The following is a 144,179-nucleotide window of genomic DNA, read 5'->3' on the forward strand; positions in this document are numbered from 1 at the left end:
CTAAGGACAGTTTACAAAGCAGCCAAAGTTTAGGGCCTCTAAGTCAAGATCCTCTTGGACAACCAATTATTGAAAATGAAGCTGTCATAGCCATGAATGAGTGGAGATTGCAATGCAACAAGCAAGACAGGAAAGTGTTAGTTTGAAGCAGTTAGTTGGACAACTGTATGACAAACAGAAAGATAGATATAGAGGTAAGAGAGAAAATAGAGCATGTGTTCCTCCACGAGAAAAATGAATGTAAATGCTCATCATTTAAGCCAATACTATTATATGTCAGTGGTCAAGCTAGCACTTGCAAAAGCTTTTTAATTGAACTTCTTACCTCTTACCTACAGAGGACTACAGACTCAACTTTGTTGTGTGTTGTAACAGCACCAACTGAATTAGCTGCACACAACATTAAAGGAATTACTTTGTTTTGACTGCTTACACTACCTGCAGAACATGACAACAAACTGGAGCACCAAAAGTTATCCAGCGAAATGTCTCATGAATTTTCCAGAGTATTGAAGACATTTAAACTTTTAATCATTGATGAGGCAAGAATGGTCTCGAAGGTAATGCTTGGCTTTGCCCACTTGAGAATGCAACAGATTCTGAAGACAAAGTATGACGTACTCTATAGAGGAAAGCACATAATTTGGCGATCTACTACAACTTACCCCTGTGAAAGGACAGCCTGTGTACAAGACAATTCTACATGGAGAAACTCTGAATTCTGTAAATAGTATTGGAACTGTAAACATCTCCCTAATGCATACACTTCTGGAGTGCTCCTATTTCAATGAAAAACTAGTAAAACTGGATAAAAAATAAATGTTGGATCTTACAGCAATTTTCAAAATGGAACACCGGGGGGGTCACAGTACTGTTAAGTTAAAATCTGCAAGCAAAATTGAATTCATTGGAGAAATCTGTTTCTAGAACTATGGGATTAGATTAGTGTTTACATGTTTACAAAAAGTGTAGGATAATTTTGCAGTATAATTTAAATGTTGAGGAAGGATTAGTTAATGGTGCCATTGGGTAAAGGAACTGATTAATTTTGTTTCCTGCCACTTGCACAGTTGCTGAGGGCGGAACTGGCACAGTGGGGTATTGGAATAGAAAACACAACCCATATTGTCTCGCTCTATGCTGATGACGTACAGGTCTATCTGCGTACATCAGAGGTGTCGGTGCCCATTCTGATGCAGTCATTGGAAGACGTTGGGGAGGTTTCAGGCCTTCGAATTAACAAACATAAGTCGCTGCTATTCCCCTTAGGAGACCTAGTGGGGAAACCAAGAACGCAACTGACGAATGTGGAGCTTCGATGGGAACTAGACAGCTTTAGATATTTGGGGATCAGGGTAACACACACTGAGGACTAGCAAAGGCTACAAACTGTAGACAGGGTGTTGCAGGGATTAGAAAAATCAGTTACATTCTAGAACAGTCTCCCGCTTTGGGTCAAAGGATAGTGGCATTAGCTAAGATGGTTTTCCTCCCCGTTGCCTATCTTTAGTTCGGAACTCCTTATTTCCCCTGAAAGACAGGTTCTTTCACAAATAGAACAGTATATTAATCTCTGTGATTTGGGCGGGCAGACGTAGCCGAGTAGCACTAACAATCTTGCAGATGGACATGGAAGAGGGGGGTCTAGCAGTCTTGGATATACACTTCTACTATAACGCGGCACATTTGCAGCATGCTGCTAGATGCTGGCCCCATCGGATAACTGGGAGAAGCGCTTATTGGGGGACGGGATAGGTGCTAATACACTAACCCAGTTGCTAATGTAGGGAGGTAGGTCAGACACCCCAGTACCATAATTGGTTATACACACGGCCAGTATCTGGAGGAAAGTGGTGCACAGGTTTATATGGGCAGCTCCCTTTAGCCGAAAACGGAATATATGGGATTTGAAGTTTTTTTGAGACATAGACTCTATCATGTCCATGGCACAGTGGCGAGAGGGAGGCTATTTGGAGGCCAGGTCCCTATATCCAGGGGACACCTTCATTACCTTCCAGGAAGCACAGGATACCTTTGAAATAGGTCTGCATCATTTTCTACACTACACTAGATTGGAGAGTGTAACAAGAAAGATCTGGATGGGATTCCCTGTGGCTCCTAAAACCTCTGCGGTCCTGGAAGAGCTCATTGACGAGGGAGAGGGGAGACACCTAATAACTCTCTTTTACAAAGCCATTCGATCTGATGTGGCACAGAGCCAGTACCCCGCACGAAGCATGTTGGAGAGGGATTTGGGTGTACCTATCTCAGATGCAGAGTTGGAGAAAACACTGGGGTTGGCTCACAAAGTATCCTGTAATAAAAGGTTCAAACTTCTGAATTCTCACTACCTACATTGTACACCCCACAACAACTAAATAAAATAGATCCCAAGAGACTAGCCTCCGGCCCACGATGCGGTATGGTTGAACCTAATTTCCAGCATTTGGCATGGAGCTGTACCTTGGTTCAGGCTTATTGGGGAAAGGTTGTGGAACATATTGAACTAGCCACAGAAATGCATGTTCCACAGACACACACCTGCCTGTCTCCTGGGAGTTCTGGAATGCCCCAGGGGATGCAGGGTTCATTGTAGTATAACCCTACTCACTTTGCTACTGGGCAAAAGGAGAGTGCCTATCGGTTGGATGAATACAAGGACACCATTTTTTACAGACTGGTTCAGAAACATTCTGGACTGAGGAGCTGCTTCGGAGACCCACATAAAAATATCACATACAGATAGGGGGGTGGCTGCAGCTGTCCAGCTTTGGGCTTACACTACATCAGGGGAGGACTCTGAAGGGGAGGGATAGTGGCTGGGTGGGATGCGCACCAATACTGGCTATGGAATCAACTTGATGTGACTTTCAAACTCTAGGAGTGCCCTCAAAGATCCGAAAGCCGATGTGTTGCGCAGGGCTAATAAATAGGGAATGATTCAAACTCTATATACTCAGAATTCTTAAGGTACAGGATACTGGCAATTGATGTTATCTTTACGCGGCTTGACCTCAGTACAATCCATGCCGAGGTCAAACTATTGTATGCGAAGTTGCTGACGTGCACTGTATGTATGTATAAGGTTTTATCTTACAAAAACTAATAAAACAGTTTAAAAAAATTGTTTCCTAACAGGAATGAGGTTGAATACTCAGCAATTAAATTTAATTAAGCTGAATTGTAAAACAGATTGGAAGGGTTGTTGAGGGTTTCTGGCTTGTAGATGGCTTGTTTGTTTGGAGGAAGCAGTTCCTAATATACCCAGCATATGCTGTAACAATTCATAAATCTCAAGGTTTAAGTGTAGATGTGGCATTCATTAATATTGGTACTACTGTCTTGAAGGAAGGTATGTCATATGTAGTCTTTTCGTGCATTAGAACATTGTTCGGTTTGTATCAGGGAGAGTTTGACAACAGTAAAGTAAATGCTGATTCAAGTTTACTCATGTTGTTCATGCAATTGAACAGAGAAAAGACAAAAAATTGTGCTCTGCACTTTTTGTTTGTTAGAACGCCAGTGCAGTGATAGACCTAAAACATATTCTGCATCTCATATTCAAGACCTTGTAGACGTGTGCACTAGATATGTACACTTTACTCTGAGGAAATTCGATTTTTAATACGATCGTATCGACCCGCCATTTTGTGGCCCGCCGCCATTTTATGTTGCCTTCACTCAGGCAGCACAGCGAACGAAGTCCATTCTGCCTTTTCTGCTTATTCTGCAACATGGTGTTCAAAACAGCCTTCTGCCTCTATCTTTACAAGGCTGGTATTAAGGTCTGACCGAGTACACTAATCCCTGTCTGGTTTTCTAATCCTTGTTTCAACTATCTGTAGGCTCACACTATTCTCCGCCGATCTTATCTTATCGTCTGGCCTTCGCTGTCCTTTGCTAGTATTCTCTCATTTCACAACTGTCCTCCAAACGCACACAAACTTATCGCACCACATGCAACTTCGTTGTGGATCGGTTAATGAATTAGTTCAAGGGAGGGGTGACAAACACAGCTGGAGGGGAGGCAACCTTAAGTCACTTGATACTTTGTTTTCCAATTCCTTCTATTGGTGCTGTCTTGTTTTCCGACATTTCTATTGGCTCTGTTCTATCTTTACATTATTCTTACTGGCTCCTTTCTATGTGTTCTGGGAGTGTATGTAGTTAATAAATGGTTTTTATACGGTATATAAGATTGTGCGCCACAAAGTAAAGTGGCAGTCTCCTGAGAACATACCTTGTGTACTTCTTGGACAACTGTACTAGCTGCAGCTAATAAAATCTGATCTTTTACGCCTGACAGAGTGTCCCGTGTCTCTGTTAGTTGAGGCAGGTGAATCCAAGGAGATTTCAGGCGTACCCTGCGCCGCCAGGCCCATAAGGTTCTGGTTCTTCAACTGGCGCCCAACGTGGGGCGGCTTCAGCGGTACCGGTTCTGCCTGAAGGTCGTGAGGAACCCCGCAAGAAAATTCTGGAGGAATCGCGAGCCACGTCAAGCGACCCCTGTATGTCGAAGTGGTCCGAAGGTCTTTTTCAGCGCGGTTACTCCTTCCTGACAGCTACTGACGACTGCTGCCCTGACTGCCGCCCTGCCTTGGCCCTTTCTTTGATGATGTATGGTAAAGCGAGACGATAGACGGGCCTCTGTTGGTGTAAGAAGACATCCTTAGTTAAGTATTTGGTGGGTCGCGCCCACAAATTTTGGTCTTTGTTTTGTCCTTAGGTCCTTAGATTTGGCCATTGCAGTGGCCAAAGCCGAGGGGTAAGTGCATTTGTGCTGTGTAAACTGAAAGTTTTACCCCCTTGATGTTTGTGAACAGCCAGTAAAAATCGTGAGATGTCTGGTCTGACTAAGTTTGGAAAACTTTGTTGCTTTGGTTGTAATAGGGACTCCCAGCTTGAGGACTCCTGTCCGATTCCTTCGGTTGGAACTCCCACATATGAGCTCTATTCTAAACATGGTGTTGGTCCTATTGCCTTTAATAAGACATGGACCCGATATACAAAGAAAGATGGTGTTTTAAAATGGCCAGAAAATGGTAGTTTCGAAACTGATGTGCTAGATAATTTAGAAGCAACGTTATTTAAAAGAAAAGCCCGGCCGGCAATGCTTGACTCTTTTCGCCTTTGGCGTAAGGAAGCCAAACAGAGAGAAATTAAACAAGCGAAACGAGATAGGAAAACACAGGGAATGACGATTATACAGGCTGCTCAGCAATTCAAAGATGATGAAATAGATAATGCAATGGAAATTTCAGACAGACAGCATCGAATGGCAATAGATAAATGCTATCCGACGTTGCCTATCTCTTCCCTTGATAAGAGAAAAGATTTTGAGGAAGATTCCTTAATGTCCCACTTATTGAAATTGCCTCCGCCCTATGTACAAGGTGCTAATGCACCCCCGATGTTACAGCCTGTTCAGCCGCCAGTTGTGCTTCCGCCTGCTCCAGCTTTTCCACAATTGCCTTCTCAAGTATTGCCTATGCCAGCTTTGCCTTTAACTCCTTTGCCTTCTGCTCCTTTGGCAATTCCTAATGCTCCTTTAGTTAATTCACCTAATACCTTGTCCCCTATCCTTATGTCAAATTCTCCATCTATGCGTAAGCGATTTGCAGATACTGTCTCTGGTCTCTTATCACCTTTCTTTGAAGCTTTAAATGTGTCTCCAGCTTTTTCTCGAAGACAGTCTCGTAGTCAATTCCCAGACTCCGAAGAGCGAGAAAAATTGGACTCACTTGCTTGTAGATGGATCAAGAAGGGTCCCCAATATAGTACGTCTGATATTATGTCCACCTTTCTGCAATGGAATGCACCTACGCAGAGATATGTTTTTAAAGTTATGTGCGATACTCTCGCTAAAGAATGGGAGGATATGAATTTGGGTTCGGTCCCACAGGATCTGTTAGATGTTCAGGCTGACTTTGACAAAGGACTTATTGTGGGTCCTAAGGTTGAAAACGCTGTCAGAACACTTATTTCTTTCAGATCCCTATTGTTCTCACAGAATTTTCCTGATTCTGATCCTTCAGTTAGGACAGCACTGAAAAACTATCCCATGAGAGAGGTTTCTCCAATATGGAAGGAAGAAGTTGCAGCAGCAGGTGCTAATCCAGCTATTCCTGCGCATTTTCAGCGCATATGGATACATGTCCCCTGGAAAAGGTCTGAAGTTTTAGCACTTAAACAGTCACTACCAGATTCACGCAAAAATCCTGCTGGTTACTATAAAGAGTTGTCGCAAACAGTTGATGCATGTACTATGAATCTAGCAGATATTGACATGTTGATGGGAAATGTAGTTCCACAGACAATATGGGCTAAAATTCGTAGAGAGGATCACGCTCAAGAATTAGGCGGCGATTGGAACGCTATTATTGCCGCAGATAGAGGTCAAGTAGGTGGTGCAAAGCCCGACGCTTTGATCTCAGAACTCCCTGGTAGGATTATTACATTAATGAAAACAATGATGCCTGCTTTGAGAGTTAATTGGGATAAGCTAGCAGCATGTAAACAAAAGAAAGATGAAAGTGTTTCCGATTTCTTTACCCGATTCGAGGAGACATTCATTGATCACAGTGGTCAAGATATGGCTACAGAAGGGGGACAGCGATTATTTGTGGATAAGTTCGTATATAACTTGCTTCCTGAACTATCACACAAGCTAAAAGACTCCGAGAGTTCATGGGCAGTTTCTTCTTCCGCCCAGATATTGGCTACTGCACAATATTATGAAAATAGAGACAAAGAAGAAAGGGAAAAACAAGAGAAAAAGACGAAAGAATTAAAAACTAAAGTTCTCTTGCAACAGGCTTATCCTCCTCGTTATGTTCAGCCTCAGTTTCAACAGCCTCCGCAGTTTCAGAGGTTGTATCAAAAGCCTGAACCATTCATTCCAAGACCTTTGCTAGGTCCCAATCAATGTGCTTATTGTAGGGAGGAAGGTCATTTTAAGAACAGTTGTCCGGCATTGTTGCAGCGTAATGGAGCAACATCTGCTTCACGAGGTCGTGGTGGTCCTCAGTCAGCAAATAGAGGTAGAGGTCGAGGTGTGTTAACCCAAGAGCAGCGTTCTTTTGTTCCTCCAAATTCCGGAAATTACTTTGACCAGCAAAATGTTAGGTCTACACAGTATTACAGTGAGGATCAGTATATTGAAGGAGGGAATGAAAGTCTTCATTTTGAATAGGACAGCCATGGACAAAGTAAGGGGGTTACGTCAATTCCAGTGGATCAGAATGGACCTTATGTTAATGTCACTACAATGGGTGTTTCAGAGCCATTTCTTTTAGATACTGGTGCCATGAGAAGCTCTATCATTCATTCTAAACTCCCTGGCGCACCTTTGTCTGGCTTAACGAATGTATCTGTAGGATTTTCTGGCGCCCCTGTTCGCAATCCAGTTTCTTGCCCTTTGCCTGTTTCAATAGGCCCTTATGATTTAGAAGCTCCGCTTCTTCTGACGAATGGTTGTGGTGAAAATCTGTTGGGTTTAGATCTATTAAAAAGAATGCATGCTACGATATATTGTTCACCTTCTGGTGTATACCTCACTCTAGGACAGAAAATGACTAGTCCAATGTACTTATCAAAAGATCAATTCCCACCTGAATTGCTTTCTCTTCCCGAAACGCTTTGGGCTACGGGTCCGAATGACGTTGGTTGTCTTGAGATCCCACCTTATGTTGTTACTCTTAAGCCCAATGCTGAAATGCCACGTATTCCGCAATACAGAATCTCTACTGAAGGTGAGAAAGCACTTCTGGAAATTGTCCATGATTTGATTCAGAAGGGTGTGGTTGAGGAAACGAGAGGAAATACATGTAACAGTCCTGTTCTTCCGGTTCTTAAACGCACTGATCCTTCTCAGCCTCCTGTTTATCGTTTTGTAATTGATCTTCGGGAGGTAAACAAGATTGTCGTACCGCAGTTTCCTGTAGTCCCAGATATCACTGCTCTGTTGACGATGATACCTTCTACAGCGACTTGGTTTTCAGTTATTGATTTAAAGAATGCTTTCTTTAGTATTCCCATCGCCGAAGAGAGTAGAGATATTTTTGGTTTTTCCCTCGGAGGCCGAAGCTTCCGGTTTAAACGCGCACCTCAAGGTTATTGTGAAAGTCCCTCTATTTACAGTCAAGCTCTAAAATGTCATCTTGATGCCTTTTCCTTACCGTCCGGTGCCGCTCTCATTCAGTACATGGATGACTTATTAGTTGCCGCTGATTCAGAGGAGATTTGCAAAAACGTGACCGTTGCACTGTTGCGTCATTTGTTTGATCTGAATCACAAGGTTTCTCCTTCTAAATTACAATATGTCTGTCGCGAGGTGACTTATTTGGGTCATCTCTTGTCAAAGGAGGGACGACGATTGACCCCCGAACGAATTCAGGCAATTGCACAAATGTCAGTGCCATCCACACAAAGAGAGGTACGTGCCTTTTTGGGCATTACTTCTTATTGTAGACAGTGGATTCCGAGTTTCTCTTTATTGGCTAAACCGCTGTTGGCGCTAACTTTAAAAGATACGCCTCAGCCTCTTCCGTGGACTGACGAGTGTCAGAAGAGTTTTACTGATTTGCGTATTGCTTTGTGTTCTGCTCCTGTATTGGGTACTCCTGATTACAGTAAGCCCTTTACGCTCTATGTCCACGAAAGAGAGGGTTGTGCATTGTCAGTCTTAACGCAGCGTTTTGGAGATCAACAGCGACCATGCGCATATTTCTCAGCTACGTTAGATCCAGTAGCTAAAGCATTGCCTAGTTGTCTTAAGGCGACAGCGGCAGCAGCAATTTCTATTCGACAGTCTGCTGGAGTAGTGCTAGATAATACTCTCATTGTTATGGTGCCACATGCAGTGGATACTTTACTAAATAGGACAAAAACGCAGCATCTTACGAGTGCTCGGTTGTCCGGATATGAGCTGACGCTTTTGGCTAGTCACATACACATCAAACGATGTAATACCCTGAATCCAGCTACTTTGTTGCCTCTTCCAGAAGAGAGAGATGTCTCTGAACAGCATGATTGTTTTCTCCGTACTGAAGAAGAGACTAAGGGTAGAATTGACCTAAAAGACACGCCATTAGTGAATCCAGATGGAACACTATGGGTAGATGGTTCTTGTTTCAAGCTCCCGAATGGAGATACAGTTTCAGCCTACGCTATTACTACTTTGCATACGATTGTGGAGACAGCACGCATTAGACATAATTCAGCTCAGGCAGCTGAATTGATAGCCTTAACTAGAGCGTGTGTGTTATCCAAAGGAAAAAGAGTAAACGTGTACACTGATAGCCAATACGCTTTTGGTGTAGCGTTTAACTTTGGGCGCTTATGGAAGGAAAGAGGATTCTTTACTTCCCATGGTACTAAGATACAACATGGTCAATTAGTGACTGAACTTCTTGAGTCACTTACAATGCCTACTCAGATAGCAATCGTGAAGTGTAGTGCACACAAAAAGATTGTGGACGATGTTGGTCGAGGAAATGCATTTGCAGATGAGGTAGCGAAAAAGACAGCCAGAGACAACACAAGTCGAATGTATGTTGCAGGTCCCGCAAACTGTGTAAGAGAAAAGGGAATGTGTGAAGATACAGTAGAGAGTGTGAAATCAATTCAAGGAGAGGCTACGGAGAATGAGTTGAGAAAGTGGAAGGAAAGTACAGGAATGTTAGATGAGATGGGATGTTGGGTTGAATTATCAGAACATCAACGTTGGCTGTTACCAGATGCTTATGTACTACCTGTAGTTACTATGGCACATGGTCCAGCTCACCTAAGTGCAAAAGGAATATGTAAACTTCTGGCTCCAGTGTGGCAAAATGAGGGGATCCCAAAGTGTGCAAATAATGTAGTAAAACATTGTATTGTTTGCTTGATGTACAATCCGGGAAAGGGAACCCCAACTCCAGCAGGTCATTTTGCTCCTCCAACATATCCATTTGAGGTGTTGCAGATCGATTATATTCACATGGAACGATGCAACAACCTCAAATATGTTCTGGTGGTAGTATGTGCTTTTTCTAGATGGGTAGAAGCCTACCCTCTGAAGGACAATACTGCTTTATCAACTGCCAAAATACTTTTGAAAGAATTCTTCCCTAGGTTTGGTTTGCCGCGCATTGTCTGGAGTGACAATGGGAGCGAATTTGTGGGTCAAGTCATGCAAAAAGTTTGTGCAGGTCTTGGCATAAAACAGAAGTTCCACGTGGCGAATCACCCACAGTCGGCTGGTTTAGTAGAATGCTACAATGGAACCTTGAAGCTTAAAATTGCTAAGGTGCAAGCTAGCACAGGACTTAATTGGCCTGATGCTTTACCATTGGCTCTTCTGTCCACCAGAACAGCAGTACACTCTCGTTTGGGGCTTAGCCCTTACGAAGTGATATTTGGTCGCCCAGCTAATGTATGAGGAGTTCCTCGCCCTAAGAAATACTCAGACTTGCCATACCCGATGTTGATTGACTACTTGCATGACCTTACAACTAAATTGCGTGTTCTTCATCAACAGGTTCAGAGTGCTCTACCAGAGGCTTCCACAGACCCAGGTCATTCCATCCGACCAGGTGACTGGGTCTGCACGAAAAATTTCCAACGACAGAGAAATTTGGAGCCCAGATGGAGAGAGCCACGCCTGGTTCTTTTGACCACAAGAACAGCAGTTAAAGTCGAAGGAAAGAAAAACTGGGTGCATGCCGTGCACTGCAAGAAAGTGCCTTTGCCCTTGCCTTTCGATCAGTGGGTCCGTAGAGGCATCAGTGACTCTGAAAGTGAGAAAGTTCCGCAATTTGTACCATTCAGTGATGCGCGTCTAATTGGAACACTTTCTGAGAAAGAGGACGACGACATCCTTCAAGAAGCAATACCATCGCATCGTCGCTTGAACACGACAAATCCAGGAACATTGTTTCAAAACCAGACTGCCTCTGGACAGGAACGCTATAATTTGAGACCAAGACCAAAGAACTTGTAAATTTCTCTCCTATGTAGTACTCTATCCCGGTTGCAGGGTCACGGTAGGAGTCTTAGTTACGACCTGAGTAAGTGGCAATAGGCCTGCAGGACCTCACAATGTCATAGGACGGTAGATAATCGTGACTACAGTGATTGAGGAAGATTGCCGTGAGCATCCACTTAGAAAGATGGAGGCTACATTAGATAAAAGAGAAAGTAAAAATGTAAAGAATAATTGTAAAGAAATATGTAGTCGTTGTAGTATTGCTCTATGCGTCATTATATTGTCGTGTATTCTTTTGGCATCTGTAAACTGGATCATTATTACTCTGCAGCAAAAAGTTGTCTCTTCTCCTACCTCTACATCTTCTTCTACTATCTCTCCGCACCTATTTCACACTCTTCCCCAGCATGAACTCATCAGAAGAACTGAATACTTTAACAATTCCTTCGTCCAGTTGTTACATCAACATCAGTTAGTGATCAATACAACTGACTGTTGGGTGTGTGGACTCATACCACATACGGTAGAAAAAGGAATGCCATATTTAGTTCTTCCATTCTCCTATGAAGGTTCCGCTTGGGCTTATTTTGTCATTTTCAATAATGCATATCAAAGTAAAATTAAACAACCTGTCAGTTCACATAGTGTTGGTTCAAATTTCAGTCATAGTTTATTGATAAAGGGAATGGTAGCTATGGCTAAAATCATGGAAAAAAGTGAAGCTTCCATAGATGAAAGAAAAGCATATACCAATTGGAACATAACTAATTACATTTCCAGCCTCAATGATAAGGTTAAGCAAGGAAAATCTCCTCCGATACGGGTCATACCCCAACAAGGAAATTTCTGTCTGCAAATAAATGGTAGAACTCCAAACACCGGACAAAGAGAAAGTTTATGTTCCCATACATATGTTTATTCAGCCCTGAATTCACTGCCGTTAGTACCATCTCAAGGTACATACTTCGTTTGCCACGATAGGGCTTATACATGGTTACCAGCTGATTTCTCTGGTACTTGTTATATAGCCTTTCTTCTTCCCCCTACATACACCGCTCCTGCGAACCATCATAAAAATAGATATGGCAGAGGGATTGTGGATTCGAAAGACACAGCAGGACAAGAGGGAGGAGATTTCCTCAAAGGATTTCTTCCCTTCTGGGGTCCAATGGCCAACAGCAGAAATATAAGGCAATTGGTTCGTGTCGTAGAAACCACCATAGACATCACTGTAGGAGCTTTAAGTAACATTACAGCTGAACTACAGGCTGATCGTCTTATGACCTTGCAGAACCGTGTTGCCTTAGACTTTGTTCTTGCGGACCGTGGTGGAGTATGCAAATTGATCGGATCAAGTTGCTGTATTTTCATACCTAATGACGCTCCGACAGTATACCAAGCTATCTCTAAGTTACACATAATCTCCGAGTCGATTCATCAGGACGAAGGAGATTGGTCCTTTTCAGAGTGGTTTTGGGGATTACTGTCCAAATGGGGTTGGAAGGTATTGACATTCTTTGGAGTAATTTTAGCTTTTATATTCTCTTGTTGTCTTTGTATGCACTGCGGTCCTGCCATCTGCAACCTATGTGCTACTGCATGTATTCCCAAACCCAAGTCACAAAGAGCAGAGAATATCAAAATGATGGTACAGCAACAGCTTGATGACCTCATGGCCATAGACATCGACTCAGATTAACATGAGTTTGTGTATCTTGCCTGAGTTCTGGCAAAAGGAGGGTCTGAGGAAATTCGATTTTTAATACGATCGTATCGACCCGCCATTTTGTGGCCCGCCGCCATTTTATGTTGCCTTCACTCAGGCAGCACAGCGAACGAAGTCCATTCTGCCTTTTCTGCTTATTCTGCAACATGGTGTTCAAAACAGCCTTCTGCCTCTATCTTTACAAGGCTGGTATTAAGGTCTGACCGAGTACACTAATCCCTGTCTGGTTTTCTAATCCTTGTTTCAACTATCTGTAGGCTCACACTATTCTCCGCCGATCTTATCTTATCGTCTGGCCTTCGCTGTCCTTTGCTAGTATTCTCTCATTTCACAACTGTCCTCCAAACGCACACAAACTTATCGCACCACATTCAACTTCGTTGTGGATCGGTTAATGAATTAGTTCAAGGGAGGGGTGACAAACACAGCTGGAGGGGAGGCAACCTTAAGTCACTTGATACTTTGTTTTCCAATTCCTTCTATTGGTGCTGTCTTGTTTTCCGACATTTCTATTGGCTCTGTTCTATCTTTACATTATTCTTACTGGCTCCTTTCTATGTGTTCTGGGAGTGTATGTAGTTAATAAATGGTTTTTATACGGTATATAAGATTGTGCGCCACAAAGTAAAGTGGCAGTCTCCTGAGAACATACCTTGTGTACTTCTTGGACAACTGTACTAGCTGCAGCTAATAAAATCTGATCTTTTACGCCTGACAGAGTGTCCCGTGTCTCTGTTAGTTGAGGCAGGTGAATCCAAGGAGATTTCAGGCGTACCCTGCGCCGCCAGGCCCATAAGGTTCTGGTTCTTCAACTCAAAACACTCAAGAAAATGCACAAGAATTCTTGATGGTACTGTTTGGTGTCTTAGAAGAAGAAATGGTACCTATTGACAATGCATTTGGACTAAGTTCCTCATGGGACCATGGGTGTGAAATTTGTTCTATTTCATCAAAAAGACAAATAGATTCAGAGCAATTTATTTACATAACTCTACCGGACTGCAACACTTTCAAGAATTATATCAGCTGAAATTCTCAATCAGATCTTCTATCAAGTTTGGATACATGAAGAAGTATCAAATAGCTTATCCTAATGCTATAGCAATGTAAATCAGATTGAAGTAAATTGGAGACACAAATTACAAATTTTAAAGCAGGACAAATATTTATTTCTGGAAAAACATATACCACGATGGCTATTATTTTCCATGAAGAAATAAATATTAGATCTAGACACTAGACTACACTATCTATTTATCTATTTATAAAGTGCAACTGAATCAACAGAATGTAACAACAGCAACATCACATTCAAGCAAAGACTACCTTATTAACTACCAAATTCCTAGCTTCTGTTTCTTGAAACTAAGTTCTAAGGAGAATCGCATCTCAAAAAGTGAAATAATATACTTGTCATGTTTCTAATAGAACTATTTATGACATCGTGCAGCCTACCAGGGGTGATGTCTATATAAAAGGTTCCAAATGTTGATATGCAATTAATCACAGAATGAAATAGTGCAGATGCCAGTAAATCGAAAACAGTCATAACAAACTGAAAACCAAGACAGAAAACTATTTTACAGAGAATGAAATCCTGCTAAGGTTATTACCTTTTATGAAAGGATAGCGTTATCTCTGGATATTGCATTTTGTTTTACAAATAAAAAACAGATGGACACACTATAATAAGAACAAAGTTATGATCAAACATGTACTGCAACATGACCTATGAAGTTAAAAAAACTATTAGAATTGAGAAACTGAAATAGTGTGCTTCTAGATAATGTGTTACGAGTTTTTATGACATCATGCGGCCTACCAGGGGTGATACATTTAGAGGGCTTTATATGCTAGTGTCCTTCATAAACATTAATTGTTTTGTAACACTTTTAATAAAAAGCTGATACCTTTAGCATATGTTTCATTACATTAGTTGAGTAAGTATAGCTGAACCAATCAGTTGATTAATTGTAGTGAGTATGATGCATAGTGTTGCTAATTTACAGTGACATGTTGTGCAGTTCTTGGGGGTTTTTATACAATCTATGTGATTGTTTTATCCCCGCTGCTCAATGATGATTCTTTATAGAACATATCATTTTTGATGTAAAAGTATGAGAGCAGTAAAAAAGGGAAAATAAAATGCTACAATTATATCTTTATTATCAACATGACATTTTGCATTGTAAATACTTTATTGCACACATTTATAACATGAAACATTCACTTTAATTTATGCTTTCTCTCTTTTTACAGGGATCAATGGAACCATTTATTGCAGTAATGTAGGAAACTAATTACATCTTTCACCATTCATAACACATCCCAAAAGACACCCAGGCAGATATTGGTGAATGCAGTGACATACCCTGGTGAACACTGATGCATAGTGTGATACATTCAGACAGACACTTATGCATGCACTAACACAGCAAGGCACACACAGACACATGTACTGAAATACTCAAGCACACTTTTAAGCCTACACTGAGACACCCAGACACATACTCAAACATATAATGAGACATCCAGGCACACACTGACACATACACTGACATATCCATGCACACCCAAAAACACACTCATACATAAAGTTACAGATCCAGGTAGACACTGATGCAACCACTAACACACCCAGCCACATACTAATGCATACACTAACACACCCAGACCCACTGATGCATACATTAATACACCCAGCAACATGATACTGCATATACTAACACACCCAGGCACACACTGATACTTACAGTAATACACCTAGACACACACTAATATTTATGCACTAACACACCTAGGCTGACACTCATGAATACACTAATACACTCAGGCACACTCTAATTTGCTAACACGCACAAAAGCATGTACTCATGCATACATTGACACACCCAGGCACACACTCATCCATACACTGACACACTCAGGCCCACATTGATGAATGCAGTGATACATCCAGGGACAAACGTATGCATGCACTAACACAGCCAGGCACACACTGACAAAAACACTGTTATACCCAGGCACACAATCATATATAAGCTGACACATCCTGAAACAAAGTCATGCGTACAGTTACATACCCAGGCACACAGTATTGCATACATTGAGACATCCATGCACACACTGATGCATACACTGACACACCCGGGTATACACTAATAGATAGACTGACAAACCCAGGCAGACAATCATGCATACACTAACACAGCCAGGCCCGTACTGGCGGATTCACTTCCACACCCAGTCATACATTCAGACATACACTGACAAACCCAAACACACAATCATGCATACACTGAGACACCAATGTACCCACTCATACATACACTAACACATCTAGGTACACACTCATGTATACACTAACACGCCCAAGCATATACTCATGCAAACACTTACACACCCAGACATACATTCAAATATACACTAAGAAACCCAAGCACACACTTACACATACACTGACATATGCAGGTACACTGTCATGCAAACACGAACACACCCAGAAACATGCTCATGCATGCACTGACACACCCAGGCACCCAATTATGCATACACTAAGACAACCAGGTACACATTTATTCATACCCTAACACACCAAGACACACACTCATGCATACACTGACAGACTCAGGCACACACTAATGCATACACTGACACACCAAGGCACACATTCATAAATACACTAATACACTCAGCATCACGCTACTGCATACACTAACACACCCAGGCACACACTGATATATCCTAGCACACACTGATGCATACGCTGACATAGTAAGACATAGTGAAACATAGATTGATACAGCTAACAACATACAGTGAACCATACACTAAAATAATAGAGAGACAGAGGGGGTCATTCCGACCCCGGCGGTCCTTGACCGCCGGGGCCGGGGTCGGCGGGAGCACCGCCAACAGGCTGGCGGTGCTCCTGAGGGCATTCTGACCGCGGCGGTATGGCCGCGGTCAGAACCGGAAAACCGGCGGTATCCCGCCGGTTTTCCGCTGCCCTGAGGAATCCCCCATGGCGACGCAGCTTGCTGCGCCGCCATGGGGGATTCCGACCCCCTCACCGTCATCCTGTTCCTGGCGGTTTCGACCGCCAGGAACAGGATGGCGGTAAGGGGTGTCATGGGGCCCCTGGGGGCCCCTGCAGTGCCCATGCCAATGGCATGGGCATTGCAGGGGCCCCCGTAAGAGGGCCCCACTTTGAATTTCAGTGTCTGCTTAGCAGACACTGAAATTCGCGACGGGTGCTACTGCACCCGTCGCACACCTTCCACTCCGCCGGCTCCATTCGGAGCCGGCTTCCTCGTGGAAGGGTGTTTCCCACTGGGCTGGCGGGCGGCCTTTTGGCGGTCGCCCGCCAGCCCAGTGGGAAACCCAGAATGACCGCCGCGGTCTTTTGACCGTGGGACGGTCTTCTGGCGGTCCCAGCCAGGCCGCCGGCTACCGCCGCCGGCCGGAGTCAGAATGACCCCCAGAGTCAGCTCTTTCATTGATCAAATGGTGGTTCTAACAAGAACCTTTTCTTAAATAAACTTTTTAGAACAAGTTTTTTAAAAACATTTTTGTTGTTTTTTTTATTTTGGATCAGAAAAACTAAATAGATTGAAAAAATGCAACCACATGAACTTGAAATAACTAACTTCAATCAGTCTCCAAAAACAATATAACAGAACAGGAGGAATAAAAACTGAGTAAAAAAACTAACACTGGTGTTTCTTCACAGGTTCAAAAAATTGTGAAATGCCAGATATTTTTATTGCCAAAAGCTTTATGTTACCATGTCTTCAAGCTCTGGACAGGTGGCAGGAATGGTGACTTCTGGAGGAGATGTTGTTCCTCCAGACGTTGCAGCACATGTGGAGTACACCCATGTCCCAGCTCTATCTCGCAGCATGAGATGGTAGGCACACTCATGAATGGTCTTGATGTGCTTCCACATACTAGAAGTGCCACGGCTGTACTTTTTGCAGTGCCACATGACAACTGCTTCCCGGATATATTACACTGTGCAATTAGGCACATATTTTTTCCCCCGGCGGGATAGGGAAGAATTACTTAACTTTTTGCAGGAGATGGTTTTTCCTCCTCTTCATCAGGGATGAGCTGTGGATCTTCCAATTGAGAAGGAGCAATACCTTCAGCCATGTCTCTTTAAGACTGGGAGCCACTAGAAAATGATGCTGCTCCAACATAGTCTAGCAGAGAAATAACTGCTATTGGGAGTGTCTTCAGTCTAAGTGGGTTTGGTAAAAAAGTACCCAATCAAAAGACAGGTTTTCTGTGTGTTACCCTAGCAGATTCACAAATTTCCTAATTCATTTCACAGATTCGCAAAGTCACTGAACTTGTAAAATGACTAACCTTCAAAAAACAAACATAGGGTATCATTTATATGCTTTCAACTATGTTCACACTGAGGCCATTATTCAAAACAGAGATACCTATATAGTTAAAATATATATTTTTTACATTTATCAAATCCACGGATCCAAAATCATGGACACATTCCGATCACGTGATCAGAACAAATAACATAGAGTGTGTCCCATCTATGTTTGCCGTTTTGTGGAGGAGCTGTAGAACCAAATTAAAAAAAAAAAAACAATATGGCCTCATATATGTTCTCACTGCTTTCTCTTTGCTTTACCCTTCATTTTTTGAGTACCTTCTATCTACTTTTCCTCATTTTCACAGTTCTCTCCTTGCTTTTTTACGTTTTTAATGTGACTTCTCATTGCTTTTCCCTCGTTGTCACTGTTTCCACCTTGTTTTTTTACCTGCTTTTTGAGTGCCTCCTCCCAGCTTCGCCTTTATTTTAACTGCTTTCTCTTTGCTTTTTTCTCATATTTGCTGTGTCGTCTCCTTGCTCTCCTGTCTTTTTCACTGTTTTCTCTTTCCTTTTTAGATCACTTTTCAGTTCCTTCTCTTTGCTAATCTCTCCTTTTCACTGCTTTCTCCATGCTTTCCCGCCATGCTTTGTGTACTTTCTACTTGCTTTTCCATTGTTTTCAACATTTCGCCTCGCTTTTTGTTTCATTTTTTGTGTACATTCTGTTTGCTTTCCCCTAGTTTTCACTGTGTTAATTTCACTTTTTGCTTATTTTTGAGTGTCTTCTTCTTGCTTTTATTTTGTGCTGTAGGATTGGAAGCATGTGGGAGGGTTGGCCGCAGGGCCTTGCTACAGGCCTTGCCTTGCAAACTTTGCACACCTTTCTCATCTTTAATTTTACTGCAACAGTTACAGTGTATCAATGATGTCAAAGATGTCATGAGTGATGTACTAGCTGGAGTAATTAGCAGTCCACCTCCTTCCCTACCCTCTGTTTTCCAAGTCCATGCACCAGCCCCCTCCCTCCCTCCTGCTCTGCATGGTTCGAAGTTCTGCCACTGATCCCCTCCCCCCTGCCCTTCATGGTTAGTTGTGCTGCAACTGTCCCTCCTGTCTGTTTGATGTGGTCAGCTTGCTGCCCTTGCCTCTTTTTCCTCTGCTTTATGTTGTCCATGCGCATGGCCTTTCCCTCTTCCTATTGCTATCCATGATCCTTGTGCTGCACTGGTATTTAGGTCCACCTCCTCCGTGCCTGTTTAGGTGCTCTCTTGCACTGGTGTGCGCTACTGTCAAACCGCCGGTGCGGCGTCAATTGGCCTCTTCACACTGTGTCCTCAGGCAAGCTCTTCACCTGCGAGGCACACAGCACTGGAATAGCCCTGAGCCCAGTCTCCGATCGCTCGGAGTTTGACTGACAGGATCTGGGGAGACAGAGCGGCTATTTTATTTTAAGGACTTAGCTAAATTCATGCACTCTTTCACAGCCCTGGATAAGGCCCAAGAATCTTTAAAAAAGGTGTTTAATCCTCAGGTTCTTGTTGGGGCTGAACAAGGAAGGGGCCACTCATCCTACCATCTCCTGTCACAAGGCACTAGTGGATTCCAAGGTCCCAGCAGAGAAGACTGGTCAGACCAAAGAGGAGCCTCACCGTTCTTCCCCCCTAAGAACAAATTCCTGAGAGGCCATGGCAGTAAATCCTTCAGAGGAAATCAATCCAATCCAGGTAAGGTTTCAATCTTCTTCCTTTCAGAAACTGGGGGCCAGCACTGCCGAGTGTCTGAGCAAATGGAAACTAATATTGTCAAATGCATGGGTTCTGCAATTGGTTCAGGGCTTCCACATCGAGGTTTGTGGTGCACCTGTTTAAAAGACATGACCGACCCCTCTTGTTTTTTCAAAGGATATATGCACAATTTTAGATCAGGAAATCGGTAATCTGGTAAGCTAGGGAGCCATAGAAAGATCCCTGCTCCATCCTAGAGGTTTCTTGAGCAATAACTTTGCGGTAAGAAAGACGGGCAAAGGAGTGAGACAGATCATAAACTTAAAAGAATTCAATGGTTGGTTAGTGTCTTGTCATTTCAAGATGGAGGGAATCCATCTTTTGAGAGACACACTAAGGCTTCGATGATCAGGGTAGACCTCAAGGATGTCGGTCTAACTATACCAATCTTTCTGCTTCATCGTCAGTTCCTGCAGTTTCTTTGGCAGGATCAGGTGTGGGATTTCAAAGTACTTCTCATTGGGCTTTCCTCCGCCCCATGGTGTTTCACAAAGCTACTCAAACCAGCAGTAGCCTGGTTGAGGATGAGAGGACATCCTCTCATCATTTACCTGGATGACATCATTCTTATGGGCAGGATCAAAGGCACAAACGACGATTACCTTATTGGAAGATCTAGCATTTGTAATCAACCAGTCCAATTCGGACCTGATTCTTAAACAGAGAATGGAGTTTTCAGACTTCCTGATTGATTTGGTCAAAGCATCCTTGAAACTTCCAAGCCAGAAACTGAGGAAGATCAAACAGGAGTTGAGGAACTTGATTTTGTTTCACTGAGGCAGCTGGCCCATACAGTAGGTCTTCTATGATCTTCGATACAGGTGATTTCACCAAGATCTCTCCACTATAGGGCTATACAGCATCTGAAGATCAGGCATCTTCAAAAGGGTCTTTCCTGCGATCAGGAAGTTCCTTTAACAGACGAAGTCCGAACAGAAATGAGCTGGTAGTTAACACACATGAAGGTGTGGAATTGACAAGCAATTTTTGGCTCATTTCCGGAGATAGTCATAGAGTCAGATGCCAGCCGCTGGGGCTGGGGAGCCAGGTGCAAGGAGATATCCACCAGCGGGAGATGATTACAGGAAGAGCTGGATCTACATTTCAATTGTCTCAAGCTACTGGCAGGGTCCTTCGCGATCAGGAGCCCAGCAGGGGACAAGATAGCATGTTCCATTTTACTGGAGATGGGCAATGTATCAGCAGTACAGTATGTCATCAAGTTGGGGGGAATGATGTCCAAACCCCTAGCAGAAATAGCCAAGGACTCCTGGCCCTACTGTCCGGAGAAGAGGTTTTCAGTGAAGGTGGCTCACCTTTCAGGGACAGCCAATGACATGGCAGACTGGAATTTGCAGTATCTGATGGATTCCAGGTACTTGAGACTGGATACCCAGGTGTTCCAAACTCTTCATCAGAAAGGGGGGAGTCCTCAGACGGCTCTATTTGCCTCATGACTGAACACCCAAGTTCCACATTTTTACAGCTGGACACAGGATCTGGAGGCGGCTCAAGAAGATGCCTTTTTGCGGAATTGGGATCGATTCTCAACTATGCCTTACCTCTGTTCATTGTGGTGCCCAGGGTTGCAATCCATATAAGGAGCCAACAGGTGAAGTTAATACTGGTGACTCAGTTTTGGAGGGCACAGTCATTGTTCCCACTTCTTATGGAAATGTCTTGCGACTATCCAGTACAGATAGCCAAATTCCCATCCATACTGCAAGCTCCTGCAGAAGAAATCCATCTGATGATTCGGGACAACACTCTGCACCTGATGTCTTGGAGAATATCTGGCTCCACTGGCAGGTGGCAGGCCCTTTGGGCACAGATTCAACCTATATGGAGCAAGCATGGGCTGCAGAAACCCATAAACGATACAGATCTGCTTGGACTACCTGGAATAGTTGGTGTTTGGAACGGGATGTTGACCCCGTGAGGGCTGACATTGCATCTGTATTGGATTTTCTACCTCACTTATCAGAAACAGGTAAGGCTTATTCAACAGTTCATTCATTTAGGTCCGCAATTTATGTGGGGCATTTGCCATTGACATGGAAACCAGTGGGATAGGATTCTTTGGTATTTTCCCCTATGAAGAGCGTTAGATTCACTAATCCTCCACAACCTTAATATACAGTCACTTGGGATGTGAACAAAGTTTTGAACCTTTTCATGGAATGGCCATATAATGCAGTCTCCAGGAAACAACTTTTTGCCAAACTGACCATGTTATTGTGCCTCATCTCTTGTAAGAGGGGTTTGGATGTCAGGGCCCTGGATCTGAATGGACGTTTGTTTTTTACCATAGGGTGTGCTTTCCATCATTTCAAGGAGAACTAAATCCAATACCAGGTCGGTATTTCATCCAGAATTTCCTGACAGACCCAGATTGTGCATGATAAATTGTTTGAAAGAGTATAAGAGAGTGTTTGCGGCTCTTAGATAAGCAGGGACATCCCGTTATTGATTTCCTTTACTAAATCACACAAACCAGTTTTGTCTCCCACCATGGCTAGGTGGGTTCTCTGGATCACGCAGGAGGCTGGTATTGATTTCTCGATTTTTGGGGCACACTTGACCAGAGGGGCCATGTCCTCTAAAGCATTCACGCTAGGTGGACGTCTGGAGGATATATTGAGAACAGCCGATTGGGCTTCAGATTCTATTTTCAAAAGATTTTGGGGCATATTTATACTCTGTTTGCGCCGAATGTGCGTCAAACATTTTAATGCAGATTCGGCGCAAAACTTGCCCTAAATTTAAACTATGACGCCCGACCCCACGGATGTAAAAAAGACCTCAGTGTGCGTCATTTTTTGGATGCGGGAAACCGCCTTGCATTAATGACATGCAAGGTAGGCGTTCCTGCCCAAAAAATGACTTTAAGGCCTGTGCGCCTTATTTATACTCCTGCGTAATTTTTGACGCATAGGAGGGGGCGGGCCTTAAAAAACGGGGCACAGCCTGATGTGCGCAGTTTTTTAAACCTGGGTGAGGGCAGGCGTTAAGGGACCTGTGGGCTCACTTCCATGGTCTCAGACCATGGAAGCAGTCCAGAGGTGCCCTTCCCTGCCCCCAGGGACACCCCCTGCCACCCTCACCCACCCCAGGAGGACACCCATGGATGGGGAGACCCATCCCAGGTAAGTACATGTAAGTTGAGGTAAGTATTTCTTTTTCATTTTTGAAAGTGGCATAGGGGGGCCTAATTTGGGCCCCCCTACATGCCACTGTGCCCAATGGCCATCCCCAGGGGACAGAAGTCCCCTGGGCCTGACCATTGGGCAAGGGGGCATGACTCCTGTCTTTGCTAAGACAGGAGTCATTTCAATGGGGGTTGTGCATCAAAAAATGATGCAAGTCCGATTTGAGCCATGATTTTTGACTCAAACCTGACTTGCACCATTTTTTGACACACAACCCCCATTTTACCCTACGCCGGCTAACGTCAATCCTTAAATAAGGTTTCCGCATGGTGCATAGGAATGGCGTTCACCGGTGGTAAATTTTTTGACGCAAACCAGCGCCAGCGCTGGTTTGCGTCAAAAAGTAGAAATATGGGCCTTTATTTTAAACCAACTCCACAGTTGGCCTCTATAGTGGTAAGTAAGCTTTGAATCAGCATAATCGAGCCTCTGGGCTGCCATAGAATGAACAATTGTTTATTTTTGCTGCTGTGAATTTGAGTGAAGAAAGTTGAAGCATAATCTTCACCTCCCTGTCCTTAATAGAACTGAAATTTTCCTTTAGGTTTGCTAAGTAATTTTTCATTCTCATATGGCTGAGAAAGATGAAGTGAATTTACAGAAAATATGCTCCTATTTTAGCTCTGAAGCACCTCTCACCACCTCTAGGAGAAAATCTTGAGACAACATGATTCAGGAAATCCCAGAAGAAGGCTTTTTTTCACAGGGTAAAATCACATTAGAACACAGCACAGTTCCTAATTTAGTATGGCACCATCAACAAATGAATTATATTATAACTAAAATCTGGTATTAACCTTTTATATGTTCTCTTTTTGTGACACTTAAAACCTGCCACCCTCTACAATGCATTTGAATGGGGTGCTATCATGTATATTGGTACTAGGATAGCTGCAAGCAGTTCCTGGTTGAAGTGCTGGTAGGCAATCAGACTCTGTGCCCCTGTGCCCGCCATGCACAGTTTTTTCTTCAATAATTTGACTTCTAATGTTTCAATGATATTTTTATTGACATTATAAAAGTTGTCATGAGTGCTGTAATATCTGGAGTAATTAGCAGTGCATGGCGAGGGTGCAAATTATAGTTACCCTAGGCCGAGAGTTATAGTTACTTGAAATTACTCTAAATATAACTGCTGAATTAATCTGGTTTTGTGCAATTAAATTTAGAACCTAACTATAACGTCCCTGTAACCTTTGTTCTTTTGAGTGAATTTCTAAGGTTTCTTTAATTCTATTTCCTAACTATAACATCCATATAACCTTTGGTTTTTTAAATGAATTTATATGTTCTTTGTAATGTAAAGTAATTCTCATTACTAAACACTAATGCACCCACTGACACACACGGCCTGCAGCCAGTCCCTGTGGCCAATACCCTTAACCACCCAACCCATGCTGCGCACAGCCTTTAGCCGTGTGCAGCAGGAGTTGGCTGCAGGGCCTGTCTCTCTGGGTGTGAGAATAAGTATTAGAGGGTGTCTCCAGGTGTGAGAGTGGCTGTGAGAGTGTCTGTCTGGGTGTGAGAGTTGGTGTGAGAGGGACTATGAAGTGGCATAGAGTGTAGTGGTGTGGAGTGGAGTGTTGTACACTGGAGTGGTGTACAGGTAAATCCCGTAAAGTGGAGTGCCAAATAGTGGAGTAGTGCAGAGTGAAGTGGGATACAGATGTAAATGAAATTTGGCAGGAATATACAATATGGTGTGCGGCGCAACACAAGACAGCAACTTCCACTGCCTTGACTGTATCCAGACTTACCAACTAACACAGGGCTAAATATGGTGGCCTTGTGTTGCTTTGTAAATGTGACTTAAGCATTTTGTTGCCCATGTAAGACCATGCATAATGAAAGGGTAATGCAACAGAATAATACAGTTGGGCCTTAGTCATATATTCAACCATGGTGTACCACGGTAACTTAGTGGCACACACTGGTACATGTTGATGACAAGACAGTGTATGATTGGCTAATGACTTTGTTTAAAAAATTATAAGGCAGCCATATTTTCTCTTCTACACTTTGCCTGTGTTCTGGATTGGGGCCTTAGATATAAGTAACTAGTAGGCTTTATCGTTGTTTCCTACATTTTACCACTTTATTAAAGTTCTATTTTTTAAATATTTTTTTAAAATGTTTATGGAGTACTGCACTAGTACCTAACAAGTATCATGTTTTCTAAAAAAAGTTTTTTTTGTAATTTTGTTAAGTTGCACAGTACTTTGTAGGTATTTTTGTGGTATACCATATACTTTAAAAATTGTTTTTAAAAATATGTAAACATTTGAAAAAGCACTGTAGTACACTGTATTTGAGAAATATAGGTCCTCATTAAGACATTGGCAGTAAATGCCGCCTACCACTGCAGCCACGGCCGCCAACAGACCATCGCCGCTGCTAACATCATTCTGTCAAATTATGACCACAACCGGATTTCCACCACAAGAAGGGCAGAAATCCAGCTGTGGCCATATTGGCGGATGGTGTTAAGGTAGCGCTGCTACCACCAGAAGCGCCACGCCAGTAGACCGCCACCAGCTGTATTATGAAAAATAATACGTCTTGGCGGTGTTCTGGTGGGGGGCACTGCTGGCGGTAGCAGCACCCCGTTCCCTGCCGGAAGACCCCCTGGATGCAGGTAAGTTGGGTTTCTGACAGGGGAGGGGTGTGGGGGGTGTTGTATGTGTGTGGGGTTGTGTGCATGAATGTGTGAGTGTGTGCGTGAATGCGAATGTGTGTGTAATGTTTTTGCAAGTGTGTATACATGTGTGAGAATGCGTGTTTGAATGGAAATGTGAATGCGTGTCGGGGTGCCAGTGGGAATGTGTGTACCGATGTGTGTGAGAATGAATGGATGCATGCGTGTATGCCTGTGTGAGTAAGTGTGTATGCTTGGTGAGTGTCTGCAAGTGTGCGTAACTGGGGGTGTGGGTGGTCGGAAGGGGTGTGGATGGATGGCATGTGGGGAGCATCTGGGGAGTGTTTGGGGGGTGGGTGAGCCTCCCACCAGTGACAGGGAAGTAATTCCCTATCAGTGGTAAGGCCTTCCACCATGGTTTTCGTGGCGTTGTGAACGCCACAAAAACCATGGCGGTAGGCAGGGTCATGATGCCTCTGGCGGTACAATAACGGCCGCCGGGCTGGAGATTCTGTTCTCGGTCCCGGCGCCTGATACCGCCATGGCTGTCGGAATGGTAAATTGGCAGGTTGGCTGCAGCCAACCCGCCAATGTCATAATGTGGCGATATGTGCTGCCAGCCTGTTGGCTGTACTACCGCCACATTATCACTGACCGCTGGGGTCATGATGGCCCCCATAGTGTCTTACAGTGTTTTATTTAATTTAACATATTTAATTTTTTATGTCTTTTCTAAGTACTACAGTCTTCCTAGGTAGAACCTGGGGTACTCCATGATATGCTTTTAAAATATATGCAAACTTATAAATATATTTACCTACTTATTACCAATTCAATAAACTGCTAGTAGGTAGGGGAAAACTATAAAAACATAATCTTACCTATATCTGAGGCCCTAGCCTAGAACACAGCCAAACTGTTCTTAAAACAACATAGCTGACATTAACTTTCATAAAAGCAGTCATTAGCCAATCACATAATGCCTTTTTATCGGCATTTACCCAAGCATTTTTCCACAAGTTAAAAAACCTTATAACTTTAACAATACTTCGTTTATTTGCCTGTACTACCCAGAAGAATCATCGCACACCATAATCTATACTCCTGCCAAATGTCATTAAAATCTGTGCAGCCGTTTTTGCACGACATGTGATACAAAAGTCTATGAAAAATGTATTGGGGGAAAAACATGTTTTAGGATTCCCTTTTTTATTTCCACCCCTTGATGAATCCTGGGAAACTTTCTATCATCCACCAATGTAGGAAAAGCTATAGGTCTTGAAAGATTCCTGGAGATTCATCAAAAGAGCGCAAAGTTATTCATGAGCAAAAATTTGAGGAATTCCTATCTGTGGGAATCCTAACTATAAGTAGAGAGTGGCTACTGCCATACACAGCAGCGGTTGTATTAACATACAGTATGTATATACTACTTTACATAAAAAAAAACTAAAAGAAATTCACTGAAAAAAATAAAGCTTACAAGGACGTTATAGTTAGGTTCACGTTTTACTCATACAAAACCATAGAAATTCAGCAGTTATAGTTCTGCTTATAGTTATACTTATCTGAAGAAACTATGAGTTATAGTTTCTTAACATAAGTATAACTATAACTGTTAAATTTCTATGGTTTTGTGTGGGTAAAACATGAACCTAATTATAAAGTCTCTGTAACCTTTGTTTTTTCCAGTGGATTTCTATGTTTTTTTCAACATAAAGTAGTGTATAATACTATATGTTAATGCAACCACTGCATGCTGGCCCTGCGGCCAAACCCCACCACATGCATCCAATCCCATGCTGTGTATGGCAGGGGTATGGTGTGTGAGTTTTATTTTTTCCATTTGGGCTTTGAATCCAAGTGGTATGCGCAGGAACTCGTGGATCCGCGAAGGGTCTGCACCCTAGATAGCTATATTTGTTTCCTTTAATATTGCACCTTATAAGAAAAAGAGATCTTTCTAGACCAAAATCTAGCTTTCTGACAAAATTTGGTGTACATCTGTTCAGTGGTTCGGGTTGTAGTCTCAGGTAAAAGAAATTGCAAAGTCCCTTTAGCCATTGCATGGGGAAAAATTGCTTTGGGACCCCCACTTGACAAATCACCATGAAACTTTCCAGGCAGCCGCTGAACTAATTACCATACAAGTTTTGACAATTTCGTGAAGATTCATCAAACAACATCAAATTTATTAGCAAAACAAAAATGCTTCATCTATGGGAAAAGTTGCTTCACTCTAGCTATAACTACCTACATAAATAATTCCAAACAGATGTTTATAAAGAACACTTCCTTAGGTAATAGTGGTGCAGAGGTACAAAATGCAAAGCAAAGAGCAAACCAGGGCACTCCCAAACAAATATAATAAGTCCATGAAAGTCAAGTTGCAGAAGATATTTTAATCCTCTATAATGGGAGAAACGAAATGATATTCAAAAGGTATTTTTGTCCATATATACGAAAAGGGCACATGAGAAAAAGAAAACAGCCAACACGTGTTTCGTCCTCTCTGACTTTTTCAAGGCTCAAAAACTGAAGTTGAAAGAAATGACTGTACGAACGATGCTTCTGTTAGATCTCAAATGTAGTCCTATATCAAATATGAAGAAAAATCCAGTACGGTCGTCTGTAATGTTAGAGAAATAGAGAAGCTTCCAAACTAGAAGAAATGTAACGTGGAGTGTATCCGTAATGCAAGAAACCAAATCACATGGATGTCTAAGTTGGACCAACGTCTGTGTTAATAACCGTCCAGCAGTCAGGGACGGGAAGCTCCGAAAATAGGGTCACGCGCAGCATGGTGCATAGGTAGTTTATTCCTATTTTCCTATGACACATTTCAGCCTCAAAGGCCATGATCAAATAACGGTAATAGTAGTATACAGATTGAAATAACACTTTGACACTCAACATGGTAAAAGGACTCATGGTATTCTATGATCAGCATCATTTTTTAACAGGTGACACTCACTTAAGTGATACAGTGAAACAACCAGAATTGTGAAGTAAAAGTGAAATACTGAAAACAATTAGAGGACAAAAAAGCATCAAAGTAATTGTTATAAATAAACGAAGCAAAAAATCTTTTAAATTAAATACTAGAGAATATCATCTTATGTATCATTCAAAAAATAATACCATCACTTCTATATGATATATAAAATGTATTGGAATCTTCTCACTAGCAAAAGTTACATCCATAGCTAGTTTGTAGCCTCAACCTCAAATGTCATCCTCTCTGGTATGTACATAATGTATAGTACATAAGACTACACCAATTAGTGAAGGTGATGAGAAGCTGATAATATCCTAAATTAGGAAACAGTAATCTCTGTGAGTCACTTGATCTGAATTCATGACATACAGATACTAAACACAAATTCAACAGTCTCTGGATGAAAGTAATATCAGTCATTGAATCCTGTGCAAGTGAGTTTTCCACATACACTTCTAGTCACAATTATAAACGTTTATATATTTCCTTATTCGGAAAAGATCATCTGGTCAAATGACAATAGAAACAAATGTGGATATGATTATCTGTTCTGCAACCAAAAACTTTGAACTGTGAGCTTATTGAAGACAATTCTAGAGGGTGCCAACCTCATCTCATACGGGAATCCCTTCCTCGTTTCCTAAAAATAAAATCTTAAAAGCAGTATTGAAATTGATAACATACTGTATAACCACAAGTCAAAGCTTATATGTTTAAGGTACATGCATTATAAAGCCTTGTGAGTTAAACATTCAGTCTCCCAAGTGTATCGTCAGTTCCTCATTCATATTCAAGCCTCTGGATATTTTAGTTTCCAAGCCTATGATATATTTCAACTCTGTTGCCTTTTCAGATGTCCGGGTCAATTCTGTCCATCTCACAACAGTGTAACAAATTGCCATCAGAGAAATTAAATTTGTCAAAGTGATGGGCCACAGGATAGTGGGTATCTACTTTATCATCGGCCCTCATGTGTAGTATACATTTTTTACTGCATGGAGAGGGCTGCCAAAGCATAATTTGTTACATGGGCATACAAGAATATATATGAAATATGTTGTACTAGAAGTAATGCATTTTTCATTTTCCCACTGGCCAATGACAGAGGATATCAGGAAGGTTTTCACATTTCTGCTATTTTTGAAGGCCTTACAATTGCCACATATGAATAAACATTAATGGCCCAAATCCACCCAGTGTCTCTTTGTCTCTTTATGATATCACCATGCATTCAACTGGGTAGCCACACTACATTAACTATAACTCCAGCATTCTCCAGGCACTGCTTGTATCGTTCCATATTATCTTACTAAGAGTATATAAAATATTAGTACTTACAAGAACAGTTATACCATTGCAAATCTTTTGTGACACTACATTGCATGGTAGAGTAGTGAGTTATAGTTACTGTAGTATAGTTACAGAAGTTGAATACAAGGTGTATCAAGGTGTGCAAGTTATAATAATTTGAAGGCATTGCATAAAATATAAATTAAAATTATAAGTTTAGAAATCTACATTTTTGTATACTTTAACTTTGTGCAGCTAAATTAAAAGCAAAGGTACATTAATTCAAAAGAGGTACGTTCTAAATTTAAGGTACAACAATAACTTAAGAATTACTAATGTTTGTGTATGTTACATTTGCTTGAATAGAAAGAATAAATCATGTTTTCTTAACTATAAAAGAGGGGTAACATTGTTTTTTTCAGCTAATTTCAATGTTTTTTTTATTTGTAATAAAAACATTTTTGAAATTGTAGAGATTATTCTTGTCCCAGTGTCACTAAGTGGAGCATGGTACACTAGAATGGAAGAAAGTGTTATCAAGTGTACATATAGAGTCTTAGAGTACAGTAGAGTGGAATGTGGTACAGTTGAATAGAGTACGATGGAGTGGTGTATCATGGAGTGGCATAGAGTGGAGTGTTGTACAGTGGCCTGTGGTTCAGTGGAGCATTATATAGTGGAGAGGTGGAGAGTAGAATAACCTACAGTGGAGTATTGTAAAGGGGAGTGGTGTAGGGAGGCATGGTGTAGAGTAGCACAGAATAAAGTGGAGTGGTGAAGATTTGAGTAGCGCAGAGTTTAGTGTGGTACAGTATATTAGCACACAATGGAGGAGAGTAGAGTGTAATGATGTAGAGTGGAACAGTGTATACCGGAGTGAGGTACAGTGTAGGGGCATACAGTACAATAACATTGAGTGGAGTTTTGTAGAGTGGAATAGTGTATAGTGGAGTATTGTAAAGTGGCGTGTCATAGAGAGTAGTGGTGTAGAGTGGAGCACCATATAGTGGAGTGGCATCGAGTGGAGTGATGTACAGTGGAGTATCATAGTGTAAAATAGAGTAGTATGTAGTGGTGAGAGTTGAGTTGCGTACAGTGCAATAGCATAGGGCGGAGGAGCATAAAGTGGACTATCATAGAATGCAGTGGCATTGACTAGAGTGGCATAGAGTGAAGTGGCATGGAAGGCATAGGGTGGAATGGTGTTGAGTGGTTTGGTGTAGAGTAGAGTGACAGAGGGGTGTGGCATACAGTGGAGTAGTGTACAGTGGAGTGGTGTAGAGTGGAGTAACATTGAGTGTTACTGACATACAGTGTAGTTACTTAGGCCCATATTTACACTTTTTGATGTAAACCAGCACCGGTGCTGGTTTGCGTCCAAATATTTACTGCCGGCTAACACCATTCCAACACGTCAGGTGGGCGCCTTATTTATGGATTGACGTTAGCCGGCGCTGCGGGCTGGTTAGAGTAAAAAAAAATGACTCTAACCGGGCAGCGCAGGCGTAGGGAAGAATGGGGGTTGTGCGTCAAAAAATAATGCAAGTCAGGTTAGAGTAAAAAATCATGGCTCTAACCGGACTTGCGCTATTTTTTGACGCACAACCCCCATTGAAATTATCCCTGTCTTTGCAAAGACAGGAGTCATTCCCCCCTGCTTAATGGCCAGGCCCAGGGGACTTATGTCCCCTGGGCCTGGTCATTGGGCACAGTGGCATGTAGGGGGGCCCAAGTTAGGTCCTCCCCATGCCACTTCAAAAAATAATTACAAATTACTTACCTGTACTTACCTGGGATGGGTCCCCACATCCATGGGTGTCCTCCACGGGTGGGCGAGGGTGGCAGGGGGTGTCCCTGGGGGTAGGGAAGGGCACCTGTGGACTCCTTCCATGGTCAGAGGCCATGGAAATGAGCCCATAGGTCCCTTAACGCCAGGCTGTTCACCATTTTTTAAGGCCCGCCCCTCCTGTGCATCAAAATGACGCGGGAGTATAAATAAGGCACACAGGCCTTAAAGTCATTTTTTGGACAGGAATGCCTACCTTGCATGTCATTAACGCAAGGCGGTTTCCCGCATCCAGAAAATTATGCACACAGTGGAATTTTGCGGGGTCGGGCGTCAAAGTATAAATATGGTGGTGGGTTTGCGCTGAATTTACAACAAAACTTTTGATGCAAATTCAACGCAACCAGAATATAATTATGCCCTTAGAGTGAAGTGGCAGATAGTGGAAAACATACGGTAGGGTGGAGTAGAATGGAGTATTGTTCGGTGGAATAGAGTAGTAGATTGACATACTGTGGAGTGGCATAGAATGGATTGATGTGCAGTGCAATAACGTACCGTGGACTGTCATATAGTAGAGTGGCGCAGAGTCGAATAGCAAACAGTAGACTGGCATAAAGTGAATTGGCTTAGTGGAATGGAGTAGAATAGAGTGATATACAGTGTAATAGTGTATAGTAGATTGTCATACAGTGGAGCGACACACAGTGGAATAGCATAGAGTGGAGTGTCATACAGTGGAGCCGTGTATGGTGGAAAAGTGGAAAGTGGAATGTCGTAAAGTGTAGTGTGGAAAAGTGCTGTGGAGTACAGCGGAGTGTGTTAAAATGGAGTGGCGTACAGTGGAATAGTGCAAAGTTGAGTGACATACAGTGAAGTGATAAGGAGTGGAATGACGTACAGTGGAGTGTTCTAGAGTAGACTACTGCAGAGTGGAGTGAGGTACAATGTAGTGGTGTACATTTGAATAGCGTGGAGTGGGGTAGAGTGGTGTGGCATAGAGTGGAGTGGTATAGAGTGGAGTAGTATGCAGAAGAGTGGCATAGAGTGGAGTGCAGTACAGTGTAGAGGTGTGCAGTGACATGCAGAGTGTAGTAAGGTAGAGTGGTTTGGCATAGAGTGGAATGGCAAATAGTAGACTGTCATAAAGTGGAGTGATGTAGAATGGAGTAATGAACATTGTAATAGCATATAGTTGATTGTCAGAGAGTGGAGTGGCATGTAGTGGAGTAGTGTGGATTGGAGTGATATACAGTGTATTAGCCTGCGGTGGATTGTCGTAGAGTATAGTGGAGTGGCGTACAGTGCAGTGGTGTAGACTGGAGTGGCATGGAGTGGAGTGACATAGAGTGGAGTGGCATGGAGTGGAGTCGTGGAAAGTGGAGTGGTGTAGAGTTGAGCGGCGTAGAGCAGAGTAGCATGCAATGGAGTTGCATATAGTGGAATAGCATATATTAGAGTGGAGTACAGTGGATTGGCGTACAGTCGCGTGGCATAGAGTGGAGTGTCATACAGTAGAATTGTGTACAGTGGAATATTGTCGAGTGCATTGACATACAATGTAGTAGCGTACAGTGGAAAGCTGTAAACAGGAGTGTCAAACAGTTGAGCAATGAACAGTGGAATAGCATACAGTGGAGTCGTGTACAGTACAGTAGAGTGTGTTATAGTGGCGTAGCAAACAGTGGAATAGTAGAAAGTACAGTGTTGTTTAGTGGAGTGGCACATTGTGGAGTGTTGTAGAGTCGACTGCTTAGAGTAGAGTGAGGTAGAGTGTAGTAGAGCACATTGGAATAGCACAGAATGAGGTGGCGTAGACTGGAGTGGTGTATGCTGGAGAAGCATACCCTGGAGGGGTAGGGTGGAGTGGCATAGAGTGGAGAGGCATAGAGTGTAATAGCATAGAGTGGAATGATGTTCAGTGGAGTGGAATAGAGTAAAGTGAAGTACAATGTAGTGGCTTACAGTGAAATAGCTTAGACTGGAATGGCTTAGAGTGGAGGGGCACACAGTGTACTGGTGTAAGGTGGAGTGTTGTAGAGTGGAGTAGAGTGCAGTGTAGTGGAGTAGACTGTAGGAACATACAGTGTAGTAGTGTATTGTCGACTGGTGTAGAGTGGAGTGTTGTAGAGTGGGGTGGTGTACAGTGGAATAGCATAGAGTGTAGTGGTGTAAAGTAGAGTGGCATACATAGGGTGGAGGGGCATACAGTGGAGTAACATACAATGGAGTGGTGAAAATTGGAATAACATTGAGTGTTACTATGTACAGGGTAGAGACGTAGAGTAGAATGGCATATAGCAGAATAGTGTGGAGTGGTATAGAGTGAAGTGTCATTCCGTGGAATAGCATAGAGTGTAAGATGGTAGAGTGGACTGGTGTAGAGGGGAGTGGTGTAGAGTACAGTGCTGTAGAATGGAGAATGGTGTACAGTGTAATAGCATAAAGTGAACTGTCATAGACTGGAGTGGCATATAGTGGAGTGACATATAGTAGAGTGGTGTAACATGCAGTGGAATACAGAGGAATAGCAAACAGTGCAGTGGTGTACAATGACATGTGTGCAGTTGAGAGGCATAGAGTGTAATAGCATAGAGTGTAGTGTCAAAGAGTAGAAATACGTACAGTACAGTGGCATACACTGGAGTGTTGTAAAATGGAGTGGCATAGAGTGTAATAACGTACAATGTAGTGGTGTAGAGTGGAGATGGCAAAGTGGAGTAGCGAACAGTGAATTAGCATAGAGTGGAGTGGTATAAAAAGGAGTGACATAGAGTGGAGTGGCATAGAGAGTAATAACGTAGAGTGGAGTGGCATAGTGTGGAGTGGAGTAGAATGCAGTGGCATACAGTGGAGTACAGTGGAGTGTTGTAATTTTAACAGATGTAGCATGAAAGTGTATTAACAGATGTAGAAGTAATGTGCCAGGAAAATAGATTATTTGGTGTAAAGGGTAATTTTTGGAAGTATGCGTGAATAACGTAATTAGTGTTAAAGTTATAATTTAAAAATACTGTGCCGCAGTATACCGCAGTACATGATCATGATATGGGAGCATGTGAATGGCTAATGACTATGGTTACCAAACGTAAAAGGCACCCATGTCATTTTCAGCACTTTGTCTGCATTCTGTGCTTCGGTGCGTTATAGGTCAGATTCTGAGATCTAGGTATATATTAGGTTTTATTGTTGTTATCTACCTATTACCACTTTATTAAAGTGTTAATATGTAGACAAATGTACTTATATATTTTTACAGCAGTTTAGGGAGAATTGCGCATTTTGTTTTTTAAGTAGCTCGATAATTTCTAGGTGATTTGACACATGCTTTATTCGATCATCGATCATCAAATCGAATATACAATAATAATAATAATAATAATAATAAAATCCTAATAGTGTATGAAATAAATACATTAAAAAAGTTCAATAAAAATTCCTCAATAATACACAATGCAGCTGTAAACCCCCCCTACAGTTCTGTAAAAAAATAGAATATAGACCACTCGTAATAAAAAAACAGTCCTAATAATGGAATTGCGTGTGCGTCATACTGCTTGTAAATACTTACTGACAGCATGCATTAAAGTCATAGAGTGGTGGCTTTTTAAAATCCTCAAGGCAGAAGCACAGTCTCTTATCCCCATTACACGACAAATGTTACGGATCCACTTAGACCCGGGAAGAGAATAAGCAGGGCAGAAGAACATAAAATGTTCAACTGTTTCAGGTTTTACGCCGCAGACAGGGCATATATCTGTATCTGTTTTTTTGTCCCATCTGCACACCAATGTCTTCAGCGGCAGCGACCCAAAGCGGAATCTGGCATATAAACTTTTGCCCAAGATGTCAGGAATAGTTTCTAGATACGGTTCGAATTGTGGATACCACTTAAAGTCTGTGAAAAGATTTGTTAAAGAACCATAAGCTCTATGGGTAATGTAATCATTGCACACATAGGACCAGTAAACACGCTTCAGTACATTGGAGTGGGCCTTTTCTAATTTATGGGGTTTCTCCCAAAAGTGGCCGAGACCTAGTTTATTGAACCATCTAGATACATGTTTAACCCAGGGAGTAGTGATTGAGTTGGAGCACTTTAACAGGTCTTGGAGTGAGGTCTTGTAAACGTCCAATTCTGGAACAGTCCATAGCCTTATCCAATATAGGAATGGTCTTAAAATAATTAAGTCGGCTATGCGTCTCAGGCCCAAATCTAAAAACAATGGTATCAATGGAGTGCTAGGGGGACAGGCACATAGGGACCTCGCAAAAATGTTCTCGCCAACGGTTAGCCTGTTGCAGTCAGTGAAGCCCCAAACCTCGGCTCCATAAGCAGCAGCACCCTGTGCTCTGGCAATATAAATCTTGATTGCCGGGGAGACTGTTTTTACTGACGTACCCCTATAGAAGCGCAGGATGGATGCTGCACTGTGCTGCAGACGGCCCACGCTTTTGATGACCTGTTCTTCCCAATTCAGCTTGTCAGTGAGTCTTACACTCAGATAATCTATGGAGCAAACCTTGTCCAGGAGGATCCCTTCTAAGTGAATGACACATTTCTTTTGCACTCCTGAACGGAGCGCCATTAACTTAGTTTTCTTGTGATTCATCTCCAAGCGGTAATCTCAACAAAAAGAGTTGAATCTGTTGATAAGAATTTGAAGGCCCATAGGAGATTTAGAAATAAGAAGGGAGTCATCTGCAAAGAGAAGAATCGGGATTTTTTGGGCACATAGGGTAGGGGTGTCATTCTGGCATGTCATTAAAACCTGTACCACCTCGTTAATAAAAATAGAGGATAAAAACGGTGCCAACACACAACCCTGGCGAACACCCCTATTTATGGGGATTTTGTCCGTTAGTTCGCCTAGGTTGCCCCATGTCACTTGCGCATATGTGTCCTCATGCAGCCGCTTCAGGAGTTGGATTAAGTTGTCTGGAGTCCCTATTTTTTGTAGCACCTCCCACAACTTTTCCCTTGGAACTAAGTCAAAGGCTGATCTCAAGTCAACAAAAGCAATGTATAACGGTTGTTTTGCAAGGGCTTATATTTCCAGTACAGCACGGCAAGTCTAAAGACCTGGTCTACTGTGCTGATCCTCGATCGAAATCCAGCTTGAAGGGGAGAAAGGATGTGCTGGTCTGTGGCCCAGTGAGTTAATCTCCCTAGAAGTTGCTTGCAATTTTTTTTTTAATATTGTCAATCAGATTGATTGGTCTATTATTTGTCGGGAGGTTTACGTTACCCTTTTTGTGAATGGGTATGATTTCGGCACCCTTCCATGTCATAGGGATCTGCCCCCCTTCAGTGATTTTGTTAGAAAGCATATTAATGTACCAGGTCCAAACTGTTGGCTCGGAAGAGTAAAGATCTCCCGGAATTTTGTCTGGGCCTGGAGCTTTCCCGAGTTTTAATGAGCCGATAGCCTCTGCAGTTTATTTAATGGTGAAACAGATGTGGCCCTTAGAGTCCTGTAGACCCCCTTCAGGGTGAGCTAGACCAGGATGCTCGTCCAAGATGGGAAGGGGGTCTTGGCCCGCTTCCCCTGTGGCGGAGATCGTAGGGGTCTCAATTTTGTCATATAGACTTGAAAAATGTTCAACCCATCTTTCTGGCTGTATGCGATTTTTTACAGCAGACCTGCCCTCTTTCTCTCGCTTGCCTAGCAATCCCCAGAACAATTTGTTTTTGTTGGATTGGGTAGCATCCAACAATCCCTGCCAAATTGTTTCTTCCCAGGCTTTTTTGGCTCGGGTAATGGATTCTTTATAGATGCGTCTAGCTAGCTGTATTTCCCCTTGGGTCCCTTCCACAAGGGCGCTTTTTAGTCCCATCTTAGCCCTGTGGCAGGATTCATCAAACCATGAGCTAGAAGTGCCTCCTTGATATCTTGCCCCAACCTTTTTATGGAAAATGCATTGTAGTCTTGTGATCATATTTTCGTGTATGGATAAGAGTGGAATATCATTAAAGTCACAATCGTGGTATGGGGCCAAATTATCTATAAAAGCCAGGTAAATCTCACGTAACAAATAAGGATTCGACTGGACCTTTGTCCACCTGACCTTCGTAGATGAGATGTTCAAGGTGGGAGAAGGAACCATGGTAGTTTGGTTATTCGAGGTCCTACCAAAAACATCCCCTGACATAGAAAGTAACAAGGGATAATGATCACTTTCACATCTGACGTCCACCTTCATATCTTTCAGGAAGGGCCATAATCTCACATCCACTAAAAAATAGTCAATTACGCTTGTGATTGAACCTCGTTTGAAGGTGGGTGCAGTGTCCAGGTCAGAGGGCATACGGCCATTACATGCCCTGAGACCATGCTTCAAGCAGAGAGATGCCAGTTGGGTAGCTACACAGGAATTAAAGCAAAAACAATCGCTGGTCAGCTGTGGAATCCCCCATGTTTGGTCTTCATCCTCTGTGAGACCAGTTAGTATCACAGAGGGCTCGAAGGTACAATTTAAATCCCCAGCTACTATCAGATAAAAGGTTGGTTGTAGGGTATCTAAGAAATCAAGTAGCTGTTTTAAAATCGGGGACTCAGCCCCTCGAGAGACCGATCGGGCATAAACATTGATAAAGATTATATTAAAACTCTGTTGGAACGTAATTTGTAACCCCATCAAATCTGGACTATCAAATTTTAGAATCTTATATGTGCATTGCACATTTTTGTTTATTAGCATCAAAAGTCCTCCTTTTGCTCGACCTGTCAATTTTGTAGAAGGTTGGGCAGCCATGTTGAAAGAAAGGAACCCATCTATGGTAATCTCCTCAGCCCATGTTTCTTGGAAGAGCCATATGTCTTGGGTATTTATGTATGAACACCAGTCAATATCATCTAATTTCCTCCCAAGGCCGGCTAGATTCCATGTCATAATTGATAGGCCTTTTCCCTCAGAAACAGAGTTTGGTGTCTGCGAGTTGGACTTCTCAGGAATCAACTCTTTGTTGATAGATCCATCGGAAACCAGCAGACTGGGTTCCTCTTGGTTGACCCCTAGGGTTGCTTCCTGGACTGTTGCCAGTCATAGAGGGTTGAGCTGGGTAGGGGCGCAACATCTAAGCTGGTTGGTGATAGCGTTATGACATGAGTGACTGGAAACTTGTGGCTGGCCTTCCGCTTCCAGTACTGTCTCTAGGGTGATACATCCCGCCTTTGATCCATAAGGTGATGGGTTCGGTCATTAAACGAGATGAGGCTCTCAACCAAGGTTCTGTCATGAAACTCGATTGAGATTACACCGTGAGTTGACCCAGAAGGACACCATTGCTTGGTGTTGTGGATATCTGAATGTATGACCGATAAACAGTTTCGTTGGTGTTGTAACCAGTGAATTACCTTATTGGCCCTAGACTCATGGTCCTCGCTTAGCCCTGGTGACAATTTTGGGACTTGTTTTAAGAAAAAAGTATTTGTCCCTAGCTTCAGGCATTGGATATTCAACAATATGGCTGGGTTGGAAGGAATTCTCTGATGGGGAGGGGCACCAAAGAAACCGAAGGTAGATTTGGGAGCAAGTGGGTCGCTGGCATTGGATAAGACATGGGTCCTCTTAGATGGGGAATTGTCAGTCTCTTTACAGCTCTTAGATGACAGGTAGTTTGATAAAACTGGGGGGCGGCTGTTGGGGACGATGTAATTTTTCATAGTATCCCCCTCATCTGATGTTTTTTTTCTATGTTGGTACTCCTGGGTAGAATTGTCTTTAGAGCATGTTGCATCCCCATCTAAGCCAGCCTGGTGTGTCTTCCCCTTTTGGTAATCGATAACCTGCCCCCCCCCCTGCCTCCCCTGTACAAGCCAGGTAGGTGGAACTGGGTCCGACACTATGTGACCTCCATTCGCCCTGTCATTTCTTAGATGACATTTACATCCACACTCTGATCTCTCCTGCAAGTTTTTGGCCAATTGTAGCACCAAAGACCTGACTTCTTCCACTCTCTGGAGTATAAGGAGGATGTCGGGCTCAGTGGGAGGATGCATTGGGAGGGGAGCAGGAACTGGGATTGGGGTACAAGGGATAGCTTCTTTATTGCGGTCATCTACGATAGGATCGAAAGCTCTAGGTGTTTCGTCCTCCTCAGCTAAGACCTCAAACCGGTTCCTACAGAGTATATTTGGAATCAATTTGATCTCAGGACTCAATGGTATAGCAGGGTTAGGAGTAATTCCCTCTGTTTCCACTTGGGGGGACCAACACCTGTGCGCTGTGTTGTTAGCCATATTTATTATGTCATTAGAGGGGGGAGTGAGTGAATGGTATGTTATTAATGAAGTCACTCCACTATTGGTCTGTGCTAGATCCAGGCCTTGGTGTTTTGTCTTTTTTTAAAAGTAGTCTTGAATCCTCCCAGGGTGAACTAGAGCGTTTTTTACAGACGGGGCACCATTGTGGCTGGGTGAACAATTTAGCATCGCCTCAACCTCTTCAAATAACAAATCAATTTCCTCAAAGGTTTTTTTTGGTTTGGTAACAGGTTTAGCGGAGCGCTTCCTCTGCTTTTTGCGGTCAGACAAGGGATCCAAAGGATCAGCAGCTTTCCTTTTCCCCATGGAACTGGTGGCGTAACAACTATAAGGTGCCGACAGATTGTAATGATTTTGGTCTCACTTGGTATATAAGACAGCAGATGAAAGAAAGTAGGCCCAGCCCGGCCTCGTCCGGCCGCTGACGGGCGCAGGACGGGCCCGGGCTTTGCCCGGGCGTCGCCCGCGTGCGTCCCGCGAGGCGGGAGCGCTTCCAGAGATTTAAAGGGCTCCTGCCCCTTAACGAAATGCCAGTGTGCGCGTCGCGCGCAGCGGGAGCGCTTTCAGAATTTAAAGGGCTCCTGCCCTTTTCAAGATTAAAGGGCTCCTGCCCCTTGACGAACGCCGGTTCCTTCCCCGGGTGCCCGGACTCCTGGAATGCGTGAGGCAGGAGCGCTTCCAGAGATTTAAAGGGCTGCTGCCCCTTAACGAAATGCCGGTGAGCGCGTCGCGCGCAGCAGGAGCGTTTTCAGAATTTAAACGGCTCCTGCCCTTTTCAAGATTAAAGGGCTCCTGCCCCCTGACGAAAGCCGGTTCCTTCCCCGGGTGCCCGGACTCCTGGAATGCGCGAGGCGGGAGCGCTTCCAGAGATTTAAAGGGCTCCTGCCCCTTAATGAAATGCCGGTGTGCGTGTCGCGCGCAGCGGGAGCGTTTTCAGGGGCTCCTGCCCCTTGACGAACGCCGGTTCCTTCCCGGGGTGCCCGGACTCCTGGAATTTCTAGGTATTAATGAGGTACTCCATAGACTTTTTAGTGAAGATATGAATATGTTAAAAATGGAATATACACTGTAGTGCCCTAAAAAATATAGGGTAGTGCATTGCATTTTTCATTTTTAAACTTTTTAGAAATAAAATGTCTTTTTGGTACCTAGGTACTTCTGAGGCACTTCCGTGGTACTCTATAGATTTTATAAAAACATATAGAAAGTTGTAAATAATTTTCCCTACCTATTACCACTTTAATATAGTGGTAAGAGGTAGGGGAAAAATATCAGACCTAATATTTCCCTACAACTACAAAACACAGAACACCAGAAAATGTACCTAAAGACAACATGGTTGCATTTAACTTCTGACTACAACCCGAACCACTGGACAGAATTACACCAAATTTGGCAGAAAGGTAACTTCCACAAAAACAGCTAAAACAAAATGAAAAGGGGCCGGGAAGGTACACCCTGACCCCTTAGCTCTGGTGCTGGGGTCCCAGAGGGACCCACCAAGGGCAAAAAGGCATTTTTTGAAAAACATTTGCTGCAAACCTGCGATGGATCTGGCGATTTGTGGCAAAAATATAAAAACAAACAAGCGCAGCCTCCCAGTGCTTGCTTTTAAGAAGCCCCCAGGTGGGAGAGGTCTGGCTGGCATTTTGAGGAAAAGGAGAGGGACGCACAGGGTCCCCCTCCTAGGGCAGTTTAATGCCCCAGGAACCACCACCTTTCTGGAGCTTATTAGACCCAGGGACCGTCATCTCCCGGGGGGCTCTAATAAAATACCATATGGGGGGGCCATGCAGCCCCCCTGCATCTCCAGGGACCACGTCTCACTGGTGCTCGAAACAAATACAATGTTGGGGGCACACGGCCCCCTCGCAGCCCTGGGGCTACAATAAAATAATGAAGTGGGTCTGTTGCAGACCCCGGGGATCACCAACTCACGGGGCTATTTACGTTGGAGAGGTGCCACGCAGGCCCCCTCTCGTGGAGCCACTGATGGCCTTGGGGACTGCCAGCACCCAGGGCTGGCTCTTGCTATGTCCTGGGGTCCCCACCCCTAGTACATAGGTGATTGCTCTGACTTAGTCAGAGCAAACACTTCACTTTCTGCAAGTGATAACTGCCAAAAAGCTCTCCCTTGCAGAAAGAGAAGTTTTCATCTGTTTCCCTGCAAGCACTATGTCTGCAGGGAAACAGTTGAAAACATTGGTCCCACAAGCAGAGAGCTGCTATTTAAAGTTTAAAGCAGTTCCCTGCTCATGGAGGCAATGCCAGATCCCGCAGGACGTGGGGAGCCAGCTAGAACCATTGCCCTATCACTCTCTCTCTATTTCATACCATAATGGGATGGAAGAGAGAGAGAGAGAGAGAAAGAGAGAGAGAGAGAGAGAGGGAGAGAGATTGTCATTGCAATGGTCTCTCCATACAATGACTTCAAACACACAGAGTAGCAAGATGTTCGGGAGCAATGTTATGGTTACGTTGGGATGCAAAGCAGGACAGAGTCATTTCTGGCCTAATGGTCAAGGTCAAGTAGGCTGAAGGTTCAAATCCTGGTATCCCTTGGTAGTGTGTTTGTTTAAGCAATGAGTGTTTGGACTGCTAAACCTTCCTAGTGATGGAACATTCATGTTTCTTTCCTATCACATGCGTGGGTTGAATGTCATTGGTATGTCTGGAAACAGCAGGGTAAGGAGTCACCTGTGCTGTAATGGTTAAGGTCACAGACCCTCACATTGAAAGCTGAGGGTGCTACTCCAGGTGTGTCTATGGTCTTTTTCCTGCTTCAATTTAGTTTAAACTTCAAAAGTTAAAGATTCATACTGAAATGAGATCTCACTCGTTTAAATGACAAATTCACTTTTCTTTTTAAATTGTCAGAAAATATCTAATTCAACGTATATCATTCATCAAAGCCTAAATCGCGTTCTCCCTCAATCTCTCACTTTCTCTTATTCTCCCTCTCTTTCTCATGGTTGAGTGGTTAGAGGTGGTGGCAGCAGGGAATGGCTGCAGGCCAGGCCTTGCGGCCAACCCCACTGTGCCTGGCTAAAGGCCGTGCATGGCGGTGGTTGTATTAGTGTATAGTAATGAAAATGACTTTGCATTAAAAAGCCATAAAAATTTGATGAAAAAAACAAATGGTACAGGGACACTATAGTTAGGAAATAGACGTTAAAAAACATATAAATTCACTTAAAAAACAAAAGTTACAGGGATGTTCTACTTAGGCTCTGAATTTACTTATACAAAACCTTAGAAATTCACCAGTTATAGTTATATCAAGTAAGTATAATATGCACCCTCGCCATGCATTGCTAATTACTACAGATATTACAGCACTCGTGACATATTTTTTAACATCATTGATAGTATTCCTGTAACATTTATTGTAAAAGTATTCATAAAAAACTGTGCATGGCAGCGGTGCAAGTTATAGCTACCTTAGGGAACAAGTTATAGTTCCCAGAAATGACTATAACTATAACTACTGCCCCCTCCTCCCTGCCCCCTGTTCTTAATGTGTGTACCCCTGCCCTCTGCCTCCTGCCCTCCATGACCTGTTCTGCTGACCTGCCCATGCTGTTTTTCCTCAGTGGTCAGCTTGTTTTCCCTACACACCTTCTCCCTGCCCTCTTTTGTCTGAATCTGTGTGCTGCTCCTTTCCTCCTGCCTTGCATTGTCTGTTGTGCTGCCACTGTCCTTCCCATTTGCCTTCATGGTTAGCTTGCTAACCTGGTCCCTCTCCCTTGCCCCTCCCTCCTTCCCTAGGTGGCATGTTATGCTGCCTCTGCCCCTCCTGCTTACGCTCCAAGGTTATCTTTCCACCCATGAACTCCTCTCCCTGACTTATTTTGTTCATGTTTGTGTTCTTCCTTCTTCCCTGCATGTTCTGATGTGCTGCCACTGCCTCTCACATGCCTTCCCTGGTTAGCTCACTGTCCCTGCCCTTCAATGTCGAAGTTTATGCCACTACCCTCTTCCTTCTGCCCTGTGTGGTCCATTGTACTGCCATTGTCCCTCCTACTTACCCTCCATAGTTAACATGCTGCCTAGGCTCCTGGCCCCCTCCCATCTGCCCTCCATTGTCCAAGTCTGTGCTTCTTCCCCCTACCTCCCACCCTCTATTGGTTCATTGTCCTGCCACTGGCCTTTCAGCTTGATCTCCATGATTAGCTTGATGCTCCTGCTACACTCCCCCTTGCCCTCTGCTGTTCATGTGCATGCTCTTGCCCCTCTCTCCTCCCCTTTATAGTCTGTTTTGCTGCCATTGCACCTTCAGCCTGCCCTGTGTGGTCCATTGTGCATGTCTTGGCCCTCTCCCTCCTGCCTGCGATGGCCCATTGTGTGCCACTAATCCTCCAACCTGTCGCACATAGTCTGCTGTGATGTCACTACCCCTTCTGCCTGCCCTGCATGGTCAGATTGCAGTCCCTGTAGTTTGCTGTCCATGTATGTGCCCCTTACCCCACTCTCATACCTACCATCATACATTCTGCTGCCACTGCCCCTCCCATTTGCCCTCTATGATTAGAGTCATGGTCCCCGCCCCCTCGCTCCTGCTCATCCATTGTGCTGCCCCTGCATCCCCCAACATCTGCTGTCCAAGTCCAAGCCCCTGTCCTCTGCAACCTGGTCTGCATGGTCCCTTGTGCTGCCACTGCATCTAACACTTGCCCTCCATGCTTAGCTTTCTGCCCCTGCCCCAAGCCTCCCTACACCCTGTTCTTCAAGGTCATGACCCTTCCCCTTTACTCCAGTCTTGTCTCTACTGCCCAGTATGTTGTGCTGCCACTGTACCTTTCACTCACCCTCTGTGGTTATCTTGCTGCCCCTGCCCTTGCCACCCTTCCCTCTGCACTTCCATTGTCCAAGCCCATGTCCCTGCCCCCTCCCTCCTGCACTGCATGGATTGGTATGCTCCCACTGTCCCTCCCTCTTGCCCTCCATGATTAGTTTGCTCCCCACCTCTTCCCTCTGCTGTCCAAATCCATGCCCCTGCCCCCAATTCCTCCCTGTGTGGTCTGTTGGCTTACCACTGCTGCGTCAGCCTACCCTGTGTCATTAGCTTGTTCCTGTTGTCCTGGTGACACATGCCCTACACTGTCCTTGTGCATACCCCTGCCCCTCCCTTCTGCCCTCCTTAGTTCATTGAGCTGCCATTGCCCATCCTGTCTGCCCTCATGGTAAGGTTGCTGCTCCCATCCCTCCTGCCCCCTCCTCCCTGCCTTCCATTACTCCATCCTCCTATCCCTGCCACCCTGCCCTCAATGGCTAATTGAGCTGCTCCTCCCACCAGCCCCCCATGATCAGTTGTGCTTCCACTCCCCATACTGCCTGCCCTGCTTGGTTCATTGTTCTGTCACTGCCCCTCCTGACCTCCCTGCATGATTATCTTGCTGCCCCTGCCTCCAGAGTCCAGCACCTACTCCCTTCCTCATGCCCTATATTGTACTTTGTGCATGCCCCTGTCTCCTCCCTCCTGCCCACCATGGTATATTGTGCTGCCAAGAACCCTCTTTCCTGCCAAGTGTTGTCTGTTGTGCTTTCCCTATCCCTACCACTTGCCCTGTGTGCTTGTTCCTCCTGCCCGACACAGCAAAATCTGTTTTCTGTGTGCGGATCCCTGCTCCTCTTCCCTGAACTCTAGTTATCATTTGTATGACGTGTCCAGCACCCAGACCTCTTTTCTCTGCTTGTGCATGTTGATATTGTCATTGCTGTGCAAAATGAATCGAATCAGATTTTTGGACAGCATGACAGTGCATAGTATTTAGCAAATCTGGGCTTGAATATCATGATTGCCAAGTCAAATGTAATGGAGAGATTGAGTAACAGGAGTTTAGCTGATGCGCTCTCATTTCTAATGTAAAAAAGCACATCCGATTGAACCAGGATGACTACCTAAGTCCAGTGTTTGGGTGGAAAGGTTGTGTGGGACCTGCAGAGATTTTCTGATGTATCTAAAAAGGCATAGAGACAATTAGTCAGATGGTTCTCCATAATATTTATTTTTAAACACAATTAATATTGTAGTTTCATCAATACATATTTTAGCTGTGTTTAATACAACATATTAGGAACAGTTTTTTTTTCGTATCAGCTAGCATTTTCCCCTGTTAGTAAGTTACATGAGCACTGTTTTCTGCTTGGGTATACTACCATGCTTCATTATTACAACAGGTTTTCCTGGCTTAACCTCAAGTTTCCTCAAAGTACCTGTTACGTTCAATATTGAAATTGATAGAGCGAATTGTCTCCTTTTGCAAATTAAGTGCATTGAACCGAAAAGTGCAAATTTCATTGCTGAATAACACACATACAATACATCCAAAATTTGTAGTAGGTAATCACATTTAGACATTATAAGCAAACACATGAATTAACATTGTGCTGGTGTAAGTTAGCCTAACTGCAGATCTCAATTTAAATATTGACTTTACACAATAGGGTTAGGAGTCCAGTTTTCTCATTAAAAAATTGTTGTTTTGCATGAGGGCTTTTCTCTTTCCACTGCAGATGCTGTAATTTACCCAAAGACTGAATAGGCATTTGTTATGCAGTAGACAACTGATAGTGAGGATCTTACCGGGAGAAGAGGTGGTTGCAGAAGCATCTGTTCCAACAATACTTTACTACCTTTAAGAGTTCCTCTGCCTTTGTGCATCTCTTTTTTGGCCCCTTTATTTTTGACAACTCAAGTAGTGTGCGACCAGAGCAATTTCTATCCATTGCATTTGCCATTCACAGTGCCACCTACTTTGTCAACCATAACCAAGCAGACAAATAATCAGGGGTTGGCGTAACTCATGGAGTTTCACTCAGCTGAACTACACTGAGTTACATAAATGCGCTGCAAGATTCCATGGAGTTCCACCAATGGGTGGAATATATGAATGTTGCACGGCTTGTTCTACAATTAAGTGCCAGGAGTGCAAGCAGCGCTGAAGTACCAGTGCGAGTGGCACCATGCATTGGGCAAGAGCGCACAGCTATTCAAGTAGACTTTGCTGTTGCTCCAGTCGAACATCTTCTGAGGTCCCGATTAAGAGTTTGGCAGTCTTGGGACCGCCACAGCAGTGGCAATGGTCACCCCGCTGCAGTGTTGGTAGTCCCACTGCCGTACTAAGATGCATGCGGTTACATAGACGAAAGACCCCTACAGTCCCGCTGACACCGCCAGCAAATCTAGACGACAGAGTTGGTGAGATAGGCCAATGCATCTGTTAAAAGGCAGACCGCCAGTGAAACCTCTGGACCAATTACGAGGTGGCTTGACATGACTGTGGCAGTCCAACTACCAAATGTGAGCTGGTGGAAAGAGGGGCATATTAAGCTGTAACTCACCTGTGCTCAGCTCCACATATCCTTTGCCGTCATGGAGCCGCCAGTACACTCACTGTTGCTGCTTGTGGTGCTAGATGACGCCCCAAACTGATGCCGTTGTGGATACAAAAGACAGTAAGCCAAACATGTACCCTTTTTCATCAACTCCACAGTAAATAGATGCCCCACCATGGACCTGGCAAGGGGTACTTGATCCGTGGGCCAAACATATTTGGATGCCCCTGTTCGGAGGTGTACTCAGTGTATGACCCAATCACCACCCTATGATGCCCTCTTTGGCAAGGTCACTGACAATGTACAGGCACACTCTTTTGAATTTTAAATGTGTGCACAACCAATATTCAGGGATAGTGATGTGTTCATAACATTGTGTCACGCAATAACAACTCCTCAATCTAAGAGACACCCTCACATTGTTCACATGCCATGGCCTGTTGTGATATCAAAGATACATCTGTATGGATGTTCCTGAAACTGAAACACACCTTCTCTTCTACATCTCTGTAATGGAATTCCACATTTCAATATAATGCAATATAAATGGGATATAGAATAATCAGTGTGAGAAACATTCAGAGGTTACAATGTAAAGATTCTCTGCAGAATAGGTATGGCCCTACCAGGGGGACCCCTGGATAGCCGGTGCCCTGGGCCACATCTCACTTTGCACATGTCATAAAACCACTTTTTATACAGGAACTGTCTATATCAGGGACAATCAATAGTATAACCAAGTGACATGCATATTTTTGAAATGTGTAAGTGCAAGTCATGAAAGCACGTACAGCAGTAACAGCATAAGTGACACATTCAGTTAAAGTAGGTATGAGTTACACACATAAAAAAGGACACATCCATTATAATGTATACAAAGGTATAACAGTTGAACACCCTGTGTGCATGCTTATATGTGTGTGAACAAAGAAATCGCTATCTTCCACACATTAAAAAATGTCCAACCTACATCATAGGGAGAAAGGGAACTCAAATAATGTTGACATTGGCCAAGCCAGGATGAAATACTTACCATATGAAACTCCACCCAATGCAATGTCAGCTCCAATAAGATTACATCCTACATATCCATCCAATGAACATTTCCCCTTGTCCTGGGTGACTCCAGCACTGGTTAAACAGTCAGATAATACCAACCACACCAAATGGATCAGCAGTGAGGGTGAAACAAACACAACTGTAGTCATACGTCCCAAAGTAACCATGAACATCAAAATGGAGGAAAAGTATTGGCAGGACTAATGTGTATGACAATTACCAATTTTTTTTTTTTTTTTTTAATTAAGATGTCATCATGGCCAATGTGGCTCACACATTGTTGTGCCACTACACTTGCCTCACAGAACACTGCCATGGGATCATTACCAAGTAGGGGCATCTAGTAGGCAGTCTAGGCACCTTAATGATGTCATTTTAGAGGGGTGGAGTTGGTTTTGGGTTGGGTGGGGTTGGTTTTGGGAGAGGTGGGCCTGACTTTTGGAGGGGTGTCCTTTTTTGGGTTTCTTTTGGGTATAGCTGGGTTCACTGGTGGGTGAGGATGAGGTGCCAAGGGGAGGGCTTAGATGTGGAAGGGATGGATTGGGGTGTGGATGTGGTTCCTTTGACTTTGAGGGGGTGGTTTTTACAGGGGTAAGGGCAAGGGCAATCATTAAACTTTCTTTTTGAAAATTGGTAGGATGTCCAGGAGGGATTAGGGGTTGGGAGGTTGAGGAAGTAGAAGTGTCAGGTGTGGGTGAGCGTGTTGTTGATGCTGCTGTCTGTGAGTCAGAAATATGATGTTTATGTTTTGTAGGTGTCTATTGTGTGGGTGAGTGTGGGCGTTTGTGTTTCTTTGTGGTGTGTGATGTGGATGTCCTGGGTATGCTTGGAGTGGTGGATGTGTCTGCTGGTATGGGTATGGTGTCTGGAGGTATGGTGGGAGTGGTGGATGTGTCTGTGGGTGTGGTGTCTATGGGGTATGGTGGGAGTGGTGACTGGGTCTGTGGGTGTGGTGTCTGGTGGTATGGTGGTGTGGTGGTGGTTGTGAGAAGGTTGACTGTCTGGTGAGTGGTTGTGTACTTGTGTGTTTTGTGGTGTTTCCGTTTACATCTGCTGGTTGTGGCTGTTGAGATGTGTGCATGCTTATGTGTGAATGTGCTTGTGACAAGTATGGGAATAGGAAAATTGGATGGGGAAGAGGCAGGTGGTGGGGTGGAAGTATGGGATGGAGGGAAGGCTCCCATGAGGGAGAAGGCCGGAGCCTGAAAAGATCTCTGCAGGGCAGACATATAACTGTGGACGCCTCCAGGTAGGCCATCATATGTTGTAGATGGCTGCCCTGCACCTGGATGGCACTCTGTAGTGCCATCTGACCCACAGAGATGTTTCTCAGGAGGTCAATAGCCTCCTCACTCAGGGAAGCGGGGAGAACAGGGGTAGATGGTGAGGTGCCTGGAGCAAATGAGTTGGCTCCCATCTGGGTGGGGAGCAATAGAGATCGTGGAGCTGGTACTGGGGGTGGCAGACAAGGATGGTGTAGGAACTGGTCCCTTATGTCCCACCACCACTAGGGAGTGTCCACTGGAGCTGGCCTAGGATGTCAAAGATGGAAAGTCTGTGTCCTCTGTGGCACTTTTCTCACCCTCTAGGACACTGTGTCCCTCCGTGTCTAGTGTCATGACCAGAGGTACCATGGTTAGCTGCTTCCCCACAGATGTCGGCCGTGTCTCCTCCACTTGTATTGGATGAGGCTGAAATGACAAATTCAAATAGGGTCATTGCATGTGCAAAACAAACTTTGCCAACAGTTTGGATCACAGTACTTTGCTATAATGAACAGTAGAGCCTAGTTACAAGGACAACCAAAGTGGCTCCAACATTTGCAAGGTCACATAAGTTACCCACAGTAATGTCGGGACCACAGACAATCCCAAATGTATTAGTGAATTTGTGCAATCACAAAACCCATGTAGCAAGATGGAGACCTTGCTACATTGAATAGTTTGGCTTCAGTAACCTGTTGTCATCAAATAGTATGGCAATGGCAAATTTATTCCTACAGATTCCACACAAGGCACAGCAATCAGCACATGTCTGCATACCTAATACCACATCATGATGAAATGATGGTCAACTAATACAGCTATGCTGCAGAAAAATGTACAGTAGGCGAAAGAAGGTGACATGGAAAAATTTGTGTCACACTGTAGAAACTTCCCAATTGTAACTCCTAATATGTCCATTGTCAAAATAGTTTCATGAAAGTTTTACTAATGTGGCTTTGCAATATGAAAAATGTTGCACAGAAAAGTACACTGGAAACAATCTGGTCAAAATGCCTGGGAGATTTGTCTACAAATATCAACAGCACAATAAATCATCTAATCCTAGGCAAATCACAAAGATGTGATTGGTTCTGGTGAGAACAACATTCTAATACTGCATCAGTAAAAGCCAATTGAACTGAGGTGGTTTCATCTCTTTCTCAATGGGAAGGCACACCACTGTACACACTTGTAGGAAAGTACCCTCTTTCTGGCATGGTTACCCCACTTTTTGCCAGCTGTCCGTATGTTTTGACTGTGTTCACTGGGATCCCTCTAACCAGTACCCCAGTAACTATGCTCTCTATCTTTAAATTTGGTTGCTTGGAACACACACGCCCCACATTTGGCATACAGGTGCCCCCTTGTGAGTCCCTAGTATATGGTACCCAGGGCATTGGGGCACCAGGAGTACCCCAAGGGCTGCAGCATGTATTATGCCACCCATAGGGAGCCCATGCAAAGTGAATCTGCAGACCTGCCATTGCAGCCTGTGTGAAAGGGTGCATACACCCTTTTCGCTACAGGTCACTGTACATCATCCCTATGGTAGACCCTCCTAGCCCAGAGGTCAGGGTGCAAGTACCTGTATGTGAGGGCACTCCTGTATGAGCAGAGGTGCCCCCACAAACTCCAGCCCCATTTTCATGGACTTCGTGAGTGCAGGGATGCCATTTTTTGCGTGTACTGGGCATAGGTCACTACCTATGTCCAGCTACATAATGGTAACTCCAGACCTAGGCATGGTTGGTATCAAACAAGTCAGAATCATGGCCCAATACTGTTGCCAGTATTGGAAGTATGATTCCATGTACTATGCAGGCTCCTGCTGCAACCCGCTTTCTGGAGTTTTCTGGGCAGCACAAGTTGCTGCTACCCCTCAGACAGATTTATACCCTCCTGCTGCTTGATCAGCTCAAGCCCAGGAAGGCAGAAAAAAGGATTTCCTTTGGGGAAGGCGGTAACACTCTCTCCCTTTGGAAATAGGTGTCACATGGCTTGGGAGGGCTAGCCTCCCCAAGCCACTGATATGCTTTGAAGGGCCCATTTGGTGCCCTCCTTGCAATAACCAGTCTGCACCAGTTCAGGGACCTCCAGCCCCTCCTATGGCACGATAGTGGACAACGGAAAGGGGAGTGACCACTCCCCTGTCTATCACTACTCCTAGGGTGGTGCCAGAGCTCCTGCAGAGGGTTCCTTGATTTTGCCATCTTAAATCCAAGGTGGACAGAGGCCTCTGGGAGCATCTGAGTGGCCAGGTCAGGCAGGTGACGTCAGAGCCCCCTCCTGAAAGGTGGTCACCAGTCTAGGTGACCAATCCCCCTTCCAGGGTAATTTAGGGTCACTCTCTTGGGTGGGTCCTCAGATTCGATGAGCAAGACTCCAGCAGGATTCCTCTGCATCATTGACTTCAACTTCTGGCCACTGGAACTTCAACTGGATCCTCTAGACACCAATAAGGTGCATCCATGACAAAGACTCTACTTGCAACATTGTTTCCAGGGCTTTTTCCAGCTTCTGCAACATTTCCCTGGCTGTGCACCCTCTGAGGGTGGCAAGTCTTCAGTCTGCATGAGAAGGAACAAGGAAGAAGGAATCTCCCTTGGAGTTAAGGAGTCACTCCCTTGCATCCACAGGGACCAACTGCAATGACAACTGACTGCATGGATCTCCTCTCATTTTGAGCTGCGTGGATCCTGCATCACGGGTGGTAGTCTAGAGAGGTCCTCTTGGTTCTCTCTACCAGCTGCCCAACTTTGGTGAAGGTAAGCCCTTGCCTCCCCACAGAGGTCAGTACTCCCATGTACCACATCTCTTGCAGCTACCAATGCTTGTTGGCATCTCCTTCACAGTACCTTCAGGCTTCATGTAGCCCCAGCCCTGAGCACTCTTCCCTGTGATGCACAGCCCTCTGTAAACTTCTCCTGTGGCTTGGAATTCTTCTTCAGTTATGCTGCGTGGGCTCCTCTGTGACTCTTGGGTCCTCTTCCAGTGGGTCTCCTGTGGGGGCTGCCTTTTCTTCTGTGGACTATCTGCATCGCTCAGGGTCCCCTGGGACTCCCTCCTATGGGTTTAGTCCTCCTGGACCTTGCTGTTCCCCGGCAGCTCGACTTTTTCTCTACCACGACTCTTGCCTTTGTCAAGGCTTGTTGGTGGCTTTTCCATGCCACAGACAGACTGTAATCCTCCATCCTGCATGGGCCATCGACTGCATCCTCCAGGATCTCTTCACTGACTCCAGGGCTGCACTACTGACCATCTTTGTCCTACCGTCGACCAACTCCTGCAGACACAGACAAATGGGTAGTGGCTCCTGCCACCACCAGACACTCCTGCGACTTCTGGGCTTGGTCCCCTTCTTTTTCAGGTCTTCCTCTTTAGGAATCCACCTCTGGTTTCTTTGAGTCTTGTCTGGGTGTTGCATTCTTCTTCTTTTTAGGCCTATTGGTGGTTTGGGGAAAATCCAGTAACTTACTCCTTTCTTCCTGGTCGCTGGGGAGCACTGTGGTACATACCTTTTGGAGTTCCTAGTTCCTCCAGCTCCCCTCTACAGATTCCACTTTCCTGGGTGGGGGTCCTGCATTCGCATTCCATTTTTTAGTATATGGTTTGGGCTTCTCCTAGGGTCATCATTGTCTATTGTTATTGCACTCTTGTCTACTGCTATTTATGCCTATTTCTGATTACTAGTGTACATATCTAGGCCCATATTTATACTTTTTTTAGTGTCGCATTTGCGCCACTATTTGACACAAAAGTGGCGCAAACTAACAAAATACAGTTGTATTTTGTAAGTTTGCACCGCTTTTGGGTAAAAAAATGACACAGATGCGGCGCTAAAAAACTACAAATATGGCCCCAGTGTGTTACTTACCTCCTATGGGAGAGCTGCCTATCTAGTACGTTTTGGTAATTGTGTCACTATGATAAAGTACCTTTATCTTTGTAACACTGAGTGTTTTCTTTCATGTGTGTAAGAGCTGTGTGACTACAATGCTATTGTATGAGCTTTGCATGTCTCCTAGATAAGCCTTGGCTGCTCATCCACAGCTACCTTTAGAGAGCCTGGCTTCTAGACACTGTATACACTACATTAATAGGGTATACCTGGACCTGAAGTAAGGTGTAAGAACCTTAGGTACCCACCACACACCAGACCAGTTTCCTACAACACTCACATATGATTCCCATATTTCTGCATATCACTCCCTGATGCATGTCAACAGTCAGTTAATGAACTTCACCGACAAAAGTGTGCACATCACTAAGCTTAATAATTCTACATTATTGGCATGGAAATGCACATTGTGAATAATTACTGTAGGTCTACCTGTCATGTCCTTCATTGCTTCAGCAATTGGACATGACAAATTACATTGAGTAATGGATTATGATATGTGTGACCCACCAACCAATGTTTACACCCTCCTGTCTGTGGTAACACATGAACTGCATACCCATCACATATAACTATTTACCCATATACTTTTGCATGCACACATATGTGATGGAATTAGAGAGCATCCCACAAAGAGAGGTTGATGATGTGTGAAACAGTAGTGTACATGATACCACAAAAGTGAAAGGTACACATGCCAACATGCAGACACAGATATTGTTGCCAACACTGATGTTAGCCAACTCATTTAACTGTACATTCCCCACTTACCAAGGGAACATATTGCTAGGTGACTGCACCCAAAGTGCAATATATGTTATGAGGGCCACCATCACATGAGACACGGTGGTGAGGTACCAGCACTCATGACACACTGAAGACAAGTGGCCTGTTGGGAACAAATGTCACCCACAACATCAAACATGAGCTGATTGATCACTGTACTCAGCCATGTATCTGCCCAAGGGAGCATATTGGTAGTAGACAGGACTCTGTTGTGTACCTGGTCAATTGGACAATAGGCAAGGAACTTCACCATGCACTGACTACCAGACCTACACAAACAATAACTCTTCTTTTGCGACGCACATGGACCACTTCCAATATTCAGGCGGAGAGGGCTGCTTCTAAATCATAAAGGGGGCAATGTAACATGTATGAATCTGCCCAGAACTCACTGCCTTGTAGCTGCTGTTTTCCCCTCAAACCCCCCCCCCATCAAGCTTGTGGTAGGCCACCACCAGTATATGGGCCATTAGAGGGATAAGGGTCTGGTGCATGCCCCACTTACATTGGGAGGACAGCCCCAGAGGGACCTCCGTGATCTTCCAGGCCCAGCATCTCAGGTCCTCCAACCTTTTCTGACAATGGACACTGCTTCGGCCATAGACCACTAAGGTCTGCACTTTACCAGTGATGGGTCACCAAATGGCTTGCTTCTGATGGGAGTTCACCTGTATGGATACAATAGACAAATGAATAGATCATAAATGCATAATTTGGGATATCTGTTTGGTCCACACACATTTTATAGAACCCTAGCACAAGCATGTTTGAATTGTTAACACACTACATGTAGAAAGTTCACATGCCAAAAAATACAGGGATATACATACACACTTTTGTAGTCATCTGCTGACTATCCACAACCCTGGTCATGACCTACAATGACTAAGCCAGACCACTAATATCATGTAGCCCAGGGCCAACTGACATGTACTGTGATGTGAGCCACCATGAAACACAACACACCATTGTGACCTTCTGAGGGGTAAACTACTTGTGCATGACTGTACAGACACCTTTACATCCAGGCACATTGACTTGTTGCATATGGTTCATACAAGCTACTACCATAGTATAGACTACACCTTAAGACTTTAATGACAATGGAAGGGCTGGCATGGGTGTCACTGAGAGCTTCCTCTCTGCAGAAGTGTGGACATGTAGACTACTGAATGGAATATCATGCTACATCTGATTGAGTTTGTGTGGCATGTACCCGTACCACAGGACACACCTTTTACCATATGTAGTACTCTTACAGAGATGGCATTAAACATACCAAGGTATGTTTGGTCTGATTAGTTGAATGTAACAAAGCTAGTGATTCACATGTAATGATCTCTCCAGAATTAACCAACTATCTGCATTGTATGTTTGTCACCTGTGCAATAGGCCAATACAGTGCAAACATGACTTAGGGAAAGGTGACAACAGACCTGTGAGAGTAGGGGGCCTGTCAGTAGTAAATGTCACACATTGACAATGTGGGTCAGTGGAAAGATGTAGGTCAGAGGGTTACCTCGGTCACCAATCCAAATGAAGTAGATGTAAAAGCATTCAGGCCTACTATTAGTTCAGAAGACACATTTTGGGAACATCCAAGGTTTTGCAGGTCTACAGGGAGTTTATCCTCTGCATCAGTTGTATTTCCACAGTAGCTCTGCCCCAGCCTGGGCCATGGCCCCTAATGGGAAATCCTTAGACAGGCCTTGCTCTCTGCAAGCTGAGCATACTGAACCAACATAATCTTCACATTTCCATCATTTCAATGCATACAGTATCTCTTTTGGCAATCCTATATGTGAGTTCAAAGTTGTGTGGCACTCTGAAGGGGTCATTGAGGCTTAGCTAGCTCTCAGACAACAGTTTGCCAAGGCCTGATCTGGACTGAGTGATACGTGGGGTTGTACACATTGCTAGCATACTCCTCAACTGCTTTTAACAGTATACGTACACAGCTCATGCTGTAGTGCAAATACATTTATTTTCTCATTTAACATCATCTGACCATCAAATATATCATTGTTACCCTGAAACGTTTACTTGCATAGACATGTGAATGCAACAGAAGGAGGATCTAGGGCTTGTCACACATAACACAACACAATGGTCATTTGAAATATGCAAAGTACAGGGCTCCACAATGCATGACATGTACATCCTATGTATGGACCACAAAAAGTAACTAAAGTCATCCAAAAATGTCTGGGACTCAGAGGCACATTTTAGCTTGTGGGAAAAGAAAGGGTGGTGCTGAAAGTAGTCAAATATATATATGAGGTAGTTACCTGTTTCTCTGGTGAGCCTTAAAGCTGACCACACAGGGGAAGGACCTCTTTACCAAGTTTCTCCAAACCATCTGGATAGAAAGCAGGGGCCCTTTTATCTGCTTTGCCTGGTATTAATTGCTCCTAGAGGTGGCAGATATCAGCTCAAGTGGCAGAGGTGTTGATGGCAGCAGTGTCAGGAAGCAAGTGAATTATTTTTCAAACAACAGCGTACATATATGTCTCATACGTGGTCGTCGGCATAGACGAGCACAGCCATTGATCTGCGACCATCACAGTCAACAAAGTTAGCCTATGGCTGTGGCCAGTGTGGCTGAAACTGCCCACGGCATGGTTGACTTCTGCCGGTGGCGGCAGCATCCAAAAGTCCAATATGCAAGGTCAGATATCCTCCATTTTAATACTTGAAACAACAGTATTGCTGACTGGTAAGTGTGTCACTACAACTAAAAATGTGTTGTAACATGTAAAAATATGTAATACTCCACTGATGTGTCATTTCTTCAACACAGTCATCAGTGTAGTGCATTACTGGTCATAAATGCCATATAACCATGGTGTACTGTTGCACAATGTCGAAGAGGGTTGGACTTACTGAGGAGCCCTGGAGTACTCAGGAGCAGGTTTCTTTGGATACTGAGGTGAACAATGGGAGCCTGACACTCTGGGTTATTCTACTGAGAAAGGATTAGATCAATTCCAATGATTTGCCATGGATGCCAGTGTTGTGGAGTCTAGGTCATAGGATGGAGTGGGAGACTGTGTTGAAAGTGATGGAGGGGTCAAGGAGGAAGAGGGTGGCCGTGTCTCAGTGGTCCAGTATGGCGCTGACTTTGTCGGTGGCTGTGAGGAGGGCTGTTTCGGTACCGTGGTTGCCCCTGAATCCGGACTGGGAGGGGTCTAGGATGCGGTTTGCCTTGAGGAACTCCGTTAGTTGCATGTTGATGGCCTTTACTGTTATCTTGGCTGGGAAGGGGAGCAGAGAGATGGATCTGTAATTCTTCATTTCCCTTGGGTCGACGGAGGGTTTCTTCAGGAGTGGGTTGATCTCTGTGTGCTTCCAGTCGGATGGGAAGGTGGTGGTTTTGATGGAGCGGTTGATAATCTGGCATAGCTTGGAGGCAATGGTGACACTGGCCAGGTTGAAGATGTGATGTAGGCACGGGTCCAAGGGTGCACCTGAATGGATGGAGCTCATGAGTTTCCGTGTGTCTTCTGTGGAGATAAGGGGTCCAATGGCTCAGAATCAGCTGCGCCGTGGTGTCCGAGGTGGTGCTGGTTGGCAGTGGGGGACGGCTTTGGTTCTCTAATCCTTTGTATATGCCCTGTGTATTCCAGTGGAAAAAGGTGGTGATGTTGTCACAAAGGTCTTCAGAGGGGGGATTTCTAAGGTGTCCATTCTGGGATTCATGAATTCCTTGACTATGGTGAATAGATTCTTGCTGTTGTGTGCGTTGGTGGTTATGCATTCTTAAATGGCAGTCTTCTTGGAGGCTCTGATGCGCTGATGATGTCAAGTGACTATGTTTTTGTAGGCTGTTTGGTCTGCGGTTCTTTTTCTGTTTCTCCATGTTCGATCCAGTCATGTGCAAGTGCTTTTTGACTTCTGGAGTTCTGTCGTGAATCAGCTGGGTTTCTTATGGTGCCGGTTTCTGGTGGGGTCTCTGAAGGGGGCTATGGTGTATGCGCATTCTGTGATACAGCGGGGAAGGTTGCGTGCCGAGTCGTTAGCATTTGTGGCATTCAGTGGGGGGAGTGGCTGAGTGCATCGGTGATCTTGGCTTTCTTTGACCTTGCTCCAGTTTCTGCTTGGGGCGTGGGGGGTGTGGTGGCGTATGGTGGTCTTCGTGAAAGTGAAATGGACGCATAGGTGGTCGGTCCAGTGGTGTTCGGAGGTGTGAGTGAGGGTGATGGGTGATGTTGTTTCCTGCCGAAAAGACGGGGTCGTGGGTGTGACCTGCTGAATGAGAGGTGAGGTTGACTAGTTGCTTGAGACTGAGGGTGGCGAGGTTGTCCAGGATGGATGTCATGTTTGGGTCATCATGGTTTTGAGGTGAAATTTGAGGTTGCGGAGGAGGATGTAGGCAGTGGAGGTGAGTGCGTGTAGGGCAACAAGGTTGGTGACAGCTTCGCTCAACTGGGGCCAGGGTCCGGGAGGCCAGTAGATAAGAGTGCTGTGTAGGGAGGTGTTCGGGTCAATCTGAATTTGGAAGTGTAAGTGTTCGGGTGGTTGGCTGGTTCTGCGTCTCAATGGCGGTTGTCATGCGGAGGTTGTTCCCGTAGACTATGGTGACGCATCTTCCTGTTCGATTGACTCTGTCTTTGTGGAAAATTTTGTAACTATGAGGAATGGCGGTGGTGAGGTCCAGGGCTGAGGTGGGCTTAATTCAGGTCTCTCTGAGGAAGGTGACATCAGGGTGCGATCGATTTGAGGAAGTCCCACACTTCTACTGCATGTTTGATGAGGGAGCACGTGTTGGGGAGTTTGCAACTGAGGTGACCATCTGAGCTCAGAGCGGGATGATGTAGCATGTGGTTGCCATTAAGAATGGGAGGGAGGTGGGAGTGGCTGGTCAGCTGGGAGGTAGGAGGACGGGAAAGCACGTCGCAGGGAGGGCAGGAATGGCACTGAACAGTACAAACAACAAAAAAGCGGAAGGAGAGGAAAAAGTTAAAATAGACAAAAAGGACAGAAAAACAGTGAAAGGCACAAGGCAGCAGATACAGACAGATACAGATGGCCACTAAGCCACCAGGGATGAGGCGCAGGTGGGTGTCTTCTGGTGGAGGTGGGCCTCGCCCTAAGAGTCAGGCAGGCTCTCACTCAGATCAGCAGCAACAGGTGGAACTGCCCAGAGGGGAGCAAGCAGATGCTGACCAAAAGGTCAGTAAAGTTGCCTAAACATTGTACATGTAACATATCCATGCTTGACCAAGTTGCTTGTCTGTCATTGTAGAGTTCACATGGTCTTACATATCTACATTGATAAATGTGAACATCAGTACAGCAGATAATGAGTTCATGACTTGTGAGTTCCTTGGTGTAAAAACAATTGTAAATAAAAAGTGAAGTAGTCATTCATGGTGAATGAAACCATAGATGTAAAAGCCAAATCATTTGAATTCCAGAGTCCAGTACTCCTCCAATCAGAAATGGAACAGTGCCCAGAATTATTCCACAGAGTGAATGTGTGACAAACAAAGGAGGACATTAAGGTTAATGTTTCTTGGTGGCAGTGGTGGGTGTCTTGCCATCCACACCTCTTAGATATTTGCATGGATGTTCCTGCTTGCGAGGGTAGTTGGGGGGGGGGTTCAGCTTCTGCAGAGGAAGCGGTGTCTGATGGTGTTTCTTCCTTTGGCAGGGCATCCCTTCAAATGCCTATCACAGATGTAGATGGGCTTGGTGTAGTTGCACCACAGGAAGGGGTAGATGGTGGCGGAAAAGCCTTGCTCAGGGTTGTATGGATGTCCATCATTACCCATGTTAGGGTGCCCGTGTTGGAGTTATGAGCCTCCATCTGTTGGTACATGTCCCTCTTCAGCTGCCTAATTTCCTGGAGTTCTGTAACTTTCTAGCCCATCAAGCCTTGGGACTCCTGATAGACCCCCAAGACTTGGCTGATAGTGTCCTGGTCCTGAGTGGCCCCAGTGGCCTCACTCTGCCGGCCCACAGCATCCCCACCATGGAGCCTACTACTACCCCTACAAGCATATGCCCTTGGCAAGGGTGCTCTCTCCAATTGGGTTCTGGCCACTCTGTGTCAGGGCTGGTGATTTGCATTTCAGGATCCAGGACTGGAGAGCACAAGATTGTACTAACTGCGCTAGGTACACAGGTTGGGGGGGTGTTGCTGGCTGAGATGTTGTAGCAGCTCGGTGGGAGATGCTGATTTGGCCTGAGAGTGCTAGTTAAAGAACAAAAAAAGCTCAGCCGCAACTCAGAAATATTCTTCACTAAGTTGAGTACATTATAATGACATTTTTATGGACATCTTCTTAGACCAATCCAGCTATACAGTATGGCAATTGTATAAGGTTCCCTAGGTCTCCACGATAAGGTGATGCAAGATTGTCTGACAAGTACCATATGAAACCCCATTGCAAGAAGGCAGTGGCAAAAAGTACTTTATTCTAATGGGGCAAAATGTTTTGCACGGACGTTGTTGGGCTGAATTTGATAGTGAATCTTCTGTCTCCTGATGACCTTGTGATTGAAGCTGGAACCTGTACCTTTGTTATGGCAATGAGTGTTCTTGTGTGTCTACGGTGTCTAGGTGGGATAAGTGTAATTTGCTATTTTTCACCTTTCCCCAGGAGTGCATAGCTGATGGACATGTGTGTGCAGAATTTGGGCATGTTTGTGAGAGGACCTGAAAGAAACTGGTTTGGCCAGCCCCATCCGGCTCTCTGAATGATCTTCAAACGAATAGAAATAGAGGAATCGTTCCTCTTTAACAGGCATGAAATAGGGTAAGAGCGAACTCCTGTCACCGGAGATCCAGGGTAAACAACTGTGTCTCCCTGTCCCGAAAATGCCCTTTGTGCGCTTTAGTTTTAGCATTTATTTTTTTATTTCCTGCAGTTTTTTTAATAACTCCATCTTTGCCCAAGGGCATCACAGCGCTTTATATTACACATTTTTAGGCACGGAGAAATTAAGCGATTCGCCTAGAATCAGAGGATGTTGAGCTGTACTCGAATCTAGTTCCTCAGTTTCAAGGTAGGCAGTTCCATCCATTTAGCCTCAACCCCTCCCACTTACAAACTTGCTAAATGTCGATATTCTGCACTACATAAAACCTGGATACTTACCCGCTGCAGATTTGGTGGAGAACAGAAATGCTCCTTTTCAATTGTGTTCAACTCCAATAAAACCGTCTTGCATTTTTCCCGGCGTGCTAGACCATTTATACTTAACCTTTTCGTTGTGTCACCTCTTATGACAGGTTCCTGAACATGGCTTTCTTTTTCAAAACATAGCCATTAGAGAATAACTAAATCCTTTGGCAGGAGCTCAGAAGGCGCTACTAGGAACAACAAAACTTGGGAATTATTACGCAGAACGAGTCACTCAACCCGGTACCCAGCTACTTGACATTATGTGATGCTCCGTTATACAAGGTTTTGAAACACCACGTTGCCAGGAACCCCCACAAAGGTATCACTTAGGCCTCTGTTGCGATTAGTGCCGATGAGATAGTACCACCTGTGTTTGTCAATTCTCACGGTGGTGAGCGAATACTCCCTTCTTTTCTGCTATCCTATACTTTCTTTCACTGCAGAAAAGAGATGCATTGTTAGAGCTTTCTGAAAAGACAGTTTGTGAGAAATAGACCGGAGAGTAAGTGGTAACCAGTTCAAATCTCCACCAGCAAAAACCATGAAAGTCTAGCCTCCAAGTCTTGCGTCGGAATGGGAGTCTTACCAGGGATCTTGAAAGGCTGATAGTGGCTGATTCCCCTAAGCAGGTAGCAGGGATCCCACTATAGGATGCCCTGTGTATAATCGTGAGAACATTAAAAAGAATCATTTTCTTAACTGGCCGCCAGTTTACCTCACAGAGATATTGTGGAGCATGCATTCTCTGAGGAACATCCAGGATGAGGGGAGCAGCCGCATAGTGATTTCATCTCAACTTGGCTAACATGGGGGCAATAAGGCTCAACGTCTTACTGCAATTGACTCATGTAGTGTCAGGGAGCTATATCAGCCCCACAAGTATACACCATCAAAAGAGTATCTACCACGTTCACCAATACCGAAACTATTGATACATGCACTACATACTCTAAACAATGCACAGTGATCAATGTGTCACTGAGTAGACCAAAAATGACCTAGCTGTGCAAGGCTGCTGCTTGGATAGCAGTGCAAAAAGTGAGATTATTTCAAACAAGATGCATATAGATAAATGACTTCAAGTGGCATCGGACGTATTAAAACGAGCTGTCATGGGGTGGTAATCATGCCGCCAGTCCCATACGTATGGCTTTTAAAGACATATGCACCAACGCAGGCATCCTTGCACCATCATGCAAGGATGTCTGTGTTGAGGGGTGTGATTGTTTATGTGCAGGAATGTGTCCCTTCCTGCACATGAACAATCACTAATGGCGATGTAGTACAGAAGAGGACGCTTTTTGTCACTAGCCTGTGGAGTGACATATCAGATAGACGTCTAAGGAGATCAGTACAGTACACCTAGTTTAATGTGGTAAATTATTCCTCATGTCAGATGACGGTCCAATGTTTGGGGAATTGAACAACTGTACAAAGGTAACACATATGAAGGCATCATTGTATTACCAGGGTAACATTTATGAAGTCAGTGTTTCTCCATCTCCATAGTGATACATGATCCATAGTACTGAGATTGTGATGACATATGCCGCAAATCATGTTACATGTGTTTAATCTGCCCTCTTACATGTCCTTATTTCTAGGGACCGAAGTTGTAGTGGGATGTGAAATAACTTGAGAGTAAGTGCCACCTATTTTCATGAACAAGCATACCTGGTGAATTTTACAACATAGGTGCAATGTGTCCTGAACATGGCACTCCTGCTTCTGCAATGTCTACATATGCATCTATTAGGCTCAGTGGAGCACAATTAATGCATAAGCAAACACACATTTACAAACTTCACCACTAGATAACAAGTTACATTCTAAGGAGGCTCAGTAGCAGCGTCGCACTATCTTCCCCAAATGATGCTTTACTGTGCTGTATTAGCGTCTTACAAAACAAAGGCCCTCGTGTACGAAGCCATTCAATAATCACAGACCCTGCGATTCACTATGTCACAGGGTTTGCCACCACTAAATTGATTTTTAGCGTGTCCTAAACCCATTTCACAATTCGGTAAGTACTTAACACACAGTAAAACAGGTTCAAAGATGCATACTAAATCAATGTTTGCTTACGGCGTACCTTCCAACTCACGATTCAGAATGCTATTTGTCAGGGGTTTGCAACCACGGTTTAGTCACAAACCATTGATAGCATGCTGACTCCTCAACGGACGTGGGAACCCATTTGCAGACCTATTGTGAAAAAATGCTTGTTCGGGAGCTGACGGTGGACCACGGAATCACTACCAACTCTTAATCAAACGCAGTAAAAATGTATTTTTAAATGTAACCCTGTTTTCTATATGGAAAACAGACAGCATTTTTTTTAATGACTTTATATCATCACAATCACACCCACAGTTGTCTACTGGCAACCATTAATGTAATGGAATTCAATCCGAGTGAGTCAGTACTTGCGCCCTACCACATGAATGGTAATGAGATAAATCGAATTGTGAACCCCCCCTCTCAATGGTGATTTTGCAAGCTTACCAAACTGTACATCAGTCAGCTCACAAAATCCGAATTGCGTAGCAAAATGTGACGCACTTTGGCAAATTGATATTTAGTACATCTGGCCCCTAGTACAGGATAGACTTGGTTTAATTGGCCAATAATCCTATCAGGTGAATGCCGAGTTGTGTAGCTGCATCATGGATTATATATCCCTCTTAAGTTAAAGGTGCATCCCTGCTGGTTTAGAGGTGCATCACTGCATTTGATCACTGTCAATCTCTCGCTCCCCACAAAGCCGAGGGCTGGCTCTCTCAAAAGTGACACACCATACAGATGTTTTATTAGCCCCATTGAAAATAAAAATATTGTGTGTGAAGCCGGCATTCCTTGGAAGAGGTACAATCGAATGCTGACCATGACAGTATTGACTCAGTTTGGTTAATAACTTAGTTGAGAATGGGCCTTCCAGGGGTAGTGCAGTTGCTCGAATAAGAAAATTCCATTATTGATTTTGTTGTTCAAGGTCAATAACGTCTCTTTTGGAATGATAATATTTGAAGCACAACATGATTCATATATTCCATGCATCAGTTTATTTACATCAAGCTCTTTGATGAACTGAATCACAAAGTAATTTTTCTTGAGCACCTCACTCTTATGTTTACATTTTTAGTCTTGGGTTACTTCTGTTCTAGTTCAGAGAGGACCTGGCTTGGGACTTTGGGCTGGATTGTTTCTTTTGGAGGAGTACCAGAGGTGGCATGGAGGGCAAAGAAACAATGGACTAGAATGGTACCCCAAAAGATTGCTGGTGGTTAGCCTATTTATAAACATTTCTCCCATCACTTTTTGCATGCCTGATGTAACACTCAAAGTGGGGAAGGGTAGGCCTTACATTAGGATCCCATGCTCACGTTTTTACTGGAAGCAAGCTTCACTTGACTGAAGAGGCCCAGCTAGACTGAAGCTAGTCATGGGTTGCTTGTGTTCCAGTGTGACAAGGACCTGGTTTGATAGTTCAGGCTGGACTGCTCTCTCTGGAGCAGGACCCGAGGTGGCATTGAGGGAAAAAGAACAATGGGTTGGAAGGCTACCCTGACTGATAGCCAGTGGTTAGACTAATTGCAAGCATACCTTCCATCACTTTTTGGGTTTTTGATGTAACACCCTAAGTGGCCAAGAGTATGCTAAAAAAGGGGACTTCATTGCTCATGTATTACTGGAACCAGGCAATACCCAACACAAGAGGCCCAATCAGGTAGAAACTGGGCTTCAGTTGCATGTGTTCTGACTCAGGGAGGACTGGACTTTGCAGTTCGGACTGTACTGTTCCTATTCGAGAAGGACCAGGACTAATATGCATATGGCTGGGTCTAATCTTTGGTCTCATGGTGGACAAAGGAATGATGGGTCAGAATGCTACCATGAGTGATTGCAGGTTGTTAGACTATTTATAAGGATCCCTCCTTCACCTTTTGCTTGATATAACACTCTAAGGCCCATAATTAAAAGAAAATGACAAAGCGTGACACTGTGCCAAAATTGGTAGCACCTCGCTCCGTCATTTTCACAATGCAGGGATGCGCCATATTTAATTGAATACGGCGCCCCCCTGTGTTGCCCTCTGCGCTAGTGCTAAATTAAGTTGCGTGCACTAACGCAGGTATCTTTGAATCAGCATGCAAGGATGTCTGCGTTGAGGGGTGTGATTTTTTATGTGTGGGAGGGAGTCCCTTCCTGCACATAAACAATCACTAATGCCGATTTAGCACTTCTGTGTGTGCTGGACTCTGCAGCACACACAGAAGTGCCAAAGTGGCATTTTGAAATGATTGTTTGTGTGCGGGAAGGGGCACCTTCCCACACATAAACAATCATGTCTGGCATTTTGCTCTTTTTATGCGTGCTGCAGAATGCAGCACGCATTGGAAATGCAAAAAACGAGGAGGAATAAAAGTATTCCTCCTCGTTGCGCCTTGCTAACGCCACCCCTGGGGTTGCGTTAGATTTTGGTGCTGCCTCAGATTTCATAAATCTCATAAATCTGAGGCAGCGTCAAAATGCAATGGGTGTTGCCGTGGCACGCCCACAGCAACATCCATTGCACACCCCTCTGAAGCAGAAAACTGCGTTGGAGGGGGCCAATTTTACAGGGAGGCTTAATGCCACAAAAGGTGGCTTTACACCACCTTGTAAATATGGAGCAGAGGTTAGGGTCACTGGAGCGTCACATAAAGTGATGCTCCAGTGGGGCTAGGGGATCTTAAATATGCCCCTAAATCGCTAAGTGTATGCCCTGATGTGGATACCATGGTCACTTTGCTACAGGAACCAAGCTCTGTTTAACTCAGACATTAGGTATGTACCATGAAAAGTGATTGGCTAGTCCCAGAAAATATTGAACAGCCGAGATGATGCAGAGTGACCAGTGCAGAGTGAAGATTTTGTCTAGGTAATGGTGCATGTTTTTTTTATTTTTAAATGTGACCACAGAACTTCAGGGAGTTTGCCCCTAAGCAACATTTTGCTTTGTCAAGTGTGAGAAGAGCATCAGGAGGGGCTTGACAGATTTTGATCAGTGTTTTGTCACATTCTTCCTTTGATCTGCTAAAGACTACGGGGCATATTTACATTTTTTTTATGCACGGCAGCGTCACAAGCCTTGCTGCGCTGCCCTGTGTCAAAAGAAAAGGGTAGGAATGCACCATATCTATAAGATACAGCACATTTCTGCCCTCTTCAACATTTCTGGTGCACAATTAGCTGCCATGTGCCAATGCAGACACCCTTGCACAATGGTGCAAGGGTGCCTGCATTGTAGGTATGATTCTTTTTGCACAGAAAGGGAAACCTTCCTGCACAAAAACAAGCAATGGAGGTGATTTTCTCTTACTATGTGAGCTGCAGAATGCAGTACACATAAAAGAGGACAAAATGAGGAGAAATAATATTATTTCTCCTTGTGACACCTCCTTTACACACCCCCTGGAGAGGTGTAGGCATTTAACACATTTCCAGGTTTACAGCATTTTGAAAATATGGAAATGTGTAAGATTCTGTGGGTGTTATGTGGGAACACCCCCTGTAATGCCCATTGCATGCCTCCCTATTGCAGTGTGAGACAACACAGCAACGTGTGCTGCATTACCACACTCCATATCTACATGGCCATGAAAAGCCATGCAGGGTGGCTTTACAAAGCCTTCTAAATATGGCTCAGCAGTGTGCACCACAGGAGCGTCAAAAAAGTGATGCTCCTGTGGCTCACAGGGGCTTGTAAATATGCACTTTGGATGATGGCACTGTAATTTTTGTAGTTGGGTATACCTTGAATGACACATTCCTGGCACACTTTGGTGGTTGATAAAATACCAAAGTTAAGGTGTCTGTACCAAAACAGGCCACAACGGGTAGCAAGAAGTAGCAATGTTTGTGAGGTTATGATGTAAAGTGTCTCTTTCTCTAGTTGATGAATCATGTCTTGAACAATTGGCGTCAAGAGTCTGGCATTGAGTGGCTAGGTTTGGTTGGATAATATCCAGACAAATGTGAATCTTGTTGGCAGCTTGTCATTTGGGTGCAGAGACAAAGGAGGAGACCCATGGAGCTGGTCTTTCTTCAGGTTACATAGTGCCTTGCTTGAATAGGTTTCCTGGGGTCACGTTTTCTACTTGTTTCTGAACACTAAATGGAATTCCCTGAAAATATTGGACCACAGTCTTAATAGTGACATCTATGTGCAACTGCATTTGCCTTTCATTAATCTTTCTGCTGCCCTGAAATAGATCTGGAAAGCGTTTTTCAACCTCAAGCAGTTCTTCTGTCAACAGCACATCTGTGATTTAACATCACACAGTACTTGCAGGAGTTCAGACTGACTCCCAGTTTGAATAGTAGGAGCCAGCAGCAGCTTCAGTGGCATGCATGCCAGTATTTATAATGTGTACTACATGTGTGAGTTGAAGGTGGAAATTAGAGAGGTTACTGACAGGCCTCTTGGATTCAGTCACATAAATGCGTATGTTGATTGATAGAAGGTTACACTCATAGGATAGGCGGGTAAATGCACTGTTGATCATAACATTGTTGGTGTCTCCAATTCCCACTTGAAAAGGAATTGAAGTTCCATTGACATTTATGCTAATCATAATTTCCAATAGTTAATCATCGTTTCCAGTCATAACTCTATCCCACACTGAGAGGACTGTGTTTTTCCTTTAGTTTTTCCTTATCTATTCTGGGTCCTCTATGTTGATTCAGATGACAATGCTGAGATGGGGTGCACAGCCACTTTTCTCACTCGGGGGCAAGAATGGGTTGTGCATTTCAACAAGTAGGTAGTAATGGCAACATTTACAGTCTGAATCATGGAGATGCAAACGAGGCGTCAACTAAATTAAAAAAGGATTATCTCCTTTCAAGGATGCAGGGCCAGAAATATGATGGACCTTATGGATTTACTGGTGGAATGTTGCTTACATTTGTTTTCATATTGCTTAATTTTAACTAATATACATAAATTAAAAAAGCTTGTGTGACGTTATTTGTTTTTCAGAGAACGTTTCACTATTATTTTAATTCGGGTACAATATGACATGTTTACTCTATGAACATTTCACATATTACGTTGTTTAAAGATTGCTTCTTCCTTCTTTTCTTGTAGACTAAACACAAGAGGTAACATCTGAAGTTCCTACCACTGGTGGAGGATTCTGTACCCTCAATTGTGGCCAACAGGAAGCACCTACCACAGGCAAAATGCTGCTGGGAATCAAGTTATTGTAAAAATGAAAAAATTGAATTAAGGAAAAATTGCCATTTTGATAAAGGAGATCCTTTAAATTAGTTAAAAAATCCCCTTCATTTTACTAACTAGAGAGGTATAATTATTCTAATAATAGTCATCTAGGTGTTCTAAAAAGAAAACACCTAAATATATCTTTGCCTTATTCTCACTGTTTGACCTTAAAGTTGGGGGCAGAAGATCTGTATTAGTATTAAATAACAAATATTTGGTTTTAATTTCATTACTCTTATAGCCACCCAAGTTGGGACTAATTTTAATTGACTCTAAAGCAGAGTGCACATTTAAAAGGTAAGACTTAAAATAAAGTGCTATAGCATCTGCATACATTTTTAAGTTAGAGATGAAAATGGGGAAAGGCAGGACACGTTTTACCTTGGTCTTCCCAGGAAAAGAGAAATCACAATCTAATAACATCCATTTGAGACCCAGTTACCAATCAATTAATGGTTGATTTTAGATCCCTACGTGTACAGCCTAATTTAGTGACCATAGGGGATCAAGTGGAAATGTTGTAATTTAAACAAATTTTATGCACCAATGCTTCAATGAAAAGAGCCATAAGGATCGGGGGAGGAGGCACCCCTGGTGTGTACTTCATTTGGGAGAAATCTGTCCCAGTGATTGAATATTTAATAATATTGAAATGGCAGTGGTCCAACAAAGTGATGCTATCAGCTACATGAGCTGGAATGGGAAACTGAATTTCTCTAAAATTTCAAAAGAAGCTCCCCACTCACAAGGTCTAAAACCTTCTCTACATCTAATAGCACAATTACAGCTGGAGTTTCATCTGTGGTCACCAAGTGAATCACTTCAGATGGGTATTATCTGAAAGACTACGAACAGCAAGAAAAACTCGAACAACCTGTTAGCTTAAGGCTGTTGCCAGTATCTCAATAAAATGAATATTCCTTGGGTTAACATTTTATTACCAGTGTTTAATAATGCTATTGCATGGAAGTACCTCATCTCTATTGCTGCTGACATTTCAAGATTCAAGAAATTTATCAGAATTTCTCTACTAAAAGAGCGAGCAATTACGCTCCTGTTAAACATTGAATTATATAAAGCTGCAAATACTGTGGCCAACCCATTAATATGTGTTTTATAAAACCTATAACATATTTGCCTGGACTTTAGCATTTGGTAACTGTTAAATAACTTTGTACATTTCAAATTCAGTTCTGTGTTCTGCAACATTTCAGTGCCATCTTGGGATAGTTTTAGGAGATATAAGTTATTAAGAAAGTACTTGCCTTCAGTCAGTCAACACAAGCTTTATTTGATCAACTGATCTTCAAAGCAATACAAAGGTTAAATAAATATCATCACAAAATCAATAATTTAAATAGTGAATAATAAAATCCCATTAAAACCAGCAAAAGAGATCACCATTAAATTACATTATTTACATAAAAATTCCGAACACGCCATGCTGCCACTAAAAACCTGCTAACAGCGCAGATTACTACTTTAGAATTATGGCTTTTTAAAACCCTCAAGGCTATATCACATTTTCCTATTTTCATTTCTCGTCAGATTTTACAGATCCATTTTGTCCTACGAGATAAATAGGCAGGGCAAAAGAACATGAAGTGCTCAATAGTTTCAGAGGTGGCCCCACACACAGGACATATGTCAGTTGTAACATTTGGACCCCCATCTACTCGCCAAGGACTTCAGTGGCAATGACCCAAAACGAAATCTAGCATATAATCCCTTACCTAAAATATCGGGTATTACATCAAGATACAACTCGAATTGTGGGTACCATTTAAAATCAATAAAAAGATTGGTTAGGCGTCCAGCAGATTTCTGGGTAATATAGTTGTATCTGGTCCAGGTCAATTCATTAAATTGAGTAGAGAGGAGTGTTAGATATGGTGCTACAGCTCCCTATAAGAGTCTAGCTGATGTGTAGGCGTAAGGGACAACTGTTCCATCCCCAGGAGATGCTGCAGCCTTTGTAGCCATGTTGTGTGTGTTAGGAGTTTCTCTGTACCCCAAAAGGAAAGAATAGCCTGGAGTGCTGCCCTGAGTGCCTGGACAATAAGACGTCCTTTGTGGGACTTAAACAGGAATGTCAGTGCATTAGGGAGGCCTAAAAGAGCATAAGCTAGAAAAAGGGGCAAATATGTGTCAAAATATCAGTCTTAGTCATTCAGGATGGTGTCCTAGTATCGTGTGAACTTAAAACAATCCCGGAGTAGGTGAGCAAGGTTCTGGGTGATTGATAGCCTCTTCAACCGTCTGCACTGCAGGTGGGATTCCCTCTGTGAAGTCTCTCCTGTGCAAGGTACCATTATGTGGCAATCATAATGGTTGTTTCAGTACCAGCAGTGGATTATATGATGGAACACCGAATAAAAAACAACTACTAACCTTAACAACGAGGTCGGAACACCGACCTCGTCCTTACTACTAATGATTTTACCACGAATGCCTTAACAACGATATTTCGTTGTAAAGGCATTCCTGATCAAATCATTAGCAATAGGCACCATTCACCCTACATCCCTCACCCCACCCCCCCAACCCCACCCTAAAACCTAAAACCCCCTGACCCCCCACCCACTCCCCAAAACCCAAAACGCCCCACCCCCCCAACCCCACCCCAAAACCTAAAACACCCTGACCCCCCACCCACTCCCCAAAACCAAAAACTCCCCACCCCCCCAACCCCACCCTAAAACCTAAAACCCCCTGACCCCCACCCACTCCCCAAAACCAAAAACGCCCCACCCCCCAACCCCACCCTAAAACCCCCTGACCCCCACCCACTCCCCAAAACCAAAAACGCCCCACCCCCCCAACCTCACCCCAAAACCTAAACCCACCACTTGCCTTCGCCAACTCCCTTCTTTGTACCTTAACCACGCATGTTCGTTGTTCAGAACATACGTAGTTAAGGCACAAAAATACGAAGTCGTGGTTAAAAAAAGCGTTGTTACGCTTTCGTTAACCACGACTTTCGTAATAAAAAAGTCGTAAAAAAGGATGTTTACCCCAGCAGTGTTGCATGCAGTGAATGGTGCTCTATGATAGATCTCCTTCCATTCCTTATGTATCAGAGTCACCCCAACTCATGCTCCATCTCCTTTGAGCTGGGGTTTTTGCCGCTGATGGGGCTGCACCAACAGAGTATTTAATTTGGAGATAAGGCAACGATCATCCTTTTTGGACAAGAGACATTTTTCAAAAGCTGTAAGTGGTCGGTGTACCTCTTTCCAGATGTCTGAGTAGGTGACCCAGCGCACCTGCAGGTAGTGCACCTGCTCTTGTTCTGGTCACCCAAAATCTACCTTAAACTGCTCGAAGGGAAGACGGCTCATAGCATCCAACATATGCCCCACGGATTGGCATCAAGCTTCCAGCCAGGGTGCAAAGGCAGCAAAATGTAAACCTGGAGTAAACTTTGTGTTCTTCAAGATAGGGGTCAACGGTGACAGAAATGTCAACACAGCTTCCAGATAGGCACTTGGCCCCACACTCCAAGGGTAGCCCTAGTGACAGGGGATGAATAGAGGCCCCCAGCTTCTCTACAATTGCTTCATGAAGGCAACCCTTCAGAGGTGGTTGCCAGCAATAGATCTATCCATGAAACACCAATGTTTCGCAGACTCCTCAAATGGCCATTTCACCAAGAAGCAGAGTTTCACCACTTGGTAATAAAGCAAAAGGTTAGGGACCCCTAAACCCCACTCTTGGGCCGGTGACTAAAGCAGGTCTCAGCTGATGTGGGGTCTCCCACCAACCCAGACAAAGTGGTTTAGTTCCTCCTGTATGGTTTGGAACACACCTACCTGGGCCTCTAAGGGAAGGGCTGAAATAAGAACAGAGCCTGCAGTAGAATGGTAATTTTCAGTCCAGCTACTCTACTGAGTCAATAGTGTTTCCATTGTGGAAGATCCACCCTCAAATGCTGGAGCAAGGCTTGGTAGTTAAGGTCTGCCGGCTTGCCCACTGTGGAGGTGAGCTGGATACCCAGATGTGGCACATCAGAGGTCACCCACTGCACTGGATATTGGGCTGCCAGAGTTGATTGCACATGGGGTGTAACTGAAAGGTTGAGAGCCTGTGACTTTTGAATATTGACACAGGAGCCAACCATTTCCCTGAACCTCTCCAGCAATTCTAGAAAGGCCGGCAAGGCCTGCAACACTTCCTCAAGGGTAACCATCACATCGTCTGCGTACAAGGTAAAAGTATGTTCATCTCCTCTGAAACACACCTCAGTAATTCATGCGCCATCTCTCACTAGCTGTGCTGTGGGCTCCATATAAATAGTGAATAAGAGTGGGGATAGTGGGCATCCCTGGCTTGTCCCTCTACTGATGGGAAATGGGACTGATGCCAGGCCATTCACCCTTATTGTAGTTTGTGGCATCCCATAATTGATGAAAACCCAGGCACGGAATCTCTGCCTAAAGCCCAAATGGTGGAGGGTTGCTTCCAAATAAGGCCAATGCACCCAGTCAAATGCCTCCTCAGAATCTATTGCAAGGAGCATAATCTCCCTCCATGCGTATTTAGCTTTGTCCACAATACTGGGAATTCGTTTGGTATTATCACCACACGGGCGCTGGGGGATGAAGTACATATGGCCTGTGTCCACCAGGCCTGGCATATAGGTCCTAGCTATGCTCCTAAAACACTAGTAAATAGCTTCACGTCTACATTTATAAGTGGAATTGGTCCATAAGAACCACATTGTCGCTTATTCTTCCCAGGTTTGGGAATAATAGTGAGTGAGGCCTCAAGAATGGAGGGCGTCATTGTCCCTATGTCTGCAAACAAGTTTAAAAGGAGGGTAAGGATAAGGACCAGCATTTGACAGAAAGTTTTTAGAAGAGGACTGGAAAGTCATGCTGGCCTGGTGATTTGAGGAGTTTGTGTTTGTCAATGGCTGTCATTATCTCTTCTATTATGATTGGTTAATCAAAGGACTCAACCCGGTGGGGTATCAATAAGGTGTATATGCTCCTCGAAGATAAATACCGGAACCGTCAGGAGGCAAATCTGGTATTGTGTATGTCTCATAATAATCCTGTAAGTCCTCAACAATAGGCCCATACCCCGTTATTTCAACAGAGTTTCGGTGAAGTATTGTATCCACCCTCTCAGCCTGTTCAAAGAGTAATATAAGCAAAGTATGGCCTACTCAGCCATGTCCAAATCTAGGGTGCCCAGCTGTGCCTTTGCTGCTTCCAGGTGGCTCCGGCTCCCAAGGGCCGTAGTCCGTTTATTTATAAGTTCAAGCTTCTTCACTTTCCCCCTCTCAGACCTCCCACTTCGCTTGGTGAATTCTATTGTCAGCCACAGAGATAGCTATTAATTTACCCCAAGTGACTACTTTCAGCATTTTCCATAGTGTTCCTATGGGGATGTCAGCTGTATCATTAAAAGCCAAATAATCGCTAATGGCTTGTGCAACACATTGGACTACCTTCAATCGATGGAGAGGGCTCTCTGGCATTTGCCACGGGCCTGGTACATGGTTGGACGGAGGCAACTGAAGGGCAAGTGTCACAGCAAGGTGGTCTGGAAGGGTCCGCTGTTTAATCTCAGACATTGTCATTCTAGCCCGAATGCCATTTGTCCCCAAGAATTGTTCATGGTGAGCGTAGGTCTTGTGTGAATGGAAAAAAAAGTATAGTCACTAGTGTGTGGGTGCATGACCCTCAATAAGTCGGATTTGCCCATCTCTTGGAACCAATTGATAACCTCCCTCAATAGTGCCCCAGTTTGGCCATACCTTTGCTCAGACTGGTCAACCGATTTAAAAGAAATTGTATTCAGCAAATTTCCATCAAAGTGCATAAAAATCATCACTGTACAGTTACCAAAACCAGCTAAAGATTACAATAAATATAAATATACCTAAAAATGTCAAACCGTATCAAATGCTTTTGCAATGATGTCGGTTTTCTTCTAAACTACTACATATAACAGATAAAAGGCTTAAAAATGAACTCAAATAATTGTGTACTGAAAAGTCCCTTATTATCTTACGGCACACATTGAGACATATTTCTCCTTCTGATCCTCCACATAGCCAGTAAGAATTCAGAGACCACAAATACTACACACTGACTTGTGTTGTGTTTTAAAATTTTAAAGCCTTCCTATTGTCCATGGTCCCTGTGTTCCGGTAGAGCGATAGAATCCATTTTTTCCTAATACTCTGATTAGAAGGGTAAAAGAGTAGGACATGCTCTACTGTCTCTTTCAAATTAGTAAAAAAAGAGCACTGTCTGCCACGTGACCCAGGTTTGCACCCCAAATAAATGTGAAGGGAAGGTTCAGCATACATGAATTGCAGATAGAGCTTCTTGGCAGTTACTGGTTCTATATCATCCAGGAACCTCTCCGCTTCAAAACCATCTTTTATCTGTGGAAAGTTGAACATCAAGGGGCCTAATCTAGATTGGGTTTGTGTTGTGCTCTGCTTATGATTAAGCTGCCAATAGGCTCTCTTTAGGGGATGAACTGGCCTCCTCAGGCATATCCCAGATTCTCTCCAGCCCAATCCTAGTGAGAGTCATTTTTATGTGCCTAAGACAGGGTATGTTACCTGCTCCATGTATACATAACACCTCGGCTAAGCCTTGAGTGTAGCCCAAAGCCTTCTCAATACAAGAATGGCCTTACAGCAGCCCTATCTTCAATGTTTCTTAGCCCCAGATCTAACCTCAAGGGCAGCAGTAGTGTGCTGATGGGAAGACCAAAATGCTCTGTTATGGTAACACTCAAGTCAACAAAAATGTGTACATACTCCAAAGGAGCCCCTCTCAAGTAAGGGATTGGAGCGAGTAGGGTGGCATGTGTTAAAGACCATATATTTAGTTTTCATAATAATAATGTCTAAGCCCTTTTACCTGCACAAGTCATTGAATCTGTCAAGGATTCTCTGTAACCCCACAGGTGCTTTGGAAGGTAACAATGTATCATTTGCAAAAATCAGGGACGGCACCTTGATGTTTGCAAGATGCAGGGCGCCTGAGTCGCAATAGTCCACAAAGGTAACCAGGTCTTTAACCCCTTAGCTGCTGGGCCGTTTCCCCCCCCAGTGCTGAGCCCTTTTTTGGCTATTTAGGTTAGTTCACGCTTAGGCCTTCATAACTTTTTGTGCACATAAGCTATCCACGCCAAATTTGCGTCCTTTTTTTCCAACATCCTAGGTATTCTAATGGTACCCAGAGTTTGTGGTTTCCCCTGGAGGAGACCAAGAAATTAGCCAAAATACAGTGAAAATTTCGTTTTTTCCCAAAAAATTGGAAGAAAGGGCCTCCGAAGAAGGCTTGTGGTTTTTTCCGTGATAATGCCATCAACAAAGGGTTTCTGGTGCTGAAATCACCATCTTCCCACCTTTCAGGAACGGGCAGACTCGAATCAGAAAACCACATTTTTCAACACAAATTTGGCATTTTACTGGGACATACCACATTTTTACTATTTTTGGTGCTTTCAGCCTCCTTCCAGTTAGTGACAGGAATGGGTATGAAACCAATGCTGGATCCCGGAAAGCTAAACATTTCTGAAAACTATACAAAATTCTGAATTCAGCAAGGGGTCATTTGTGTAGATCCTACAAGGTTTTCCTAAAGAAAATAACAGCTGAAATAAAAGAATATTGAAATTGAGCTGAAAACAACAGCCATTTTTCTTTCTGTTTTACTCTGTAATTTTGTCCTGCGATGTCTGATTTTTGAAAGCAATATACCATTATGTCTGCTGGACTCTTCTGGTTGCGGGGATATAAAGGGCTTGTAGGTTCATCAAGAACCCTAGGTACCCAGAGCCAATAAATGAGCTGCACCCTGCAGTTGGTTTTCATTCTATACTGGGTATACAGCAATTCATTTGCTGAAATATGAAGAGTGAAAAATAGGTATCAAGAAAACCTTTGCATTTCCAAAATTGGCTCAAGATAAGGTTTTGAGGAGCAGTGGTTTTTTGCACATCTCTGAATTCCGGGGTGCCCATACTAGCATGTGAATTGCAGGGCATTTCTCAAATAGACATTTTTTTACACACTCTCTTATATTTGGAATGAAAAAATGCAGAGAAAGATAAGGGGCAATAACAATTGTTTTGCTATTTTATGTTCCCCCAGGTCTCCTTATAAAAATGATACCTCACTTGTGTGGGTAGGCCTAGCCCCCGCGACAGGAAATGTCCCAAAACACAACGTGGACACATCCCATTTTTTGACAGAAAACACAGCTGTTTTTTGCAAAGTGCCTGCCTGTACATTTTGGCCTCTAGCTCAGTCGGCACCTAGGGAAACCTACCAAACCTGTGCATTTATGAAAACTAGAGACCTAGGGGAATCCAAGATGGGGTGACTTGCGGGGCTCTGACCAGGTTCTGTTACCCAGAATTCTTTGCAAACCTCAAAAAGTGGCTAAAAAAACAAGTTTTCCTCACATTTCGGTGACAGAAAGTTCTGGAATCTGAGAGGAGCCACAAATTTCCTTCCACCCAGCGTTCCCCCAAGTCTCCCGATAAAAATGATACCTCACTTGTGTGGGTAGGCCTAGCGCCCGCGACAGGAATGGATCACACAAGGGTCAATGGTAGTCCTTGCTTGAGGTCTACTGTTAACCCTGGAGTGATTCATTCCTGAAGCAGGCACTAGGCGCAGGCACACAAGCGGGGTTGTGTTTTTATCAGGACAAGTGGGGAAACACTGGGTGGTAAGAATTTTGAGGATCCCTGCAGATCCCTGGACTTCTGCTCTTTGGAATGCAAGGAAAATGTGTTTTTTAAGCACATTTTGTGATTTCAAGGGGATTCTGGGTGAAGGAAAACTGGTGAGAGCCACGCAAGTCCTGCACCCTTGGACTCCCCTGGTACTAGTTTGTTAAAGTTAACCCACCACTCACACTGGTTGGTTTTAGCACCTCCAGAAATTATGGTTTCAAAGCATGATTACTTATCAAAGTATCTGAATATTGAAACCAAGCCTTCTGAAGGTGGGCCATAAAGCCGCATCCAGGCACCAACCTCTTTATGGTCCATTCACACGCCATTCACGCACAACAAACAACCCTTTCATATCGCCAGCCACGGGCCCAATCCAACCAATCACTGCACTCACATTAACTTACCGCTGCCAGATAAGGGCCCATCACATTCACACGCCACAGAACGGAATAAGTTTGACTACATTTTACCACCTGTCAAGTAACTGCCTCCTTCTTCCTTAACATTACCAAATGCATGCGTAACGAACCTTTACTAATGACTCCTGTGACAGCCACCTGAGGCTCAGGAAGACATGTTTTTCATGCGCCTTTAACGCACTCTCTGTGCTAAATCCAACTCCTTCCAGTTTGTGGATGCAAGTTGGGGGTGTCCGAGTATGCCGTACAAAGCGATTCCTCGAACTGAGTGAGCATATCTACCTTTGAAACTAAGGGAGACATGCTGGGGATTTCTCATGATGTTCCCTAAAGAGAAGGTCATAGGCTATGAAAAAGGGTAGTGTTTGGTACATAGGGGAGTCCATGAGAACGTAGCATATGTCCCAGCCAACATTATGTGCAGTGATGTGACTATAATGCACTTATACAGCAAACTGAACATCTACTAAGTTCTGATGGAGGATGAACATGAAAAGCAGGTCAAACATTGACCTATACAAGTCATTCTCCTTCAGTGCTGGGATGGCACCAATGGGTTTGAATCCATAGGTGTAGATGATGTACATCTGTACTACCTTTACTATCTGCCTTCTACCTGTGCAATAACCCTGTGAAGGCACTCCTACCATAAGCTTTCCTTACCCATCCATGTCTCTGTTCTCATCAGAGTCCTGGCTAATCCTTTATAATAGCCAAGTGAACCTATACTAGTTTGTGGAAGCAAGTTGGGGGTTTCCAAGTATGCCGTACAAAGTGATTCCTCGAACTGAGAGAGAATATCTACAGTTGAAAGTACGGTAGACATGCAGGTGAAGAAAGGGTACTCTGTGGCAATGTGGCATATGTTCTGTCCACTAGTATATGCAGTAGGGGGAATATAATGCATGTTAATTGAACAGAACACCGACCACGCCAAAAGGAAGTCCATGATGAAGTAAAATTCTGTGGCTCCTTGCCTAACGAAGCAGTGGCCCATGGACATTCGGTATCCATGCACTGCCACTGAAAGGATTACCCAACAGCAGCTCAACCTCAGTCGATTTCCCAGAACTTTGCTTTAGTATGATACAACGTAAAGCAAGTAGGGATACAGAGGCCTGGTTGTGATGGACACTGGGGACAGTAATACCGACTCTCCTGCCGCTTTCCATGCTTTGAGCACACTTTACAGCGATGACATGGACGATCCTTTTTGGGTGTTTTAGGTATGCGATCAGCAAAGTGTCGCTCCTGCAGCCTTGCCACATCCTCCAGAACATATGAGGTGGAGGCTGCTGCTTCTTCTGTAACAGCAGTGAGGCTTTCAATTACAGACAACTGGAAGTCAAGGAAAGTCATGAGTCTTCCTGTGGTTGTCTGACGGTAAACAACATACGCATTATATGTTGCCATCTGAATCAGGTGGGTAAACAGTTTCTTGTACCAAGTGCAAGTTTTACGACACGCATTGTATGGTTGAAGAACCTGGTCGTTCTTGTCCACTCTACCCATGTACTTATTGTAATCGAGTATACAGATGGGCTTGTGGACTTCGGCCATCTGACCCCAAACCCTGATGGGAGAAGTGCTCTCATCATGAATTGTAGTGAGCATGTATACATCACGCCTATCTAGGAACTTGACTGCGAGCAGTTCGTTAGAACGCAATGCAGTACTCTGTGATTTCTGGAGCTTCTTGCAAACAAGCTCCCGCGGGAATCCTTTGCAGTTACAACGAACTGTACCGCAGGCCACAGTGCCAGCTTTGTAGAGCTCACTGAACAGCTCTACTCCTGTATAGAAATTGTCCACATATAGGTTATAACCTTTGTGAAGAAGTGGCTGGACAAGTTCCCATACAATCTTACCTGTGACCCCTAACGCGGGAGGGCAACCTACAGGGTTTAGGGTCGAATCCTTCCCTGTATACACTCTCAAGCTGTACACATAGCCAGTAGAGCTCTCACACAGCATGTACAGCTTTATGCCATAGCGAGCTCTTTTGCTCGCAATGTACTGTCTGAAAAGCAGCCGTCCTTTGTACAGGATCAAGGACTCATCGACTGCTATATTCTTTCCAGAGTATAGATCTCTGGAATCCTGGCAGACAAATGTTCAACGACAGGCCAAATTTTGAACAACCTGTTATGATCTGGATGGTCCCGGGGCACTGCAGCAGAATTGTCATTGAAATGCAGCATGCACTGCAGTAGCAAAAAACGATCTCTGCTCATGTATGGTGCGAAGATGGGAGTTACCCAAACCGTGCGAGTCGTCCAGTAGGACTGCAAGGTGGGTTTCTGCACTAACCCCATTTTGAGCGTAAGGCCCAAAAATATCTTCAACTCCGCCAGCGAAGTGGGAGTCCACTGGCGTGCCCTAGAACGGGGCCCTAGAGTGCCTCCGCACTCCCTCAGAAATTGGTCTGCACGCAAATTTGTTTGCTGCACAACTTTCTGAAGAAAGTCAACATCCAAAAACATAGATGTAGTCGACTGGCAAAAAGTTAGCTGTATCGACTTTACATCCAGAGTCACCAGTAAAAGGTGGAATTTGGGGCTGAACCAAACAGGGGGGCTGCCAAGAGAGCACTCTCTCTGTGCTTGCAGCAGCAAGCACGTGCTCTCTGGGTTCGGCTAACCCAATGTGGTCCCGCTGCCCAGAATGTACTTGCGAAGGGACAGCACGGATGTCGTCATTGTCTCCTTCAGACTCACTGGAAGAGGTGTCGTCGGATGGGACTCCGCCGACTGAAAAATCACTCCCAGAATCTGCCCCATTGTCCTCTCCCTCAGATGCTGTCTCAGTGTCTGCTGTCTCAGTCTCTGAGCCTACATCAGAACTGTCCTCCATAACCCGAGCTAGGGCTTGATCAGCAGTCATCCAACGAGACGCCATCTCTGCAACTGGCTAAACTGTCCCTCTAAATTACTAGCCTATGTAGAAGGCAGATAGTCACAAAATTGCTTGTGGGTATGTTTGTTGTGTACAACAGGAAATGTCGTCACCTTACCTTCGCTTCTTCTCCAATTCTGCAGATTCTCTGAAAACACTGAAAAAAACAAAAAAAGAATGTATTACTTCACCTTACCACACACCCTGTGCAACAGTCATTTTTGGTGCTCTGCCTCCCATTACCTCCTCTTCTAATTCCCTCAGTACTACCCAGCAAAAGTGCCACTCATATCTCCATAGTCCCCCTGGCATTACATTTGTTTTAAAGCGCAGGTAACCCTTGCCTTTACTAATCCACTCAGCTACTTTATGGCAACTGCCACTACAGAAAAGACATGCATGCATGCATATATATATATATATTGTGTGAACAAGAATCTCACCCCACTCCACGAGGTTCAAATTGGCATCTTTTATTGCAAGCAACAGCCACGTACGCGTTTCGACTCTCAAGGAGTCTTGATCACAGTAAATGAGTCCCTCTTTTCTTTCATTGTTTATACTTGCAATAAAACATGTCAATTAGAACCTCGTGGAGTGCGGTGAGATTCTTGTTCACAAAATATTTTCGAGGTTGATCTCCTCCATCACTGAGCACCGGCAGTGGAGTGCGCTGCGCAACAATCCTTTTAACCAATTTGTGTTGCATATATATATATATATATATATATATATATATATATATATAGTAATATATATATATATATATATATGTTTAGAAACAAGTGGTTGAAGGGTTGCTGGGCGGCACACTCCACTGCCGGTGCCCAGTGACAGAGAAGACCAATCTAGAAATTATGGAATGCCGAAAAATTTCACCGCACTCCACGAGGTACAAATAAACGTGTATTTTATTGCAGTCAATAACCACCAACGTGTTTCAACTCACCAAGGAGTCTTGATCATGGTCCTCGTGGAGTGCGGTGAAATTGTTCACCATTATAAAACAACACATAAAAGAAAAACACGCATTTACAATGCAATGGGTCTCGCATCTGCTCGAGTTAGAGCTATTAGCGTTATAAACTCCTAACCCAACTTTTCTTGCCACATAAATTGATAATTGAAAGTTAAACTCTTTCACATAAGAGAGCCGATTCACAGCGCCACGGCCACCATGAGCATCATGTGAAGAGATACACAAAAGGAAAAGAAGTTAGCTCGCAGTTAAACGTAACAGCAAAAGTGCAATTAGCCATGTACCAGGGGCAATGGCCAAGGCGGTAACAAAACCTCCCCAAGGAGGGACAAAGGTAAACCATTTTCCAATGTAATCAAAGGATTTTTGAAGGGCAAGCCCACGAACGAGTGGTAGTGATGGATGTGAGGTGGGCGTTGTTGGAAGCCCAGATACACACCAACAAGTCAGAAAAGCAGCGCATGGGCGTTGCAATGCTTGTCCTTAAAAAAAAAAAAAAAAGAAATATTTATATCTATATCTATATATATATATATATATATCTATATATATATATATATATAATATATATATATATATCTATATATATATATATATACATATATACACATATATATGAGAGAGAGAGAGAGAGAGAGAGAAAACAAGACACTCATGTCACAAACCTTTTTTTTTTTATACATGTGTGCTTGCCCTTGGCAAAGCACACATGTATAAAAATAAAAATGGCCCCATTGATGGTCACCCTAAGGGCTGACCACCAACAATTTTTTTTTTTTTCTGTTTTTTACCCTGGGGGGAGGGGGCGATCGGCCCCCCAGGCAAAACTACACTGGGGTCGGCCCGTGTTCTAAGGGCCGACCCCGCCATTTTGTTTTCTTTTTTTTTTTTTTTTACTGTTTTTTTACTTGTGGGGGGCGCGATCGCCCCCCAAAACAGTAAGATTCAAATAATATTGCCCCCGGGGGTGCAGCCCTCTTACAAGGGGGCCGACCCCCCCAAAGAAGATCCCTGGTGCCTAGGGGCGTTTCCTGGCCATGGATCGCAGCTGCGCTGCGATCCATGGCCAGGAAACGGTGCCAGGGAGGCATCGATGGAAAGGGGAGAGCCTCCCCTTTCCATCGATGCCTCCCTGGCATCTGGGGAGGCTGTTTTGGCCTTTTTTTCCCCACTGGAGAAAAAGAGAACGCTTACCTGCTTCTCTTCTTCTCCGGTGGGGAAAATCTGTGACGTCAGCGCGCCTCGCGGCGCACTGACGTCATAAGGGGGCGGGAGTAGGGCGGGATGGAGATGCGGAAGTTCTTCTGCGTCTCCCATGGGAAAAAATAAATAAATAATCCTCCGGTGCATTGCACCGGAGGATTTTTAACCCCCTCCCTGGTGTCGGCCACTGGTCGTGACCCGCACCAAGGAGGGAGTGTGGGAGTGTGGGCGTCGGCCAGTGGCCGACGCCCGCACGTAAAAGGTTATTAAACAGCATAATATAAGGTGTGTCAAGCACGTAGCTGTGTCTATCCTCTCTATTAACTGAGAATGGATCTGCCATTTCCCCTTCTGGCCCACATCTTACTTGTGCAAAGTTATTATCATGGAGTCTCTTGATTATGTCCAATAGGTGCTGAGGGACCCTATGTCCACCTGAATTTGCCAGATGGTGGATCAAGGAATAAGGTCAAATGCAGGCTTTAGGTCTATGAAGAACATGTAGAGGCACCCGCCCCCTACTAGAACAGTCTTACTGTACAGCAACTGAAGTCGAAACACCTGGTCAACTGTACTGGTGCATTCTCTAAAACCAGCTTGTAAGGGTGTCAATATCTCTTTGTCAGTCATCCTGTCTTACAGTGTGCCCAAAATTACCCTGGCGAAAAGATTTTGCGAACCATCAGTGAGGCTTATGGGCCTATAGTCAGAGGGGAGGTCATGCAAGCCTTTTTTTAAAAAGGGAACAATCTCTGCCCCAGCCCAGGTCGGTGGAATGGGTGCCCCTTCATTATAGCACAAACAATTGAGGAAATTAGGGGAACTAAACATCAATCCTGTCCAGAAAAAGATCCCATGGTACCTTGTCAAGCCCTGGTGCTTTATGTGTAACAATTTTACATATGGCTTGTCTTATTTCCTCAGGGCTACGGCCCATTTCTGGCAATTGGTCACTCGCCAATGGTGTGGGGTCCATGCTCTGTTGTGTTCTGTCATGCCTGTCGATACATGAGTTACTTAATGCCTTCATAGGCGTTTCACTCTGTTCAGCAGTTGAGCACAATTTTGAAAAGTGAGCAACCCAATCAGACATCGAAATGTGATTTTCAGCAGGGCAAAAACCTTCAACACTGCCTGTGGAGACAATGTTTTAAAAAGAACAGTGGTCACCAATTCTTGCAGCAGCTAACAAGCCCTCCCATTTCCTAAGCTCCCCCTCTCTCTCTTTGCTTCCTGCAGGGTGTCTTTGTACATCCTCTGTGTTACTTTTATCAATGGCCTCTCCTGCTGTTTGAATGCTCCAGTAAGGGCCACTCTAGTCAGCTCACTACCTGTTGTACCGGGTGGGATCAGTGCGTTTCCTAACTGACCCTAAAATGTCCACGGAGAAATAATCTCCAAGTCGAACAAACAACTGATTGTGGAGGGTACAAATGTCTTTCAGGATCACTCCCTTCTCTAACGGCAATTCCAGTAGCAACCCCCCCATACCCTTAGCAACTAATCTATATAATTCTTCAACTGATGCCTTAGACTAGGCCAACGTGCCCCATTTAATACTGCTCCTATTGGCGGTCATGGTTAACATTCTATAAAAGGGCTTATCATGATAAGCCAGAGCAATAGGGACTAATGATTTCAAATCAAGGGCCAGACCCTTATTGTTAATCTCATTACTGAACACAAGGTTAAGGTACCCCCCCCCCACCAACATTGTGCAATCCAAAGAGCCCATCACTTCTGCCAGAGCCTGTTTAAGAAATTGCTCTGGATTTTCATTGGGGGCGTAAAGGGACGCCAATGGAAAAATCATGTTTGCTATGTCTATCTGGTGAGCTAAGAATTGTTCTTTCATTTCGGAAATCTTGCTCCCCACTGTGTCCCTGAAGGAGTGGAAGACCAGGATAGCGACTCCCCCGGTCTTGGTGGTGGCCAGGGACACATACTGGTGCAAAAAGTTTCAGGATTTCAGTCTGCTCCAGAACCCCAGGTGTCAAATGTGTCTCTTGCAGGAGACAGATATCACTCCCAGTTTGTTCTAGATATGGCAGGATTGCTTTGCGCTCGACCATGCTATTGAGTCTCTTCACATTCAATGATATAATCTTTAAGTCCCCATGGGGAACATGTAAAGTAGGCTGAAGCTTTTTCCGTTGGTCCTGAAACAGCCATTGTCATCAGATGACTCCAGGGCCCCACCCCAGGTGGTGTACGGGGTGGCAGAAGAAGCTGTGCACAAACACATGTGAAAGAAAGAAAGGAGTTAATACCCACACAACAGAACCCACAGTCAGAAAGAGAGAATAAACTAAACCACAGAACATTCAAATCTCCGGCAAGAGCCAGGTAAGCCCAAACAGTGTCCTCAAGTGGGGGGGTCCACACATGTCACCTCTGTTGTTGCAAGACAAGGCCACCTACCTCCCGCCACCCCATCCCTTAACCAGCCAGTTTACCCCATCATAGTAGGGAGGGTAAATAAAGTCCAGGATCAACTGAGTTTCAGGGTGATGCCTGTTTTTCTGAGTTACCAGTCAGTGAGTTGAGGATGGCTTGCCCCTCGAGGGTCATAGTTGCTCGGTCTGGGTGCAAGCCTGTAGGGTAAGCTGGGACCTTGTGAAATCGAGAGTGATGATGCTCCTTATGCCTGACAGGGCTAAACTGCAAGGCCACCCCTCCTTCACAGGGATATTCAAAAGGCAACAGGCCTTTGAGAGGGATTTCAGTTGATGACGTTTCCCATCCCATTGGAAGATAAAGTGGAAGGGGTGACCCCAACTGTATGTAATCCCTTGATTTCTGAGGTGGGTCGTCACCAGCCGGAAGTCTCTATGTTTCTGAAGTGTCAGTATGGAGAGATCTTGATACAGTGCTACCTTGTGGCATTGGAACTGTATGAGAAGAGCATCCCTTGCCTTTTGTAGTATAGTTTCTATTAGTTGGAAATCATAGACACAAGCAAGTATTTTGGGAGGAAGGCTGCTTTCCGTCCTCGGTAGGCCCACTCTGTGCACTCTGTCCAGTTGCAATGCGGTATCTGCTGGTGCGCCAAAAATCTGTAAGCAGAGAGCCCTCACAGAAGTCCCAAAGTGTATGCCTTCTGCCTTAACTGGCACCCCACCGATGTGGATATTGTTCCCACGGGAACGATTTTCAAGGTCATCCGCATGGGTTTGTAGGGCAATCTGCTGGTTGCATAGATGCAATACTTTCTGCAGAAGCTGTTCGAGCTCCTCAGTTGTTCAGTGCAGAGCCGAGTCAGCAATGTCCTGGGCCCTTCTTGATGTCCTGCACTCCTTCTCAAGTCCTGTGAAGAAAACGGCTCTGGCAGTGATGGGCAGCAGAGCGACGGGACTACGCAGCCACCCAGTCTGCCATCCTGGCCACGCCCCCTACTCTTTCTTTTTCAAAGATAATAATATTGGACTTTATGTTTTGCTTGCTCCCATATTTCAAAGAAAAGAGGAGAATTTTCATGAGAAATTACTTGGGAGGCAAGACTAAGGTTGTCTTGTGATGATTTTTAAAAATGGCCACTTTCTTAAATTTGTATGCTTTAAAGGATATAAAAGACATCTGATCGTGGGTTTAAAAGCTTACCATATGACTGCTGGATTGGCTATGCCTACAGTATTAAAAAAATGATTCCTTATTTCACAGCTGAAGATATTTATATTGTCGGCTGAAATCAGAACGGTTTTATCTAGAGACCATCCAACTGTTTTTAAAGTACTATTCATTGTTGTGTACAATTTTAAAACCATGGCTCAATTATCAGAAGAATCGCACAAAACAAGATCTGACTTTTGCTCCTGAAAAAATGTGGGAGACCGGGAATTAATCTATCGTAGAAGCTGTGCAAAATCTACCAGAGAAACAAGAGTATGTCTTAATGTTCAGATTATTCCACCTCCAAAGCCTGACAGCGCAAATCGTAGGCAGGAATCTTTGAAAGTGATAGCACTGTTCATAAAACTTTGAGTTGTCTCTCGGCTTCTACTAACTGAAATTTCTCCTCCATCTGCTTAAATTCACATCTATGGTGGGAGGTTTCATAAGTTACATCCAGATTTACCAAAGAACTGTAATCACTGTTGGGTTTAATAGATTCAATTGAATAGCCTAAGAGAGGGCTCTTGTTTTAATTCTAGCATCTTGAAAATGAACTAAGATGATTTGTTGCTTAGCACCTTCCATAGAAGGAGGAGTGAAAGAGCCCTGATATGCTCTCGCAATAGATAATGCATTTGAAAGTTTTGACAATATATTTAGAAATCATGAACAATACCAACCTCAAATTCAATTGGAAAGCTCAATTTCCTAATTTTCAAAGTTTTGCTTTGAATATGGTCATGTCTTTGAGTAACACAACACTCTGCTTCTGGAACTTAGCCTGTGCATCCTCCACCACTGATACGCTGTGTTGTAGTTCCTTAGATCATTTTTTATAAGTTTTAGGTTTTAAGTCTGTGGCTTCTAATTGAGGCTCTACCCTAGTAGCCATTTTGGCTTGGGGGTTTGATTTCCTTTAAGTCTAATAGCTTGTGTAACAGCTCTAGCACAGATGTGATAGATCACTCTGTCCTTTCAGTGTAACCCTTTTCAACCACAGTCATGTCAGGAGTTAAAGAGGCATTTGGTTTTATTTGTGCCACAATTTTAATAGATTTCTCTTGTATAGATTCACGATCCTTTTTTTCCACCTTAGGGTATGTTTTCTCTCTTGCAGTCTCATCTCCTGTGATGAATCAGGTTTAATTTAATTGTATTCTTAGTTTTAGGTTTGATTACTGGACAACGCACAGGATGATTTTATTTTCTTTGTCCATTCACAAGGGCTACTGCAGATTAATCGAGAAACACAGTCCTCCACTGCCTGTTTTTAAAAAGGAGTAGGTGTTCAAGGAAACTATTAGATCTAGGTCCTTTGTCACTGTTGTCATTTATAAATATTAAACGTCTTCAGTAAAAAAAATATTTGTGTTTGAGACTGGACTTCCTAGGCTCTACCATCTCTAATGATAGTTGCAGAATCTGCAGTAAATTTGTGGGGAGACGTCTCGGGTTCTTCATCATAATCAAAATCCAGAGCCTGCTTTAAACCTCTGTGGTCCCTGTATCCGTTTGAACTGCTGGTGGTTTGTATCATCGTTTCCAAATGTATATTTGAACAACAGTCAACCAAATTTGTAGAAAGTGCTGGAGGGTCAAACTTGGCTCTGGAAGGTATTATAGGATTCAAATTATTAAACTGAAGAAGGGAATCTGTTTTTGGAAGGTACAAGCTTACTCATGGCTAGCTGGCCATAGCTGTCATCACCTACACCAGTTGCCCTCTTACCTCAGCTCTTCGTCCTCCCAGCTCCATAAGAGTCACAAGGCTGATTTGGAATGCCTGGGCTTCTATATCGGATGTGTGGTGAAGGTGTAGGCTCTCCCTACATCAGCATCAGAGGGTCAAAATCACAGCCAGTGCGTTATCTATTCTGGTTTATGGTAGTAAAAACTAGCCATCCCCAATTCTGATGATTAAGTTTGCGGTGGGTCAGGGTCAATATTTATTGAGTAGTTCATCCTTCTCTGTGAGTGGAGTGGTAACTGCCTTTTCCCAAATTAAGCGTGAGTCGGTTGGCCTCTCACTGCCCAAAAAAGACAGTACGTTTTTAGGATCTACACATATCAGTAGATCAGTTATTTGCAAAAACAGTTCCAGAGCCTTTATTGCTGGCCCTCGGGTGGACAAACCCAGAATCATGTGCAAAATGTGACGGGAACTTTTGGCATCGTCCTTGCTCCCTGTGTGGTTTCAATTACAGGAATGTTTCTTTGACATCCATAGCAATGCCTGGTGTCGTTTTTACTGCTACTGCTGCCAGGCTGCTGATGAGATTCAGCTCACCCAGCAGTACCTCTGTTCCTACCACCAGGCTCTGGTTCAAAATACAGGTTCAACTCAACCTGATGCTGTGGCAAAGCAGATAGTCTGGCTTAAAACTGAAATGTAAGCTGCACCTTTTGGCCTTGCCAATGCTTGGTTTTAGGTTGGCTTTGCCATTTAAAGTACCATCCTACCGGAATCAGTTTGATCCTTCTTTGAAAAGGCATTGTGGGCTTAACCACTATGCATGCTGCGTGAAGGGCAAGATTGTAACAAATTGAATTGGCTCCCTTGTAAACAATTAAAGGGTAAAGTGTTATTTAAAAGCACACACATGCAAACGAAAATAAGCATTTGCAATGCAATGGGTCTATTAGCGTTGTAAATTCCTAACTGGGCTTTCTTGCCACATTAATTGAAAATTACAAGTAAAACAGTTGACATAAGCAAGCAAATTCAAAGTGCCATGGCTGCCATGAGCATGATTGCAAAGAAGAGACACAAAAGAAAAAACAAGTTTGCTCACAGTCAAACGTATTGGCAAACGTTCATTTATCCATGGAACAAGTTTGATGGCCAAGGCGGTAACAAAAACACCCCATGGAGGGACAAACGTAAAGCATTTACCAATTATAACAAAGGATTTTTGAAAGGCATGTGCACGAACGAGTGAAAGTGATGGGCGTGATTAAACGCCCACCGATAGATTACAACACGTCAGAGTTCTTGCGTGCTCAGCCTAAAAATAGGACAATATGTTATTGCATCACTTAGGGGACTACTTACATTTAGGCAGAGTGGAAATACTGCCATGCAGTCACTTCTCCAAACTTGCAGTTTCATGGCAGTGAATCATTGGGTTTCTGATGACAGATAGTGAGATGGCTCTGCCTTTGGTAACCTCCAACTAGACAGTCTTTTCCGGTCCCGGCTCGCGCAACTCTGAAGGGGCGTGGTGGCACGCAGGGGTAGGTTGGGATTAATAAGGGGAGAAAGGGATTACATTTAAAAAAAAATTAAAAAGTACCTGTGCCGCCGTTTCCTCTCCTCTTTTCTGCCTGCAGGTACAGGCTCCAAGCCTGCCCTGCGCTAATCCTGACGTTGCTCAGAGCAGCATCAGGATAGGCTTGGAGCACCCATCCAGGGTGCTTCCAGGCAGACTAGGAGCCTGTGCAGGCTCTCTCCAGCCCAGCAACTGCGTTGGTGGGCTGGAGAGATCCCTGTGCACATGTGTGTTTGCCCGGCCGAGACAGACGACCAAACATGCATGAGCAGTGGGGGAAAGTGCTGTGCACTCCCCATCAGTGCACGTCACCCCGTGGCCCCATCCCTTTCCCCCCCAAATTATAAAAAACAAAGTTTATTACCGTTTTTGTGGAAAAGGTTTGCATCTGCCGCTGCTGGCGGGTGGGGGGCAATGCTCCTCCGCCCTTATGGAGGAGCTGCCCCTGGTCTGTTAAAAAAAGAGCCATCAGGTCAAAGTGATGGTCTCCCAAACCTATTTAGGGTGGGTGACAGTCACTTGCTTTGCCTCTCGAGGATTGCCACATGAAGCATGGCCATCAGAGTAGCGAAAATGCATAACTGAACAGAAGATACATTAATCAACCCCCACCTCCGGGAAGAAAAATCCCTATTTGTCAGTGTATTGTTTTGTTTATTTCCAGAAAATGAACTCCCTCATGTTTTCAAAGGTAGTTTTCAGAAAACAAAAGACTGAGTGGGTGCATCTTACATGGCTTCAATAACTTCAGTGGAGCCGCTGCACTGGTGGCCACACTGAAGGCATAGAGATCCCTGTCTATCTGTCAAGGATCTCTAACTGTGGCTGCCGGTTCTCCTCCAGTGGAACAGAAGCCATAGCCTCTGTTGACCCTACAGGCCGGTGTGCCTCCTGCCACACTATAAATGGAGTATCTTAGAGAAGGCAAAACTCTAATATGAAAAAGTATTAAAAAACAAGATTATTTTATTGATCGTTATTATAAACATGAGGTAACAGCATGACTACATCTGTTAGCACCATCCATCCACAGTTGGTTCCCATCAACCATTTTGCTAGTAATAAATTACTATACATATACTGTAGGGTGCAATGCATGGTAATGCGTATACCACATGTTGCCTGTAGCCACAACACTCTAAAGGAGTTTGCCAGAACCTTCAAGTGGACAGCACATTATGTGAGAAAGGGGAACTCTTTCTTTCTCTCACTTTGAAGCACATATTCATGGCTGCACTTGCCTACTCACAGCTTGTGCTCACACACAAAAACACTCACACAACACTCACATTCTAAATATGGGAAGACATTGTGCAAAAATACCAGCATGGTGCGAGGGATTCAGGCGTACCTTATGTAAAGCCTTCCCACATACCTCAGGCTATAGGTCGCCAAATGATATATGGGAGGGGGTGGGAGCAAGTGACAAATGCCTCTTCGCCCACTGCATTTTATTCTTCCAAAATCCCTGCTACGTGCAGTTAAGTTTTTAGATACTTTACCCGCATTTCTAATTCGGTTATCCCTCTGCAATTTATTCGAAGGATTTATGCTTATGAAATTATAATATAATACAGCCTATATGCCAATGAGCTGCAGGCAAAGAAAATAATTTTCTTCAATTTACAGTTATGAGGCTCGAGGAAAATGATGCCTTCTTATCACTTCTTTTTCTTTGTATGTCTCAGTGGTTTTTTTTAAAGTCTTTGGAAGGAAGGCGCTGATGATGAATTCTTAAGCAGATCACACTGATAATTGTATTTCAGAACTGTCAGCTATGTGAAGACTGTCCACGAAGGTGTCTCAGCTCACTTGAGCTATTTGTGTCACTGCTTCTCTGGGAACTCAGCCCTCAAAAAAAGAGAAGGAAAGGGAAAAAATAACACCAAACCACTGGGGATATTGTTAAATCTTGGGAAGGAAATATTAGATCGAATTGTAACGTATAGATGACACTTTGTAACAATTATTTGGGCACTGTTGATGACGTTGTCTTGGAATTTTATTGCAGCACACACCCAGGAAAAAAGCCGAGATGCTCTTTCTACCAATAGTGGCATGGCCCATTTTGTCACTGCGGTGTGATTAATAGCCCATTTGGAGTTCCCATAAAAGCCTAGTAATACAAATAGAAAAAGAATCATAAATATTGAATAATCGCCTGGCACGGTTAACCTTGACCGCGCAACGGAATATTCCGAGGGAGGGGATAACTTTGATATTCAGAAAATAAATTGCTGTGGGGATTAAAGGAAAAGAAGAAAAATTGGAGATTTTGGAGAATGTCACCTCCCCAGCCTTGTCATTCTGATTAGGCTGCCATGATTAATTAGCCTAGAGAGTGCTGCAATCAGGTCACAGACTGCTGGCAGAGTAACTGAGCTGCGTCAAGGGGCCTACACCCGACCTAAGGAGGGCTCCGCGCGCCGCCACCAGGGGGCGACGAGGAGAGGTCTCCAACAAGCTGCGGATAGTTAAACCTCCCTTGGACCAAAAGCGCTAACAGGTCGTTAGTACGCCTTTTAGGCCTCAATTTACAGTGTCACAGTGAGGGGGCAGGTGATGTTGAGCAAAGTTCTAGATTGACCTTTATGAGATCGTTTGAGCAAAGGCATCGTCACAATATGTATCTAGCGCCATAATGTTACCAACCATTTGTAAATGTTCACCAAAACGGAATTGTATATAGACGCCAGTTTTTGTTACTCCAAACACTAGAAACATTCTATAAAACTCTGATGAATAAAGGTCCAAGGAAGATAACTTAACAAGCATTTTCAATGCAATGGGTCTCGCATTTGTTCGAGTTAGAGCTATTAGAGTTGTAAAGCAAAAAAAAAAAAACGCAGCGCGATCGCGCTATGTAAAATGCAGCGCGATCGCGCTGCGTGGAAAATAAACAGATAAAGTAGTCCGGACTCCAGGCTGAAAACATCGAGCCTCTATTTTTTGGTAATTTACCGGTGCTTTATGACGTATGCATGCCTTTCACAAATGAAAGCAAGCGGATTTTAAAAGGCAAGCCCATGAACCAATGTAAGTGACTGACCTGGCATGGGTGTGGTTTGAAGCCCAAAGAGAGATTACAGAATGGACGGAGCACTTTGTGCTCGCCCATAAAAACTGCGTGTTGCTTGCAGGTTACAGCAGCGGGACCTCACCTCATGGAGCTAGCTCATAGCTCTGAAGCATTGCAAAACACCGGAAGTGGGTTTTGTAAGTCTTCCTAAAAAGGGTGGAACGTATACGAGGTGAAAGCTGTACTTTCACATGGGGTGTTGCATACACTTTTTAGCCTTAATTATGAAATTCTTCGACTTCCTTGGGCCTGGTTTAAGCACGTCGGAACTATTAAGTGTAAAATAATGGTTTTCGATGACGACTACTGATTTAAATCTGTTTTCCTGACACTACTACCTAAGTATACTTTGTGTGTTACGTAAATTACGCATGTTTAAGGTTAGTACATTTTTGAACAATCAATTTTCTTGAAGTTTAAAATATTTCTCCATTATATCTCTTTCTTAAGTCCCCTGGGAAAATCGTGATAATCGCTACACTTCCCGAACCATCTCCTAAACTTTCTATCACTCTGAAAATCATGGGAAATTATTTTACATATGTTTGTTAATACCCATAAATAATGACTGAGTGGGTGCTGGCCATTTTAGCAAATAATTGTCTTGACCACCTCTCTCACTCACCACTTGGGCACACCCAAACGTACACTATGCACACACATATCACACTCTTACAACCTTGTGAATCATGCTTAAATTACAGCCTGGCAAAGCTACACCTTTCCCAGGCATGAATCTGATTTATACCTGGTTATATCATTCGTAAATAAAGCTCCAAATGTTTTTTGATACATGATGTGCTAATAACAAGTTAAAGAATTCGGGCTGCAGGAAGCCAACTCTAAACAGGGGTCATCAGTATGGTGCATCATTTGGAGGATGACAGGGGTCGCAAACAAGACCCTGCAACTTTATACACCCCCAGTGACCAATTCTGAGAGTTCTGGGACACATCAACAACCTTTTCTATGGAATGGCAGGCATTCTACCATTACACCAAGAAAATAACAGGCAAGTGTTCTTTGAGATCCTGGCCTGCCCATTGTGAGAGTTTCTCAGTTTTATCCCACCCCTGGAACCTCCTCAGACTTGAGTTAACTCATGACATGGTAGCAAAGAAAAAGGATCAAGACCTCTTTGTTCTCCTATCTTCATACCATTGTAGAAACTGAAACAGGAGTATCAAGTATAGGACAGCACTGGGAACGGAAACCTAGTTATTTCTCCCTCACCCCTTCACATCCCCACACAGGGCTTCCAAGTATCCCCAGAGCTATCTATATTAGTAGAAAGCAGAGCCTAAGGGAGCAGCACCAACATCCAAGCACACTGAACACCCACCCAGAATATGTTGAGACAAACAACAACATGATGGAATGAATTCATTACCTAATCTCAGCTGCTGGTGATAACCCAGGCTGCATTCCAATGAATGGTGTTTCACTCACTGTGGCAATCTAGAGAGAGATCAGCCATACGGAAATCTGCCTAGGTGCTGTGTCAAGAGGAATGACTGAGCCCTAACCTCCAGGCCAGGTTTCCTGTTACACAGAGTTTGTTGGCATAATTCGTATATTAGTAGAAGCTCCAGGCATGTTGACCAACCCTGTCTTTTCTTGCATTTGAGGGCAGCAACACAATCTTTCAAACTGCATGTAAGCACATTTTGTAGTCCCCTCTCATAAGGTAGCAATACCCTGAGCTCTTCACCGTCAAAATCATGTTGATATCCTTCAGCATCATGAGCTCCTCATCCAAAAATCATGTACATACCCTTTATTTCCTGCTAGTAAATATGCATCCATCAGTTATGATGAGAACACTGTGCCAATATGGTGTCTTCACTAAGACACCTATTTTTCTGAGCGGAATGTAATGTGATGGCAGCATGGGTGTAACAGAGGCCACTGTAGGGGGATGCAGTCTTACCCATACTGGAGTGGGCCTCTTCAGCCCCTACTGAAGTGAGTGCAGGGGGCCCGTCAGCATGTCTTGTGTGGTGGGGAGCCCCCAAGTTTTGTTATGCCACTGGATTACAGGACCATGTTTATTCATTTTACGACCAGTGCCAAGACACATTAATTTTGCCCATGATTTGATTGGAACTGGAGCTGTTTACTATAATGCCACAACACCCATGCAGATTAGGAAGCTCACAGTATACATTGCTGATACCATATAATTCTCGCAACACCTCAGCACACTCATGTCTTTTGACAACAACACTTTATTAATAGGTCTGTTAGCCTCCTGCCTTCTGTTGGTCAACCATACATGCTGGCACATGAGGACCCTCCATTGGTGCCTCTGCAGGAAGTGGTTTCAGAACAGGGATCTCCAGGCGACTGTCTCCAGATACACTGCAGTGGATTTGCAATAATCTGTAATGGTGGGGTGTAGGAAAGTGCCCCTTTTTGACATTGTCATCCTAACTTTTTGCCTGGTATTTGATGCAATTTTGACTGAAAGTGTACTGAGTTCCTTCTATCCAGGTCCCCAGTGCCAGATCTTTTTCCCAGAAAATGTGCAGTTCACCAATTGGCTACACTTTTGGCACCCCTGTAAGTCCCTAGTAGATGATACCTCTGGAACCTAGTGCATGGGTACCAAAGAGGGTCCCCAAGGGTAGCAGCATGTATCGTGCCACCCTCAGGGACTCCTCGCCTAGCAGATGCCGACTGCCATTGTAGACTGTGGGCCTTGGTGCAGCTAAAAGTGGAAACACTGCATGCAATAGATGTAAGTCACCCCTACAGTAGTCCTTACAGCCCTAAGACGGTGCATTAGATTACATGAGAGGATATATCTGCAACAGCAGATATGCCCCTGCTAAGTCTTTGTCGATTCTTAGACATAGTGAGTGAACAGGTAAACCATTTTTAAGTACATCTGTTGGACACTGGTCACTACGAGTTCCCTTGCTACATGATGGCTTCAATGAAAATAGGGATGTTTGGTATCAAATATCTCATATTAATTAACCCTCGCTGATGCCAATGGTGGTACATCTTTCTTTGTTCAAGCAGCCATAGTTTGGAATTCATTACCATGAAATATAAGATCCATGGATAACTATCTTATCTTCAGGAGACTACTCAAGAGTTGGCTCTTTCCTACATAACCACCATACACAAACAGCAAACATTATGAAAATGTATAATTTCTTTATATGTATATATCTAGATATGTGTATTTATTTGTACAATAAGTATAATAACTATTTTATCTTAAAATTGGTACATACTCTTTACGCCTGTTTTAACAAATGTTTATTTTACTTACGGATAAATGTAATATGTATGTATGTGTAGATGTATGTATGAGTATATATATTATGTATATGTGTATATATGCATGTGGATATTGTTCTATGCTTAACATGTTCATAGGTCCTTGCATAATTTCTATATAAGTTGTTTGATTGGATGTTTAAAAGTCTCTGTTTTTATTTTATCTATCACAATATGTAAATATTATCCTAACTATTTATTTACAAGCATTTCACTATTGAAATATTAAGAAAAGCTAAAATAATCTTATAAAAGTACACACATAAATTAACTTCAGATATTCCAACTCTTAAGTCTATGTTTATAACATGCAATTTAAATCTCAATATATTATATTCCTTACACATATATTCCCTTACTATGTAATCATGTACCCACTTATTTATTACTTAAGTCCTACTGTGCAAGAGGAAAAGTAAAAAATGAAAAAAAAATCTCTTGAAAACTTTACTCTGTCTCATCATCACCCTAGACCTCTATCAATCTATCCTCTATCTCCACTCTCGGACTCATTCCAAACCCATTCTGCTACTATGATCTCCAAAATAACACTTCCTAGACTCTTACATCCTCCTACCGTCCTGGCTCACCCCAAACCTCAGTTTACTATTATGATTGCCCAAACAACCCTACTAAATTCTTTCTCATTTATCTCTCCTTTAACTTATCCCAAACCCCATTTTGCTACTATGATCTCCTCAATCCCTTTCTACAGACTCTGGCTTCCTCCATCTCTCCTTTACTCAGCCGAAACCTCATCTTGCTACCATGGTCTCCTAATTAACACTTCTGGATTATTTTCTCCTCTATACCGCTATTATTCTATTTGATCCAACTAACAGACTCACGTCCTCCGCTCACATTAAATTATACCTCCCTATACTAATACTGTACTCATATTCCCCTGTACTAATCCACCACTAATCCTTTTGGGTTCTGGAGTGGCGGGATACTAGCTGAAAAGCACTTTGACACCCCATCAGAGGTAGTAAGCACTATATAAATACAATTACAATATGAGGTTGATGACTAAAATAGTCTCATAATCTGTGGCCACGGCCCACCATCCTGTGCTTTTGGACTGCCATCCTCTGAACTTACTGGCACTGAGTTCCTTTTAAGGAAGGAAAGGCTGACAGTGCTCCAAGCGCTTTGGCAGTACTTGGCAAATGGCTTTGTGTCTCTGAATGATGCACAATTCATAAGTGTTTGATCACCAACTAGAATTCTGTGATTCAGAGCATCCGTGCTAGGCAATTTAGATACTTTACTGCTGCAGCCAATACATTGTTGCAAGACTTTGTGTGAGCCACGCAGACTGTTTATTTTCTTGGAAGAACATTTTTGAAAATAAAGTTGAATACAGGCAATCATTCTCAGCCCTTGTTTGTATCTTGGATAACAAACTTGAAGATTTGGCATACTATTTCATATATCATTTTCGAAAGTGTACAAAATATATTTGGTTGTAATTTGGATACTAAGCTTGTGAAGACTATGAACGATCACCACCAACTTAAAGAGTGTCGAAATTTATCATGGAATATATATTTTGCATTTATTGCTAGTGATATATATTAAAGGGAAAAGCCTGTTAATTTATTAATTGTGATCTATATAATCTTGATTAATGTTTTTACATTGCAGTTTAAGGAAACATTGTGAGTATATTATAGAACCAAAGAGCGTGTACTCACATAAGGGAAGTTCATTATCTTATCGCAAATGGGAGTCAGGTTGCAAAAAAATTAGGTTTACACGTACCAGGATTACATTTGTGTTTCAGTTCTAGAAACATCAGATTTCAATCTGTAAACAGAGAGTCTGAAGTATAGATATGTTCTGGAGTTATATGGCATGCTACAATTAGGGTATACAATCATTTGCAGAGAGAGGAATGTTTTAAAATCATCCCTCTTGTCTTTAGATATCAACTGTGTACCAGTTGTCCACACCCAGAGTGTAGACATCAGCGCCTGTTTGGTGACAAGCTTGAGTGGCAATATTGAGTGTTTGTATTTCTGTCATTTATCACTTCCCCATAACCCTAGGTTTAATATAAACCAAAATATTACTACTGTAGATAGCTGGCTTTGGAGAAGTGTGGAAAAGCGCATCACTCCTGCTGGATCCAGAGTCTACATCAGTGTGTCCTGACAAATAGATATTTTACTGTAAAGTGGTGATTTTGCAGTCATCTTTTAAATATTACACTTAAGATAGTTTAAGAGAGTTTATTTGTTGTGTTTACATCGCTGTCCATTTTTGTCTTCAAGCTAGGGTGTTGTATATATATTAATGGTCTGATGTCACGATATGTTCCTTCTTTTGTCACCATTCTACTGCAACTATGGTTTGTTACCAGTGTTGAACACAGAACTGATCCAAACACTAGGCATGGGGCATGATGTTGACTTTGGGGGACATGTCTGACACACAGATGTTCTCCATAATTTGGAGATGTCCATCAACCCTCAGACCCCTGTCATGGCACCACCTGTCATTGTTGTAAATGTTTACCAAATGGCTCCATCAAATAGGATGGCTGCCAGTCAAACTTTTACACAGTTTTGTATTTTTCAAAAACAGACTTCCAAAGCGGGTTTTATATTTGAAAAAATGAAACACAAATGAACCCTTACACCACAAAAAAATCCTCCCACGTGTGGGTGATCATTATTTTATTTACTGTCTCTCACTGACAGGTTTTGCCTGGATATGACAGACAGCAAAGAAAGCCCCCATACTATAGCCCAATCTAAATTGGACAGACAGGTGAATGGCTAACTTCCAATGGTTCATATTCCATTGGGCCATCGGAGGAGTATGCTATCAATGGCACCAGGGTAAGCTCCATCATCTAAAATAGCTTTAGTTCACCAGCCTCTAAATTGGGCAGGTAAACCGCACGTTTGGTGGAAATGGTACTCCATTGCCTTTGTGATGGAGTACCCCTCTGCCAAACTCTAAATCAGTCCCTTAGAGGCCTACATGCATAACAACAATCAAATAGCATGCAATGACAGGATTTGGAAGAAAATAGAAGTAAACTACTAAACAACTAGTGAAAAAATGGTTGCATAAGAAAGCAATGTAAATAAAGAATGTAAAAATTAGTCCAATTAGGGGATCTGAACTTGAGGACAAGGAAATGTAATTAAATCCTAGAGGCAGAGAGAAGAGAAAAATATGAATCTTAAAACATAAAATAATGTCCACCTACAAACAGTAGGGAAACATAAGTGGAACGGAAATGGTCAGAGGTAAGTACTTTTAGAAATATATGTGCAAAAAACATGACTAATTATGCGTGCATAAAAAGAAGAAAAGAAAACTATCTAATCTTAAGGGAACCTAGCAGTGACAGACTTCACCTTCTAAGAGGGCTTCAGAGAATAGCAGATAGGTGAGAAGGAAGAGCAGACAGAAGCTCTAATAATTTTCATACAGTGTGAGCCAAATTAATACACTTTCCATCTTTCTATTATCTCATTCTAGTCCCCCTATAACAGCCATGGGCATAGGAACAGCCAAGACACACGCTGCTTCTACCATCCCTCATCACAATTGGAGGTCACACAAATCGATGCTGCTCCTATTGGAAAGCCCTTCCTACAACTTCCCTTCTGTGCTTACCAAATAGCCAACCTGACTCTTACCACCGGCTCTACAGTTAACTACACACATCCACAGATTCAACCCAACTCTAATTTCACAATACTGCCTACTTTATCCAATCCAGACATCATGAGCCCAAGGATCTTCCTTCCTCATACTTTCCTCAACCCTATGAGAACACCCTCATCCTCCTCATTTTTCCATCCAGTATCAGTAACAAAAAATCTACTATGCTAACCTGCCTCCATCATCACCTCACCTTTCATTCCATTCTCTCCCCAACCCTAACCACTGACAGAGGCTTGACGTCTTTCCTTCTCTCCTATTACTTGCATCTCCCCATCTTATATATTTGTGTTTATTTTGTTCTATCATGGCTCAGCTCTTTCCCCCAATACACAAGCCACCTTTTATATTACCACTAAGCTATTTGCTTGCCACAGCCTCACAATTCTTCACAACAGCACCCCATTGCTCACAAATCCTCTCCCTTTTCTTCTCAGACTGCCAGTGAAATGCAAGATCCACACACAATAAGATGTCCTTCATCACTGACTATTTGTTTTATATATCAACACTTGTAACCTGTCACAGTGACCACTAATGCCTGATCCATGTCACTCACAACACAAAAAATGGGACATTTTAGGTCTCATTGTGAACAATGCTTTTCTGAACATTCACTTGTATATCCATAACTTTGCCCTCTCTTTGATTACACACCTATATTTCTGCCCTCAATTACACACTTCAGAGCCTCTGGTTGGTTGGCATTATCTTGCAGAAGTTCTTCTGCTCACAGTCAACTATGCTCTTCCCTTGTCACTTTCAAGGTAACACCAGTAGTAAATCTAGAAGCTCCACATCAACCTATTGATCTCTTCTCATGACCTCTTTGTCTCCCTACATGCCCTCATGCATTTTCCCTTGTTTCATTCTAATCTTAAACTCACTGCAATTGACCTAAAAATGAACCCTTCACACCCGATCTTTCAATCATCCAAACCCCTATCCTGACTCCACCAGTAGTTTTTGTTTCTAGCTTATTGTCCATGAGCAACTTATATCCTTAACTTCCCCTAAGTATCATAATCATGCTCTCTTCACTTTCATCTTTTTTACCTCCAGAGATTTTACACTCTTTGACTTGCGCAACCCATTGTAGGACTCCTGCTATCTATGTAGTGTACCAATATAAGGGGATATTATGCAGATATTCCAGGGTGACTCATAATGGTTGACAGGAGTTTAAATAAAAACCCTAAAAGCTGTCTTTGTTGGTCGCGTGGGTGAGCAGTTAGGCTTATTAGAGGGCAGTGTTAAGCATTTATTGCACACACAGAGCCAATAAGCGAGACCCACACTCAGTCAAGAAATTCAACACCAATTTATAAAAATAACACTTATTTTTGTATGAGTTTAGATACCAAGATCATCAGAATCAGGTAAGTACGTTTTGAGACATGAATTTTCATAAGTTTCAAAGGTTGACAGTGCAATTTCTGACACTGTAATGTTATCCTTTGAGTAAAAGACATATACTGCATTAAGGCACTTAACAATGACTTACAGGACTGTTCTTCTAGAGTTAGGAAAAGTATGGGGCAAGGTCCAAGCAGCACCAACAGGTCACTTTGTGAGGCACTGAGGCGTTCGGTTGCAGAGGTGCTTTTCAGCTTTGGGTACCCTAATGTTATCCTATGGGAAAGAAACAGACACTCCATACTGGTACTTGGTAACAATGTAGAGGGCTGTTCGTATGGACTTGAGGTGTGTATGGGGCAAGGTCCTAGGCCACACCAACAGGTCACCTTGAGGGCCTCTGGGGTGTCGAGGTGCAGAGGTTTGTTATGGCATTGGGTGTCCTATTCTCTTCAATGGAGATCGGTCTGATTAGAAAGATGCTGTAAGCAGGGACTAGGGGGGCAATCCAGGGAAACCAAAAAGAGGGGGGGCTCGATTCTTGAGATCCTCAGGCACATAGGGACACCATTCGCCCACTTCAGATCAGGCTGTGGGACTTGGCTGCAGAGGTATCTTTTGGCATTGGGTTCCAGTGCAGGGAATACTTGCTTTTGGAGGGGGCATGCAGAAAGAAGCTGCAGCCAGCATCAGGAAGTCCACTGTTTGCAAATCCAAGGTTGGTTTTGGCTCTGAAAGACCTGTAAAAAGTAAAGTTTCAAAAAAAGTGAAATTAAGGGATAAACATTAGTCAATGCACCTTTAAACTAAATAACGTATCCCATTGACAGCAAAATAATCAATTTCTAATTCACAGAAAGCCGCAACAAGTAGGTTCCCGTACAGGAGAGTACTATCTTCTTTCATTCCCATACCATAGTGGCATTCTGAGGCAGCACCATATTGGTACAGCTTTAAGTATCTCATTAGAAAGAAGACTATTTCATTAATTGTGCTAGAGTACTGTAGAACCAAACAACTAAGCATAAATGATGAATCTGCCATCCACAACATTATGGAATCATTCCATAAATCATCAATAGCCATTGTCAAAATCTCACCAAGATAAAGAGTATTCCACTTCTTTAAAGTACAGGTATGTCCGTGTCATTCACTGCAGCAACATATAAGGTTAGTTGTAAATGATTTGAAAATAGATACAAACACATAAAGTATTCAAGGAAAGAATATCCATCCTTCAAAATTATGATACATTTACATCTTGCCCTGTGAAAAAAGTATTGAGCTTCTATTATAAAACATGGACCACAGTACTGTTCTACAACAGCACCATATTAGTATAGTTTTAAAAAGTGTTGGAATATAAATACAAGCACATAATAGTCATCAAGACAGAAATATCCATCCTCCAATGTCCATCTTCCAATATTGCTATGGTTACCAATTCCATGGCCCATAGACTGTTGTGGTACACCATCAAATCATCCTTTGGTATACAGAAGATCTTTAAAGAATGGGCTATTGGTGACCATCCTCTAAGTACTACCTTCCCATGTCCATCAAACATATTACATGACTCTTATAAAAGGAGGACTGCTAGCAACTAACTAAAAATTACTATACAAATCTTAAACAGTAAAATAAACTATACAAGCAACATATTATTGAACAACCATGTAGTAAATATTCGAATTATTAAACATGATAACATCACTCACATCTGTTTACCCAGTGGATTGTCAGCTACATCAGGTGCTATAAAGTCGATATAATAAAATAACTTCATATTGTTGCATGTGAATGCATGCTAGTACTACTTACAGAGATTTTTGACCACCTCAATGAGTTACACTAAGAACAAAATGTTACAGAAGATTGGCAGTCTCCTTTTACAATATACAAGAAAAAGTTTCAGCATTAGAGTAAAAATAACTGAAGTTTCTTGATAGTATGTGATTTAAGTGCAAATTGATAACACATTATGGCTCACCCAAAACATTATGAAGTTCTCTATCTATATTAAACCCTTCTTCCACTGCTTTCAGTTTCATAATCCACAATTCTTCCTTTCTTCTCAATTTCAACTTTTGAATGCCTCCTCTTAAGTTCATCAGTACCACTTCCAAACCATGAAATTGAAAGTTAAAATGTGCATACTACAAATTGCATTCAAAAGTGTTTATTGCAAACAGGTATTTTGAACCTCCCTTTTTGACCGCTGTGAACTGTTCTGGAATCCTCTCACGCATAAGTCTGATAATACTGCCAAAATATACTTCTTGACATCTGCACAGTAGGACACATATCATGAATGCGGTACCACAGTTTATATGATCCCTAATTTCAAAAGCTGAGCAATTATTGTTACAAAAAGATGTCACCCCACCCTTTGCTAATCTGCAAACCAGACAATAAGCATATTTATAGGAACCATTTGTTACTACAGACCACCAGGGCACTAAGCTTGAAGGGTCTGGGCAGCTAGGGATGGTAATATGCCATAAAGTAAGCCCTTTATGAAAAGTAATACTATGGTAAGTGAAAATATAGTTACTAATCATATTATCATCCCTAAATGGCCTTGTTAGTTTAAAATCCTACTGAGGCTAGCAACTTCCCTACCTCAGGATGTAATAAGATTTATTTGTCTTACTTATATCCCCCAATGAATTTCTCTTATTTATTGTAGTCTAGTACAGTACTTACAGTCATCACTGTTTGTCTATCATAGCTGCAAACTAGAAACCTCTGCATATTATTATGGACATTCTCTATATATTCAGTGTCCAAGCTACAGTTTCTTCTAGCTCATACCATTCTCTGAAAATATTCACAAATTTCACTGTGAATGTAAAAAAAAATGCCCTTTTGTCTTGGCGATATCCCAGGGGATCCCTGTACCAAGGCTAGGGAGTTAGGGTAAACATACCCTGTCCCCATTTGTTTCTGAGACTTGGCTGATGCTGAGTCTCAAAATGGCTGCCAACACTTCCTGGTTGAAGCATTGGCAGCCAATCAGATCTCTGTACGACATCAGGAGGATTTGAAAAACCTTTGCACCTCTAGATGTACAAATTAGTTTTTCTTTCAATATTTCAAAAACTACTGGATGGATGTACACTAAATAAAAAAAGGCTTCTTTCTGGACCAAAAGCTACCTTTCTGCCAAAATTGTTGTAGTTCCGTTCAACAGTTCGGGCTCTAGTTGTGTTCAAAATCCCCATGGGAATTAAAATGGGAAATACACTTTTCTGCCCTCCCCCCACTTTTTCTCAGCCCCTACTAGACTGATCACCCTGAAACTTTCCACTCACAACAAGACTCTTGGGCATACTTGTTTTGGAGATTTTTGCGAAGATTTATTGGACAGCACCAAACATATAGCAAAGTCAAAAAATGTGTTTTCAGTGGAAATTAGGTCCTAACTATAACTACCTACTGGTGACTGCCAGTGGGTAATATATAACTATATATATATATATACACAGACAGTATGCACTCTGTCATTAAAGTTAGGGTGACCTGATATTTTTTTTTATGTCCCTTAATAACTTTTCACCCGTTTGATGAGTGTCTGCGAAACTTTGCAGACCCACAGCCCCCATTTCATTCTTGGAGATCTTAATGTTTTATGCCATTTTTTTTAAAGAGTGCAAAGAAAAAAAGGGGGGGCTTCAAATTCAATGCCTTTTCCTATGGACTTTTGTCATTTGCACAGCGCAAAAACCAAAAGCTGGATTTTTGCTACATTTGGCAGTATTGCATAGTAAATGATATAGATGATTCTTTTGGGTAGTGCCTCCAAAGAAAATAAATGAATTTTCAGTTGTGCTGTACTTTTTAGGTATATATGTGACCACGGTGGTGTCATAGCAGAACCACGGTACATAGCGATGACAAGGGATAATCTGATTGACTAAAGAGGACTTGTGAAAAACGTGATGGCAGCCATGTTGTTTTACACAACACTCAATGTGTTTCACAATACTCAGTAAAATGTTGACTTAAAAATGCTTGAAGATTGTAATTCTATTGGGACTGAGGTTGCCATAGTTGCCTTATGTAGAGCTAAAAGATAGGAGATAGATTTATATGTTTTTTTAAATTTACAGAGTGCCGTAGTATGACCGTTTGGGACTCTAGAGAGTACAGGGGTCCTGCAAAAAGTATTTTTCAAGTTACTCATTATCTGGTGACAGTCATCACTGGTTAGTTATCGTTAAGACCTAGTTTCCATAGAAAAAGTGTTTTTTGACTTACCTATATCTTTTGGAACCGTTTGATGAATCTTAACAAAATTATCCAAAACAAGTGTCACTGTGATTCTTGTTGCGCGTGGAAAGTTTCGGGGTGATCCGTCAAGCAGGGGCCGAGAAAAAGAGGGCTGAAAAAAGGTTGCGTTTGCCATGTTAATTTCCATGGGATTTTTTAGATACGACTACAGGACGAACCACTGGACAGAATTACACCACATTTAACAGAAAGGTAGCTGTCGGTACACAGATCAAGCTTTTGGTTATTTGGAGTAAATCAGTTCAGTAGTTTTTGAGAAATTTCAGGAAATTCAAATTTGTACATCTCTGGTCGTGAAGGATTCGTGAATAAATAAGAGCTTGGGCAGGGAAATGCACAGCTCAGATTGGCTGCCAACACTCTAAACCTAGAGGTGTTGGCAGCCATCTTCGGACTCAGCTTGAGCCAAGTCTCAGAAAATAAGTAAAACTAAAATAAAAGGGGCAAGGTAAAGACACCCTGCCCCCTTAGCACTGGTGGGAAAGCAAAAAAAAAAATGGTAATTATTTTTTTGCTGGGAGTTTGCGAGATTCGCAAACTCATGGCAATTTATTTTTTTAAAACAAGTGCGGGCTCCTGGGTCATATGAGATGTCATAAGTGATGTCACTGACCAAGTCATGAGTGATGTAATATGTAAGGTCATTAGCAGTGCATTACTGGAGCACAGGTTATAGTTAGCTAAGCTAACTATAACTGCTGAATTTCTATGGCTATGTGCAAGTAAATTCAGAACCTAACCATAACGTTCATGTCACCTTTGTTTTTTTCAGTGAATATATATTTATGCTCTTGTTAGGTTTGTTGTTGAAAGAGCATTTTGTTATAACTAATTATCAGGAATTTATATATATTGTAGTAAGTGTTGGTACATGTTGTTATTGAAGATGTTGTTGGCAGTTGTAGTGACATGGAAATCCTAAGCACGATAAAGGGAAGTATCGGCAAAACCTAATGTTGAGGTGATACAGGTAGGACATGTTGTGATCTTTTAGGAATGCAGACACCATATTGTTAAGATGTCTGTGGGCTTTTTCATACTTTGCAGAATTTTGTTTTACAGAGTAGTTCCATTGGATCCTTTGGTAAATATTAAAATACACAAAATGGGTGTCAGGAAATAAACTAATCAAATATGTGAAAGTTGCTTGCATGTCCATTTCACTTCTTACACCTGTTTGCTACTCATCTGTATGCTATTCCACTGAACACAACTGCAAATTTCCCACTCCACTCTACACTACTCCGTGGTACATTGCCTCTGCAATGAACAATCATGACATGGGGATGCTGACAATTAAAAAGTGATGAAATTAAAGGTAGCGTGTTGTTCCCCCTTAAACCTCTTTTCGTCACCCATGTGATTTGAACATTCAGTGTATCTAATTTATGCTGCATTTCTCTTCTTTCAGCATACTCGCTTGCCCAACATATATAGCTGTGTCCAATTATCCACACAGGAAGCATGTTCCTTTACCTCAACCCAATACCTTCTAGGAGCAGGAGGTACTGAATGGAAATTCTAGATAATTACCCTACAACACTGCACAGTGATTTTCTTTAACATATTTTATACATCGGAAAGAATTATGATGATTGGTTCAATATGAGATTGTGCTGGTAACATAGCCCAAACAGTACAATTGTAGTCCATTGATTTTTAGAAAGACTAGACTGTTAACATTTAACATACTATTGAGTAGATACAGCTAGTTCAATGGACCTTAAGGTTATGTGACCATATTAACCAATATAGTTTAGTATTGGAAATGTACCACTAAATTATGTGGTTTGTAACATGTACTTCTAAAGGAAGCATGCTGATTGGTTTAAAATGGTTGAGAGTGAAGCACAAGAATAAAGCTATTATAGTGCCGCTAGATTATGTTCTCTCTAAGTTATATTTCGAGCACAGCATGTGAAGCTCTAAGCCTGCCTTCCATGTTCCCCCGGGAGGACATCAACCCTCATACCTGAGCAAAGGCCTGTAATCTGCATCAGCATCTGCAACGGGGCAGTCAGCATCTAGTTGTAGGTTCCTGGCCGGAATCTCCCTCTGACGTGTACTAGGACTAGAAAGTGTTTTTATAACTAACATGCAGATGTTCTAAGAAAATGTCCCTACGTAAGGATGTGTATTTTCTACGAATACTGGAGACTAAACTTCTACCACGTTTACCGGCAATGTACCAGACTGTAGCCTTGACTGAAGCACAGGGCGATCAAGAATGCATTATTTGAGAACACAGTGCTGAACTAAGCTAAACAGTGTGATAGAAGGAAATCAAAACAAGACCGTAAAACTGGTTATTTGTAAAATAACAGTGCAAAGCTGAATAAAATGTAAAAGAATAAAGCAACAACCAGGGCACTCAAATGTAAAAAGGTGAGTCTATCCAATTCTAGTTGACGGAGAAGAATTTAATTCTCATGTAAACAGAAGATCGAATAATGTTCATAAAGTAAATGAGTCCATATACGATAAACAACAGAAAATAGCCAACACGTGTTTCGTCCTACTGGACTTTTTCAAGGCTTGGATACTATGGTACAGGATAAGGACAGTTGTCCAGAAAGAATGATTCTGATCAAATAGCAAGAACGTGATTGTACAAGGTCAAAATGACAAAGATCGCCGTGTGGGGGTATATTAGTGTCGTCAGAACACGGCGAGTAGCCCAGAATTGAAGGGACTGCAGTTCAAAAACTCCTGAATAGGAGCCCGTCCTGAATATGTAGAACGGGACATCCGTACGAGCGCATGGTAACGCTATGAAGCCGTAACGAGACCCCCAAACTTTGAATAGGCCACCGCCAGGATGCAAAACATCAGAGGGTTCAGGGTACGACGGGCACCCTTTCCTTGTTGGGAAACCAGCCCCAGGTGCGCCTCCGCCATCTTCCTTGCTCAGTGGTGCAGGTCCTCCTACCATTTGTGGCAGTAGGTGCTCTGCCTGTCAAAGACCCCCAGGGTCCTCACCTTCTTGGTGATGGCACGCCAAATACCCTTTTTCTGATGGGTGCTGACCTGCAGAAAAATATGCAATGAGAAAGATATGAGTCATACCGTCCGGCCTGTTACACTCATGACCCACCGTATACCTCCCATCCCCTTACGCACAGACATTGACCACCAGACATGCAGCACTCTGCCCAGGACCCCTCAGACTCCCCCCACACACAAGGCTTACACACAGCGATCCATACATTCATGGCCCACACATCATGCTCACAGTGTACTCACCTGTTTGTCTGGAGGACCATAGAGTAAAGTGTACTGGGGTAGGACCCCATCCACCAGTCTCTCCAACTCCTCCGAAGTGAAGGCGGGGGCCCTTTCCCCAGACACTCGAGCCATTGTCGCTTCCAGACACAGGTTACAGCAGCACTTGCAGTGTAGGTCCTCTCCTGTTGAAGGTCAGGTAGCAAGTGAGTGAACAGATAGAAAATGGCGGTCACGTCCGCGGCGGTGCATACCGTCACTGCCAGCGTACATCGCCATTGGCTCCTGGAAGCCATAGGGCCCAATAAAACCAGTGCGAAGTTGCGCAGCGGTCATCGACTGCCAACTGCAATGGCGCACAACGCCAGCGGAATTACCTCATTCCCACTTGTCTTTCCTCACAGGTCAGGCAGCTGCCTTTTCAGGGGGGCACAGACCATGGCACCTAACTGTGTCACAGCAGACATTGGCACATCAACTGACTCTTGCGTTCACATACTGTTTCTGTAAAGGAAAAAATGCATATTTATTTTAACATATGGGTGAATATGACCCTCTGCTCACCGTTTTTCACCCTAGAGTTCAACCACTGAGGATGAATATGAGATGGAGACAACCCCCCGTGTACAGACCCCTGGTGGAACTGGCGACAATGGAGGACAGGCACATTATCCTGACCTACAGACTTGCTAGGGCCACAATTCAAGAACTGTGTGCCCAATTGGAGCCAGACCTGATTTCAGCTATCCGCCAGCCCACATGTATCCCCCCTCTAGAGCAGGTCCTGTCAGTGCTCCATTTCCTGCCAAGTGGTTCCTTCCAAGCGACAGTGGCCATGGCATCTGGGATGTCTCAGCCAGTGTTCTCAAACATGCTGACCAGAGTTTGTCTGCCCTGCTGAAACACATGTGCAGCTACATCGTATTCCTCCAGGGGGAGGATATGGCCACAGTGAAGGCTGACTTTTATGCCCTGGGACATATCCCCAACATCATTGGTGCCATTGATGGTACACATATTGAATTTGTTTCCCCTCTCCCCCCCCCCCCAGAGAAATGAACAAGTGTTCAGGAATAGAAAAAGCTTTCACTCTCTGAATATTTAGATGTTGTGTTTGGTGGACCAGTACATATACCATGGCAATGCCAAGTATCCAGGCTCTGTGCATAATGCCTTTATCTTGAGGAATAGCAGCATTCCATATGTGATGTCTCAGCTCCAGAGGCACCGGGTGTGGCTAATAGGTGAGCCCATGGTCCCCACCCAGTTGATGTAGGTATATGGGTGTGGGTTTGGCTCTAAGGGTGAGTGTGTGGCTAACAGGTATCTCTCGATATTTACAGGAGACTCTGGTTACCCCAACCTCTCATGGCTACTGACCTCAGTGAAGAATGCCAGGACAAGGGCAGAGGAACGTTACAATGAGGCACATGGGTGAACAAGGAGGATCATTAGGAGAACCTTTGGCCTCCTGAAGGCCAGATTCCGGTGCCTCCATCTGACAGGTGGATCCCTGTACTACTCACCCAAGAAGCTGTGCCAGATCATCGTTGCATGTTGCATGTTGCACAACCTGGCCTTGAGACGCCAGATGCCTTTTCTGTAGGAGGATGAGCCTGGAGATGGTCATGTGGCAGCGGTGGAGCCTGTGGACAGTGACGAAGAGGAGGCAGAGGAAGAAGATGTGGACAACAGAAGTACACTCATTCAACAGTACTTCCAGTGACACACAGGTAAGACACTGTAACTTCACCTGCCGTTGCAGTATTGTGTTTGACATTGAACATGGTAGCCTGATTTCCCTATTTCTATGGCCACTTACTGTACACTTTGGCATCTCTATTTTCAGATCTCTGTGCCCCACTCTGGCTCCTGGTATGTTTACTGCTGCCCACTACAGGTTATACCTATGTTAGTATTACAGTAGATTAGAAATGCAATGTTTACAGTTTGTGAAACTAATACATTTGTCATATAATCCACAGACTCCATACTTGAATTTGTTCAAAGGGTGTTTATTTAGGTGCTAATAAGTGGAGGGGGTATTGCAATGGTCTTGGGTTGCAGATGGAGGAAAGTCCAGGGTAGAGTCCAGTTTATTTGTATCACAGGTGCCTTGTCCAGGGGGGCATAGGAAGGGGAGCAATGGCAGTTCAAGGTGGACAGGGTGACAGAGTGGAACACAATGGTGACAATCAGGAGAGTCTTATTTCCTGGTGGGGTCTTGGCAATGTTTTCTGGCTTCTGCCTGGATCGCAGGGACCGTTTGTGGTGTGGTTCCCCATCTGCAGGGGGTGAGTGCTGGTGGCCTGTTGGTCCTGTGGCGGGGCCTCCTGTCCACTAGCACCGGCGGAGGTGGACGGCTGTCCATCAGTGTAGCTAGTGTCAGGGGCCCGTTTTTGTGCCACTGCCTCCCTCATGGTGTTGGCCATGTCTGCCAGCACCCCTGCAATGGTGACCAGGGTGGTGTGGATGTCTTTCAGGTCCTCCCTGATCCCCAGGTACTGTCCCTCCTGCAGCCACTGGGTCTCCTGCACTTGTACAGTATCTGGCCAATGGTCTCCTGGGAATGGTGGTATGCTCTCAGGATCCCTGCAAGTGCCTCATGGAGAGTGGGTTCCCTGGGCCTGTCCTCCACCTGTCGCACTGGTGTCCTCCCAGCTTCCCTGTTGTTCTGTGCCTCTGTCCCCTGAACCGTGTGACCACTGCCACAGACCCCAGGTCCCTAACCGCCCTGTGTTTGTGGGGTTGCCTGGGGTCCCTGTAGTGGTGAACACAATGCTGATTGACGTGTCCTGTTGACATAGATATGGGCCCGCTGGGTGGGTGCTGTGCTGGTGTTTCCTGAGGGGGGAGGCTCTGTGGTGGTCTGGGACTGTGGCAGGGTCACCGACTGTCCAGAGATCCCTGATGGGCCATGTTGGTCATCGTGATGCAGGCATGCAGAGCTGCTGTCATCACTGTGGGCCTCTTCTGTGTGGGGACTGGATGTGGCTGGCACCTCCTCTCCGACGACGTTGAGTGGGGGTCCTGTGGGGATGTAAATGCAATGTTATTGTATCTGTGTGTGCCATCTTGTGCATGGTTATTTTTTCCTCTATGGTTGTTATTAGCAAGGCAGCTTTGGCTTGTGTGAGTTGTGCTTGGTTTGGCCAAGTGATTGTCACTAGTGTGCATGCTGTGGTGATGGGTGTCCATGCAGGTCTGTGATGGGGTCCATGCATTTGTGTTGCATACAGGGCTTGGTATTGGGATGGGTGGGTTGTGATGGTGGGATATATGTGAGGTGGCGGAGTGATGGGGGTGAGGGTAGGGGTAGGAATTTGTGATGGCATGCAGGTTGGGGAAGGGAAGTAGTAAAGATTTGACTTACCAGATTCCAGTCGTCCTGCTACTCCTGCGAGGCCCTCAGGATGCATGATCACCAAGACTTGCTCCTCCCATGTTGTTAGTTGTGGGGGAGGAGGTGAGGGTCCACCGCCAGTCCTCTGTACAGCTACCTGGTGTCTTGCAACCACGGAATGCACCTTCCCCCGTAGGTCGTTCCACCTCTTCCTGATGTCATCCCTTGTTCTGGGGCTGTCCCACGGCATTGATCCTGTCCACGAATCTCCGCCTTAGCTCCATCTTCCTAGCAATGGACGTCTGCTGCACCTGTGATCCAAATAGCTGTAGCTCTACCCGGATGATTTCTCCACCATGACCCTTAGCTCCTCCTCTGAGAGCCTGGGGTGTCTTTGTTGTGCCATGGGTGTAGTGTGAGTGGTATGTGTGAGGGTGTGTGGGGTGATGTGTTGGGGTGTGTGCTGTGAGGTGGGTGGATGGTGGATGGGTGATGATGGTGTTATGTGGCTCAGATTCAGTGGGTGCTCCTGGCTTGTCTTTCTCTCAGATGGCAATATTTTTTGTTGTTGTAAGGGGTTGTGGGTATTGTGGGTGTGTGTTTTATATTGGATTGGGTGTGTGGGTGTGGTGTGTGTATGTGTGTCAGGTGTGTTTAGTTTGAATTGTCCAATGTAGTGCAGTTTTGTTAGTGTGTGTGTATTTTGAGCATGGCGGTGTGTACCGCCAAAGGTTTATCGCGGTTGAATGACCGCCGCAGTGATTCGTGGATCATGATGCTGTGGGCGTATTTCTGTTGGTGTAACGGTGTGGGTTTTGGTACTGCCAGTTTATCACTTACCTTTGGGCTGGCGGACTTGTGTGGGTGTGTGTATAGTGGCAGATCTCTGTGTGGGTCATAATACCTGTAGCGGTATACCGCAGCGGTCACAGTATGTTGGCGGCCGTCAGCACAGCAGTAAGCGGCATTTACTGCCAATGTTGTAATGAGGGCCATAATAATTTGTTTTTCACAAAAAAAATATTTTTCTTTAAATGGAAACGAGTCCAGTGGACTCGAACTCCCACTGGTCAGTGTGAAAGTCTGCGATCTTCACACTGAGATATGTATTTTTCTGTGCCTTTTTTGAGCCCTTTATAGGCTATCTGGGACCACAAGGGAGCCCTCAAAGGCCCCCTGATGGTCCCTACTGATTTATTAATTTTTTTTTTTTTTTTAACTTTATATACCCACCAAGAATCACCGGGCCACTTTTTGGGGGAAAATTTCTTGAAGATTCATCAAACAGTGTCAAAGATATAAGCAAGTAAAAAAACTCATTTTCTTTGGAAACATGGTCCTATACGTGTATATATGTGTAACAGGAAACCTCCCCAAGTAAGAGAGAGAGTCAGCACTCACAGGTGTGTTAGGTAGCTCGTTTATTGGGTCAGACAGCTCCAGCTGCAAAAGGAGAGACATGTTTCAGCTGATCCACAGTCTTTGTGCATTCACATATACCTGGAGTGTTACAAATAATCCTTACTATCTAAGATTAAATGAGAAGGTACCACAAATGAAACCATCCCAATGTGAAGGTAATCACTGTAATGTACCGCAATACAAATACTCATGATGTAATGGTTGACCTTCTGTACAGATACTATATAGACGTTTTGCAAGGTATGGGGCACAATGTATTTGTGTATGCTGCAGGCAATGTTTTTCATATCAGAGAAATCAACAGTAAAACCCACCCTACTAGTCCATAAAACAGGTTCACTGAACAAATACAGCCCACCTTCAAACCTGTCGGGCAAGGCCTTCTGGAACTCCAATATTGCCGTATAGGCCAGTCCATCCCTGGCCTGCACCAGTGTCAATTATCATGCTGTGGACATAAGGTGTATGTCTGTTGTGTAGGCCCTAGTGTGAGGCTGCTAATGTGACATTGGTCTGTGTCATTTAACAATGCAGAACAGAGCTGGAGGGCAGATGAACATAGAAGGAGACAAAATGAAAGTGCTGTGGGTGTCAGAAATGAGGCGTTGTAGGAGCGGAGGAGGCCGGTAAATTAAAAAGAGCCTTGATTACTGTAGGGACTAGGGTGTAGGGTAGGTCTCTGTATGCCTCTGTGAGAGAAAGAGAGCATAAGAGAGAGTGAAAAGTGTTTGTGGTGTGTGTGTATGTGTTTAACTGTCCCTCCAGCTTTCCAGCATCCCACTCTATCTAACACATAGGTGCATTACACAAAGTGCCCTAGGGGGCATAAAGGGTGTGTGCACCCGTTTTATGTGTCCCAGGGCACTTTGGTATTAAATAAGTGCCTACAAATGCTAATTCGGCTCCTTCTTTAATACTGATAATGCTGGTGCACATTTGGTGTCAATGCTATCTTGAGAGGGCAAACCCTCACTGGTAATAGGGGTGTAGCCTTCTGCAAATGAGGGAATCTATTTGCCTCTGCACTCACATCATATTAAGGACGAGGGCACAAAGGCAAAGAAGCTGCCAAGAAGCAAACTGACACTGTGCCACTAAAAGGTGGTGCACTGACAGGGCACCCCCTGTGGGCAGCCTTCTGGACGGGACAAACGAGGTCTCATGGCCTCCCCCAGACATCTGCCTGCAAGCAAGTGCAGCCACTAAGTGCACCTGCCTGCAGGAGGTCCTCTGTCACCGATCTAAAGTGCAGGTGGGTGTTGCATGCACAGTTAAGCACGGACCAGCTAATTAAATTAGCGCTCCATATTTCACTGGATGAGCTACCCACAAAGTAGCCATAAGTTCATGGCTGCCCTTAGGGCAGTGCATTCATTGTCACCCGGCCCACTATGCCAGGTGCTCTTGTTTGAAGGTGCGCTATAGTACAAACATGAACAGTGCTTCTGATTCCTAGTAAGGGCCCTAATCTCTTGAAACTCACCTATCCATAGCAGTTAGCGATTTACTGTCACATGGTCATCCCTGGAATTAAAGGATCCAATGCTATCACAATGGTGGCCAGTTTTTAGGCGAACTGTGGGAAATTCACTCACCCATGGCATCTTTTGACCCATTGCATATGAAGGCCTTGTCTGATATGAAAGATGTCCGCTAGTTCCGTGGCCATATTTGTGCATATTGTGGGCATCCTAATGTATTCATCCTTTGACGTTATTCTGGTGTACTAGTGGATATCTGTGATATATAATAGGCATTGCTGGTAAGGGATGATGATGAGCCGATTTATAAGCATTAACGTCAATTAACCAAAATACCAGGGTGGCCGAGATGAAATCTTCGTTTAACCTTTACTTTGACTCACACATGCATGCTTACACATAAACACACATTTACACACAAACACACTCGTTCTCACATAAACACGCTCTCACCCTCAAGGGCGCACACAGCATACATTTAAACTCATTTTTTTTATTTATCTCAGCTGCCAAGGAGGGTCATATTTCAGCAAATTGTAATTCATTCGTTGTTATACTAATAGTGAATAATAAAATATTATTCACTCTCAGTGTAATAAAGAATTGATAAAAAACAAGGCAAGTGGGGTACCCCATGTGTGTCTGGCACTGATGTTGCCACCTCTGAGGCCAGTATTCGCAAAGGCAGTGCCAGGGGTAGCAAGGGACAAGCCAGGGGTCGCAGTTGCGCCCCTGGCAGCCCCTATATGATGTCCAGGTATATAAGGTAGAAGGGTGTAAGTGTGAATTGGGCTCATGAGAGTAGTTGATGACATGACAAGGTGATTCTGGAAACCTCATTTCTCGTACTTAAAAGCTCGAATTTGGAGACAAAACGGGTTTTGTCAGGAAAATAAAGGCCTATATCTGAGAGTAAGGGTTAAGCTTATTTGTCCAAAACACGCCTTTTAGGTAAATGGCCGGTGAATATAATAAAATACATTTGCCACTTTGACTCCCATTACTCTTTCAGACATTACAAAATACTTTAAAAGTCAATAAGTATGGAAACAAAATTAGCATCTCTGCCCGAATGCTGTTTGCAAATGGTCGTTGTTAAGTAGAATTCTGCCGCGTATGAAGTGTCTGTGAGAATTTGCAGACTTGAGCATTTAATGCAAGTGGCACCTGATGGATAATTGCAGTCAGTCTTCACCTGCAGAGGGAGCGTGCCCCTCACGCACAGGCACGGGCATGTTTTCCACAGAGAAATGTTGACACATCACATGCAGCTATTGAAGCTGTGTCTGGATAACAACAAGTCACAGACATATAATTAACCACCGCACCTGAAGTATTTAGTGCTGCTACAGCCTGAGAGCATCACACCTGCACTTGCACCGCATGCGTCGGGACAGTAGCTAAATTGAGTAAGAGGAAAATCCTGGAAGTTGCACATTTTCGGGTCAGACCTTTAGAAAACGTGAAGTGTACTTCTCATCGTTTTCTGGTACCTTCTTCCATTGGTTGAACAAGCAGGCGCTCATTCTTGGCACTAAGGTCTGGTGTGTGCTGACAGATTAAATGTGTACGTATTTCTGTTGCACATTTGGTGGTCAATTACATCTTGCACACTGAATAAATAATTGTGCCATACACCAACTGGCACACAAATCAGCTGTTTACATTTTTTGTTGCAAGGCATTTTTGACCTGGTTGAAATGTGCCCCTCGCCCCACCTTAAATATGTCGTAATTATATTTTTGACTAGTGAAACGATTGGAGCACTACCTATAGGTTTTCCTAATAACAACCAACAACATAGTTAAAAGTGAAAATAAGAATAGCCTAAGTCTGTAGATCTGGCTTTTCTATAGTGAAAAGTCCTGTACTGAGAAAGTGCAGAGGAAGGGCAAACAGCTAGGATGAAATCGTGCTCCTGGAGAGTGAGGAGATTGCGGTGAGTAGGCCCACATGAGTAAGAAAAGTTACAAGTAACCAGAAAAACAGTTCTCACTTCAGAATGTGAATCAATGCCATGTTTATAAGAAAGAGCATTTTTAGTGCTTGGTACTTATAAATAAGTTCAGCCAACATAAAGAGTACAGAAAGAAAGGAGGCGCATGTAGCACAACACTTCACCATAACAGCAGAAATTGTCCTCAGTTAAACACTGTAGAAATGTGGAGATGTCTATTGTGAAATCAGGTAGCTCTAAAAGGCACAAGTGCTGTATCCCGGATAATTCAGTAGCTCAACAGGAGTGGCAGTTAGTCACTCACCCTTCTGGCTCGGTTCTAAAGTACAAGTAGGGTAGGGATTGAGTCGGCCAAACTGCTGTAAGTCTGGCAGTACTAAGGTAGAGCTAGCTGTCGTGTCCTCCCCAGCCCGGTTGCATGCGCAAGAACACACCACACACAGAGCTCATAGTTAACATCTTAACTCATCAGCGTGCAGCATTCAAGTGAACACTTAGGGGCAGCTCCTCCAGGACAGCAGAGGACCATCACCCTGTCAACTAAAATGTCCCCAAAATCCCCAGAGATTAAAAATAAAAAGGATGATGAAGTTAATTTATTAACATTTTAATTTCAAACACTTTTCCCGAACTGAGTGTCAGGATGGAGCGGGGCCTGCTGAGTTGCAGCAGCAGGGAGGAGGATGGGCTTCTTGGGCACTTCTGTTCAAAGTGCACATGCCCCTTTTTCCAGCTGTCTCGCGACGGCCAGCCAGACATGCTCACTTTGAGACCTCTCTAACCCAGCTGTCTTAAGACACTTACAGCATTGAGGTTTAGTGGCGTTATACCTCTGGCAACTTTGTTTTTTTAATCTTGCACCACTTTGCATTTTGGTACTTGAAGAGCTACTCTCCCTGCAGACATGGAAGGACCCTTGTCCTGTGTGCCTCCTCAATAAACTTCTGCCTTTTAACCATCAGCACTTTCGGCTTTGTGACACGCAACCCAACATTTATAATGACTAAGGAGTTGGCTGGGGCCTGCGCTGAAAACTGGACTACAGCGAGGAGGAGGACATGTCATGCATGTAAGGTAAGTGGACTTTTTATTTTATTTGTGGTGCGATAGTGCATGCGACAGCCCATTTGCAAGCCACTCTCCTTAGATGCCAGCCGCCACTGTGAACTCTCAACATCCTAATAACCATTAGAGGCCACACCTCCCAGATCGATTACTTGACATTCTTCACAAGTCCGCCCTGAGTCACAGGCTCCCAGCTCTTACAATTCTAAGCCACTACATCAGTCACATAAGTAAGAGGTGTGGCCTGAAAGGCAGAACTGTCGACCTTAGAACTGGGGAACCTGGTTCAAGTCATGTCATATGCTCAACAGCCCGTGATTCTGGACAAATTACTTAGGGGGACATTACGTCATTACGACCTCGGCGGTCTTTTCAAAAGACCGCCGAGGCCGCGGGAGACAAAATACCGCCATTGCCGGCGGTATTCATGTCTCCCTATTATGACATTTCCGCTGGGCCAGCGGACGGTAACAGTGTTACCGTCCACTTGCCCAGCGGAAATGTCACATCAACATTGCAGCCGGCTCGTAATAGAGCCGGCAGCAATGCTGATGTGCAGCGGGTGCAGTAGCACCTGTCGCTCATTTCACTGCCCAAAATTCGGGCAGTGAAATGCGCGACGGGGCTATGCCTGGGGGCCTCTGCACTGCCCATGCTAAGTGCATGGGCAGTGCAGGGGCCCCCAGGGGCACCCCAAACCCCTTACCGCCGGCCTTTCAATGGCGGTGTGTACCGCCACGGACAGGCCGGAGGTCGGGGACTCATAATCCCACCGCTGCCCTGGGGATTATGACCGCCAGGCGGATCCTGGTGGTATAATGGAGGGGCCGGCGGTATGGCCGTTCCACCACGGTCATAATTGCTGGCGGAACACCGCCAGCCTGTTGGTGGTGTTACCGCCAACATACCGCCGGCCGCCAGGGTCGTAATGACCCCCTTAAACTCTCTGTGCCCAAAATCTAAAATAAATTTGACCTTGTAATCTGGTGCTCAAGTAAAGTGCTCTAACACCCATGGGCAAAGTTCACGCTATATACAAGTTGCAAAAAATAAAAATAAAATTAGCACACATCCTATCTGTCTTGAGACAAATATTTATCTATACATTCTCAAATCGTTTGGAACATGAGTCCTTTGTGTATTGGGAAAAATGTACTGCAGTTTGGCATTCAAATTTGTGGAACTAATCATGTGTACAATACTGCACCATTCTGAGTGAAATTCATGAAGCTGAATCCTGTCCAATGATAACTGGATATCCCATTCACACTTTCGGGAGCTGAAACTTGTACCCAATGAGACTGCATGTAGATAAATCCTACCAAGGATAAGCCATTGACTGATGACAGAAATGACAAATTTGGGCTGTATGAGGGTGAGTTCAAAGTTGGGCCCTCTGATAGAAGTAGCGCCAAACCTCCTCTTAGCTCATTTGTTTTCTCACCACTTCCACAGCCCTGGTCCCACGAGGCTCCTTCTCCATCTCAGTCTCTCAAACAATTGTTTATTTACATATTAGAATGGAGCGAGCCTGGGGCAAAAGACTGAAGGGGCCACTGGGGAAGCAGAGTCTACCTTGTCCCCATTATTTGTATTACAGAAGGGGCTGCGCAAGTATCTGTGACCCATTCTGCAATACTATCATGCCAGGAGTGTAAACATAGGGCGCAAACATCTGTCGTGCCCCAGGGTCACTTTTAATATTATGGCATCTAGTGCAGGATTTCCCAGACGAAAAACTTCCAAACCGATGGCCACAAGATAAGTAGACATGTTGCAAACTACCTTTAGGTGTGGTCCGCACAGTCAAGCACACAATATCTTAGGATGGTTGTTCAAATGTTTCTCAGGGTGCAGGCAATTTCATGAAGGTGTTACTGTGTGCCCCACAGTGCTGCTGATAGTATGAGACATAATGTAGGTCAATGGCAGCGGTGGTACTAAATCATGCCAGAGAGCTGCTCAATTACTAGTCTGGAAGGGGTGATCACTAATGGCCGAATAGACCAGGACCGCTTTTATGCCAGGTGGTTCCTTACTATGATCAGAGAACTGGCTTGCTCACTGTGGTAGGTCTGTTGCTCTGGTTTCTAGGACTGCAGAAGGTTATGTATCACCCAAAGTGTATTTATCATATAGACTCAGACCTAAAAAGTACATCTCTTGATGAAGTTACAGGTGAAGACAGGGCCCACATTGCTCCTTTATTTGAAGCACACTTGTTTCAGTGTCAGTTGTTTACATTGTCCCGTTTGCAAAATATACATTGCTGTACCAACATCATATTGTCCCTGCATGAAATGACCATTGCTATGCCTGTAACTCATGTTGTGCCATCACGTTAAGCACAATTGTTATGCCAGTAATTTACGATGGCCTACTGTTCAGAGCTTCTTTGCAATATTGCAATGTCAGTGGCAGTTATCCACTTAGTCCTAGTATTGTGCTTCAGTATAGAAAATGCACATTATGTTGCTAGTAAGTTACGTTTGCTCCAGTATTTAAAGTGCTGGTGCCAGTTCAGCTATCCAAATGATCCAAGCACGTATAGTACAGTTATTATGCCAGTATCTCCCCATTGCCATAAGCCTATAACGTGCCATTGCTATGCGAGTAATCCAAATGCCCTCTGCATGGGAAACAACATTGTCAATAGAAATGATCCACACTGACCTTGATATGCAAACCACCATTGCCATGTCAGTACACACATTGATGCTTGCACGTACACAATGTCATGCAGTACACCAAATTTCCTCCACTGTGTAAAGCGCCTCTGTCACACTAATATGCTACATTTTATATAGCACGAACCACATTAAAGTTGGGCATCATTGTCATGCCATTGGTTGAGATTGCATCCATTGTTTAAAGGACATGTATTCAGTAAATTATTTGGTGCTATTACATGGATCTATTTGTTGTATCATCCACATCTTTGATTAAATTAAGTCATGTAACACACCTCAGCAATTTGAGAGAAGTGATCCATCAAGAACTTAGTAATGGTTCTTTTTAAATTTCTTAGAGGTCAGCAATGTGAGCAATGTAAGGATTGTACGCTCATTGATCATACTACCACTCACCAATTATTTTCACTTGTGTTAGCTATACTTGGAAAGCATCACTGTACTGTGGGATTATGATAGGGAAAATGTACCCCTTGTTCATCTCCTTGAGGCATATTCTACTCCTATGATGTGATACTAAAGAAACGTGTTTTCAAGGTTATTTTTATGAAACACTAGGTTAAGAGTCTGATGTGCCCTGCTGAAGGTGGTCAACAATCTGCAGCGTGCTGAAACATTATTATCAGAGATGGGAAGACTGACTGGCTGCAATGGATGATATCTCAAGGTGGGTTAAACATATCCAAGCCCTGACTTTGGTGCTGCTGTGAGTTACCTCGCAGGCATTTTCTTTATGTGCACATCTTGGGCCTAACATTGACTCTTTATGGTGCCTCTTTTTGTTTTCCTAATTTGTTTGCTTTGAAATGTGGGGGTGCGTTTGTTTACAATTTTCCAGCTTCCCTGCTTAGTTAATCAATTTATACTTTTTACAGGTTTTCGTACTTATATATAATTTAATAAATATTTGTATTTGTGATGTCACTATTTGATTTTATGTGATTGCTAATAAAGCTGCTACTGAAATCATTTCAATAACACAATCTGTTTTGGTACTGATTTTCATGATAACGTGGATGGGTTTTACATACGCTACTTGGGTTGTCTTGCATAAGAAACATTTGTGTGTTGGATATCATTTGGCTTCTTTAAGCATCTTTAGTTTAGTTGCCAGACCTTGGGGGATTTTTGCATTGAGCTAGCACCTCTGCAACGCCAATAATCCCTATTTGCTGGCTCTTACAGCAGCATCACCGTGCTGGTAATCCGTGTTGCCCCCAGTATGTAGAACCTCATCATTATACCAGCAGTTCACGTAGCCCTGACTATTTAAGGCAATATTGCCTTGCTAGTATATGCATGCTCCGTAGAGAGTAAAGTACAAATTGATAGGTCAGAAATCATGATTCTTCAGTAAATAACGAACAATTGCCTACAAGCAATTTACATCGGCCGCGGCATTTAAAGAACCACTGCACCATTGCCAATCCAGCAATCCACATTGATCCAGAACAAAAAATACAATTGCCGTACATGTAATCAAGTGATTGCTCTCTTCATATTAAGAACTGTCACCATGCCAGTAAATTGCAGTGCACATATATGTAGAGCAGCACTGAAATGACATTATACACATTGGCTATTAGGAAATAGAGCTCACATTAATTTGGTGGTAACGTGCAGTTGCCGTAGTATTTGAGCAGTCAACATTGCTGCCTGAATTTAAGGTGCAGTTACCTTGTAAGTTACCCATATTACTCCTCCGACCACTTATTGCTGCTTTGCCCTTGCTCACCACTCAGAACCTGTGCTTACTCTGATGCACAAACAGCACAAGACCGAAACAAATGTGGAAACTTAGATGAAAGCTGTGTGGATACAATGAAATATACTTTGCCCAGTGGCGGCAGCTACACACATCGACTTGGCGCACCAGGCTGTGAATTTCTATGAAAGAGGTCAGTTTGTGTAGTAAGTGAGCTATGCTACGGTCTGAGGTAGCATGCAGAATGCTAGGGATGGGCCGGGAGCACCAGGCACTGCTCCCATCGGTCAGCCTTCTGGGGATTATACTGCTGGGCTGGCTGTCAAATATAGCCCTGACATGAGACAGTTGGGCAGTGAAAACTAAGCTCCTCGTGGAGACAATTCAGCCCCCTATGGAGCCAGACAGACCTCCCTTTTATTTTTACACAGAGTATGTTCACTCTCTCCTAACACAAACATAATGGTACAGTTTAAAGCACTGCAAATCAATAAATACCACCAAAGTCTTCCCTGGAAAGGCGGTTGTAGAGGCCACAGTGGCAGAAGATATATGAATTCTATGTTGATCCAGGAAATCGTTCAACACAATCTGTAATTAAGCACTTTGCATAGCATACAATCAGTGGCGTAACAAAGGCCACTGCAGCCCACGCAGTACGGGGTGGCCCCGAGCTCAGAGAGGCCCCCTGGTCATAGTACACTGACCTGAGACCTCCTAAGTGAACCTGGAGGGGGGGGGACAAGCAATCCACTTCAGCTTTCCAGGTTTTCCTTGCATTGTTCAATGTGTTAAGGTAACCTTAGAGTATTTGGCAGAAATGGGTTACCATCTGGTAGCATGCCGCAGAATGGTGGTTCCGACACTCAACTTTCATGCAACTGCCACCCAATGGAAGTTGTGGGGGTAATGGTTGGGCTAAAGAAATCTGTTACATGTGGGTACCATTGTACGACATACAGAAGTGTTAGTTTACTGTTTGCTTTAATATGCAAAATCGGAAACACACATTATCTGCATGCAAAATGGGAATATAAGTTATATTGTGCATACGTAGAGGAAAAGCTGGGGCAGGAAAGATGAGGAACACATAGAGCATGGTGTGGGGATTTGAATGGGGGAGCAGCACACAACAGAAACTGCAAGCAAAAAACAAGTAATCTAGTCAAAAATATTGTGACAAAGCAGTGCTCCATGGGAAGGACATAGACAAAAAAGAAGGGTAGCCAATGAATAAGAAGCAAGCAGATTAAATTGGCAAGAAAGCCAACCAGTGGTAGGCATTGGGTCAACGCAAAACTCATTGTAAGTAATTTTTTCAGAGGACTTGTCCCTTTAGGGGACTTACCGACAGACGTACGAAGCGTTTGCATATCATTATTCACTTGCAAACAGGTTAGCAAATATGTTGCAAATGCGAAAAGTATGTTTCAAGTTATCAAAATGTATTTCTTTTCCATTCCAAATATAGCGGTGCAAACCAAATATTACAGATTCACACTTTTTGCTGGAAATAGCAATACGTATACAAATTCTTACATTTCTTTTCCTAATTTGGAATGTAGTTAAGGGTCACAAACTGTAATTAGATGTCAAAATGCGTTTTAGCAGTCCAAAATTCGCACCGAGTGGGAGCAGGTGTACTCATGTGCGAACTAAAAGGAGAGGAAACAATTTTTTTTCCTACAATGGCTGCTTTGTCTAATAGGGCAAGCAGGATGAGGGTTTTTGCTCCACACTAGCAGGAGAAGACACTGCCCACATTACGGGTTCAAGGATAAAACACCTGCGCGAATGCTTGTTTAGACAGAGATCGTTAATACAAGGGGACAGATTTAAGAGCCCCTTGAGCCATCTAACAACACATTAGCATAATGTTTTTACACTAATGTGGCATTAGATGGCCAAAAACGCTGCACCAGATTTACAAAGTGGCGCAATGAATTCCACTACTTTGTAACCCTTTGCGTTACATCATGCATGCGCCATACATAGTGTATGCAAAGGGGGTGCTAACGCGTCCTTCTATGTTAATTTATACACATTAGGACTCGTTTTAGGCCGATGAATCTTTTGACCCAGTGGTGAGACACCGTAGAACGAGATAACTGATCAATATGTCAAGCAATATGTCAATAATGTTATCAACATATATCACCACAATATTTTTCAGTTTAGACATTTAGTTAACTGTCGGCGCAATCATAACCTTTCAGTCACGAATAACCACACCTTTGTTGAAGTTTTGTGAATTTTATTCCCTATTGATTACAATCTAACAGCAGATGTATTAATCTCAAAACCAAAAAGCAAAGAAACATAGTCACTATATGGTAACTGTGATAAGATTTTGACAATGTAAAAATCAGAACCATTGAGACACTAACATAAGAGATACACAAATCAGAATGCATAGATCATCATATAAGCCCAGTTCAGCATAGTACAGTGTCAGTCACGTCCGTTGGTGTCAGTCAAGGTGAATACCTAATCTAACCGCTAATTGGCATCAGCATGTTGGACTTCATGCAAAACAATTTAGAACACCAATTTGGAAAACATCTATCTAAGGTTTCTAACCAAAAATACAGCAGTTGGTACCTAGAAAGGAAAAGCATTTAGACAAATTACAATAGTAGTTGTCATAGTTACCCTCCTCGGAATGAGTCAGCATACAGGATCAGTCTTCGTCTTCAGGACATCAGTAAGAGCACCAACAGTCTATTTCATCTAAGGACAGGGGACACTTCCCTCATAAAGAGGGAAGTGTAAATGGGGCCGTCTATGGGTGAGGATGGTTTTGTCTAAGTCTCAAATCGCCAAATAGAGTGACAGAGTTTCTGGATGCAATCAAGATCATTCCCTACCTAGTGCTCTCGAATCTCTTGTGTCATGAGTTTTTATCCCTTTTTCAAAATACATTTCCCCAAAATTCTATGGGATAGTCACTTCACCCCACTATCTTTAACCTATCAAATTATACATTAAGTCATGCACTTGTCATTTCACGATAGTTTATAACATTTTGATTGGTCTTCATAATTGATGTTTTTCGTAGGTGGCACATGCGGGGTTACTTCATTTTCTGGCACGTTCATCAGGTCAAAAGTTATTTTTTCCATGGTAGAATGTCCTTGGAAGTTTCCATATTTTGTTGGAAAGCGTATGAACTTTATACTAAAGCAGCTAGCATGCGGATGAGAAAAACTAGCATTGTTGCAAATAAACGAAGAAGAGAACAAATGCTGGGTCATGGCCCTTTTGCAAGTCAGCACACCGGAGAAACAGAAAAATATGATTTAATATGAGAGCTACACAGCTAATTCTGCGACTCACGCTAACTTAAGGCTTATGGATTCTAATAAATGCAATCTTCGTACGTGTTAACATATTCAATTAATCATAATACAAGCAATCATTTCTTATAGTTGATATTAGTATATGCATACGATAATTCTCCACGTTTAAAATACGTTTCAATGAATAATATTATTAATGCAGTATTGTTAAGTATAAGCATTTCACATCTAAAATAGGTAATATTTAGATTACGCTCTCCCAGTCCCTCTTCTGATGACGCTCGTCATCACAAATCTTTTTTTGGTCTAGTTTTTCACCATGCGCATGATGTGCATTTCAACATCTTGCCCTTTATGAGAACTTTCCCATATTTCATTGAACATTCTCTCTTTCACTTTCTTCATTTCGTCTGGCTCTTTTGGTCCAATTTCATTTTACTTTGTCATTAATTTTACATGCCCCCCATAATCCTAATAGACAAATCAAAACAATCAGTAAACCCATGAGAATTTTTGCAAGTACCCCATTCCAAATGTTAGTAAACCAGCTTCCGACTCGGGCAATTCCTTTCCCAAATTTCTCCCAAACACCAGATTCTTTCAGATCCTTCAAATCTGCACTATCTCTAGTAAGGTTAGTAAGCATGCTTCTAATTTTCTTACTGTTATCCGGGATAAATGAGCAACAATAACGCTCATTAAGCATTTTGCAGACTCCTCCACTCTTTGCTAAAAGAATGTCTAAAGCAAGCCGATTTTGAAGAGTCATAGCTCTTTCTGCAGCAAGTTCAGTATCCATTAGGAGTATAGCTCCTGTAAAATTTGTCAACATGTTATCCACTATAGTAGACAACTTTTGAATTTTCATGGAATTCAAGATGACCCCTACTGATGGGATTATAGCTCCAAATATATCACCAATGACAGCCGCCGCTGATTCTCATTTTTGTCTAGAATGCTGTAATTCAGACGTTTTAGGTATTTGTTTTAAGTCATCAATTTGGTATATCTTTGGGAATACTATTCCCAAATAACATGTCCCATACCATCCCTTAGGGAGCCAGTAATAAGCATTTAACCCACAGATGTAATAGATTCCAGGAAACGCTGGGTCTTGTCCATTCAGCATAAAGGTCCACTTGCTCTGAAACAAAAACACATGTCTGCATTCACTCGTACCCACAAACAAATTATCCTGTTCAGATTTTGGCCTATATATACAAAGCCTACCTACATGTAATACATCTATAGCTAATTTGCCTTGTGTCTTGATTGCAGTGTAAGCATAATCATTTGCATATGTACGCTTCTCTAATCCTTTTTCTAATCTTTCTTTCAGTGCTTTGCGTCTATCATCTGTGTGATCTAAAAAGCCTTTCTCTACAGGCGATAGTAAGCAAGTTAAATTATTGCGGTGTGCATAGGCAGTGCCAAATGTAAGTGTTGGCTCAAAGAATGCTCTAACTATTTTTATATCATGCTCTTTAGCTAATTTATTCAAGAACTCAATCATAGGCACAAAAGAAAACACAACATCCAAATTTGAATAAAAATATTGCACATGCTCTTGATTATAGAATCTTGTTAATAGCAAGCTGCAACTAATTCCGTAAGTAAGAGGGAGGCTATGATAAGTAACTCCCTCCTGCACAGATGAAGGAATTTTAGTACAAACATAACAATCTTTCGCATCCATAGTTTCCACATATTCATTTAGTAAGCGATAGAAGACATTAGTAGATAGTTCTCCCTTTGCATTAGTTCCCTCATGCATATGTCTTGCATCCTGCTCAAATTTTTCCCATGGTGTTAGTTTATTAGTAGTTTCAGGTTTTGAGGTAGCGTTAATAGTTTCTTTCTCTATCCATGGCATTCCTATAATCACTCCCCCAATTATCACTGCACACACGACACCTATTATAAGACCTAACCAACCACACACCTTACTTCCCTTGCTACTATTTCTATTGTAAGCCATGTTTGTATAGAATCAGAATAGCAGATCGACAATCAACCCGAGGAGAAGAAAAAAAAAATTCTTCTGCGTATATTACAGCGTCTTCACTCACTTCAGGACCCTTTTCGTCAATTCAGGTTAGCAGCTTGTCGTAATCAGGTTCTTTAAAAGTCAAATCAGGTTTTCAGTGTCACATCCAGTAGCTTCTAAGTCTTTTTTTTTTCTAGTTTTCAATTTAGCCAAAACGATTTTCTTGACTTATTCAGGTACCGTAGTACTGGCCTGGTACTTCTCGATCAAAACAAAATGCTAGGAACTCTTGTTGCCATTCAGAGGTTGTAGCATATGCCCATTCGGGACCTGTATATCTTCTGTTTCCAATTCTTTTTCTTTTTAATCTTCGTTCACCTTGTTGTTCACCTTCACTTAAATCATCTGCTTGTCAGGTATCACTCTCTTCTATTATGGTGTCATTCGATACCTCCCTTATCTTAGGATGTGATTTGTCTGGCCAATTATCACCTCTATGGGGGTCATTCCAACCCTGGCGGTCGGTGTTAAAGCGGCGGCCAACCCGCAAACAGGCAGGCGGCCAAAAAAATGGAATTCCGACCCTGGCGGGAACCGCCAACACAGACCGCCACTTTAACACTCCGACCGCCACGGCGGTACAGACAAGCAGCGCGGCGGTCACCGCCAACAGACAGACGGGAGACAATGTACCGCCCACCCTATCACAACTCACCAATCCGCCACCTTTTCCGGGGCGGGAGCCCCGCCGATAAAAACACGGCGGAAACAGACTACGAACGGGAAAACGCTCACCTATACACACTCCACGAGGAATCTGGACAGCATGGAACCAGAACTACACATCCTACCAGCAATTGTCTACCTGCTCGTCTACCAGGAGCACGAACGCCGGCGCAGAAGACAACGGTGAGTACTGCACCTACGACACAGGGGAGGAGAAAAGATTACGGGCACACACATACGCGACACACCCCCCCCCCAACTACCTACACACCAATGCAGAGCAACAACTTGGAGCGACACCCCCCAAACCTCCCGGAATAATGCAAAGACAAAATAATATGTTATTGGAATACAAATATATTGTAAGGCTAAGTAAATAAGTAAGTCGAACATCCCATAACTATATACACATATGTATATTGTCCCGTCAGAATTGGCTTTCTGTCATTGTACGTGGGCCAATGGTCCTCAACACATGGGCAAAGCCCACACATGACACCCGAATCCATTGGAGAGAACACTGCAGGGGCATCAGATAGGAAAACTACAGGCACCTCAGGGGGAAGGGAAGGGGGGGCACCTCAGCCACATGAGTCCACGATGCCAGATCCACGAGGGGCCTCCACGGCCACTGTTCAATCCTGGGGAGTGCAAAGCCACAGTCTCTCAAGTCTCTACAGTGGGTGGGTTGCCCACTTTTCAATCCTGGGGAGTGCAAAGCCACAGTCTCTCAAGTCTCTACAGTGGGTGGGTTGCCCACTGTTCAATCCTGGGGAGTGCAAAGCCACAGTCTCTCAAGTCTCTACAGTGGGTGGGTTGCCCACTGTTCAATCCTGGGGAGTGCAAAGCCACAGTCTCTCAAGTCTCTACAGTGGGTGGCTTGCCCACTGTGCCATCCTGGGGAGTGCAAAGCCACAGTCTCTCAAGTATCTACAGTGGGCGGCTTGCCCACTGTGCCATCCTGGGGAGTGCAAAGCCACAGTCTCTCAAGTCTCTACAGTGGGTGGCTTGCCCACTGTGCCATCCTGGGGAGTGCAAAGCCACAGTCTCTCAAGTGGATGACAGACTCCAGCGGTACTGGAGGACTCTTGGTGCCCAGAGTGTATCGTGCAGCCCTGTCCGACACTGATCCAGGCCTGCCCCTTCTGCCAATGTGTCAGCGGTGCTTGAGTTGAAGGGCCCAGCGGAGCGGTGCAGAGACGGCGGTGCCCAGCGGAGCGGTGTTCAAGATGAAGGGCCCAGCGGAGCGGTGCTTGAGATGAAGGGCCCAGCGGAGCAGTGCTTGAGTTGAAGGGCCCAGCGGAGCGGTGCAGAGACGGCGGTGCCCAGCGGAGCGGTGCTTGAGATGAAGGGCCCAGCGGAGCGGTGCAGAGACGGCGGTGCCCAGCGGAGCGGTGCTTGAGATAAAGGGCCCAGCGGAGCGGTGCAGAGACGGCGGTGCCCAGCGGAGCGGTGCTTGAGATGAAGGGCCCAGCGGAGCGGTGCTTGAGATGAAGGGCCCAGCGGAGCGGTGCTTGAGTTGAAGGGCCCAGCGGAGCGGTGCAGAGACGGCGGTGCCCAGCGGAACGGTGCTTGAGATGAAGGGCCCAGCGAAGCGGTGCAGAGACGGCGGTGCCCAGCGGAGCGGTGCTTGAGATGAAGGGCCCAGCGGAGCGGTGCAGAGACGGCGGTGCCCAGCGGAGCGGTGCTTGAGATGAAGGGCCCAGCGGAGCGGTGCTTGAAATGAAGGGCCCAGCGGAGTGGTGCTTGAGTTGAAGGGCCCAGCGGAGCGGTGCAGAGACGGCGGTGCCCAGCGGAGCGGTGCTTGAGATGAAGGGCCCAGCGGAGCGGTGCAGAGTCGGCGGTGCCCAGCGGAGCGGTGCTTGAGATGAAGGGCCCAGCGGAGCGGTGCAGAGACGGCGGTGCCCAGCGGAGCAGTGCTTGAGATGAAGGGCCCAGCGGAGCGGTGCTTGAGATGAAGGGCCCAGCGGAGCGGTGCTCGAGTTGAAGGGTCCAGCGGAGCGGTGCAGAGACGGCGGTGCCCAGCGGAGCGGTGCTTGAGATGAAGGGCCCAGCGGAGCGGTGCTTGAGATGAAGGGCCCAGCGGAGCGGTGCTTGAGATGAAGGGCCCAGCGGAGCGGTGCAGAGACGGCGGTGCCCAGCGGAGCGGTGCTTGAGATGAAGGGCCCAGCGGAGCGGTGCTTGTCTTGAAGGGCCCTGTTCAGCAGTGCTTGTCTTGAAGGGCCCTGTTCAGCAGTGCTTGTCTTGAAGGGCCCTGTTCAGCGGTGCTTGGCTTGAAGGGCCCTGTTCAGCGGTGCATGTCTTGAAGGGCCCTGTTCAGCGGTGCTTGTCTTGAATGGCCCTGTTCAGCGGTGCTTGTCTTGAAGGGCCCTGTTCAGCGGTGCATGTCTTGAAGGGCCCTGTTCAGCGGTGCTTGTCTTGAAGGGCCCTGTTCAGCGGTGCTTGGCTTGAAGGGCCCTGTTCAGCGGTGCAAGTCTTGAAGGGCCCTGTTCAGCGGTGCTTGTGACGGCGGGGCCCTGTTCAGCGGTGCTTGTCTTGAAGGGCCCTGTTCAGCGGTTCTTGAGACGGCGGTGCCCTGTTCAGCGGTGCTTGTCTTGAAGGGCCCTGTTCAGCGGTGCTTGTCTTGAAGGGCCCTGTTCAGCGGTTCTTGGCTTGAAGGGCCCTGTTCAGCGGTGCATGTCTTGAAGGGCCCTGTTCAGCGGTGCTTGAGACGGCGGGCCCTGTTCAGCGGTGCTTGTGTTGTAGGGCCCTGTTCAGCGGTTCTTGAGACGGCGGGGCCCTGTTCAGCGGTGCTTGTCTTGAAGGGCCCTGTTCAGCGGTTCTTGAGACGGTGGGGCCCTGTTCTGCGGTTCTTCACATGTGTCTCCAGGGCATCAGATCCGGCCAATAGATGGTGTTCACTCGCCATCCGACTTCTCGCTTGCTAGGCCCTCCTGTGCTGGTGTCCCGTGCCCGTGGGTGTCCTCCTTCACCCCCGGAATGGGGCTGGTGGGGCCCTCCTGGGCAGCTTGCCTGCTGCCGGACTTGTCGGCCGTGCTGCCCTTGCCATCCTTGCCTGATCCTCTGTGGCCCTTGCCTCCCTTTGGAGATGTGCCAGGTGGCACCCCACTCCCTGACGGTGCCAGGGTGGTGCCTGTGGAGGCTGCCTGAGGTGCCTGGGGCGAAGGAGATGCCCGCCTTGGTGTGCGAGCGGGCACGGGGCGAACGCTGAGGGTCTGCTGGGAGGGCGGAGCTGGTGCGCTAGGTGGCGGCTGTACCTGTTGTTGCGGTGGGCACGGATGTTGCCGCCACCACAAGGGAGCTCCCTTCCGAGGACGTGTCGGTGTCGCTGATGTCTCCACGTGTCCCCGTTGTGGAGCCCCCCTCGCCCTCCGTCTCACTGGTGAAATCAGAGTCCGTTGCATGGCCCTCCGGGGCCATGTGAGATGCAGCTCCCTCGTGCTCCAATGCCACTTCTCCTCCACCAGATGATGCTAATGCACACATGAACAGGAAGAGCAGACCAAAAAAGGGGGGGAGGAAATAAAGACATGTTGAGTGCATGCATTGGCAACACAGTTAGCGGAGAGGACAGACACAGAAGCCCCCTGCACTACGCCGCGCACTTGGGGTACACTACTCAATCATTGGGACTTGGCCTACAAGCCTATGGATGACAACTGCACACATAGGTGACACAGGGCCATGGATAGCTGTACTTGGAACCCTACAGAGGTGGGGGGCGGGGGCACAGGGCCATGCCTTACGGAGGGGCCTAGCCTACAGAAATCGCCCTGGCCTAGGGATACCCACAGCCCTCCTCCCCCACCCAGACACCTCCACTGCGCGCATAGTCAGCAGAATGAGAGTGTACTCACCCCCTCTGTGTCTGCTGTGATGTCCTCACGCGCCCATCCAAATCTGGGTAGGCCACCGCCAGGATCCGAGCCATCCCCAGCAGAGCCTCCGCGGTCTTTCTGCTCCCGTGGAGGATGTCCTCCCACCTCTTTCGGCAGTGGGTGCCCCGTCTGTTGTGGACTCCCAGGGTCCGGACGTCCTTGGCGATGGCACGCCAAATGTCGATCTTCTGATGGGCGCTGACCTATGCGACATGGACAGGGTGGGAAAATAAATATCATCATTTTCTGCATGGTCGATGTGAGTGGCCCCCCCTCCCAAAGCTTGCCATATGGCAGATGCTCTCATCTGTCGTGCGATGCATGCCTCATACGCTCCCCTCCGCACCATCGTTCATTCACCCCACTAAACCCAGGCATTGCCCACAAAGCATGGTCCCAGTGTACTAACCTGTTGGTCTGGAGGACCGTAGAGTAGCGCATACTGGGGGAGGACCCCATCAACAAGTTTCTCCAATTCCTCAGAAGTGAAGGCAGGGGCCCTTTCCCCAGTCGCAGCAGCCATTGTCTCTTCCAGACCGAGGTCACAGCAGCACTTGCAGTATAGGTCCTCTCCTGTGGATGATCAGGTCTCGAGTGATTAAGCAGATAGAAAATGGCGGTCACGCCCGCGGCGGTGCGTACCGCGACCGCCGGCGCACATCGTCATTGGCTCCTGAGACCCATAGGGTTCAATGTTAACCAATGCTGCTTTGCGCCGCGGTCTTCGACCGCCTACCGCCACGGTGTGCCACGCCAGTGCATTGACCTCACATCCCATTGTCACACTTCACAGGTCAGGCAGCCGCCATTTCAAGGGCCAACATGCCTTAATTTCTACTGCGCCACACAGGCCTAGGCCTTGCATTGCCACTCATACAAGCCATTCAATGCATAGCGAATCATGTTCTGTGCAAGTTGTGGTTACGTACCTGTGGGTTGCTTGACTCTGTGCTCCATGTTGTCCTTCCTAGGCACCGTCCGCTGGGACTTGCGAGGAGATGGAGGAATGTTCCTGTGTACAGACCGCTGGTGGACCTGTCGACAATGGAAGAAAGACATGTCATACTGACATACAGACTTGACCGAGCCACTATACAGGAACTGTGTGCCCCGCTGGAGCCAGACCTGATGTCACCCATTCGCTAACCCACAGGGATTCCCCCTCTGGTGCAGGTGCTGTCAGTACTCCATTTTTTGGCAAGTGGATCTTTCCAAACAACAGTGGCCATATCATCAGGGATGTCTCAGCCTATGTTTTCTAAGGTTTTGTCCAGAGTGTTGTCTGCCCTGATGAAATACATGCGGAGCTACATTGTTTTCACTGAGGTGGGCGATTTGGCTACAGTGAAGGGTGATTTCTATGCCCTTGGACATATTCCCAACATCATTGGTGCCATTGATGGGACCCATGTGGCTTTGGTTCCCCCCAGTGAAAGTGAGCAGGTGTACAGTAACAGAAAAAGTTATCATTCGATGAATGTCCAGGTGGTCTGTTTGGCTGACCAGTACATCTCCCATGTAAATGCCAAGTTCCCTGGGTCAGTGCATGACGCGTACATCATGCGAAATAGCAGCATCCCTTATGTGATGGAACAGCTACAGAGACACCGTGTGTGGCTAATTGTTGACTCTGGTTACCCCAACCTGTCGTGGCTACTGACCCCAGTGAGGAATCCCCGGACCAGGGCAGAGGAACGGTACAATGAGGCCCATGGGCGGACTAGGAGGGTGATCGAGCGGACCTTCGGCCTCCTGAAGGCCAGGTTTAGGTGCCTGTATATGACAGGTGGATCCCTAATGTACTCACCGAAGAAGGTGTGCCATATCATCGTGGCCTGCTGTATGCTTCACAACCTGGCTTTGCGATGCCAGGTGCCTTTCCTGCAGGAGGATGGTCCAGATGGTGGTGTTGTGGCAGCTGTGGAGCCTGTGGAGAGTGAAGAGGAGGAAGACGATGGGGACGACACAGACAACAGGGACACAGTGATACAACAGTATTTTCAATAGCACACAGGTACGAATCAACACCGCCATTTTACATGTACTTACAGTCTCCTGCCTCTCTACTGTCTGTGTTTCCCCCCAGTTTATGTTAACTGAGTTGTGACTTTCCCTTCCGTTTTCAGAGCTGTGGGCCCCACTGCGTGACCTCTGCTTTGTTTGCCCATGGACTACAGCTGTGTGACAGTGGTATGTTGTCATCACAATGTAACTGTACATTTTGGCACTGTTATGTTTAATACATTTGTTCAAAATACAAGCAGACTCCAGATATTTTTAGTGCAATAAGTGATTTTATTAAAGTGCTAAATTTAGGGACATGGTTGAAAAACGGTGATGGGTGATGGTGGAGTAATGTCCATGGCAGAGTCCAGTTTTCAGTCTCACAGGTGCATTGTCCATATGCCTGTGGAAGGATGGAGCAGGTGCAGTTTAAGGTTGGACAGGGTGACAATGTGGGACAGTGGGATGACATCAGGGGGTATCCTTTGCTGGCGGGGGTCTTGGCATCCTACTCTGTCTTCTTCTGAGATCTCAGGCCCCGCTTGCGGGGTGGTTCTTCTTCTGCAGGAGGTGGGGTTCTGGTGGCCTGTCGTTGTGTGGGGGCCTCCTGTCCACTAGCGCCGGCGGAGGTGGTAGCCTGGTCTTGGTCCATGCTAGTGACAGGGGCCCTTTGTGGTGCCACATGGTCCCGCAATGTGGTGACGATCTGGTTAAGAGCCACGACGATGGTCCCCATTGCGGAACTAATGTTTCTCAGTTCTTCCCTGAACCCCATGTACTGTTCCTCCTGCAGTACCTGGATCTCCTGGAACCTGGCCTGTACCGTATGGCATCGTCTCCTGGGAGCAGTGGTATGCTCCCATGATGGAGGAGAGGGCCTCGTGGAGAGTGGGTTCCCTGGGCCTGTCCCCCCCCCTGTCGCACAGCAGCCCTCCCAATTCCCCTGTTTCCCTGGGCCTCTTTCCCCTGGACCGTGTGCCCACTGCCCCCAGGTCCCTGTTGTTGTTGGGGTGGTGGGTCAACCTGGGTGCCCTGTAGTGGTGGACACACCGCTGATTGACGTGTCCTGGAGACAGAGGCATGGGCCCGCTGGGTGGGAGCTGTGCTGGTGTTCCCAGAGGGGGTTAGGTCTGCTGTAGCCTGTGGCTGTCTGAGGGGAACCGACTGTCCAGAGGTCCCCGATGGGCCAGGCTGGTCATCTGGGTCCAGGGAGACAGAGCTGCTGTCATCACTGGGGGCCTCTTCTGGGGGTGGGATGGACATTTCTGGACCCTCCTGGGTGGTGTGGTGGCGTTCGGGTCCTGCAGGGGTATAAGAGTATGGTTATTGCTTCTGTGTGTGCCATTTCGTGAAATGGGTGGGTGGCTGTGTACCCCAGTGCTGGCATTCCCTTGTGGGGGCTGTTGTGACGGTGGATTGTGGGGGAGATGGGTATGTGCAGTGGGCATGCTTTGGTGATGGGTGTCCATGCTTTGTGGACGCATGCAGGGCTAGGTGTTGGGATGGGTGGGTTGTGATGGTGAGCCATTTGCAAGGAGTTGGTGTGATGGGGGTGGGGGTATGATTTGGCATGCAGGTGGGGTGGGGGGAATGAAGTAGTGAAGATTTGACTTACCAGAGTCCATTCCCCTGCCTACTCCTGCGAGGCCCTCAGGATGCAGGATGTGCAAGACTTGCTCCTCCCATGTTGTAAATTCTGGGGGAGTAGGTGGGGGTCCGCCTCCAGTCTTCTGCACCGCGATGTTGTGCCTTGATACCATGGAACGCACGTTCCCCCGTAGGTCGTTCCACCGCTTCCTGATGTCGTCCCGATTTCGTGGATGCTGTCCCACAGCGTTGACCCTGTCCACTATTCTTTGCCATAGCTCCATCTTCCTGGCAATGGTGGTGTGCTGCACCTGTGTCCCGAAGAGCTGGGGCTCTACCCGAACTATTTCCTCCACCATGACCCTGACTTCTGCGCCAGAGAACCTGGGGTGTCTTAGGGGTGCCATGGGGTGGTGTGGATGAGGTGTGGGGTGGGGTATGTGTTGTAGATTGTGGTGAGTGTGTTGGTGTGTGGTGTTTTGTGTGTGGATATTGTGTGGGTGATGTAGTGATTTGCCTCTGTGTGATGGTCTACTCTATTCTGTGCTGTCTCTCTCTGGCCTTCAGTCGCAATTGTGGTCGTAAGGGTTTGTGGGTGATGTGGGTGTGTGTTTTATATTGTATTGGGTGTGTGGGAGTGGTGTGTGTATGTGTATCAGGTGTTTGTATTTTGAATTGTCCAATGTGGTAGTGTTTTGTAAAGGTGTGTGTATTTTGACCGCGGCGGTGTGTACCGCCAATGTAATACCGCGGTCGAAAGACCGCTGCGGGGATTTGTGGGTCGGAATGGAATGGGCGTATTTCTGTTGGCGTGACGGTGGAGGTTTGGTCATCGCCAGTTTTTCGCTGGCCGTTGGTGTGGCGGACTTTTGTTGATGTCGGGTTTTTGGCGGTTTGCCAGTTGTGGGTCAGAATGACCGTGGCGGTTTACCGCGACCGCGGCGGTGTTATGGCGGTCCTCTGACCGGCGGTGAGCACCTTTTACCGCCGAGGTCAGAATGACCCCCTATGTGTCTTTTCTTGACGTTTTCCTTCAGGACATTTGATAGCATCCTCCTCTTGTGATATGGTGTTTTCTCTTGACGGACCTGCAACTGGTTCAGGAAACTCTGACACGTTTGTATTTACAGTTTCTCCTTCTCTTTCTTCTTCCGGTTCTAAGTTGGGTTCGGGCTCTAGCCCGTATTCGTCTACTTCTGGGAGAACCTCTCCTTGACTTAGTTCTCCTGCTGCCTCTACTGAGATGGGCACTCTGTCACCTCTCTCGAACTCATTTACTGTTTGAGGGACAAGGCTGTTCTCAGTGGGCTCTCTGGAAATTTCAGTTCCTTCTAGACTGTTTTCTTACCCTGAGACACCTCTCTCCAAGGTGGCTGTACCGGAAACTTCAGTTTCCTCTTCAACAGGACACGTTACCCTTTTCGTGTGACTGGCATGTATCCAGTTGGGAACCCCGGCACACTTCACAGCAGTGGTGGTCGTCAATATTACTTGAAATGGCCCTTTCCAACGTGGTTCTAGACAGGATTTTCTTACGTGCTTCTTGACAACTACCCAATCACCAGCTTGTAGAGAGTGGCCTGGATCACCAATCGGCGGCAACGTGTTAGCTTCCACCTGGTGGGAAAAAGTGCAGATCGCGTCAGCAAAACCTTTGCAGTAATCCAACACCATGTCATCTGTAATATTCACTAGTGCATTTGCAGGTACTGCTGGTAATCTCATAGCTCTGCCCATGAGTATTTCATGTGGGGACAGTCCTGTCTTCTTGTCTGGTGTGTTTCTCATTGACATTAGCACTAGAGGTAAGGCATCTGGCCACTTCATATTAGTTGCTGCACACATTTTTGCCTGAAAAGAAGGCTTGTGATAGGTCTACTACGGTAAACCATTCAGCATCACAGGGAACTTGGAACATTATTACTGCTGGGTTAGGTACCACCGGACAGCATTTTATCACAATTTAATTTATTTTTCTCAAATCTTGGACTATTCGAACCTTTCCACAGGGCTTCTTTAAACCCATTATGGGAGAATTACACGGACTGCTCAAGACTTCTTTCAGGACTCCCTGTCTGAGAAAATCTGCAATTATTTGTGACACCTCAATGAGGACATCTTGAGTCATGTGATATTGTGACACCTGTGGAACACTGCATTCGGCTTGATCTGAACTTTGACTGGTTCTACCCCTTTTATCAATCCTACTTCTTTTCCGGTCAAATCCCACACTTTCTCTGTCACTGTTCCTTGCAAGTCGATAGGTAGGTCGATCAATGTGTGCACGGGGAATAAGGTAATTAATGGATAATCTTCATTTATCCCTGCTTCTTCCTCTAGTAACTGACTTTCATCTCCTTCATCGTCGCTATTTGTCTGTACTTCAGTCCCATCATTGGAACAAGTAATTGAGCATTTTGTCTTACATAGTAAGTCCCTTCCCAGTAGGGATACTATACTTGAATCACATACCAAAAATCTATGTAGACCTTGGAAGTTGCCAATTTCAACTTGTACTGGATCTGTAATCGGGTTAGTCAGGTACTGGTTTGCTACTAAAACCACCCGTATAGTACGCCCTGATAGAGGTAATCTCAGAACTTCTGCACTCCTAACTGTGGAGCGCGTGGCTCCTGTGTCAACCAGGAATGAAACTCTATAGCCCATCACCTTCCCTTCTACATATGGGCCTCTCTGATCCACCTCTAAGGATGCTGCAAGCCTGCACTCCTCACTGTCTGAGCTATCATCTGACCAGTCTTCATTCATGCCAATTTCACCTCGTAGTGGGAATTGTTGCACAGTATTGTTTTGATTTGTTACCTGACCTGTGACCTGCTGAGGAAGCATCACCTGTTGCTGTCCCATCGGAGCCATTGGTAATTGCATTTGCTGTCTAGGCACCATAGAAATCTGCTGTTGCACTGGTTGCATTGGTATTGTTTGGAAACGTGGCATTTGCATCTGCTGCATGGGCTGTACACCTTGCATTTGTACCTGATTATTCTGAAAATTCGGGTTTTGATGTCTTATTCTTGGGCCCCGTGAATTTTGAAAGGTACCAACATTAGTGCTCTGCTGAACTGCACCATCCTGCACCATATTCGGACACTCCCGTTTCCAATGCCCCACGCCCCCGCACGCGTGACATGGTGACATCTTTTTCACCCCTTGAACATCATTTTGGACAGCAACATTATTTATGTCCGGACCGCGGTTCACAAACCCTCGACCTCGGCCTCTCGGCTGTGCCTGAAACACACCATTCATTTGTGGATGAAGCTGTATCATCTGTTGAACTCCATTTCCCTGTATTCCAGCCTGTGCAGCTCTTATCTGCATTACCATTACCTTTTCCTTCAGCTTTTTCTGCTTCAACTCGATCTCATCACTACAGTACTTTGCATACTGCAATACCTCATCAATCGGTTTAGCTTGCCAACAAATCAGATGATTCTTAATCATTTGACTAACTTCTGGTCTCAACCCTTCAACAAATCTAAACACAAGGTGATTCATGTCCTTTGGTTCGATAGTCTCAGTACCACTGTAATGCTTAAATGCTTTTAACAATCTCTCATAATAAGCATGTATTGACTCTTTAACCTCTTGAGAGGTCCGGTCTATTTTCTGCCAATCGGTCACCTTCGGCGACACCTTTTGTTTCAAAAACTCAATTACTTTATGATAATATTTCATCACCTCTTCTGAAGGTGCTCCAGTCACTTTGGGGGTTATTACAACTTTGGATATACCACCAGCCGTATTACGAGTTCCATAGGATATAATAGACTCGTAATACGGCTGGTGGTATATCCGTCACTTTACCGTCACTTTTGGGACGGATTAACACCTCCTCCAAAGTTGTAATAACCCCCTTTATCTCTTGCCGGCTCCTTCGTCGGCCAATCTACCCGTCTTTTGCACTCGAGCCACAAATCAGGCGGAACAATAATCTCAAACAAAGTATTCAAGTCTTCCCAGAGACACTTTGCAAGTTTCACAAACCTGTCCGTTTGTTGACACCACTCAATTGGCTTCTCTCTTAATCTAGGATAATCGTTCGTAAAAGACAAAATATCTCCTCTAGACCACGGCACATGCACTAAAATACCGCCAGCTGTTTCTCTCATAGGCAATATTTTTACTGATTCCAGGTCAGGCGAGGTCTTGGCTTGATTAGATCCTGGGCTATCACCCTTTCCTTTATCCCTTTTCTTTGCCCATCGGCCTTCCCATTTCTCTAATGCACCCCAAATTTGTGCACTCTGCAACAGTTCTCTCAGATGTGCCTTCATGCCTGCAGACCTCATATGTTCAAAATCTTTTGAATCAAAATCTAGTCTGTAACTCCTTTTCAAATGCTTAGTGTTTCCGATGTCAATATTGTATTTGTCTGCCAAGTTCGCTAATCTTTGATGTACTTTGCCTACCTCTTTGGTAATCTTGGGGCATAAGTATCTCAATTCTGCCTCAGTGTAGGACTCCAATCTATTCACTCCCATTGTCCCTTCCACTAACTCAGCAACTTCTGCCCCTAGTCGTACAAAATTCAGGTATTCATCTTGTTTTTCTTTCTCAGGTTCAATTGTAGTCACTGCAGTCTTTTGTGAGGTATAGGTTTTCTCTAACCATTCATTTAACTGCTGTACTGTAAAACCCTGCAGTGAAATGTTCCCTGCATGTATCATTGGAGAGTGTGAGGTATTTGTACTCATGGTTTGGGGAGTTAAGACTCCCAATCCTGCTTGACGCATCACTTCGAGAGGTGCCCCCACTGGACTAAGGTCCATTAAGGGCCTGGGCTGTTCATTTACTTGTTCTCCAGGAGCCATTATCTGTGGAGTTCCCATAGACCCTCCTCTTATCGCTTCCTGTGTCATCACTCCCTGATCACACATCCCTGTTTTACCTTGTGCATACAATGGTACGGGGGGACCAACAGTAATGGGTAACGATATAGCGGCAGGTGTCTGTCCCGGACCTAGACTTCTTGGAGCCTCAACACCATAGGTCTGTTCCAATGTACCTGGAACAGGTACTAACGGTGGTCGTTAGTCTGTGCTGTATCTGTAACTCCCTTTTCTTGCGTCTGGTTCCCAGGATCCAAACTAGTACTTGGAGCACTATCGCTCACCGCATATGGTGGCGGACGATCATGTAACAATCTATCCATGAATTCTTCATCGTCTGAATCATCTTCCTCTTCCCAGGACCTTTTATTTTCTTTAGTTTTGCCTGAATCTTTGTCGGTTTTACAGGAGGCTTTCTTTCCCTGCGTCTCTTCTCCCTGAGTTATTGCTGGGAATAACTTCAACCCATCTACAATTCCCCGTCTCCACATTTTGCTCTCATTGTCCCATCTAGCCTCTGCATAGGATTTCTCTGCCCTTCTCAGTCTTCTCTGAAACCTTTCTTGTCTATGTTTAAGAGCCATCAAGTCCCAGATCGACAAAGCCTCGTATTGTGCCTGTCTCGGAGGTGATTTCTGCGTACTTAACATCCACCTCAAATTTTCTAGTACTTTTGGATTAAATGTCCCATGTTCTGGGAACGCTAGACACCCCTCTTTCTCTGTTAATTTGTGCCATTGTTTCATCCATAAACAAGGTGCAACACCCTTTTCTTCCATGACCGTATAAGCTGGAGTACCCTCAGGTGGTGTAGGTTCCCCATCGGTTGCGACAATGTATACATCTCCCTTTAGAGCGCTCTTAAATGCTTTGACAAAATTAATTTTTGCGATCTCTTATTTCGTATTTAATCAGAAATGGCTTAGTTCCCAGGACACTCTTCACCTGCCCTTTTCTCAACCTATTGCCTCTCACGGACAGCAGCCAATCCGTGCGTGACCCTTCTCGGCATCTGACCTATATCTGCGCGGCACCACTGACGTCACACTCACACACACTGCAGCTGACAAAGTCTTGCAGCTTGTCTGCTCCTCACTGACCCCTTACAACTTATATAGACTAATGCAATTTATTGCGAGCACCTTAAAATGACAACACAAATCTGTCGGTTTACAACAGGAAGGGTAACACATTCGCTTCAGAACTTTACAGAGATTTCACTTGAAGCCTCGGCCGCTACTTTCTCCTTATCAGTTCCCGCATACGCAAGCAGAATTTGACCCGCAAATTCTACTCTAGACTTGTCAATGACACCTTCTAGTGCACTTTAGAATTTGTCAAATCTCCATCGAAGGTTTCATACACACATTATAGCTCAAACTCGACTTGTCAACCACACCCGATTGACCTATTAAACCGCACAGATTACAACATAAACCACATTTATTTTCATACTCCAGAGTCTTAGACCTCAATAGGTCCGTACACAACAATCAACCATGTGGATAATTTTGAGCAACAAGCGCTACATTCACATGAAGTACGCCGACTTCCCTACTCTCATACTGTGGAGTACGCCCACTCCTGCTAAACAACACTTTGGCCCATATTTATACTTTTTGACGCACAACTGCGCCAACGCAGTTGTGCGTCAAAAGTTTTACCGCCGGCTAACGCCATTCCAAAGCGTCATGCGGGCGCCTTATTTATTGAATGACGTTAGCCGGCGCTGCGGACTGGTGTGCGTCAAAAAAAATTACTCACACCAGGCAGCGCCGGCGTAGGGGAAAATGGAGCTTGGGCGTAAAAAAATGGGGCAAGTCAGGTCTGAGGCAAAATTTTGGCCTCAACCCGATTTGCGCCATTTTTTTGGACGCCCAACACCCATTGAAATGACTCCTGTCTTAGCAAAGACAGGAGTCATGCCCCCTTGCCCAATGACCATGCCCAGGGGACTTATGTCCCCTGGGCATGGTCATTGGGCATAGTGGCATGTAGGGGGGCACAAATCAGGCCCTCCTATGACACAAAAAAATTACGAAAAAAATACTTACCTGAACTTACCTTTCCTTCCCTGGGATGGGTCCCTCCGTCCTTGGGTGTCCTCCTGGGGTGGGCAAGGGTGGCAGAGGGTGTCCCTGGGGGCATGGGAGGGCACCTTCAGGGCTCCTTCTGAGCCCACAGGTCCCTTAACGCCTGCCCTGACCCAAACGTTAAAAAACAGCGCCCATCAGGCTGGGCACCGTTTTTTAAGGCCTGCCCCCTCCTGTGCGTCAAAATGACGTCACAGTATAAATAAGGCGCACAGGCCTTAAAGTCATTTTTTGGAAGGGAACGCCTACCTTGCATATAATTAACGCAAGGCTGGTTCCCCCTTCTAAAAAATGACGCACATGGTGGAACTTTGACGCCCGCGGAGTCGGACATCAAAGTATAAATATTGGGCAGTGTTTGCGCCGATTGTGCGTCAAAAATTTTGACGCACATTCGGCGCAAAGAGAGTATAAATATGCCCCTTAATTTGGCCTAAATACACACAATTTTTACAACCACCTGCAAGATGCATAAGCTTTAGGCAAGCGCAAAGACCCTAACCATTCATACTACGGCGCCGAGAACATTCCCAACTCATTTAGGCAGGCTCCGAGATCCCGGGAAAGCCAATGGCGAACTTAGAAACCCATCATACCTCCGAATTGTATTATCACAGAAGAATAAATTAAACAATGAATCTCCGTCCTAGGGCCCCCAAGGGCCAAACCGTCGCTCTGCTACCACAACTGCTAAAGCGTCCTTCTATGTTAATTTATACACATTAGGACTCCTTTTAGGCTGATGAATCTTTTGACCCAGTGGTGAGACACCGTAGAACGAGATAACTGATCAATATGTCAAGCAATATGTCAATAATGTTATCAACATATATCACCACAATATATTTCAGTTTAGACATTTAGTTAACTGTCGGCGCAATCATAACCTTTCAGTCACGTATAACCACACCTTTGTTGAAGTTTTGTGAATTTTATTCCCTATTGATTACAATCTAACAGCAGATGTATTAATCTCAAAACCAAAAAGCAAAGAAACATAGTCACTATATGGCAACTGTGATAAGATTTTGACAATGTAAAAATCAGAACCATTGAGACACTAACATAAGAGATACACAAATCAGAATGCATAGATCATCATATAAGCCCAGTTCAGCATAGTAGTGTCAGTCACGTCCGTTGGTGTCAGTCAAGGTGAATACCTAATCTAACCGCTAATTGGCATCAGCATGTTGGACTTCATGCAAAACAATTTAGAACACCAATTTGGAAAACATCTATCTAAGGTTTCTAACCAAAAATACAGCAGTTCCCGCATACGCAAGCAGAATTTGACCCGCAAATTCTACTCTAGACTTGTCAATGA

This window comes from Pleurodeles waltl, chromosome 2_2, assembly GCF_031143425.1.
Source record: "Pleurodeles waltl isolate 20211129_DDA chromosome 2_2, aPleWal1.hap1.20221129, whole genome shotgun sequence".
NCBI lineage: Eukaryota > Metazoa > Chordata > Amphibia > Caudata > Salamandridae > Pleurodeles > Pleurodeles waltl.